We start from the raw sequence: 144,179 nt of genomic DNA on the forward strand, positions 1-144,179 counted from the left end.
TAACACTGGAGTGATAAATGATCAGATGGTCATGTACAGGTAGAGATATTGGTGTACAAAAGAGCAGAAGAGTAAATAAATAAAAACAGTATGGGGATGAGGTAGGTAAAAATGGGTGGGCTATTTACCGATAGACTATGTACAGCTGCAGCGATCGGTTAGCTGCTCAGATAGCAGATGTTTGAATTTGGTGAGGGAGATAAAAGTCTCCAACTTCAACGATTTTTGCAATTCGTTCCAGTCACAGGCAGCAGAGAACTTGAACGAAAGGCGGCCAATTTAGGGATGATCTGTGAGATACACCTGCTGGAGCGCGTGCTACGGGTGGGTGTTGCCATCGTGACCAGTGAACTAAGATAAGGCAGAGCTTTACCTAGCATGGACTTGTAGATGACCTGGAGCCAGTGGGTCTGGCGACGAATATGTAGCAAGGGCCAGCCGACTAGAGAATACAGGTCGCAGTGGTGGGTGGTATAAGGTGCTTTAGTGACAAAACGGATGGCACTGTGATAAACTGCATCCAGTTTGCTGAGTAGAGTGTTGGAAGCAATTTTGTAGATGACATCGCCGAAGTCGAGGATCGGTAGGATAGTCAGTTTTACTAGGGTAAGTTTGGCGGCATGAGTGAAGGAGGCTTTGTTGCGGAATAGAAAGCCGACTCTAGATTTGATTTTCGATTGGAGATGTTTGATATGAGTCTGGAAGGAGAGTTTACAGTCTAGCCAGACACCTAGGTACTTATAGATGTCCACATATTCAAGGTCGGAACCATCCAGGGTGGTGATGCTAGTCAGGCGTGCGGGTGCAGGCAGCGAAAGGTTGAAAAGCATGCATTTGGTTTTACTAGCGTTTAAGAGCAGTTGGAGGCCACGGAAGGAGTGTTGTATGGCATTGAAGCTCGTTTGGAGGTTAGATAGCACAGTGTCCAAGGACGGGCCGGAAGTATATAGAATGGTGTCGTCTGCGTAGAGGTGGATCAGGGAATCGCCCGCAGCAAGAGCAACATCAGTGATATATACAGAGAAAAGAGTCGGCCCGAGAATTGAACCCTGTGGCACCCCCATAGAGACTGCCAGAGGACCGGACAGGATGCCCTCCGATTTGACACACTGAACTCTGTCTGCAAAGTAGTTGGTGAACCAGGCAAGGCAGTCATCAGAAAAACCGAGGCTACTGAGTCTGCCGATAAGAATATGGTGATTGACAGAGTCGAAAGCCTTGGCAAGGTCGATGAAGACGGCTGCACAGTGCTGTCTTTTATCGATGGCGGTTATGATATCGTTTAGTACCTTGAGCGTGGCTGAGGTGCACCCGTGACCGGCTCGGAAACCAGATTGCACAGCGGAGAAGGTACGGTGGGATTCGAGATGGTCAGTGACCTGTTTGTTGACTTGGCTTTCGAAGACCTTAGATAGGCAGGGCAGGATGGATATACAGTGCCTTGCGAAAGTATTCGGCCCCCTTGAACTTTGCGACCTTTTGCCACATTTCAGGCTTCAAACATAAAGATATAAAACTGTATTTTTTTGGTGAAGAATCAACAACAAGTGGGACACAATCATGAAGTGGAACAACATTTATTGGATATTTCAAACTTTTTTAACAAATCAAAAACTGAAAAATTGGGCTTGCAAAATTATTCAGCCCCTTTACTTTCAGTGCAACAAACTCTCTCCAGAAGTTCAGTGAGGATCTCTGAATGATCCAATGTTGACCTAAATGACTAATGATGATAAATACAATCCATCTGTGTGTAATCAAGTCTCCGTATAAATGTACCTGCACTGTGATAGTCTCAGAGGTCCGTTAAAAGCGCAGAGAGCATCATGAAGAACAAGGAACACACCAGGCAGGTCCGAGATACTGTTGTGAAGAAGTTTAAAGCCGGATTTGGATACAAAAAGATTTCCCAAGCTTTAAACATCCCAAGGAGCACTGTGCAAGCGATAATATTGAAATGGAAGGAGTATCAGACCACTACAAATCTACCAAGACCTGGCCGTCCCTCTAAACTTTCAGCTCATACAAGGAGAAGACTGATCAGAGATGCAGCCAAGAGGCCCATGATCACTCTGGATGAACTGCAGAGATCTACAGCTGAGGTGGGAGACTCTGTCCATAGGACAACTGTCACGCCCTGGTCTAAGTATTTAGTGTTTTTCTTCATGTATTGGGTCAGGCCAGGGTGTGGCATGGGGTTTTTGTATTGTGGTGTGTTTTGTCTTGGGGTTTTGGTGTGTATGTATTGGGATTGTAGCTAGTGGGGTTATCTAGCAAGGTCTATGGCTGTCTGGAGTGGTTCTCAATCAGAGGCAGGTGTTTATTGTTGTCTCTGATTGGGAACCATATTTAGGCAGCCATATTCTTTGAGTTTGTCGTGGGTGATTGTCCTTAGTGTTGTTGTTCCTATCTCTTTGTTTATTTACACAAGTATAGGCTGTTTCGATTTTCGTTACGTTCTTTATTTTGTAGTGTTTTGTGTTTATTCATGTTTCACGTTATTCATTAAACATGGATCGCAATCTACACGCTGCATTTTGGTCCGACTATCCTTCACACCTAGAAATCCGTAACAACAACAATCAGTCGTATATTGCACAAATCTGGCCTTTATGGAAGAGTGGCAAGAAGAAAGCCATTTCTGAAAGATATCCATAAAAAGTGTCATTTAAAGTTTGCCACAAGCCACCTGGGAGACACACCAAACATGTGGAAGAAGGTGCTCTGGTCAGATGAATCAAAAATGGAACTTTTTGGCAACAATGCAAAACGTTATGTTTGGCGTAAAAGCAACACAGCTCATCACCCTGAACACAACATCCCCACTGTCAAACATGGTGGTGGCAGCATCATGGTTTGGGCCTGCTTTTCTTCAGCAGGGACAGGGAAGATGGTTCAAATTGATGGGAAGATGGATGGAGCCAAATACAGGACCATTCTGGAAGAAAACCTGATGGAGTCTGCAAAAGACCTGAGACTGGGACGGAGATTTGTCTTCCAACAAGACATAAAACATAAAGCAAAATCTACAATGGAATGGTTCAAAAATAAACATATCCAGGTGTTAGAATGGCCAAGTCAAAGTCCAGACCTGAATCCAATCGAGAATCTGTGGAAAGAACTGAAAACTGCTGTTCACATATGCTCTCCATCCATCCTCACTGAGCTCGAGCTGTTTTGCAAGGAGGAATGGCAAAAATGTTCAGTCTCTCGATGTGCAAAACTGATAGACATACCCCAAGCGACTTACAGCTGTAATCGCAGCAAAAGGTGGCGCTACAAGGTATTAACTTAAGGGGGCTGAATAATTTTGCATGCCCAATTTTTCCGTTTTTGATTTGTTAAAAAAGTTTGAAATATCCAATAAATGTCGTTCCACTTCATGATTGTGTCCCACTTGTTGTTGATTCTTCACAAAAAAAATACAGTTTTATATCTTTATGTTTGAAGCCTGAAATGTGGCAAAAGGTATCAAAGTTCAAGGGGGCCGAATACTTTCGCAAGGCACTGTAGGTCTGTAACAGTTTGGGTCCAGGGTGTCTCCCCCTTTGAAGAGGGGGATGACTGCGGCAGCTTTCCAATCCTTGGGGATCTCAGACGATATGAAAGAGAGGTTGAACAGGCTGGTAATAGGGGTTGTGACAATGGCGGCGGATAGTTTCAGAAATAGAGGGTCCAGATTGTCAAGCCCAGCTGATTTGTACGGGTCCAGGTTTTGCAGCTCTTTCAGTACATCTGCTATCTGGATTTGGGTAAAGGAGAACCTGGAGAGGCTTGGGCGAGTAGCTGCGGGGGGGGTGGAGCTGTTGGCCGAGGTTGGAGTAGCCAGGCGGAAGGCATCGCCAGCCGTTGAGAAATGCTTGTTGCAGTTTTCGATTATCATGGATTTATCGGTGGTGACCGTTTTACCTAGCCTCAGTGCAGTGGGCAGCTGGGAGGAGGTGCTCTTGTTCTCCATGGACTTCACAGTGTCCCAGAACGTTTTGGAGTTGGAGCTACAGGATGCAAATTTCTGCCTGAAGAAGCTGGCCTTAGCTTTCCTGACTGACTGCGTGTATTGGTTCCTGACTTCCCTGAACAGTTGCATATCGCGGGGACTATTCGATGCTATTGTAGTCCGCCACAGGATGTTTTTGTGCTGGTCGAGGGCAGTCAGGTCTGGAGTGAACCAAGGGCTATATCTGTTCTTAGTTCTGCATTTTTTTTATGGAGCATGCTTATCTAAAATGGTGAGGAAGTTACTTTTAAAGAATGACCAGGCATCCTCAACTGACGGGATGAGGTCAATGTCCTTCCAGGATACCCGGGCCAGGTCGATTAGAAAGGCCTGCTCACAGAAGTGTTTTAGGGAGCGTTTGACAGTGATGAGGGGTGGTCGTTTGACTGCGGCTCCGTAGCGGATACAGGCAATGAGGCAGTGATCGCTGAGATCCTGGTTGAAGACAGCGGAGGTGTATTTGGAGGGTATTTGGATTTGGAGGGTATTTGGAGTTTAGGTCACCTAACAGAACAAACTCTGAAGCTAGATGGGGGGCGATCAATTCACAAATGGTGTCCAGGGCACAGCTGGGAGCTGAGAGAGTAATTTTCAAAATTAGTAGTTCGAACTGTTTGGGTATGGACCTGGAAAGTATGACATTACTTTGCAGGCTATCTCTGCAGTAGACTGCAACTCCTCCCCCATTGGCTGTTCTATCTTGACGGAAAATGTTATAGTTGGGTATGGAAATCTCAGAATTTTTGGTGGCCTTCCTGAGCCAGGATTCAGACACGGCAAGGACATCAGGGTTAGCAGAGTGTGCTAAAGCAGTGAGTAAAACAAACTTAGGGAGGAGGCTTCTGATGTTGACATGCATGAAACCAAGGCTTTTTCAATCACAGAAGTCAACAAATGATGGTGCCTGGGGACATGCAGGACCTGGGTTTACCTCCACATCACCCGCGGAACAGAGGAGGAGTAGTATGAGGGTGCGGCTAAAGGCTATCAAAACTGGTCGCCAATAGCCCTTAGCCGTGGTATATTGGCCATATATCACAAACCCCAGAGGTGCCTTATTGCTATTATAAACTATTAGAGCAGTAAAAATACATGTGGTATACAGTCTGATATACCACAGCTTTCAGCCAATCAGCATTCAAGTCTCGAACCACCCAGTTTATAATATCCAATAAGCCATTTTACATTAGGGATGTTGAATATATTTAATATGTAGAGTTATAGAAATAATCTGATGAGTTATACTGTATGTACGTGTGATTGAATTAGACAGACAGACAGATGCAGGCAGGCAGGCAGGCAGGAAGAGCAAACTTCAGGGTAAGTTGGCAGACTGACAACCCGCCTGGGTGCTTTACATAGACGGGTTTGGTTTGAGAGAGATCTGTGAGGAAATTAGCTTATGAGGCTTATGAGGCAATGAGGCTCTTTATCTACAGTACTTCTCCACAGTGGATACTACTCCCCAGCTAGCACAGTGGATCTGGGCCGATTCCGACTGAGAGTTGGGGCACTCGGCTGAGAGTCAGACTCGGCCAACGTCATGTGGGCCGGCTTCATCAGTATTACTTATGGCTAGGATGTTGGGATTGAGCTCGGGCTGATTCCGGTGTGAGTTATCTGCCCCAAATGTATTACTTGAGGCTCAGACCGATTGGGGCTACTCTCTGACATATTATATACACTACCGTTCAGAAGTTTGGGGTCACTTAGAAATGTCCTTGTTTTTGAAAGAACTAATTTTATGTCCATTAAAATAACATACAATTTATCAAAAATACAGTGTAGACATTGTTAATGTTGTAAATGACTATTGTAGCTGGAAACAGCACATTTTTTATGGAATATAAACATAGACTGATGAGTTTCAGAAGAAGGTTCATTGTTTCTGGCCATTTTGAGCCCATAATCAAACCCACAAATGCTGATGCTTCAGATACTCAAATAGTCTAAAGGACAGTTTTATTGCTTCTTTAATTAGAACAACAGTTTTCAGCTGTGCTAACATAATTGCAAAATGGTTTTCCCTTTTTTTCCAATTAGCCTTTAAAATGATAAACTTGGATTAGCTAACACAACGTGCCATTGGAACACAGGCTTGATGGTTCCTGATATTGCGCCTCTGTATGCATACTGTATGTAGATATTCCATAAAAAAATCTGCCGTTTCCAGCTACAATAGTCACTTACAACATTAACAATGTCTACACTGTATTTCTGATTACTTTGATGACGGAAATGGCCCGATGTACTTGGGCCGATTCTGGGCAGTTTTGATTCCGGGCCGAGTCCGACAACCGATTCCGGGCCGATTCAATCAGTTCTGGCCCCCCGGAAGAGGGACGATTCTGGGAGGATTCCTCATTGTTAGCTGGGTCATATTCAAATTGTTTATTTGTTCATTTGTGTTGTTTCCCTAAATCCACACCTATAATTATTAGACAAACTCCCCAGCATGACTTTAGGCAGACAGTCTGTTGTGTTTGAAATTTTATTAATAGCAACATCAGAGTACTAAATGTACAGAGGACGAATCCAATGAGAATCGCATTTACAGTGCTTGCAAATACAGAGCTTAGAAGTACAAGAGTAACCAAATCAAGATCACCTGGAAATTCAAACATTACCAATACCTACAAAAAGAAGAGAGATGTGATCCATAAGACACAAAATAAAAGTATACAACATTTAGCTGACACAGAAACTTACTGTTTATAGTACAGTCCTTCTGTGTGCGTATGTGTGTATGTGTGTACTATATTCATAGATCTTATACAAAATTAACATAGGTACTCATTGATATATTAAACACAAATATAAAAGTTTAAGAGTCACAAAGTACAAATTTTCAGTTGTTATGGCAACAAGACTTCAGTCAGTTCTGTGTAGTAGTAGTATGGATTCTTGTGATTGTTTCTCTGAACAAATTGTTGTTGTGTGGCGCCGTGTGAAAAAAACACCAGAAAGAAAAATATGTCGTCTTGGTCAGGTGTATGTGTGTCTATCATTTAGCTTTGTGAATGATTTCAATACCTGAAGAAACCTCTTCCCAATATCTCCCAGACATATATCGGCTTGGCTTCGTCTTCTCTGAGAGAGTGACAAGGCAATGCTGAGGCAATGCCTCACTGTCAGGGCTGACTCCATTCTGATGACCTGTCCAGTGATAGCACGACTCAATCGATACATGGTTATCTCAAATATCAACGTTAAACCAGTCCAGATCAATATACACTCCATTTTCAAGGCGTCATACTGAATGTCAGTCCGAGGCCCTTTTTTTGTGCAGTGGCATATAGCTATGCTCATAGGCAGATGCGTTTCATGTAACCAGACTCCGCTTGACCCAATATGGCCGTATAGGAAACGGTGACGTCATTAAATGATAGTTCAAGTCATTGACACTATTGATAAGCACTGGTGATCATGTCAGTACAATAGCTCTTATGAATAGAAAAATAAAACCATGATCTGGGAGGAGAATCGGAGCCCTCCGCTTTAGATACAGTTTAAGCGCACAATACGTGAAGTCATAATAACATGACGAGGGAAGCAGTGTGTGAACGAATGACCCTATGTAATGCAAACATATGCACCCCAAAACAACCCAGACACCGTATTTATTCCCTTTCTCTAAGTATATCAGAACAACCAGGAGTATCCGTAACACCCCTGTGCCGAAACTAGCCTGTGGCCAGAAGAATTCTAATGATATCAATCAGTCACAATGTTCATTATGATAACATGTCTTCCCCCATCAGTATAGTGCCATATTGAAATACTTTAAGTCTGAACCCCCTGGCCTGTGATTAGACTGAGAAACAAGACAGATTGATTATTTTAGTTCTGGAGTGTTCATCATATCTCATAGATAGAAAAGGCCTCTTGGGCCATTGAGACGTCAGGCATATTCAATACGATATTGACATGAAGCGAAATACTGCCCAATATGTGTGTGACATCTGCTTTCCTCTTGCTGATGGCACTGACTGACTGCATCCTTTTGTTAATTGACAGTTTGTTTGTCATAGGTGACACATTGGGGACATTCTGTACCATTAGTGTCAGGGATCACTGAAGAGACAGCTAGAGCAGATATGTCTCTTATGTAGACATTTGTTTGTTCACAAAAGGTGTTCAGTCTTTGGTGTCAACTTCATATTTCTCTGATCTTACTCCCCCTCCCATTCAGAGTATACACAAGTCATCTTCACAGTCAAGTGGGCTAACTGTGAAATCAACAATGACATAAAATAGTCATGTTAATGTATGTCCAAGTTGCCTAAAATTATAACTTAGTGTTACACATTGTGAAAAATAAATAGCTTTTGCATGAGCTAGGTATGTTCTTTCGTGTTTCCTGATTTTGACCTGCCACAAGAATTGATAACCTCAAACAACTTTCTTGAAACACCGATACAAGGTGTCAGGTCAAATGTGGAGGAAGGATGAGTGTACTGTGAACACGTTAGTGAACTACAGCACAGGTCTGGTTCAGTGCATCATATTCTTCATAACAGATTGAGCAGAGAATCATGGTTATTGTAGTTGGCATTGATATTTCACACTGAGGGAAGAACTGAAATCCTGTGAGTGGCTTATGTCAAGATACATTTTCTTTGCCATTCCAGTGCTAGTTTAGGTACTCAAGTGACGACCCTAAAGCCAGGTAGGTACTCACTACATTTTGAAGTCCTATGGGCGTATTACCATTCATATTTCAAGACACTTGAGAGAGTTATGATATTAATGTTGCAAGGTGCAAGGCTTTCACATGTAACAATTTCACAGTATATCAGGAATTTAAGAAATGTGCATTCAGGACAATGTAATATCACGTTTTGATAATTGATTGAGAGCATATACGAACATCTGAGGCTTGTAGACAGCACTCGAGGAACCTTTCACATGAAAGGAATTGTGCCACTGATATTCCTATGATGTCTCAAACTTCCTTTAGAATATTGAGGCAAAAATATCCAAAGATGTTCATGAGAGGGGAGAATTTTGTGGAAAACAATTAGCGGTATTTTAGTCATCATCATATGAAAGATAGACATAATTACATACCCGATACATTTCAGTACAAGCATAAAACAATGTACTTGTTCTCTGCATATGCATCAGCAGGTGTCCTTTTTTTCAATCTTGCCAGTGTTACCATTGCATCAATGAGTGGTTTACCATGAAAGGGGAGTGAAATATTTACACTAAAAACCCATGGAACCCTTAATCTTTGTTTTCTTTACTACTCTATTTCTTTCTGATAATGTATCTAGAACTTCAACTCATGCTTAATCATATTGGGGTCATAGGTATAATAGTTTCCTCTGCCTTTAAAGAGAAAAAATAACACGTCTAGATCTCTAGAGTAGTTACATGTAGTAAATATTACAATGCAAATTCTTTAAAAAGAAACTCAGTTTCAGTGTCTGACTTTCTCTCATTCCAATTATTATTGGGTTAACATGACTTCCCTTTTCACCATGACTAATCATATTTCCAGAAGCAAATAGAATTCCTATGAAAATGGTGTGTCAGCATTTGATAATTGCACATTGTTTACCAACCAAACCCAAGGCAGCAGCATTCTGATCTCAGCCTAGTATACAATCAAAATAACTTCTCACGTCTGTGTAGATTCTCATGGACGGTAGCTCTGTAACCTTTCACAACCCAAATCCTTTATCAGTATTTAAAATATTGCAGCTTCTATTTAAGTATTGTATTAGTTAGCTAAATATATAATACAAGTACTGCTTGAAAGTGCAGGTAGGAAGCTTGGCACAATGTTAGTTTGTGTTGTGAAAGAAATACTGTAGTTACACATGTAAACAAAGACACTATCCCCAACCTAGCTGAACCTTTCCCAAAAAGGGACAGGTCTTTAAAAATAGAACACACCTGTACACAAATAGAAGCAAATATATATAAAATACATTTACACATGTATAATATACAGTAATTTAGTAACCCTCTGACTATCAGGATAACACTCTTCATTCCAAAAATATATGTTATGTTGACGTAACTCAACCTCAACGTACATGTTGGGCCAAATTGGCATTGTCATTCATGGTGTTTTGGTGTGTGAGGGGAGAGAATAGTGTACTTGGAGTCAATATTGCACCGCAGCCTCTGATCCAAGGTCAGTTCTTTACCCCTCTAGGTGCATAAACATGATTTAGTGATTTAGGCTAACTCATCTCGGACCTATACTAAAGGTCTACTTCTGCCTTGAGCTCAGGGAACAGAATAGCAGAAGCCTGAATCTTGTTTGTCTCCTTGAGTAAGTGCAGATCTCAACCCAGGACAGAATCCAGTCCATCTTTACATCTGTACATATTGCGTTCCACACAAAATAATTGCAATCGAGTGTTGTTGTTTTTTGTGCTTTCTACCAACCCACTAGTGTAATGAAATATTTTTTGCATTGTCCAAGTGTCCTGACTTGCCAAATATGGAATTTAATTAACTTATCAATTAATTAATGTATTACATGTGGCCCAGACTTGTTTTTGATTGGCTGCTCCCAATCCCCCTGGTTCTGCATCTCATTGATCATGCTGGAGGTTTTGACAAGGCAAACACACTGATATTCCACAAGCACACATCCATGAGCAACCCCCACGCACCAGGAAAGTACATTCCTGTACAGCACTTGGCATGAAAGAGCTGAGATTGTATTCCTTCATACAGTAGAGGTGAGGTTTAGGGAGGAACATTATTATACATGTTTGTGACTGCATTCACAGTGCAAGATATACAGCTAATTTGGACCTAATTTGAAGGGATACCTTTTTTTTTAATTGCTGGAGGGGGATGTGCAGATATCAATTTCTTGATTGCATGCATTTCTGACATTATGGTATAGAAAAGACTACTTCCAATTGTAAATACGTCACACACCTTTATAAATCTCCTGTGTGAGGAGATGTTAATATGATCATTCCAATTATAATTTCAATTAGCATGTGCTTGATAAATACAACACAAAAAAAGTATTACAATTCCCCAAAAATACACACAATAGTGGCCTTAGAAGCACTGTTTGAAAAATCTGAACCTTAGTTATTTTAATATATAATCCCTGAATAATTAGGTACAGCACATTCACTTTTTATACATTTGGTTACTTTACAGCTTTATTCTAAAATTTAAAAAAATCTCAAATCTAAACACAATACCATATTATGACAAGAGAGAGTTTAAAAAAATTAATGTTTGCAAATGTATTAAGACCCTTTGCTAAAATACTCAAAATTGAGCTCAGGTGCATCCTGTTAACATTGATCATCCTTGAGATGTTTCTACAACTTGAGCACCAGAGTTCCTCTGTGGAGATGGGAGAACCTTATAGAAGGACAACCATCTCTGCAGCACTCCACAGTCAGGCCTTTATGGTAGAGTGGCCAGACGGATGCCACTCCTCAGTAAAAGGCACATGACAGCCCGCTTGGAGTTTGCCAAAAGGCACCTAAAGGACTCTCAGACCATGAGAAACAAGATTCTCTGGTCTGATGAAACCAAGACTGAACTCTTTGGCCTGAATCCCAAGCATCACTTCTGGAGTAGATCTGGCACAATTCCTACGGTGAAGCATGGTGGTGGCAGCATCATGCTGTGGGGATGTTTTTCAGAGGCAGGGACTGGGAGACTAGCCAGGATCGAGGGAAAGATGAATGGAGCAAAGTACAGAGAGATCAATGTTGAAAACCTGCTCCAGAGCGCTCAGAACCTCAGACTGGGGTGAAGGTTCACCTTCCAACAGGACAACAACCCTAAGCACACAGCCAAGACAGCACTGGAGTGGCTTTGGGACAAGTCTCTGAATGTCCTTGAGTGGCCTAGCCAGAGCCCGGACTTGAACCCGATCAAACATCTCTGGAGAGACCTGAATATAGGTGTGCAGCAACACTCCCCATCCAACCTGACAGAGCTTGAGAGGATCTGCAGAGAAGAATCTGAGAAACTCCCCAAATACAGGTGTGCCAAGCTTGTAGCGTCATACCCAAGAAGACTTGAGACTGTAATCGCTGCCAAAGGTGCTTCAACAAAGTACTGAGTAAAGGGTCTGTATACTTATGGAAATGTCATATTTCAGTTTATTTTAATACATTTGCGAAAATGTCCAAAAACCTGTTTTTGCTTTGTCATAATGGGGTCGTGTGTAGATTGAGGAGGGGGGGGGGGAATACATTTTAGAATAAGGCTGTAACATAACAAAATGTGGAAAAAGTTAAGGGGTCTGAATACTTTCCCGAATGCACTGTAGTTGAGAGGAGATATTCAATATTTCTCACTAACCGTAACTGTAGAGAATAATTATATTCTTACAAGTTAATTCTAAATTGACACCCTTGTGCAGTACTGCTCATATCCTACCACCACTCATAGTAACTTATCATGTCTTATCACTTGTGAATAATGCTTGGGATGGAAGAGGAAATGAAGACTTATATATTAGACATGACCTGAGTCAGTACATATGTAAACATACTGCTAATCCTCTCTATTTGCCTTAGCTATCTGGATAACCATTCAGATTGAACTGACCACAACAGGATATAGGGTATGCACTGTTTGACAGCCATCGAGACAGAAGTTTTGAAGAAATGTAGTAAGCATAATCAAAAACCACTGAGAAATGGGTCATACCGAATGGCAAATTAATCTGGGCTTGGATTCGATACGTGTTTTGAAATCGTCCCCTTTGCTTTAATATCTGATTGGACAGCGGCACGTCATTAACAGTCCAAACATTGTGTGGCATGGGAACTGCACTGCTTGGGTTGTGACTGACCTCTTTTTATGTATAAAAATAGACAGACTATTCTGGTTTTAAAATGGGACCTTAAACAATGCCTTAAATGTAAGTGTTGGATAAAGCATTTACCATTATTATTTTTTGTTTCTTGGCCTCAATTAATAGTGCTTCATATAATAAACATTTTTGGGACTTTGCAACACAGTTCTTAAAACTACATCAGAAAAGATATTAAAATACTTAACATTTTTTTTCTTCACTTTTCTTTAAAAAAAAGATGGAGTTGGTTTGATACAGAGTTAATATAGCAATATTTTAGTTGTCCATAAATTGTTGTCGAAAGTTCCTTCTGTACAGATTGTGGCACATAGTGGCATTATTGGCACATTGTTCAGTAAATACAGCTCAGTTTCTTCCACTGTGAGCAGCGTCTCAGAGTCTCCTAGCTCTCCAAGGCAGCTAGTCTTCTTCAAGGTGTCGCTGATGTCAATGGTCTTCTCCTGCACATCCAGTAATATAGCTACACATTAACTCTAACTACATATCTAAACTACCACAGGTCTCTGGATAATAATATGAAGTGGCAGCGGTATGGCTGCTCGGTTGTCATAATTTTTAGAAAAATAAATATCTTCATCAGTGTCCAGAGAGAGAGAGAGTTCCTACTATCTTACAAAATTGGCCATTGTTTGAGTCACTTCTTTCTCATGGTTGGAAAATTTTACCAAAGTGTCCTGTGGAGAAAAATCATGACATACTTCATTAAAATTGTCAAAATATCTGTAGAAAATCAATAGGTTTGAAGCAGTAGTTGGAGCAAAATAAGCATTTATGTTTTAAACTCATCATAGAGCACATCAAATAGCCTACAGCATGTACCATAACTCCCAGTTGTAAGTACCATGTCACAATGCACCCACACTGCAATACATAGTATATGCTCATCGAACTACCATGACTCTCCATGTCTTAAGACTGCCGTGCTGGAAGGAAGAACTGGGGCGTTTGGGTTCTTTCTCTAAGACCAATGTTTGCATAGATACAATGGTTTTGGGCCTCTTCCTTGTTCTATGGTACCTGCAGGCTTTCTATTCCTCTCTGAATCTGGGTCAATAACAGACGTGTGGCCCCCTGGTATTTCAGCCACACTCTGGGCCGGAGCATGTGTTTAACTTTCACGCTTTGAATTTCAAATGGAGGCAGTCCGGCCTATCGTGATGCATAAAAAAATGCAGGAAAGTCACGTGAAAGTGCCCCTTTCCCATAACAAAACATTCAAACAATATTGCACTGACCACATGAATGAGGGCTGCAACTTCATAAATGCTTAATATGTTTCATAAAGGCAAATAAAGACATTAGGTTGTCGAAGGGAATGAAGCAAACATAATCAAGCCTAAACTTCTAATAAACATTTTGAATTATAATATAGCTAATGAATGACCTTTGGTGATCTTGCCGTTTAAATTGCATTTAGCAAGGCAGTTTATGAAAAATCATCTACGAAATAACAACCATATGCCAAGTTCCCTTCTATTCCCAAACTGGGACAAAATCACCCAGGGACCAAAGGGGAAAAGTGGTACTCACCAGAGCATAAATGCAGGAAGTCTATTCCACCCACGTGACGTAAAAAAGACTTCAACTGGTCAGCAGGAGATCTCAAACCACTTCTCTGACACAAAGGCCACAGGAATCAGCTGCCTTTCAGTGGGAGAAGGTCTGTAGGACAAAGGATTGAGACAAAAAGACAGTGAGAACCTGATAGTTACTCATCAACTAAGTCCAGGACACACTCTTATAGTGGTACTTTGGAAAGGAAACCATACCAGTTACATTTGACCCTCTCACCAGGCTCGAATTTGACTCACGATATTACCTTACTTAGAATATCTCAACAGCATGGGATATTAGGTGAGAAGGACATGTCCAATAAGAATCCCTATTGTAGAATATCTAGGGTGATGGCAACTAGGGTATTAACTTCAGATAGAATGATTATAGATTTTTGTTGTTATATAAGGACATGCTTACCCATGCATTACATGAAACCGAAACAGTAAATGACTCCACCAATGCAGCAGACATACGTTTCAAGATCTGTATTATCACATTTTCAATGTACCACATAAAAAAAAAATAATAATAATAAACCCCAATGAGTCGTGCATAACCCATGTCCAAATTACTTGCAAGCTTGCTTAAACCCGTTGGCACGCGTTGGAGCTCAACAAAAATGAAGACAGACATAAAGTCCCGAAGCACCCCACCGTTGTGGTTACTCACTACTCCTAGATATTTCCTCAGTGAAGTATGGCAGTTCCGAGCAGGTGTCCTCACAATATCCCCAGCAAGCACAGCTATCAATGCAGACAGTGCTCCTTAGCAGCAACAGATATCCCATGGAAACATGAACTCGTTAATCTTCCACAAGCAATTCTCTCCAGGTCTCGCACGTTGCTAGGCTAACCACGAGGCTGTCAAATACCTCCACGATGAGACGGTAGCTTCAGTCTCTAAGTTTTTCTTAACAAAATAATAATACTCTCTTATAAAATAAACATTTCCCTTCCAAACTCAGTAGGTATGGGGTTTGTTCTATTTTATCGTCTTCTTTCTAGTTTTTCTTCACCAGCACTGATAATGTCTCTCCATCTTTCTTTCTGTCCAACCCCTCTCTTTCTTTCCCAGGCCTCCTGTTAACCAGGTCAACTCTCCCATTGGCTACCTTAGTGGTCAAAACTTAAACCTTAAAGTAAACCAACCTATTCACTTGTACATTAAATACATATTTATTCAAAAGAAATGCATTAACAGCATTGCAATTCAATCCCCTTTTAAATGTAATTCCAATTATTTATAACACTATACTTGGTTTTAACAAGGGTATTACATACAAGAGGGATTTACACCATTTCCCAAAGATAGGGCCAGGACTTTTTCCCAAATATGTGATTTTACCAGGAAAAACTCATAACTAACTGAACAGTGAGAGGGAAGCACTTAAACTGACCCAGAAACCTAGAGCCAAGAGCAATTTAAAGCCGACATACCTATTTCCATTGTAGGTGGTCTTGTATATAGGGGTCTGCTGGATCATCTCGTCCGTGTAGACGGGCACGGCGGTGCGCACACACTCGTGCGAGCACTGCAGGCTGTCGTTGTAGGCGGTGAAGATGTCCACCTTGCTGGGCACGCGGGCAGGGGTGAAGTCGGTCAGGTTCTGACAGCTCTCCTCCTGCTGGTGGATCTTCCGCTGATGGCTACTGTGACGGCCATTCCCCGACTGTGCACAGCTACAAAAACACGTACCAAAGACAAAAAACAAACATAAAATCATACCTTGTACCACTTCATTGGCATTTCAAAAGTGGTGTATTGTGTGTCAGGAAGTAGTTGCAAAGTAAAGGAATCTTTCCTACCAGTTTTTAAGGACAAGTGTAGTTATCAAGGCTGCGATGACCATAATGAGAGACACAGTGATTGTAATAATCTGGTGAACTGCCAGACCTGCAAAGAGACAAAGACACAAAACACACAGAAACTCTTAGTTCCGATGGGAACTGTTTTAAAGGCAGGTGGTGATTTGCCATGTTATAGAAAACTATATAGGGATATTTTAAAGATGTTTTTGAATGAGGATATGTGCTCCACATTGCACCTTGGGTGACCACATGTCCCAGATTGTGTGGGACAGTTACGCATTTTGTCCCACGTCCTGCAACCAAACCATCATGTCCCCCATTTTATCAACAAATTCAAACACCACTCATTTAGAAAAAAAGGTTGATTTGTCCTCTATTTCAGTCAAAATTTCCAACCTGTCTCTTGAAGTCATGTTGCGCTTATGAAAAGATACACACTTAGTATACCAAACATTAAGAACACCTGTTCTTTCCATGATTTAGACTGATCAGGTGAATCCAGATGAAAGCTATTATCCCTTATTGATGTCACTTGTTAAATCCACTTCAATCAGTGGAGATGAAGGGGAGGCGACAGGTTAAAGAAGTATTTTCAAGTCTTGAAATAATTGAGACATGGATTGTGTTTGTGTGCCATTCAGAGGGTGAATGGTCAAGCCAAAAGGATTTGAACGGGGTATGGTGGTAGGTGCCAGGTACAACGGTTTGTGTCACGAACTGCAACGCTGCTGTGTTTTTCAAGCATAACCATTTTCCGTGTATCAAGAATGGTCCACCACTCAAAGGACATCAGGCCATCTTGACAACTGTGTGAAGCATTGGAGTCAACATGGGCCAGCATCCCTGTGGAACACTTTGGAAACCTTGTAGAGTTCATACCTCGATGAATTGAGGATGTGCTGAGGGCAAAAGGGGGGTGGGGGGTTCAACTCAATATTAGGAAGGTGTTCCTAATGTTTGGTATACTCAGTGTCAGGGGTGCAACTTTGGTTGGGGGGGGGGCATATTATTATTATTTTTTTTATTTTTTTTCAGCCGGATAAACACTCCAAACATCCTACCCGGCCGCTCGGAGGCGTCAGCAGGGCCCTAAAGCACACCGTTGCCTCGTTTTGTATCACATTCCAATTATTAAACTGGGGGGATTTCAGAATGTGGACATGTCCCCCCCGTACCCAGTGAAAGTTGCGCACCTTCTCAGTGTATGGATGTGGTAGCCTAAACCTACTGATAATGTTAAACACTCGCTGTTGAGATCTAATATTCTGCACAGTGCTAAGTAGGCCAATGTCATAGGCCTATCTTCAACTAATAGTATTTATAAAATCCTTTCGAGCTAAATTCCACCTAAACTTGGAAAGTACAGTTAGGCTTACCACAAAAAGTAAGTAAATAACCATATTAGACTGACTGATATGAGGTCATTTAGTCAAACTTGTGAGGCTCTCCATGCTCATTAGTTGCTCATTCAACATATTTTCTGCAACTTTTTCATAAAACAGCCACGTGGTCTCTCATTTCTGCATCCCCAACTTTTCCGGGAGGTAAAGGAGTAGGCTAGGTGCGCTTCATTTGCTCATTCAGTGCAACAGACTGCAGGGGTGTAGTGCTGCCAGAGCATCGGTGACTCCACCACTTCTCCAAATGGTGCTTGTTTAGTAAAGTTACATCAAAGCTGAATCAATGTCTCGGAAGTTCACACAATGATTAATTGGTATTCTACATAATATAACCAAATATAATAGCATAGTATAACATTAATGGCTAGGTTTCCATCCAATTTGTGACAGATTTTCATGCGAATATTCTAAAATCTGCATAAAACCATATGCAAATATTTCCACCAGAGATGTGTTTCCATCACACTGAAATGTTGCAGTTAGTGATGACATAGTTCACATAATAATAACTTTTGCCATTAAATTAAATTCCCATGTACCAAATTAAAAATACAAGTTAAGTGATTTCCAGAGCATTTTCAACTCTACTGATGATTTTCTCACAAAAACTGTTGCATTATACAGCAAACGTGCCCACTCTGGTCTTGGCACATGTGCTCTAGCCAACAGCTGGCAGATATAGTGCAGGTAGGCTACTTACATTATGAGATTATTATGGAGAAGACCGATATTATTTGTATTTGTCAAGCATCGTTATCCATGTCACCAGAATAAGACTCATTATTTATTGGTAAGGAGCATCAAATCAAATGAAATCACATCAAATTTTATTAGGCAAATGCACCGAACACAACAGGTGTAGATCTTACTGAAATTCTTACTTACGAGCTCCTAACTTACGAGCCCCTAACCAACAACGCAGTTATAAAAAATATGGATAAGAATAAGAAATAAAAGTAACAAGTAATTAAAGAGCAGCAGTAAAATAACAATAGCGAGACTATATACAGGGGGGTACCGGTACAGAGTCAATGTGCAGGGGCACCGGTTAGTTGAGGTAAAATGTACATATTGCACATTCACCACCCTGTGAAGTTCATCGTAACTTATTTCATCTGTAGACACATTTTTATTCTTTTTATTTAACTAGGCAAGTCAGTTAAGAACAAATTCTTATTTACAATGACGGCCTAGGAACAGTGGGTTAACTGCCTTGTTCAGGGACAGAACAACAGCTTTTTACCTTGTCAGCTCGGGGATTCAATTTAGCAACCTTTCGGTTACTGGCCCAACGCTCTTACCACTAGGCTACCTGCCGCCCCTAGGCTACCTGCCGCCCCAACAAAAAACTGCATGCTTTCCCGAATCATAGTGGGAGGACCACACAAAATATCATTGCATGACTCCAAGTTTACTTCAATATGATGGTTATTATTTCAATATATGCGCATAAAGACGTTTCGAAAGACATTTCTCACATAATTAATTTTACAAAAATACAAAAATATCCAACTAGATACAAAAATATCCAACTATGTCGTACGAACAAATTGTCTGTCTGCATTTATAAAATTGCAGTGGCATTTCATGTTTCCATTAGTCCGGTCGTGACTTTTTTCATGAGTCAGGTAATTAATCTGCATGGAATGCTTGGATGGAAACGTGGTTACTGTTACACACACAAAAAAAACACATTTTGTATGAGATTTTAGGATGGTTAGCTGAATAGTCAGACCAAATTATCCTGTGGCCAAAACTCAACAGGGCGTGCAACTAGGCAGAATGTGCTTTGGTGCTGCCAAATGTGTTTATTAATGTAGGCTACACTGTCCCGCAAATGTCCCTCAAAATCATCCTGTTGTCCTGCATTTGCGTATTTTATATGTGGTCACCCTAATTGCACCAAGGGCAATCAACTCAAAGTCAGAGGAAGATATCTGTGGAGAGTTTTACTTTAGGTATTGATAAAGATATGATTATTCTCTTTATTAAATAACAGAACATTAAAATATTCAAATGAAGCCACGCACCCACATGTTCGATTAGAGTTATTTTATAACTTTTACAACTTCTCTTGAACCGGTGGGAAACTTTAAACTTCCTTTGAGTTTCTGAACACTTTCCTGATTCCCTATTAGTGAATTCAAAGCCCTAATGCTTGTCAATGTTTGTCAGTTTACCTCAAAAATACCTCTAATTCAGTTGAAATACAAATATACATGATTTTATCTTTGCCCAAGCTTTTTTTGATGGACCCATACAGTTTTTAAGTTCATATTTCGAGTTAGCTATGTTTCAACAGCCTCTGGCATGGCTTGCATTAGCCTGATTGGACCAAAATGAATTAAACCAATGGGGAATGTTACATTTTGTTTTCCTCACCACACATCTAAATTATAATGTTTTGAATATTGAAGTCTGTAATACTTTGAATTTTGAATCAATTCAATTCGTGTGTAACAACCAATTATTTATATATACACTAGATGACTAATAAGTGGCGCTGTGTTGAAGCAACCGTGCCTCCATCTTGGCACTGCCGCACCATTGGCAGCAGCATACCACCCTGCATCCTACTACTGGCTTGTCTCTGAAGCCAAGCAGGGTTGGTCCTGGTCGGTCCCTGAATGGGAAGTCAGAAGCTACTGGAAGTGGTGTAGAGGGCCAGTAGGGGGCTCTCTGGTCTAAGGAGATATTACCCTGCGTAGGGTGCCGTCATTCCACATTTTGTAATGTTACAGACAGAATTCAAAATGGATTGAACGCCAGTTACAACCCCAAAAATCAAATAAACACAGAAACTGATTGGATTTACAAAAAGTCATTAAAAGGAAGGTCATTTAATATTTTTTTCACCCAACTTTAAATCCAATAACATGGTGAAATGTTTTGTTGATTTCATGTTCAATTCACATTAGTTGACAACTCAACCAAATGCAAATCAAAACTAGATGTTTAACTGACATCTGTGCCCAGTGGGAAGACTGTAATGAGAACAAAAAATAAACATTTGCACATTTCTACAGGGCAAATTACATTGTCCACAGTGTTGCCCCCTTTCTGAGTTTTGGTTCACAACCCTCCATCCCTAAATCTCCCTCCACCAATCACAGCCTTGCTGTTGCACAACGCCAATTCACAATAATTCACCAGTAGTGGGCCACATGCAGCAGAACGCAAAGCCCTTCATGATGAAAATGTCCTCATGGGCCCATACATCAAGACCCTCTCATCAGCCAATTGTCTGCTGATCCAGGCCAATTTGTCTTAAGAATATCTCAAAAGGAGCTGCCACTCCTCAAGGACGTGCCAACACTCCTGGTGTCTGCTAGCTGGCTCGTGCTACTCTAGCTCCCTCATTGTGCTGCATATGCACTTGGATAGCAAACTTCTGTGGGCAGGGCACAAAGCAGCCAGGTCAACCTTGGACGACTGATATCTCTGGCTGGCTCAGGAAAGCCTCCTTTCCTTCGCTGCAATCACAGTCCCTCTGCAGCAAAGGCACTTTCACTTATCTGGCATTTGCATTTCTCGCTCTCGCTCTCACTCTGCTCGCTCCTCTCCCTCCCGTCCTGTCTGACATCAAGGCTGAAGTTGAAAGTGTGGAGTAATAAATTAACAGCTGTCCAAGTTCATGGATAATATAGCTTGCCCTTGAACTTGATCAATAGTCTACGTCTCCATAGAGAATTGTTTCGTTTTACATTTGTGTCAGCGTGAAAGGCTTTTCTGGCAGAGATTTCCAGCTTAATACTATACCAAATCAATATCAGGCTGAACACTGGCCATACAAACCCAGTCTTAGGTCTCATTTTGACCTAATTTCAGGGCAGTGCATTAAGCAGAAAAGATCAAGTCAGATAATGACTCAACTGACACAACCGAGAGTCAGTCCAGACTATTCTCTATTCCCATCCAGACCTGCCAGCTGAAGGGAGAAATATTTGGCCCTGCTAGCTCAAACTCATTGTGCTCTGGCAGCGAGGCTTAAAAATCACCTTTGGCAGTCACCTTGCTTTAGAGGTGCTGGGTTAGGTTTTATTTGGACGAATCAGTGCCAGACAAGAGAGGGGGAGAAAAGAGAGAGAGGAATAGAGAGAGCTACACCAATGCTCCCAGAGAGAACAAAATGAGGTTTTCACCTTTGTGGTCTTGACAGTTTGATGAACATGCCATTGACAAGCACTGTGTTTTAATAAAATCGCCCCCGCTACCTGCCTTTATTAAAAGAATAGCTGGTGCAGCCCACATTTGTTGCTGATATCATATTCTATCAAACACATTCAGCTTAACATAAATATATACCTATGTCTATACACATCCAGTTCATTAAATAGTAGTGGATACAAGCCAAGGCCAGCATCCCAGAGTCGCCTCTTCACTGTTGACATTGAGACTGGTGTTTTGCGGGTACTATTTAATGAAGCTGCCAGTTGAGTAATTGTGAGGCGTCTGTTTCTCAAACTAGACACTCTAATGTACTTGTCCTCTTGCTCAGTTGTGCACCGGGGCCTCCCACTCCTCTTTCTATTCTGGTTAGAGTCAGTTTGCGCTGTTCTGGGAAGGGAGTAGTACACAGCGTTGTATGAGATCTCCAGTTTCTTGGCAATTTCTCACATGGAATAGCCTTCATTTCTCAGAAGAAGAATAGACTGAAGAGTTTCAGAAGAAAGTTCATTGTTTCTGGCCATTTTGAGCCTGTAATCAAACCCACAAACGCTGATGCTCCAGATACTCAACTAGTCTAAAGAAAGCCAGTTTTATTGCTTCTTTAATCTGAACAAAAGTTTTCAGATGTACTAACATAATTGGAAAAGGGTTTTCCAATGATCAATTAGCCTTTTAAAATGAAAAACTTGGATTAGCTAACACAACGTGCCATTGGAATACAGGAATGATGGTTGCTGATAATGGGCCTCTGTACGCCTAAGTAGATATTCCATAAAAAATCATCTAAAATAGTTTCCAGCTAGTCATTTACAACATTAACAATGTCTACACTGTGTTTCTGATAAATTGTATGTTATTTTATTAGACAAAAAATGAGTTTTTCTTTCAAAAACAAGGACATTTCTAGATGACCCCAAACTTTTGAACGGCAGTATATATCTGTGGCAAAATACCACAGCCAGTTGATAAAAAGCTAGCAACACTATAGTTCTTAACTCAGCCTGGTCTCTTGACGTAGCATAGACTAGACGTAGCATAGTAAATGTAAATCTGAATATGATATGTTATGTTTGGTATGGTTACATAAGACAGAAGGTTACTTAAGGCAAAAAATAAAAGTAAGGTGTTTGGTTGGGTTGGATGGATGGATGGATGGGTGGGCATATGACATGAATGTCTAGCAACCCAAAGGTTTGGTGTTCAAATCTCATCATGGACAACTTTAGCAACTACTTATTACTTTTTAGCTACTTTGCAACTACTTAGCATTGTAGGAAACACTTACCCTAACCTTAACCTTTTAACCTAACTCCTAACCCTAACCTTAACCCTGACCTTAAACCTAACCTAGCTAACGTTAGCCACAACAAATTGCAATTAGTAACATATTATACCATTTGTTATTCATAACATATCATACTATACGAAAAAACAAAATATATATATATACTATACGAAACGTAACATATACTGATTGAAGTGGGCTGGATTTACATTTACTATGTTACATCTACCCCTGAGTCCAGGCTGCTTAACTGGCCAAAATAAGAACCATACTCTAGCCAACCTCGATAACGAAACGGGACACTGATATTGAGCTGAAAACTCTTACCTGTTAAGTCAATGGTACCAGAAGCAAACAGTGTATTTAGTAAAGAAGCCATCCACTCTGTGCTCTCCATAGAGATAGAGAGGACTCATCTTTGTCTCTGTGTCATTATAGCGTCTGTGACAGCATACAGTAGGCAGTCCCATTCAGGCAATTTCCATTTTGAAGTAGTCAATTTTCTTCTTCACGATTGGCTGATCCCTCCTGATGACCCAGTTGAACATGACTCACCCAGTTGACTACATTAAAATAGTGGAAACACTCATTGACGCTGCTCATGTTACAATGGCTTGTTGGCCACTAAAGGTCTCTATCATTCTCTATGATACTCCTCAATAACTGAACATTGGCTTTGCTTCACATTACAGCGGTTTACCCTCTCTCACATCTGTGTTCCCGATAGCAGAGCCTGTCAATTTTACAGCCTGGCTATTTGAATTGCTTGTGGGCAGCGATTTGATACTCTTATAATACCATTTGTACACAGACCGCCTTCGAGCGGTTTGTCCTCCCAAAATTGCCTCAATAACGAATGCATAGTTAAGGCATAGTTAAGTACTAATGCCACCGTACGGCTGCATCCGCTAGCAGCTTAAAAGCTCATGAAAAATGTAAATGGAGCCGTTGTGGAGATCGAGCCAGCCAACGCACTCCCTCCCACCCACCCACTGCAAATGTCCGGAATCTGCCTCTCATTTATAATGCATTAAACTTCCTGGAGAGTGTGAGGGGTGACATGTAGTAGAACCCACCTATCCCCTCCGTTCTCCTCCGTGGCCCCTCTCCAATCCATCCTCCCATGCGTGGTACTTGAGGAAAGGGAGGGATGGGGCGGGGGAAACCTTCTATCGAAGCCTGCTGATGGCTCGCAATGGCCAATTAACACTGATGTCAAATTGTCAATCTGTCCTGATTTCTACTGAGTCACCGAGCAATCTAAAACACTTACAGAAGAAGAGAGGATGCTTTTGAAGAGAGAAAGTGGAGAGAAAGAGAGCGACAGAGAGAGAGAAGAGAGAGAAAGATCAGAGCCAATTATTCCAAACTCCTTTTCTCCCAATGTCAAAGGCAACACTGCATAATTCAATCACTCCGGATAGCAAACTTTGACAGGAGAGGAGAGGTGGTCGGATTCGTGCTCATGTTCCGCTCATTTTATTACTGACCAGGAAATGCAGTTGTCCTTCATGCTTGTACTTTATTTGGGGAAATTTAGCTATAAAAGACTGGCCTTCTCATCTTCTAGTTAACTACACTGAGGCTAGGACACACTGTCACCACCGATAAATCCACGATCATTGAGAATTTCAAAAAACATTTTTCTACGGCTGGCCATGCTTTCCACCTGGCTACCCCTACCCCGGTCAACAGCCCTGCACCCCCCACAGCAACTTGCCCTCCCCCATTTCTCCTTCACCCAAATCCAGATAGCTGATTTTCTGAAAGAGTTGCAAAATCTGGACCCCTACAAATCAGCTGGGCTAGACAATCTTGACCCTCTCTTTCTAAAATTATCCACCGCAATTGTTGCAACCCCTATTACTAGGCTGTTCAACTTCTCTTTCGTATAGTCTGAGATCCCCAAAGATCGGAAAGCTGCCGTGGTAATCCCCTTTTCAAAGGGGGAGACACTCTAGACCCAAACTGTTACAGACCTATATCTATCCTACCTTGCCTTTCTAAGGTCTTCGAAAGCCAAGTTAACAAACAGATCACCGACCATTTCGAATCCCGCCGTACCTTCTCCGCTATGCAATCCGGTTTCCGAGCTGGTCATGGGTGCACCTCAGCCACGCTCAAGGTCCTAAACGATATCATAACCTCCATCAATAAGAGACAATACTGTGCAGCTGTCTTCATCGACCTGGCCAAGGCTTTCGACTCTGTCAATCACCACATTCTTATCGGCAGACTCAACAGCCTTGGTTTCTCAAATGACTGCCTCGCCTGGTTCACCAACTACTCCTCAGACAGAGTTCAGTGTGTCAAATCGGAGGGCCTGTTGTCCGGACTTCTGGCAGTCTCTATGGGGGAGCCACAGGGTTCAATTCTTGGGCCGACTCTTTTCTCTGTATACATCAATGATGTCGCTCTTGCTGCTGGTGATTCTCTGATCCACCTCAATGCAAACGACACCATTCTGTATACTTCTGGCCCTTCTTTGGACACTGTGTTAACTAACTTGGAGAAGAGCTTTCATGCCATACAACTCTCCTTCTGTGGCCTCCAACTGCTCTTAAATGCAAGTCAAACTAAATGCATGTTCTTCAACCGATCGCTGCCTGCACCTGCCCACCCGTCAAGCATCTCTACTCTGGACGGTTCTGACTTAGAATATGTGGACAACTACAAATACCTAGGTGTCTGGTTAGACTGTAAACTCTCCTTCCAGACTCAAATTAAGCATCTCCAATCCAAAATTAAATCTAGAATCGGCAACAAAGCATCCTTCACTCATGCTGCCAAACATACCCTCGTAAAACTGACTATCCTACCGATCCTTGACTTCAGCGATGTCATTTACAAAATAGCCTCCAACACTCTACTCAGCTAATTTGATGCAGTCTATCACAGTGCCATCCATTTTGTCACCAAAGCCCCATATACTACCCACCACTGCGACCTGTATGCTCTCATTGGCAGGCTTCATATTCGTTGCCAAACCCACTGGCTCCATGTCATCTATAAGTCTTTGCTAGGTAAAGCCCCGCCTTATCTCAGCTCACTGGTCACCATAACAGCACCCACCCGTAGCACACGCTCAAGCAGGTATATATCACTGGTCACCCCCAAAGCCAATTCCTCCGTTGGCCACCTTTCCTTCCAGTTCTCTGCTGCCAATGACTGGAACTAATTGCAAAAATCACTGAAGCTGGAGACTCATATCTCCCTCACTAACTTTAAGCATCAGCTGTCAGAGCAGCTCACATATCATTGCACCTGTACATAGCCCATCTGTAAATAGCCCATCCAACTACCTCATCCACATATTGTTTTTTGTTTGTTTTGCTCCTTTGCACCCCAGTATCTCGACTTGCACATTCATCTTCTGCACACCTATCACTCCAGTGTTAATTGCTAAATTGTAATTACTTTGCCACTACGCCCTATTTATTGCCTTACCTCCCTAATCTTACCTCATTTGTACACACTGTATATAGATTTTTTCTATTGTGTTATTGACTGCACGTTTGTTTATTCCATGTGTAACTCTGTGTTGTTTTTTGTGTCGCACTGCTTTGCTTTATCTTGGCCATGTCGCAGTTGTAAATGAGAACTTGTTCTCAACTGGCCTACCTGGTTAAATAAAGGTTAAATAAATCAAATAAATTAACAGAAAGTGGATTGCCACCAATAAGTGGGACTTTAGAAGAGAGAGTTCTATGGGTTGGATGTATTTAAACGAAATACCTGGCATATCCTCCCCACTCAATTATCTGCCTTGATATTGATGTTTCTTCACACTGAAATTTGAATTTGTGGGGAAAAAACTAATGACGGACACAGTGAATACTTGCTGTTAGAAATTACCAAAAGAAATAAAAAATATTTATTGTCAACAGTGGGTAAAGGAACAATTTGCTAGCTTTTTAAATGGTTGTTTGCCAGTAGTGCACCTTTTCATCTCAGAGAAAATGTCAGACATGAAAGAGCTGAGCATTAGAAACATAAAGTAAAGCAGCATCTGTTCATTCTGGCTACTCTTCATCTCCTCTTGGCTGAGTTTCTGTAAATCAGGAGGATTGACTGTGCATGGCTGTCACCAGGCATCAGCACTTAAGTCCATATTTAACACTCGGGAAGAAGATTCATTTTTACCCAGTTTATTGAGAGTCAATATAGAGTAATGGCGAGATAATTAGATTGCCATGGTAACCAGTGGGGAAAGTGTTTCTCTCTTTTCTCTCTCATTTTCTCTCTCTCTTTTCTCTCGCTCTTTCTATCTGTGCCTGAAGGGCCTCTCTCTCTACAGAAGCATACGCCTCTACAAGTCCCACCGAGGTCACAATGTAGCATTAGTGGCTTGGCATTTGCCACATTTGCACACCTCTTTAAATATAGATACAAAACTGAAGCACTCGAGCACTTAACATACATTTTTATATGTGTTCACTTTGCTTTGGCTGGATTCTACCCTTACTTATTTACTGTTTGTTTAACCTCGTCTCTTTAGAATGTGATAACAAAACCCAAATTAGCAGCAGGTTCTATACATTTCTGTTGGGTCCATCACATTTTTGGCAGGATTTCACATTTACTTATTGACTCCATTGCCTCGTTTAACCTATGCAATAACAAGACCTGAGCGATCAGCCAGCAAGATGGACGGTAGTTTTAATCATCTCATATCCATAATGAAGCTGACAGCTCCATCTGTGCGGCTTTGAGAGAGCAGAGTGGAGTTAGCACAATATCATCGGGAACAATCAGCCAGCATCTGGAGGCTCCACAGCTGTACATCTGCTTCACATGGTGGGCCACAGGACCACTAAAGCATAATGATCTACACCACACCCTGTCCTCCATCATCCTAACTGTACTCTATGGTATTGTCTTCCACATCATGCCACCTACGGTGGCTCTGTCTTAACTCTCTGAGTCACAATGAAGTATGACCACAGTGTGGATGTGAATTTACATAGCGGCACACTTATCTGAAATCTTCAATCTTTATGGAAGATGACATATTGATTTGTGATGCATGTGCAGTGCATTCAAAATAATTTGTATAAGGATGGGCTTATGCCTCTTCCTCCACATATTTTTCAGAATTCTTTTGAATGCACTGATAGCTGATATCAACTGTTTCCACTTGCACTGCTAAATGCTCCAAATTATGCTAGCAACATAACCAGCAAACAAACTTAAAAATTGTCTGGATTGAACGTAAACACAATATTACATAAGTTCAAAGGTATGTAAAATAAAATATAGAAATTCCCCTTTAAGTGAGAAAACTGCAGTTCTAACAATAACAAAGCATAATGACATAGTGATGGGTCTGGACAAATGTAACTCTCAAATTCATTGATAGAGCTCTGGATATAAGGACTGAGCATCCATGAAATCAAAATGATAGTTTTAAGCATGTTTTGAGGCTCTACGGTGGTTGTTAAAGTTTACATTGTTTACAAACATTGGCATAAAACAAGCTTATATTTTGGGTTGTGATGGGGTATGACAGTTGAAGTAAGCTCATGAGGCATTTCAAATTTTTATTCTTCAATAAGCAATGGGTACACACTTAGTTTATTAGGTACACCCATCTAGTACCGGATCAAACTCGCTTTGCCCCCAGAATAGCCTGAATTCTTTGTGCATGGAAACGTTGCTTAATTGGTATCAAGAGACCTAACATGTGCCAGGAAAAAATTCCCCACACCCTTACAACACCCCCACCAGCCTGTACCATTGACACCAGGCAGGATGGGCTCATGGACTCATGCTGCTTACACCAAATCCTGACTCTGTCATCAGCATGACACAAATGGAACCGGGATTCATCATCCCAGGCAATGCTCCTCAATTGTCCAGTGTTGGTGATTGCGTGCCCACTGGAGTTGCTTTCATCTTGTTTTAACTGATAGGAGTGGAAACTGGTATGGTCATCTGTTGCAATAGCCAATCCGTAACAAGGACCGACGAGTTGTGCATTCCGAGATGCCATTTTGCACACTACTGTTGTACTAAGCCATGTTTGTGGCCTGCCTGCTAACTTGCACAATGCTTGTCATTCTCCATCAACCTCTCATCAACAAGTTGTTTTTGCCCACAGGATTGCCGCTGACTGGATGTTTTTTGTTTGTCACACTATTCTCGGTCCTGGACTTCCTGATGGGCCGACCCCAGGGAGTAAAGGTAGGCAGCACCTCCACTACGATGATCCTCAACACGGGGGTCCCACAAGGCTGTGTGCTCAGCCCCTTCCTGTACTCCCTGTTTACCCATGGCTGCTTGGCCACGTACGTCTCTAACTCAATCATCAAATTTGCAGATGTCACAACAGTGGTAGGCCTGATTACCAAAAATGATGAGACAGCCTACAGGGAGGAGATGAGGGCCCTAGGGGAGTGGTGTCAGGAAAATGACCTCTCCCTCAACAAAATAAAGGAGCTAATCATGGACTTCAGGAGACAGCAGAGGGAGCATGACCCCATCCACATCGTCAGGGCCGCAATGGAGATGGTGAAAAGCTTCAAATTTCTGCCAGGCAGTGTGCCTACAGTGATGCGTTGACCTGACCGCACCACACTCTGGATAGCCTTGCGGTTGCGGACAGTGCAGTTTCCGTACCAGGTGGTGATACGGCCAAACAGGATGCTTCATGGGTGTTTGAGGGGGTTTTAGGGTCCAAGTCGAATTTCTTCAGCCTCCTGAGGTTGAAGACATTGTCAGTGATGTGCACGCGGAACTTGAAGCTTTTCACACATTCTACTGAGGTCCTGTCGATGTGGATGGGGTGGGGGCATGCTCTCTCTGCTGTCTCCTGTAGTCCACGATCAACTCCTTCATTTTGTTGACGTTGAGGGAGAGGTTATGATACTGGCACCTATTTGAATCATGATGTTATTCATTATTCTATGACATATCAAATCAAATATATATATATATACTACATGACCAAAGCTACATGCTCATCGTACATCCCATTCCAAAATCATGGGCATTATTATGGAGTTGGTCTCCCCTTTGCTGCTATGTCAGCCTCCACTCTTCTGGAAATGCTTTCCACTTGATGTTGGAACATTGCTGCAGGGACTTGTTTCCATTCAGCCACAAGAGCATTAGTGAGGTAGGACACTGATGTTGGGCGATTAAGCCTGGCTCGCAGTTGGAGTTACAATTCATCCCAAAGGTGTTCAATGGAGTTGAGGTCAGGGCTCTGTGCAGGCCAGTTAAGTTCTTCCACACTGATCTCAACAGACCATTTCTGTATGGACTTCGCTTTGTGCATGTGGGCATTGTCATGCTGAAACATGAAAGGGCCTTCCCCAAACTGTTGCCACAAAGTTGGAAGCACACACTCATCTAGAATGTCATTGTATGCTGTAGAGTTACGATTTCCCTTCACTGGAACTAAGGAGCCTGAACCATAAAAAACAGCCTCAGACCATTATTCCTCCTCGACCAAACTCTACAGTTGGCACTATACATTGGGGGCAAGTAGCGTTCTCCTGGCATCTGCCAAACCCAGACTCATCCGTCAGACTGCCAGATGGTGAAGTGTGATTCATCACTCCAGAGAACGCGTTTCCACTGCTCCAGAGTCCAATGGAGGTGAGCTTTACACCAATCCAGCCAATGCTTGGCATTGTGCATAGTGATCTTAGGCTTGTGTGCGGCTGCTCGGCCATGGAAACCCATTTCATGAAGCTCCTGATAAAATCAAAAATCAAATTAAATTAAATTTGTCACATGCGCCGAGTACAACAGGTGTAGACCTGAAATACTTACTCACTTATCTACAAAATAGATAAGTAAAAAATGGAAAATAAAATAAGTTACAAATATTACAGCAGCAGTAAAATAACAATAGCGAGGCTATATACAAGGGGTACCGATAAAGAGTCAATGTGAGGGGGCACCGGTTAGTTGAGGTAATTGAGGTAATATGTACATGTAGGTAGAGTTAAAGTGACTATGCATAGATAATAAACAGAGAGTAGCAGCAGCGTAAAAGAGGGGTCTGGGTAGCCCTTTGATTAGCTGTTCAGGAGTCTTATGGCTTGGGGGTAGAAGCTGTTAAGAAGCCTTTTGGACCTACTGTAGACTTGGCGCTCCGGTACCGCTTGCCAGTTTATGACCTTGGTGGCTGGAGTCTTGACAATTTTCAGGGCGGCCTTCCTCTGACACTGCCTGATATAGAGGTCTTTGATGTACTGAAGTACTGGGCCGTACGCACTACCCTCTGTAGTGCCTTGCGGTCGAATGCCAAGCAGTTGCCATACCAGGCAGTGATGCAACCAGTTCTTGATGGTGCAGCTGTAGAACCATCTGAGGATCTAAAGACCCATGCCAAATCTTTTCAGTCTCCTGAGGGGGAATAGGCTTTGTCGTGCCCTCTTCACAACTGTCTTAGTGTGTTTGGACCATGAGAGTTTGTTGGTGATGTGGACACCAAGGAACTTGAAGCTCTCAACCTGCTCCACTGCAGCCACGTCGATGAGAATAGGGGTGTGCTCGGTCCTCCGTTTCCTGTTGTCCACAATCATCTCCTTTGTCTTCATCACGTTGAGAGAGAGGATGAACAGTTCTTGTGCTGATGTTGCTTCCATAGGCAGTTTGGAACTCGGTAGTGAGTGTTGCATCCGAGGACAGGCGGTTTTATGCACTACGCACTTCAGCACTCAGCGGTCCCATTCTGTGAGCTTGTGTGGCCTACCAGCGCTGAGCCGTTGTTGCTTCTAGACGTTTCACCTTCACAATAACAGCACTTACAGTTGACCGGGCAAGCTCTAGCAGGGCAGAAATTTGCTGAACTGACTTGTTGGAAAGGTGGCATCCTATGACAGTGCCACGTTGAAAGTCACTGAGCTCTTCAGTAAGGCCATTCTACTTCCAATGTTTGTCTATGGAGATTGCATGGCGGTGTGCTCAATTTTATACAGGTTTAGCTGAAATAGCTGAATCCACTCATTTTAAGGGGTGACCACATACTTTTGTATATATATAATGTATATTTCATCATATCACGGTACCACAACCATGCTGTAAGAACATTTTAACAATGCTCTACCTGCAAATCACATTGGCATATAAACTAATGGGCCTATCTACAGAGGTACAAATATGGCAGAAGCCTATTCTGAAACCGCAAACTGTTGAATAAAACAAGACAGTTTGCTCTGAATCACAGCTCCTATCAGTTCACGGGAAAGCTTCGCTAAAATATTAATTGGCCGATGGTTAGGGAGGATGTACTTCGAATAGTTGAATCATTTTGAGGGGCACAGTCCTATCAATACCCTAGATAAGTCCTAAGGAGTAATCTTTCATCGCTGAATGATATTTCACTTTTTTTACACACATATTCACCACACTCTTACTTAGTGGCTTCAAGAACTATTCACACCCCTTGACTTTTTCCACGTGTTGTTGTGTTACAAAGTGGATTTAAAATTGATTTAATTGTAATTGTTGTGCCTTAAAGCTATTATAAACTGGTTACCAACGTAATTAGAAGAGTAAAAATCTGTTTTGTCATATCTGTGGTATACCACAGCTTTCAGCTAATCAGCATTCAGGGCTCAAACCGCCCAATTTATAATAGAAAATAAAAGACTAATATACAGTATGTTGATCAGATAAGTATTCAACCCCCTGAGTTAGAATCACCTTTGGCAGTGATTACAGCTGTGAGTCTTTCTGGGTAAGTCTCTAAGAGCTTTGCACACCTCGATTGTACAACATGTGCCCATTATTCTTTTAAATTATTCAAGCTCTGTCAAGTTGGTTGTTGACCATTGCTAGACAACCATTTTCATGTCTTGCCATAGATTTTCAAGCCGTCATCTTGATAAGCAACTCCAGTGTGTATTTGGCATTGTGTTTTAGGTAAAAGTCCTGCTGAAAAGTGAATATGTCAGTGTCTTTTGGAAGCAGACTGAACCAAGTTCTCCTCTAGGGTTTTACCAGTGCCTAGCTCTATTCCGTTTATTTGTATTATTATTTCTAAACTCCCTTGTCGTTGTCGATGACAAGCATACCCGTAACATGATGCAGCCACCACCATGCGTGCAAATATTAATTGGTACTAAGTGATATGTCGTGTTGGATTTGCCCCAAACATTGCTTTGCATTCAGGACAAAAAGTACATTTCTTTGCCACATTTTTTGCATGTAAAAGCACCACTTGAACTGGGCCTCTGTTGCCTCCCTGTTGTGCAGTCTGTCTCTGCAACTTCTCTGCTGTCCCTCTGTCTGTCTCTCAATCTGTCTCTCTGTCTGTCCAGCCATTCGTCTGTCACTCTGTCTGTCTGTGATTCTCCTTTTGCTCCTCTGTTGTCGCTTTGTCTGTCTGTCCGTCTTTCTTTCTGTCTGTCTGTCATTCTGTCTATCACTCCTAAATGTTAATTGCTATAGAGCCAACATATAAAGGAACTTGCAATACATCGGTGTCTCTCTGTTTTCTTCCTACTTCTACTGCACTCACCTCTGAGCTCAAATCAAAGCAAATTGTATTGGTCACATACACATGGAAAGCAGATGTTAATGTGAGTGTAGCAAAATGCTTCTAGTTTCGACTATGCATAAATATCTAACAAGTAATCTAACTAATTCACAACAACTACCTTATACACACAAATACACACAAATATAAAGCAATGAATAAGAATATGTATATATACAGTGCCTTGCGAAAGTATTCGGCCCCCTTGAACTTTGCGACCTTTTGCCACATTTCAGGCTTCAAACATAAAGATATAAAACTGTATTTTTTTGGTGAAGAATCAACAACAAGTGGGACACAATCATGAAGTGGAACGACATTTATTGGATATTTCAAACTTTTTTAATAAATCAAAAACTGAAAAATTGGGCGTGCAAAATTATTCAGCCCCTTTACTTTCAGTGCAGCAAACTCTCTCCAGAAGTTCAGTGAGGATCTCTGAATGATCCAATGTTGACCTAAATGACTAATGATGATAAATACAATCCACCTGTGTGTATTCAAGTCTCCGTATAAATGCACCTGCACTGTGATAGTCTCAGAGGTCCGTTAAAAGCGCAGAGAGCATCATGAAGAACAAGGAACACACCAGGCAGGTCCGAGATACTGTTGTGAAGAAGTTTAAAGCCGGATTTGGATACAAAAAGATTTCCCAAGCTTTAAACATCCCAAGGAGCACTGTGCAAGCGATAATATTGAAATGGAAGGAGTATCAGACCACTGCAAATCTACCAAGACCTGGCCGTCCCTCTAAACTTTCAGCTAATACAAGGAGAAGACTGATCAGAGATGCAGCCAAGAGGCCCATGATCACTCTGGATGAACTGCAGAGATCTACAGCTGAGGTGGGAGACTCTGTCCATAGGACAACAATCAGTCGTATATTGCACAAATCTGGCCTTTATGGAAGAGTGGCAAGAAGAAAGCCATTTCTTAAAGATATCCATAAAAAGTGTTGTTTAAAGTTTGCCACAAGCCACCTGGGAGACACACCAAACATGTGGAAGAAGGTGCTCTGGTCAGATGAAACCAAAAAGAGATGATCGTGGACTTCAGGAAACAGCAGAGGGAGCACCCCCCCATCCACACCGACTGGACAGTAGTGGAGAAGGTTGAAAGTTTTAAGTTCCTCGGCGTACACATCACGAACTGCTTTTCTTCAGCAGGGACAGGGAAGATGGTTCAAATTGATGGGAAGATGGATGGAGCCAAATACAGGACCATTCTGGAAGAAAACCTGATGGAGACCTGAGAGACCTGAGACTGGGACGGAGATTTGTCTTCCAACAAGACAATGATCCAAAACATAAAGCAAAATCTACAATGGAATGGTTCAAAAATAAACATATCCAGGTGTTAGAATGGCCAAGTCAAAGTCCAGACCTGAATCCAATCGAGAATCTGTGGAAAGAACTGAAAACTGCTGTTCACAAATGCTCTCCATCCAACCTCACTGAGCTCGAGCTGTTTTGCAAGGAGGAATGGGAAAATGTGCAAAACTGATAGAGACATACCCCAAGCGACTTACAGCTGTAATCGCAGCAAAAGGTTGCGCTACAAAGTATTAACTTAAGGGGGCTGAATAATTTTGCACGCCCAATTTTTCAGTTTTTGATTTGTTAAAAAAGTTTGAAATATCCAATAAATGTCGTTCTACTTCACGATTGTGTCCCACTTGTTGTTGATTCTTCACAAAAAAATACAGTTTTATATCTTTATGTTTGAAGCCTGAAATGTGGCAAAAGGCCGCAAAGTTCAAGGGGGCCGAATACTTTCGCAAGGCACTGTAAATATATGGATGAGCGATGGCGTGCGGCATAGGCAAGATGCACTAGATGGTGTAGAGTGTATACAAATGAGATGAGTAATGTAGGATATGTAAACATGATTAAAGTGCCGTTATTTAAAGTGACTAGTGATACCTTAATTAAGTCAATTTATTTAAGTGTCCAGAGATTTGAGTCTGTATGTTGGCAGCAGCCTCTTTATGTTAGTGATGGCTGATTAACAGTCTGATGGCCTTGAGATATAGAAGCTGTTTTTCAGTCTCTCAAGATTTGATGCACCTATACTGACCTCGCCTTCTGGATGATAGCAGGGTTGAACAGGCTCGGTGGTTGTTGTCCTTGATGATCTTTTTGGCCTTCCTGTGACAACGTGATGCGCTGTGCAGACCGCATTACCCTCTGGAGAGGCTTGCGGTTGAGGGCGGTGCAATTGCCGTATCTGGCGGTGATACAGCCCGACAGGATGCTCTCGATTGTGCATCTGCAAAAGTTTGAGTGTTTTAGATGACAAGTCAAATTTCTTCAGCCTCTTGAGGTTGAAGAGGCACTCTTGTGCCTTCTTCACCACGCTGTCTGTGTGGGTGGACCATTTCAGTTTGTTCGTGATGTGTACGCCGAGGAACTTAAAACTTTCAACCTTCTCCACTACTGTCCAGCCGGTGTGGATGGGGGGGTGCTCCCTCTGCTGTTTCCTGAAGTCCACGATCATCTCTTTTGTTTTGTTGACGTTGAGTGAGAGGTTATTTTCCTGATACCACACTCCGAGGGCCCTCACCTCCTCCCTGTAGGCCGTCTCGTTGTTGTTGGTAATCAGGCCTACCACTGTAGTGTCGTCTCCAAACTTGAAGATTGAGTTGGAGGCGTGCATGGCCACGCAGTCATGGGTGAACAAGGAGTACAGGAGAGGGCTTAGAACGCACCCTTGTGGGGCCCTAGTGTTGAGGATCAGCGGGTTGGAGATGTTGTTTCCTACCTTCACCACCTGGGGGCTGCCCGTCAGAAAGTTCCAGACCCAGTTGCACAGGGCGGGGTCGAGACCCAGGGTCTCAAGGTGTTAATTGCTGAGCTTAGTCAATGAACAGCATTCTTACATAGGTATTCCTCTTGTCCAGATGGGATAGGGCAGTGTGCAGTGTGATGGCGATTGCATCGTCAGTGGACCTATTGGGGTGGTAAGCAAATTGGAGTGGGTCTAGGTTATCAGGTAGGGTGAAGGTGATATCCTTAACTAGTCTCTCAAAGCACTTCATGATGACAGAGTGCAATGGGGCGATAGTCATTTAGTTCAGTTACCTTAGCTTTCTTGGTAACAGGAACAATAGTGGCCATCTTGAAGCATGTGGGGACAACAGACTGGGATAGGGATTGGTTGAATATGTCCGTAAACACACCAGCCAGCTGGTCTGCGCGTGCTCTGAGGACACGGCTAGGGATGCTGCCTGGGCCGGCAGCCTTGCGAGGGTTAACACGTTTAAATGTTTTACTCACGTTGACCACAGAGAAGGGGAGCCCACAGGCTTTGGCAGAGGGCCGTGTCAGTGGCACTGTATTGTCCTCAAAGCGAGCAAAGAAGTTGTTTAATTTATCTGGGAGCAAGACGTCGATGTCCGCGACGGGGCGGGTTTTCTTTTTGCAATCTGTGATTGACTGTAGACCCTGCCACATGTTTGAGCCATTGAATTGCGACTCTACTTTGTTTCTATACTGATGCTTTGCTTGTTTGATTGCCTTGCGCAGGGAATAGCTGCACTGTTTGTATTCGGTCATGTTTCCGGTCGCCTTGCAATGATTAATAGTGGTAGTTCGCACTTTCAGTTTTGTGCAAATGCTGCCATCAATCCACGGTTTCTGGTTAGGGAAGGTTTTAATAGTCACATAGGGTAGTCACCGATGCACTTGCTAATAAACTTGCTCACTGAGTCAGAGTATACATCAATGTCGTTGTCTGAGGCTATCCAGAACATATCCCAGTCCACGTGAACGAATAAATCTTGAAGCGTGGAATCCAATTAGTCAGACCAGCATTCTATTGACCTGAGCACGGGCGTTTCCTGTTTTAGTTTCTGTCTATAGGCTGGGAGCAACAAAATGGAGTCATGGTCAGACTTGCCGAAGGCAGGTCGGGGGAGGGCTTTGCATGTATCGCGGAAGTTTGAGTAGCAATTATCCAGAATACTACAAGCTCATGTCACGCATTCGATATGCTGATGGAATTTAGGAAGTATTGTTCTTAGGTTAGCTTTGTTAAAATCCCCAGCTATAATAAATGCAGCCTCAGGATGTATGGTTTCCAGTTTAAATAGAGTCCAGTGAAGTTCTTTCAGGGCTGACGAGGGATCTGCTCGGGGGGCATATACACAGTTGTGACTATAATCGAAGAGAATTCCCTTGGAAGACAATGCAGTCGACATTTGATTGTAAGGAATTCTAGGTCAGGTGAACAAAATGACTTGAGTTCCTGTATGTTGTTGTGATTACACCATGAGTCGTTAATCATAAGGCATACACCCCCGCCCTTCTTACCAGGGAGCTGTTTGTTTCTGTCAGCGCAATGCGTGAAGAAACCGGGTGGCTGTACCGACTCTGACAACATATCCCGAGTGAACCATGTTTCCATGAAACAGAGAACGTTACAATCTCTGACGTCTCTCTGGAAGGCAACCCGAGCCCTAATTTCGTCAACCTTGTTATTTATAGATTGGACATTGCGAGTAATATGCTCGGAAGCGGTGGATGGTGTGCTCGCCTTCTGAGTCTGACCAGTAGGCCGCACCGTCAGCCTCTCCTGCGTCGAACACATTGTTTTGGGTCGGCCTCTGGGATAAGATTGCATGTCCAGGATGGACAAAGGATCCGCATCGGGAAAGACGTATTCCTGGTTGTAATGATGGTAAGTTGACATCGCTTTTATATCCAATAGTTCTTCCTGGCTGTATGTAATAACACTTGAGATTTTCTGGGCTAACAATGTAAGAAATAATACATAAAAAACAAATAACTGCATAAGGAACTGAAGCGAGGCGACCATCCTGTTGGCGCTATCTCTGTCGGCACTGTCTCTGCTAAGCTTAGCATCCTTTCCCACATCACTGGTACCAGAAGACCAGGGGACAAAAATGCATTCTAGTTGTGAATGAATAAACACATGTATTAGATGAAGAAGAAAGATTACTGAATAAATGCCTAATAGATCATTGGCTCATAATACCTGAAAGCCTTAGATTAGCAAATTTAGGCATGGCAACAAAATATTCTGAACTCTCACAGCCATGCATAACTGCACCAAATTATGAAAGACACGCATTGTAATTTTGAATTCCGTAAAGTGAGTGTGGAAGAGGTGAAACAATTATTGTTGCTTATCAACAATGACAAGGTACCTGGGTCTGACAGCTTGAATGGAAAATTACTGAGGATGATAGCAGACCATATTGGCACTCCTATTTGCCATCTATTCAATCTAAGCCTACGGGAAAGTGTGTGCCCTCAGGCCTGGAGGGAAGCAAAAGTAATTCCGCTACGCAAGAATAGCAAAGTACCCTTTTCTGGCTCAAACAGCTGACTAATCAGCCTGTTACCAAGCTTTAGTAAACTCTGGGAAAAATTGTGTATGACCAGATAAAATACTATTTCACAGTAAACAAATGAACAACAAACACACTTATAGGGAAGGGCATTCAACATGTACTGTACAGCACTTACACAAATGACTGATGATTGCCTGAGAGAATGTTTGAATAAACAGATTGTGGGAGCTGTTTTGACATCAGTGCAGCTTTTGATATTATCGATGATAATCTGCTGCTTGAAAAACGTATGTGTTAAGGCTTTAAATCCCCTGCTATATTGTGGATCGAGAGTTACCTGTCTAACAGCACACAGAGGGTGTTCTTTAATGGAAGCCTCTCCAAAATAATCCAGGAAGAGTCAGACATTCCCCAAGGCAGCTGTCTAGGCCCCTTACTTTTTTCAATCTTTAATAATGACCTGCCACTGGTTCTAAGTAAAGCCTGTGTGTCTATCTGTGTATGTGGATGATTCAACACTGTACACGTCAGCTACCACAGCAAGTGAAATCACTGCAACACTTACCAAAGAGCTGCAGTCATTTTCAGAATGGGTGGCACAGTGTAGTCCTAAATATTTAAAAAACTAAAAGCATTGTATTTGGGACAAATTATTCACTAAACCCTAAATCTCAACTCAATCCCGTAATGAATAATGTGGAAATTGAGCAAGTTGAGGAGACTAAACTGCTTGGAGTAACCTTGGATTGTAAACTCTCGTAGTCAAAACATATTGATGCAACAGTAGCTAAGATGGGGAGAGGTCTGTGCATAATAAAGCGCTACTCTACTTTGTCATGACGTTAGCCTGGGGGTATGTTTATGACAGTCATAAATACCTCTCCCCCCTTTTTCCTCTCTCTACCCTACTGATATGTCATTTGAAAATCCTTTGGTTAACATAGAGATTCTGGGAACATCAGAAGGTGGGGGGAAATGAACCATATTCTGGTAATCCGACCACTTTGAACATATGCGTTTGTACTTAATGAATATGATGTCAGTTCGGTTGTCATCTCATCAATGATAGGATGACATAAACTCTGCAGTGGAAAGTCTGCACATTGTAGTTATCGGATTCACATGGAATTGTTGTTCAATTTAAATGTTTGAATAAAAGATTATTGGTGAAGAGATTAAATGTAATTTTAGCTTCCAAATGAGAGATTTGGGTTTTCATAAGGTTAGGGCTCTTCTCAATCAGTGGCCCGCCCTTCTCCCTCTGCTATATAAAGCCTTGACGAAAATGTAACCTCCTGTTCTGAGGATGTGAGGATGACAGTCTGATGTCAGAATGGTTCAGATAATACCTACAGAACGAAGCCAACCTCAGCGTGAGATTTGGTTGCGAATGGTATGAACTTTGAACTCTTATTCCCTACAGAAGTGATACCTCCTTGCCGTTGAGTTAGCAACAGCAGCTGCAAACGTGGGCTATGAAAGAACAGACAGAGTATCCCGTCTACCACACAACGACGTTACGACAACGTATCTAATTTACCAGCAGAGACATTCTTCAAAGGACAAAGGACTCTGTTGGGCAACACGGCCTTCCATATACCACCAACCTACCGAAGCGCAGCTCAGAGTAAATATTTATTGCATTTTCCTTTTCCAAATGGGCGGTAATTTAGAATGCATAAGATACTGTATTTACGATAGAGACATCGCTTCTCCCTTTGTTCCTCAGTCTTCCCACTCTTTCACTCAAACCAATCCCCCTTTTCTTTGTGTAACCAACTGTCATATCTGTTCCTTCCGCTAGGGACGTTTTCCTTTATGATGTAATTTGTAATCAAGGTATGATTCATTCTGTGTATATGTAAATCTGTGTGATTAGTTAGGTATTTAGTAAATAAATAATTAAACCCAATTTTGTATTGCTGATTCAACTTGTTAGCCAGTGTTCGTGAAGATAACCAAGAATTTACAACTTTCAGATGAGACTGAAATAAGGTGACGATTAATATTGACTGCTATTGATGTAAAATATTACTAGGTCTTTAAGAGTTTATTCGGAAGATAACTGCTCTATAAATATTATTTTGTGGTGCTCGGACTTTCTAGTTAATTACATTTACATGATTAGCTCAATCAGGTAATATTAACTACAGAGAAAGGATTTTATAGAATAGCATGTCATATCACTAAATCCGGCATAGCCAAAGACATGACAACTTTCTTAACATCGCTATCAACAAGGCAGGTCCTACAGGCCCTAGTTTTGTCACATCTGGACTACTGTCCAGTTGTGTGGTCAGGTGTCACAATGAGGGACTTAGGAAAATTACAATTGGCCAAGAAAAGGGCAGCATCGCTGGGCCTTAAATGTACACAGAGAGCTAACATTAATAATATGGATGTCAATCTCTCCTGGCTCAAAGTGGAGATGAGATTGACTTCATCACTACTTGTATATGTTGAATGCACTGAGCTGTCTGTTTAAACTACTAGCACACAGCTCCGACACCCATGCATATCCCACAAGACATGTCATCAGAGGTTTCTTCACAGACCCCAAGTCTAGATCAGACGTGGGAGGCGCACAGACCTACATAGAGCCATGACACAATGGAACTGTATTCCACATCAAGTAACTCATGCTAGAAGTAACATCAGGTTAAACAAACAGATAACAAAGACAACTTATGGAACAGCGAGGACTGTGAAAAGACAAACACACACGCATACACACACATAACAACATATGCACTATACACACACATACACATGGATATTGTGTTGTAGATATATGATAGTAGAGTAGTGGCCTGATGGCACAAAATGTGTTTTGAAATGTAATGTAATGTGTTTACTTGTACAGTACTGGTCCAAATTTTGGGCAGACCTATTCATTCCAGGGTTTTTCTTAATTTTTTACTATTTTCTACATTGTAGAATAATAGTGAAGACATCAAAACTATGAAATAACAAAGGTGGAATCATGTAGTAAACAAAAAAGTATTGAACAAATTCTTCAAGATTCTTCAAAGTAGCTACCTGTTGCCTTGATGACAGCTTTGCACATGCTTGGCATTCTCTCAACCAGCTTCATGAGGTAGTCACCTGGAATGCATTTCAATTAAAAGGTGTGTCTTGTTAAAAGTCAATTTGTGGAATGTCTTGCGTTTGAGACAATCGGTTGTGACAAGGTAGGGGTGGTATACAGAAGATAGCCAGCCCTATTTGGTAAAAGACCAAGTCCATATTATGGCAAGAACAGCTCAAATAAGCAAAGAGAAATGACAGTCCATCATTACTTTAAGACATGAAGGAGAGTCAATTCAGAAAATGTCAAGAACTTTGGAAGTTTCTACAAGTGCAGTCGCAAAAAACCATCAAGCACTATTATGAAACTGGCTCTCATGAGGACTCAACATCAACTGTTCAGAGGAGACTTCGTGCATCAGGCATTCATGGTCGAATTGCTGCAAAGAAACCACAACTAAAGGACACCATAAGAAGAAGAGACTTGCTTGGGTCAAGAAACATGAGCAATGGACATTAGACCGGTGGAAATCTGTCCTTTGGTCTGATGAGTCCAAATTTTAGATTATTGGTTCCAACCGCCGTGTCTTTGTGAGACGCAGAGTAGGTGAACGGATGATCTCCGCATGTGTGGTTCCCACCGTGAAGCATGGAAGAGGAGGTGTGATAGTGTAGGGGTGCTTTGCAGGTGACACTGTCTGTGATGTATTTACAACTCAAGGCACACTTAACCAGCATGGATACCACAGCATTCTGCAGCGATACGCCATCCCATCCGGTTTGCGCTTAGTGAGACTATCATTTATTTTTCAACAGGATAATGACCCAAAAAACCTCCAGGCTCTATAAGGAATATTTGACCAGAAGGAGAGTGATGGCGTGCTGCATCAGATGACCTGGCCTCCACAATCACATGACCTAAACCCAATTCAGATGGTTTGGGATGAGTTGTACAGCAGAGTGAAGGAAAAGTAGCAACTGCTCAGTATATGTGGGAACTCCTTCAAGACTTTGAGAAAATCATTCCAGGTGAAACTGGTTGAGAGAATGCCAAGAATGTGCAAAATATATTTAGATTTGTTTAACACTTTTTTGGTTACTACATGACTCCATATGTGTTATTTCATAGTTATGATGTCTTCACTATTAATTTACAATGTAGAAAATAGTAAGAATTAAGAAAAATCAATGAATGAGTAGGTGTGTCCAAACGTTTGATATATATATACAGTTATTTACATACACCTAGGTTGGAGACATTTTCAACCACTCCACAAATGTCCTGTTAACAAACTATAGTTTTGGCAAGTCAGTTGGGATATCTACTTTTTGATACCCCAATGGCACAAGTAATTTTTCCCAAAATTGTTTACAGACATTTTATTTCACTTATCTCACTGTTTCACAATTCCAGTGGGTCAGAAGTTTAAATACACAAAGTTGACTGTGACTTTAAACAGCTTGAAAAATTCCAGGAAATTATGTCATGGCTTTAGAAGATTCTGCTGGGCTAATTTACATAATTTGAGTCAATTGGAGGTGTACCTTTGGATATATTTCAAAGCCTACCTTCAAACTCAGTGCCTCTTTGCTTGACATCATGATCAAAAGAAATCAGCCAAGACCTCCACATGTCTGGTTCATCTTTGGAGCAATTTCCAAACGCCTGAAGGTACCACGTTCATCTGTACAAACAATAGCACGCAAGTATAAACACCATGGGACCACGCAGCCGTCATACCGTCAGGAAGGAGATGCATTCTGTCTCCTACAGATTGGACTTTGGTGCGAGAAGTGCAAATCAATCCCAGAAAAACAGCAAAGGACCTTGTGAAAATGCTGTAGGAAACAGGTACAAACGTATCTATATCTACAGTAAAACGAGTCCTATATCAACATAACCTGAAAGGCCGCTCAGCAAAGAAGAAGCCACTGTTCCAAAACCACCATAAAAAAGCCAGACTACGGTTTGCAACTGCACATGGGGAAAAAATCATACATTTTGGAGAAATGTCCTCTGGTCTGGTGAGACAAAAATAGAACTGTTTGGCCATAATGACCATCGTTATGTTTGGAGGAAAAGGGGGGTGGCTTGCAAGCTGAAGAACACCATCCCAACCGTGAAGCACGGGGGTGGCAGCATCATGTTATGGGGGTGAATTGCTGCAAGAGGGTCTGGTGCACTTCACAAAATAGATGAAATCATGAGGAAGGAAAATTATGTGGATATATTGTTGCAACATCTCAAGACATCAGTCTTAAAGCTTGGTTGCAAATGGGTCTTCCAAATGGACAATGACCCCTAGCATACTTCCAAAGTTGTGGCACAATGGCTTTAGGACAACAAATCTATGTATTGGAGTGGCCATCACAAAGCCCTGACCTCAAACCTATAGAAAGTTTGTGGGCAGAACTGAAAAAGCGTGTGTAAGCAAGGAGGCCTTCAAACCTGACTCAGTTAAAACAGTTCAGTGAGGAGGAATGGGCCAAAATTCACCCAACTTATTGTGGAAATATCGTGGAAGGCTACCCGCAACCTTTGACCCAAGTTAAACAATTTAAAGGCAATGCTACCAAATAATAATTGAGTGTATGTGAACTTCTGACCCACTGGGAACGTAATGAAAGAAATACAAGCTAAAATAAATCATTCTCTCTGCTATTATTCTGACATTTCCCATTCTTAAAATAAAATGGTGATCCTAACTGACCTAAAACAGGGAATTATTACTAGGATTAAATGTCAGGAATTGTGAGTAAATGTATTTAGCTAAGGTGTATGTAAACTTCTGACTTCAACTGTATATAAATACACACACTACCGTTCAAAAGTTTGGGGTCACTTAGAAATGTCCTTGTTTTTGAAAGAAAAGCTATTTTTTTGTCCATTAAAATAACATCAAATTGATCAGAAATACAGTGTAGACATTGTTAATTTTGTAAATTACTATTGTAGCTGGAAACGGCTGATTTGTTATGGAATATCTACGGAATAGGCCTACAGAGGCCCATTATCAGCAACAGTCACTCCTGTGTTCCAATGTCACGTTGTGTTAGCTAATCCAAGTTTATAATTTTAAAAGGCTATTTGATCATTAGAAAACCCTTTTGCAATGTTGGCACAGCTGAAAACTGTTGGTCTGATTAAAGAAGCAATAAAACTGGCCTTCTTTAGCCTAGTTGAGTATCTGGAGCATCAGCATTTGTGTGTTCGATTACAGGCTCAAATTGGCCAGACACGAGGACCTTTCTTCTGAAACTCGTCAGTCTATTCTTGTTCTGAGAAATGAAGGCTATTCGATGCAAGAAATTGTCAAGAAACTGAAGATCTCGTACAACGCTGGGTACTGCTCCCTTCAGAGAACAATGCAAACTGGCTCTAACTAGAATGGAAAGAGGAGTGGGATGCCCCGGTGCACAACTGAGCAAGAGGACAAGTACATTAGAGTGTCTAGTTTGAGAAACAGACGCCTCCCAAGTCCTCAACTGGCAGCTTCATTAAATAGTACCTGCAAAACACCAGTCTCAATGTAAACAGTGAAGAGGCGACTCTGGGATGCTGGCCTTCTAGGCAGAGTTCTGATGTCCAGTGTCTGTGTTCTTTTGCCCATCTTAGTCTTTTATTTTTATGGGCCAGTCTGAGATATGGCTTTTTCTTTGAAACTCTGCCTAGAAGGCCAGCATCCAGGATGTAGCAACTACAGATTACCCCTTTAAATCTATCAAAGCGTGCAAGTTTGGGCATGTGTCCATTAGGACTACGGATTTTTATGCAGCTGTTGCAAGAGCACTTTTTCACTGGCTGTCCACTGGTTTCAAAAACGAATGATAGGCAGCTTAAACTTCTTGAATTCAACCATTATTGGATTCAAATACACATTTAGATTTGTGAACAGAAATTCACAACAACCACAGTCCATACCGCGCAAATAGCTAAATGAGAGAGCAGCAGTGTGATTCACATCAATGCTATGTAGATACCAATAATTAATAAGTGAGATCTGTAACGCCATAGACTTCACCACTGCTGTCATCCTGACCTCCAAGCGTTTATTCAAGGTGGATAATCTTTGGATGCCGACAGCAGTCGCACCATTGAATGACATAGCTTGGACTGTAAGCCTACAAAACTCTAGTCCTGCACTTTTCCCTCGATCCATCAAACACATTTGGTGTGTCATCATAGTGGTCTCTGACTTGTGGTCAGACTTTCTCAGGTGGAACAAACTTAAACTTGCGCCTTTTTCAATGCTGATTTGAATGTTATTGAGAAAACAGAGAAGTGTCAAAGATTTTTTTTTGCAAACATCTGATCTGATTTGCAAGTAATCGTCGAAGTAATCATCTAGTTTTTCAAAATTATCTGTAATCTGATTACAATATTTTTGCTGGTGATGTAACGGAATACAGTTACCATTTTTTTTTGTAATCCCTCTTTATAGATGACCATTGGTTTATATAATACCTTATAACAGCCTAACTACATTCCTTAATGTTTTGGCTGTAGCCAATGGCTACATTAAGGAACTGGATGTCTCACTCTCTCCCTCGCTCTCTGTTTTCTTCTATTGAATTCAATATACAAGCTTCTGTGTTTGTCAAAGAACGATGCTGGGACTAGTTTATGTGGATGCGGATAGAGTTCCAGCGTTGTGATTTGTTTGACGGTGCCACACGCATATGCGTATCTTTCTGCCAAGAAGTGACAGGGTTTTTTTGCGAATGAAATAAGCAGGACTTTCCAGCCTCCAGTGCAGTGTCTATGAAATGTAATCTGCCACCAGAGTCACTTGTTACTACAATTTATAAACTCACCCGCTGGGCTGAAGAGGTTGAGATTCAGAAGTAAATGAAACAATTACAATACACTGACAGTCCCGCATTGACATTTATTGTAATACTTGATGATGTTTAGTAAAAAGCACAGTATAAATGTCTAGTAGATGGCTATTGGCTTACCTACCGTATGTTATAAAAGATAATCTAATGACTTGTTAGGCTATATTGCAAATAGCTTGCTGTCTACAGCGCATTGGAAAGTATTCAGGCCCCTTTCCACATTTTGTTACGTTACAGCCTTATTCTAAAATTGAATAAATTGTTTTTTTACCCTCATCAATCTACACCCAATACCCCATAATAGTTTTTTATACATTTTTGCAAATGTATTGCAAATAACATTTACACAAGTATTCAGACCCTTTATTCAGTACTTTGTTGAAGCAATTCTGGCAGCGATTACAATCTTGAGTCTTCTTGGATATGACGCAACAACCCTGGCACACCTGTATTTGGAGAGTTTCTCCCATTCTTCTCTGCAGATCCTCTTAAACTCTATCAGGCTGGATTGGGAGCGTCACTGCACAGCTATTTTCAGGTCTCTCCAGAGATGTTCAATCAGGTTCAAGTCCGGGCTCTGGCTGGGCCACTCAAGGACATTCAGAGAGTTGTCCCGAAGCCACTCCTGCGTTGTCTTGGCTGTGTGCATAGGGTCGTTGTCCTGTTGGAAGGTGAACCTTCGCCCCAGTCTGAGCTCCTAAGTGCTCTGGAGTAGGCTTTCATCAAGGATCTCTCTGTACCTTGATCTGTTCATCTTTCCCTCGATCCTGACTAGTCTCCCAGTCCCTGCCACTTAAAAACATCCCTACAGTATGATGCTGCCACCACCATGCTTCACCATAGGGATGGTGCCAGGTTTCCTCCAGACGTGACACTTGGCATTCAGGCCAAAGTGTTCAATCTTGGTTTCATCAGACCAGAGAATCTTGTTTCTCATGATCTGAGAGTCCTTAAGGTGCCTTTTGGCAAACTCCAAGTGGGCTGTCGTTTGCCTTTTACTGAGGAGTGGCTTCCGTCTGGCCACTTTACCATAAAGGTCTGATTGGTGGAGTGCAGCAGAGATGGTTGTCCTTCTGGAAGGTTCTCCCATCTCTACAGAGGAACTCTGGAGCTCTGTTAGAGTGACCAATTGCTCGGGCAGCTAGCTCTAGAAAGAGCCTTGGTGGTTCCAAACTTCTTCCATTAAAGAATGATGGAGGACACTGTGTTCTTGGGCACCCTCAATGCTGCAGACATTTTTTATACCCTTCACAAGATCTGTGCCTCGACAGACAATTCCTTCAACCTCATGGCTTGGTTTTTGCTCTGCCATGCAGTGTCAACTGTGGGACTTTATATAGACAGGTGGGTGTCTTTCCAAATCATGTAAAATCAATTTATAAAAACATCTCAAGGATGATCAATGGAAACAGGATGCACCTGAGCTCAATTTCGAGTCTCATAGCAAAGGGTCTGAACACTTATGTAAATAAGATATTTCTGTTTTTTTTAAATAAATTCTACAAACCTGTTTTTGATGTGTCATTATGGGGTATCGTGTGTAGATTGATGAGGATTTTTTTTTTAGAAGGAGGCTGTAACATAACAAAATGTGTTAAGAGTCAAGGGGTCTAAATACTTTCCGAATGCAATGGATATATATCACTGTATATGATCCACATATATTTATTTATTTATGTTAATTTCAACCATAAAATATGGTCTTTGTGGTGACTGGGTGTATTGGTACACCATCCAAAGGGTAATTAATAACTGCACCATGCTCGTAGTTATATTCCCCCCCCCCCTCCCCCAATGAATCGATAGGTGGCTTTCCTTGCGAACCTCCCTGGTTTTTGTGGTTAAATCTGTGTTTAAAATGCACTGCTCAATTGAGTAACCTTACAGATAAGTGTATATGTTGGGTACAGAGATGTGTGGGGTGTAGAAATCATGTTAAACACTATTATTGCACACAGAGTGAGTAATTTTTACTCCTGAATTTATTTAGACGTGCCATAACAAAATCGTTGAATACTTATTGATTCAAGAAATGTCAGCTTTTCATGTTGTATTAATTTGTAAACATTTCTAAAAATCATAGTTCCACCTTGACATTATGGGATATTGTGTGTAGATCAGTGACACAAAATCTAAATGAAATCCATTTAAAATTCAGGCTGTAACACAACAAAATGTGAAACATTAAAGAGGTGTGAATACTTTCTGAAGGCACTGTATCTGTCCCAGACAACAGCACTTCATGCCATAATGTTGCTTCTCGCAGATAGAAATAGGGTTGTTCCACAAAGTAAAACTTGTGCACTAGTTATTTTGTTACATTGACAAAGTAATTTCTGAATATTATAATTTTTATTCATGTGATTAGTGATTTAATTTACGTCTGTCCCTCATTTTAAGGTCAACCCTGTTACGGGAACTGAACTCTCATTTTATTATGGTGAAACTATTCCTTTTTAAATATTATTTTCTTTCGAAATAAACATTAAACATCTTATAGTGAAATGAAAGTGTAAAAGCAGGTGAGGTTGTTCAACACTTAGAAAGAGAGGTTCCAAAATGGTTCTTTAGCTGTCCTCATAGGATAACCCTTTTTGTTTCCAGGTAGAACCCTTTTTGGTTTCAGGTAGAACCCTTCTCACAGAGGGTTGTACATGTACATTGAACTCAAAAGGGTTTTACCTGGAACCAAAAGGGTTCTACTTTGAACCAAAAAAAAAATTCTTCAAATGGTTGTCTTTTGGGGACTAATGAAAAACCTTTTTAGAGTTTAGATATTAATTTTTCTCAAAGAGTGTACTCTTATTGGCCATTTTCTGGTGTTTTGTGGTGGAAATTTGAGCATAACAAGTCGTGAAGCTTGCATTCAATTGCCACCGCCTGTTGCACACAACAAGCTTCCATTCCCCCTGTCACAAGGAGATTTATGGCTGATTTAAGATGAAATCATCAACCCTGTTACTTTATTTGGCATTCAATAGGCACTTTCTTGTCATTATTTTATTTAAACCTCTTGAAACAGAATGCTAGAATTTGTTTTTTTACCAAGTTACACATCTCAAAAGGCACCGAATTGGTAGATCGACCCAATAACGTCCTACTCTCCTACTGTCTTTCTGACTATTCTAGCCTTGACAAGCCAAATCCAACTCCACTCCTTCAAGTAGGACTATTATTCACTTAACAGTGGAATGCTTAACAGGATAGGAATACAAATGAAAGAGTTTTAAAATAGCATGATCACAAACAGAGGAGAGAAGTTTTACCTGATGTGTCTCCATATGGCTTTGGTGGTTTGACAGTCTCCCCTAGACTGACGCTGGCCTTGGTGGTGCTCAGCCTTCTGGGGTGAGGGGTGGTCACCACTGCGAACGTCCTCTGGGGGCTCTTGGTGGTGGTGGTGGTGGTAGTGACCATGGCAGTGGTCAAGGCCTTGGTGGACAGTGTGGAGTTGGCTGCCGTTTTACCCTCACCGTTTTCAAAGTTGTCCTCTGTCCCCGTGGGTCCCCAGTCGATATATCCGGCCACCGTCGTGGTCCTGCCGTCCTGAGATTTGTCATCGCTGTCCCATTTCAGCTGCCTCCTCGCCCTCAGTAACAACCTCACCACGTCTGTTTTGTGCCCCATGGGAAGATCTAGCACCGCTGCTAAATCCCCCACCTCGGTGGATGTGTATTTCAACCAGCACTCCTTACATGGCTGTCCTTTATGTGCCAGTCTCCTGTGCTTTTGACCCCTGAACTTTGGCCCTGGCCCTCCCATATTGTCTGGCGGTGGGACGGGGTTGAGGAGCCGGTGCGCCAGCGGCCTCACTGTCCTCCAATGGAGCATGTTGGGAGTATCCCAGAGGGGCGCCGAGCGGGGCCGGGTACGAGGCACAGGTTTGGGGATGAGCTTGATTCCTAGGCCCTGACTGAGGGGGCTACACAGGGAAAAATCCAGGGTGAGGTGGGTCATGGCCAGGAGGATCCACACCCGAAGCCCTACACAGCTCCCCGGCCGTAAAGCCGACATCTGACTGGGGAAAAAAGGACAGAGGACATTTTAGATTTCGCATTGGTTCACATTTAAAACCAAAAGGGATAGTAGTAGTTTTGTAGATGAAGGGTTGGTTTCCCAGACATGGATTCAGCCTAGTCCTGGACTAAAAAGCACTTTCAATGGTTTGAACATGTTTTTTAGTTCAGGAGTAGACCTAATCTACATTTGAAAACCATCCCAAAGTGCTTTTTAACTGAGAGATTGACACCACTGAAGTTATGTTGATGGAAATCTAATCACCTAGACGATGAAACTGTTCTAGGTCTGCATCTGTATTCCGCACTGACCTGCTTCTCAGGCAACTTTCTGCTCTCTGACTAAGTCAACTCTGGCAAATTGAACTCCGATAATAATTTGTTTAGCGGAGCACCTGACATTACAAGGGTCAAACACAAAATAAATGGTGTAATTCATTTTCAAAGATTACGGCTTTAACCTCTATTGCTATGTCCTGTCAAATGCAGCAAGGATTTATCCTTGATTTTAGAGGTTTACTTTTTCAATCCCGTCATGATTAACTGTCGAAGGACAAGGTCAGCCCTATTTTAGCTGATCATAATATTCAGCATAATCATGTAGTATAGAATGTCATCTTGATTCCCAAAGGGCAATTTGATTATGCTGAGAGAGCACTGAAAGATGTCATATAATATAAAGTCAGAGTTAGACATGGCTTGATGTGAATATGATATTGAATATGAAAACGTAAAGCATACACAGCGAGGCGACTTTGTGCTTATAAAATATCAACAACAACGTGCTTCTCCACCTGCATTGCTTGCTGTTTGGGGTTTTAGGCTGGGTTTCTGTACAGCACTTTGAGATATCAGCTGATGTACGAAGGGCTATATAAATAAATTTGATTTGATTTGATTTGAACAACAGACTTCAAATCTCTTCCTTATATGGGTATGTCTCAAGGGAGGGCATGGTGGTCGTATTGGCAGATTTTAACATTTTGTTTTTGTTGTTATTGATATCTGTAAACAGGACACCGCCCCACTACTATCTTTTTACATTAAAATGAATACATTTTGTATCACTTTAGTCATCATCGTCATTAAAACTGCATTCATACTAGTATTGTCTCAACAAAAAGAGTCATTTAAAACCTTTACATTTTAACAACTGTGAAATTGTACCCTGTTCACAAATCTTCGCTTATTTCACAATCCTGACTAGAAGATAAAGAAGAATTGATCTGCTGAGTGCAACCTTCTATGACCACCATGTGATAAAGCAAAACTTGATTCCAGAGGGAACAACCTCATCATGAGGTATCTCTAATCGTTATTGTCCTTGGTCAATTTATGTCAGCACCAAGGCGTTGCAGAACAAAGCAGGTATTGTAGTGAATAGGTACACATGTCGTAAGGGGACATTACATTTTCAAGACAATCAACAACTTACATCAACTCATTTCGTATCATGACTTTAAAAAAAAATTCAGTACTTCAGGGTTAATTGCTTTAACCTTTCCATGGACCACCTTTTTAAGGAACAAATGTACAGTTGAATTGCACAACTAAACCAGGACTACTGTAAACAAAGTCACGTTAAAAGAGGCAACCACCCACCCACTGAATCATGAGACTGTAAACATAGTGAAAGTAAAATGAGACTCTGCACACTAACCAGCAGTTGTTTTCCATGCCAGTTTTTAGAATCACAGTCATCATCAAACATCAAAAAAGCAAAAATGCACAGTGGAGGAAAAATAACTGTGATTCATTGTGTGAGGTCCTTTTGAAGTTCTGAGAGAATACATCAAGTTTCTCATCGGAAGTCCCATATGGCGGCGCACAATTGGCCCAGCATCATCCGGGTTAGGGGGGAGTTTGGCCGTCATTGTAAATAAGAATTTGTTCTTAAATGACTTGCCTAGTTAAATAAAGGTTAAATAAAAATAAATGGTAATGTCTGGTGACTTGGATTGGTCCTGCTCTCAAGCCAAATTGTGTTAACTTCCTAAAAAATACACTTGAAGTGGGCTCTGAAATGAGTATAATCTCCAATAAGGGAAGCAGTTGTTTCCCGTCCTGAGTAATATCGATTCTAGCAGGGGATGGGAATGTTTAATGACCACCTTGGTTCAGCATGTACCCCACTGCTCTACTGGGTTCCAACACAGCCACAGGGAAGAGTGTTCTGTTACAGCCCTATCTGAGTGTGAGTTATCATGAGTATTAAAGGGAAAGGGTTGTTGTACAGATGTAGGATCTTAATTTGCAGGAATGCAGGACATTTAGAACATGTTGTGTATTTGACCTTTAAAAATGATTCTGAAGTTTGTCATTTCCACTTTGACATTTTTGACAGATTTTCCTTTATGAAAAATGTATCAAACCCCTACAAAAATGTCCATGAATTATACACATAATAATTCACATTTTGTGTTGCTGCAGGATTATTTTCCTGCTGCAGAAAACTGGCTCAGATTAAGATCCTACATCTGTAGGTCTAATGGTTGCCATATCTAGCCACATTCCCTGTTACAGTCGGTCATATTGATCACCTACTGTGCCGTAATCAGGAATGTGCTCTGTGAAAGCAGTAAGGTCATTGTAATTGGGGATTGTAAACAGGATGACATATGAAGCTTGATAGATACCTCTGCATCATTAGCATTAGCATCTGATTCGCGCCGCCATCAAGGAAAGGGAGCATGGCTATTGGCAGAAAGAACTCTGTGGGCTTAAATTACGATTTCCCAGGATTTGAATTTGTTTTATAATACAGTAATCTAAATATATATTCTATAGGTGATGATGTTGGTGATAGCGAAAGCCATCAAAGGAGAGGATAGCCCTCTAGCTTATAAGTATCATGATCAGCTGACATTGACATTCAGCTTGACACTTGTGACCAGATTTCTCTATGGGAGTACAAACTCACAGCATGGGAAAGTTATTCTGCTTTGAAAGTTGATACATTTGTTATCCCACTTAGGAAACAAGTAGGAGAAAGGGCCCTTTGAAAGATTTGTATGAGATTTTCACACTTTCAAGAGACACTTTCTTGTCTTTGTTTATGCCCATTCAGAAGGTAGCAGGTTGCCTAGAGAGTAGAGGTCGACCAATTAATCAGAATGGCCGATTAATTAGGGCCGATTTAAAGTTTTCATAACAACCGGAAATCGATAATTTTGGACGCCGATTTTGCAGTTTTTTTTTTTTTACACCTTTATTTAATCTTTATTTAACTAGGCAAGTCAGTTAAGAACACATTCTTATTTCCAATGACGGCCTAGGAACGGTGGGTTAACTGCCTCGTTCAGGGGCAGAATGACAGATTTTCACCTTGTCAGCTCGGGGGACCCAATCTTGCAACCTTACAGTTAACTTGTCCAACGCTATAACGACCTGCCTCTCTCTCGTTGCACTCCACAAGGAGACTGCCTGTTATGCGAATGCAGTAAGCCAAGGTAAGTTGCTAGCTAGCATTAAACTTATCTTACAAAAAACAATCACAATCACTAGTTAACTACACATGGTCGATGATATTACTAGATATTATCTAGCGTGTCATGCGTTGCATATAATCTGACTGAGCATACAAGCATACAAGTATCTAAGTATCTGACTGAGCGGTGGTAGGCAGAAGCAGGCGCGTAAACATTCATTCTAACAGCACTTTCGTGCATTTTGGCAGCAGCTCTTCGTTGTGCCTCAAGCATTGCGCTGTTTATGACTTCAAGCCTATCAACTCCCAAGATGAGGCTGGTGTAACCGATGAGAAATGGCCGGCTAGTTAGCGTGCGCTAATAGCGTTTCAAAAATCACTCGCTCTGAGCCTTGGAGTGGTTGTTTCCCTTGCTCTGCATGGGTAACGCTGCTGCTTCGAGGGTGGCTGTTGTCGTTGTGTTCCTGGTTCGAGGCCAGGGAGGAGCGAGGAGAGGGACAGAAGCTATACTGTTACACTGGCAATACTAAAGTGCCTATAAGCACATCCAATAGTCAAAGTTTAATGAAATACAAATGGTATAGAGGGAACTAGTCCTATAATTCCTATAATAACTACAACCTAAAACTTATTACCTGGGAATATTGAAGACTCATGTTAAACGGAACCACCAGCTTTCATATGTTCTCCTGTTCTGAGCAAGGAACTTACCTTAATGTTAGCTTTCTTACATAGCACATATTGCACTTTTACTTTCTTCTCCAACACTTTGTTTTTGCATTATTTAAACCAAATTGAACATGTTTCATAATTTTTTTTAGGCTAAATTGACTTTATTGATGTATTATATTAAGTTAAAATAAGTGTTCATTCAGTATTGTTGTAATTGTCATTATTACAAATAAATAAAATATAAAAAAATCGACCGATTAATCGGTATCGGCTTTTTTGGTCGTCCAAAATCGGTATCGGTATCGGCATTGAAAAATCATAATCGGTCGACCTCTACTAGAGAGGGCTTAAGAGGGTTGGGCCAGTAACCAGAAGTCACTGGTCCGAATCCCGAGCCGCCAAGGTAGAATCTGCCGTTCTGCTTTTGAGCAAGGCAGTTAACCCCCAACAATTGCTGACGTGGATGTCGACTAAGGCAGCCCCCCACCTCTCTGATTCAGAGGGGTTGGGTTAAATGCAGAAGACACATTTCGGTTGAATGCATTCAGTTGCAACTGACTAGGTACCCCCCTCCCTATCCCCCTTCCTTAAATCTAGATGTGCCGAAAGTGTCATTTTAAAACAAAATAAATGTAAATTTTTAATTACTCTGCCATTTTTAAAATCATATCCCCGTCCTTGACTTTTCCTAAATAAGTATACAGTATATAACACTGTTGTTAGAATCTTAATATTATAAACATAAATTGTGTTATAAGCTGTTATAAGAGGACATAGAACGCCAGTCATCGAAACTACACCTAAACTATATTGAAACTAATTTCAGACACATAATAATAGAGTTATCTTAAAGACAAAATTAAATTGACAATAGTCTAATGGGTGACAACATTATAAATTGTTAAATTTTACAAGAAAAATCTGATTAACAGCGCAGCTTGGAATTGACACAGAGGCAGGGAAACAGAGTTTCCAAAAATTTACTTTGTCAAGTCCTCCTACAGAGTTACAAGCAGGTAAGACGTTTTGATGTCTATATAGTTTCAGAAAGAGCAGATTTGGCAGTTTCCAAATCACCTATCCTTGCCAAACAACTCTTAAAAATGCTGTGATTCCATGCGCTCCACACGTGCACTCGGAACACTCAAAGCATAGTAGTCTTTGTGACTAGTTTCAGGAAACTAGGTGTATGTAGCACGTCACTACTTTAGAGGAGGCATTTGAAAGTAAACATACATTTTCGATACAAATTTGTTATTTTTGGCAGAAATACCTTCTGAAGCATGTGAACTTCCATGTGCCTTAATAATAAATGTGAATGCCATCTGTAAATATCAAATAATAAATCAATTACGGCCTAGATGGTTTAGCCAAGGAAAAAGACAGGAAAAAAGTTTTGAAATCAGTGGAATGCCCGGTGGAAGCTGAGTATGATTGCTAAGGAGATGCCGAAAATTCTGCTGTTTGATTGCAAATATGTGGATGGAGTCGAAAAGAGAACCCACAGAAGGCTGTTGTATAAATCAAATCAAATCAAAAAGTATTTGTCACATCCGCCGAATACAACAGGCGTAGTAAAAGGGCTACAAGCCCTTAACCAACAATGAGATTTTAAGAAAGATATATGTTAAAGTATTTACCAAAATGAACTGAAGTAAAAAATAAATACATTAAAAATCTAAATAAATTAAAGAGCAACAATAAAATAACAGTAGCGAGGCTCCTGTCACGCCCTGGTCTTAGTATTTTGTGTTTATATATTTATTTGGTCAGGCCAGGGTGTGACATGGGTTTATTTTGTGTTGTGTTTTTGTATTGGGGTTTTAGTAGGTATTAGGATTGTGGCTGAGTAGGGTTGTCTAGTAAAGTCTATGGCTGCCTGAGGCGGTTCTCAATCAGAGTCAGGTGATTCTCGTTGTCTCTGATTGGGAACCATATTTAGGTAGCCTGGGTTTCACTGTGTGTTTGTGGGTGATTGTTCCTGTCTCTGTGTTTGTTGTCACAAGATAGGCTGTATAGGTTTTCACGTTCCGTTTGTTGTTTTGTAGATTTATGTTATTTCATGTATCGTTCATCTTCCATTAAAGAACATGAGTAACCACCACGCTGCATTTTGGTCCGACTCTCCTTCGACGGAAGAAAGCCGTTACAGAATCACCCACCACACCAGGACCAAGCAGCGTGGTGACAGACAGCGACAGCAGAAGCAGCGAAAGGAGGAATGGACATGGGAAGACGTTTTGGATGGCAAGGGTTGTTACACTTGGGGAGAATATACTGGCGGGAAGAGATCGCCTCCCATGGGAACAGGTGGAGTCACTTAGGAGAGCAGAGGCAGCCGGAGATAGGAGCCGGCGATACGAGGGAACACGGTTGGCGAGGAAGCCCGAGAATCAGCCCCAAAAATGTATTGGGGGGGGGCTCAGGGAGAGTGTGGCAGAGTCAGGGTTCAGACCTGAGCCAACTCCCCCTGTTTATCGTGAGGAGCAGCGATCACAGGACTTCTGGACTTGGGAGGAGATATTGGACGGAAAAGGACCCTGGGCACAGCCTGGAGAATATCGCCGCCCCAAAGAAGAACTGGAGGCGGAAAAGCGGAGAGGCGCTGGTATGAAGAGGCAGCACGGCGACGCGGATGGAAGCCCGAGAGTCAACCCCAAAAATGTATTGGGGGGGAGGCTCACAGGGAGTATGGCTACGCCAGGTAGGAGACCTGCGCAAACTTCCTGTGCTTACCGGGGGGCTAAAAAGACTGGGCAGGCACCGTGTTACGCTGTGGAGCGCACGGTGTCTCCAGTGCGGGTGCATAGCCCAGTGCGGTACATACCAGCTCTTCGTATTGGCCGGGCTAGAGTGGGCATCGAGCCAGGTAAGGTTGGGCAGGCTCGGTGCTCAAGAGCTCCAGTGCGCCTGCACGGTCCGGTCTATCCAGTGCCACCTCCACACACCAGTCCTCCGGTGGCAGCGCCCAGCACCAGGCTTCCTGTGCATGTCCTCTACCCAGTGCGAGCACCACGCACCAGGCCTTCAGTGCGCCTCGCCTGTTCAGCGCTGCCAGAGCCTTCCTCCTCTCCAGCGCTGCCGGAGTCTCCCGCCTGTTCAGCGCAGCCAGAGCTGATAATCTGCATGGAGCAGCCAGAGCTGCCAGTCTGCATGGATCAGCCAGAGCTGTCAGTCTGCATGGAGCAGCCAGAGCTGCCAGTCTGCATGGAGCAGCCAGAGCTGCCAGTCTGCATGGAGCAGCCAGAGCTGCCAGTCTGCATGGAGCAGCCAGAGCTGCCAGTCTGCATGGAGCAGCCAGAGCTGCCAGTCTGCATGGAGCAGCCAGATCTGCCAGTCTGCATGGATCTTCCAGATCTGCCAGTCAGCCAGGATCCGCCAGTCAGCCATGATCTTCCAGATCCGCCAGTCAGCCAGGATCCACCAGTCAGCCAGGATCTTCCAGATCCGCCAGTCAGCCAGGATCCACCAGTCAGCCAGGATCTTCCAGATCCGCCAGTCAGCCAGGATCCGCCAGTCAGCCATGATCCTCCAGATCCGCCATTCAGCCAGGATCTTCCAGATCCGTCAGTCAGCCAGGATCCACCAGTCAGCCAGGATCTTCCAGATCCGCCATTCAGCCAGGATCCACCATTCAGCCAGGATCCGCCAGTCAGCCAGGATCCGCCAGTCAGCCATGATCTTCCAGATCCGCCAGTCAGCCAGGATCCGCCAGTCAGCCATGATCCTCCAGATCCGCCAGTCAGCCAGGATCCGCCAGTTAGCCAGGATCTGCCAGAGCCTACTACCTTCCTGAGTTTCCTCTCAATACTGGGCTTCCTCTCGGTACTAGGCATCCCCTCAGTGCTGAGCTTCCCCTCAGTGCTGAGCTTCCCTTCAGTGCTGAGCTTCCCTTCAGTGCTGAGCTTCCCTTCAGTGCTGAGCTTCCCTTCAGTGCTGAGCTACCCCTCAGTCCCGAGCTTCCCCTCAGTCCCGAGCTTCCCCTCAGTCCCGAGCTTCTACCTCAGTCCCGAGCTTCTACCTCAGTCCCGAGCTGCCCCTCAGTCCAGTCCAAGGTCGGCGGCGAGGGTCGCCAATCAAAGGACGCGTTACAGGGGGACTAAGACTTGGTTGGAGTGGGGTCCACGTCCCGAGCCGGAGCCACCACCGTGGACAGACACCCACCCGGACCCTCCCCTATGGGTTTAAGTGTGCGGCCGGGAGTCCGCACCTTGGGGGGGGGGGTGGTTCTGTCACGCCCTGGTCTTAGTATTTTGTGTTTATATATTTATTTGGTCAGGCCAGGGTGTGACATGGGTTTATTTTGTGTTGTGTTTTTGTATTGGGGTTTTAGTAGGTATTGGGATTGTGGCTGAGTAGGGTTGTCTAGTAAAGTCTATGGCTGCCTGAGGCGGTTCTCAATCAGAGTCAGGTGATTCTCGTTGTCTCTGATTGGGAACCATATTTAGGTAGCCTGGGTTTCACTGTGTGTTTGTGGGTGATTGTTCCTGTCTCTGTGTTTGTTGTCACAAGATAGGCTGTATAGGTTTTCACGTTCCGTTTGTTGTTTTGTAGATTTGTTATTTCATGTATCGTTCATCTTCCATTAAAGAACATGAGTAATCACCACGCTGCATTTTGGTCCGACTCTCCTTCGACGGAAGAAAGCCGTTACAGCTACAGTTGAAGTCGGAAGTTTACATACACTTAGGTTGGAGTCATTGAAACTCGTTTTTCAACCACTCCACAAATTTCTAGTTAACAAACTAAAGTGTTGGCAAGTCGGTTAGAACATTTCCTTTGTGCATGACACAAGTTATTTTTCCAACAATTGTTTACAGACATATTATTTCACTTATAATTCACTGTATCACAATTCTAGTGGGTCAGAAGTGTACATACACTAAGTTGACTGTGCCTTTAAACAGCTTGGAAAATTCCAGAAAATTATGTCATGGCTTTAGAAGTTTCTGATAGGCTAATTGACATAATTTGAGTCCATTGGAGGCCTGCCTTCAAACCCAGTGCCTCTTTGCTTGACATCATGGAAAAATCTAAAGAAGTCAGCCAAAACCTCAGAAAAACAATTGTAGACCTCCACAAGTCTGGTTCATCCTTGGGAACAATTTCCAAACACCTGAAGGTACCACGTTCATCTGTACAAACAATAGCACTCAAATATAAACACCATGGTACCACGCAGCCATCATACCGCTCAGGAAGGAGACGCATTCTGTCTCCTAGAGATGACCGTACTTTGGTGCGAAAAGTGCAAATCAATCCCAGAAAAACAGCAAAGGATCTTGTGAAGACGCTGGAGGAAACAGATGCAAAAGTATCTACATCCACAGTAAAACGAGTCCTACGTATATTGACAACCTGAAAGAACGCTCAGCAAGAAGAAGCCACTGCTCCAAAACCACCATAAAAAATCCGTTTGCAACTGCACATGGGGACAAAGATCGCACTTTTTGGAGAAATGTCCTCTGGTCTGATGAAACAGACAGAACTGTTTGACCATAATGACCATCGTTATGTTTAGAGGAAAAAGGAGGATGCTTGCAAGTCGAAGAACACCATCACAACCGTGAAGCACGAGGGTGGCAGCATCATGTTGTGGGGGTGTTTTGCTATAGGAGGGACTGGTGCACTTCACAAAATAGATGGCATCATGAGGCAGGAAAATTATGTGGATATATTGAAGCAACATCTCAAGACATCAGACAGGAAGTTAAAGCTTGGTCGCAAATGGGTCTTCCAAATGGACAATGACCCCAAGCATACTTCCAATGCTGTGGCAAAATGGCTTAAGGACAAGGTATTGGAGTGGCCATCACAAAGCCCTTACCTTAATCCCATAGAAAATTTGTCGGCAGAACTGAAAAAGCATGTGCGAGCAAGGAGGCCTACAAACCTGACTTGGTTACACCAGCTCTGTCAGGAGGAATGGAACAAAATTCACCCAACTTATTGTGGGAAGCTTGTGGAAGGCTACCCAAAACGTTTGACCCAAGTTAAACAGTTTGATGCTACCAAATACTAATTGAGTGTGTGTAAACTTCAGACCCACTGGGAATGTGATGAAAGAAATAAAAGCTGAAATAAATCATTCTCTCTACTATTATTCTGACATTTCACATTCTTAAAATAAAGTGGTGATCCTAACTGACCTAAGACAGGGAATTTTTACTAGGATTAAATGTCAAGAATTGTGAAAAACTGAGTTTAAATGCATTTGGCTAAGGTGTATGTAAACTTCCGACTTCAACTGTATATATAGGGGGTACAGGTACGGGGGCACAGGTTAGTTAAGGTAATATGTACATGTAGTTAGATGTAAAGTGACTATGCATAGATAAAAAACAGATAGTAGCGGCAGCGTAAAAACGGGGATGGGGGGCAATGCAAATAACCTGGTGTAGACATTTGAGCTGTTCAAGAGTCTTACGGCTTAGGGGAAGAAGCTGTTAAGAAGCCTTTTGGACCTAGACTTGGCGCTCTGGTACCACTTTCTGTGCAGTAGCAGAGAGAAAGGTCTATGACTAGGGTGGCTGAAGTCTTTGGTAATTTTTAGGGCTTTCCTTTGACACCGCCTGGTATAGAGGTCCTGGATGACAGTAAGCTTGGCCCCAGAGATGTACTGTGCCGTACGCAATACCCTCTGTAGTGCCTGGCGGTTGGAGGCAGAGCAGTTGCCTAACCAGGCGGTGATGCAACCAGGATGCTCTCGATGGTGCAGCTGTAGAACTTTTTGAGGATCTGAGGACCCACGTCAAATCTTTTCAGTCTCCTGAGGGGGAATATGCATTGTCGTCTCTCTTCACGACTGTCTTGGTGTGTTTGGACCATGATAGTTTGTTGGTGATGTGGACACCAAGGAACTTGAAGCTCTCATCCTGCTCCACTACAGCGCCGTCGATGAGAATGGGGGTGTGCTCAGTCCCCCTTTTTCTGTAGTCCACAATCATCTCCTTTGTCTTGATCACGTTGAGGTAGAGGTTGTATATCCTGGCCCCACATGGCCAGGTCTCTAGCCTCGTCCCTATAGTTTGTCTCATTGTTGTCGTTGATCAGACCTACTACTCTTGTGTCGTTGGCAAACTTAATGATGGTGTTGGAGTCGTGCTTGGCCATGCAGTCATGGGTGAATAGGGAGTACAGGAGGGGACTAAGCACGCACCCCTGAGGGGCCACTGTGGTGAGTATCGGTGCGGCAGATGTGCTGTTACCTACCCTTACCACCTGGGGGCGGCCTATCAGGAAGTCCAGGATCCAATTGCAGAGGGAGTTGTTTAGTCCCAAGGTCCTTAGCTTAGTGATGAGCTTTGAGGGTACTATGATGTTGAACGCTGAGCTGTAGTCAAAGAATAACATTATCATGTCGGTGTTCCTTTTGTCCAGGTGGAAAAGGGCAGTGTGGAGATTGCATCATCTGTGGATCTGTTGGGGAGTTATGCAAATTGGAGTCTGTCTACAGATTAAATCTTCAAGCTAAGGGCAACCATGGCATCCTTGACAGAGAGGGAGAAGTCTTCATCCATGTATACGGGTAAGAGTCTAGCTAGCTACATTATCAGATATTATACGTTTCAAATTTTGTCAGAAAGTTGTTTTCATTGCAAGTTAAAGCGGAATGTTAGCTAGCTAGATAATGTTAGCTGGCTGGCTCACTAGCTAAAGTTATGTGTAGTAAGATTATTCATTTCTCAGAAAGCCATTTGCATTGCTAGTTAAAGCCTAATGTTAGATAGCTGGCTAACATTGAACCTAGTTGGTTAGCTTTAGCTACCTGCAGATTAAGGCATGGTGGCTAGCTATGACAATCAGTTTGTATTGCTAGTAGTATCAATTGGGATTATTGCCGCATTCAAAACAACTGGAAACTGAGAACTCTGAAAGGTCTGACTTCCGACGTCAGTGCGTTCAAGACAACTGGGAACTCAGAAAAAAAATACTACAACTGGGAAAAATCAGTCATCCAACTCTGAATTCTCTCTTGGAAACTCAGGCTTCCTTCTAGAGCGCTGCATTTCCTACCTGAAGCTCACTGATGTTAGAATTTGACCTCATATTTTTGCAATTTCCCGTGTTGTCTTGAAAGCACCATTACGTTCATTGTTTATCCAGCTAGCTAGCTAGCTACATGTCTAAACAATGATGATTACATGACCAAGTTAGCCAGGTTTGTCTATTGAATTTCAATTTTGATATTGCCACTATGCAAATAACCATTTCACTGTACCGTTTACACCTTCTGTATCCTGTACATGTTACAAATAAACTTGTATTTTATTTGATATAGACTAATGTGAAGAACAACATGCCCTGCACCAAAGTCAGATTAGAATGTAGGCCAAGGACTAGATAAAGTGCATTTTTGCTACTACTTTCACCACTTTTAGTCTTGAAACATTTGGTTGTTTACTACACTACCTTACTCTGTTTAGCACATGGCCTCAAATGTGAATCCTTGAAAGAGATGGGTGGGGCTAAGGCTTAAGACGGTGTGAACAATGCTGATTGGGTGTAGAAAAAGAAAAGCTCTCCAGTAGGTGTACCAAAATATTCAAGGGCCATTTTTTTGAAGCAGAATTACTTTCCAATTGTTCCTCAACTGCAGTGGATGAATAACCATTTTCTAGCTCCGAGTCTCTACTTTTATCCAACGTAAAAAACACCATTTCAAATTTTGCTACATTGTGCTAAATTGAGCCAGTTAGTCATTTAAACTCAAAATATTTTATTCTGTTCTTTTGAAATGCCATTTTCTTAGACCTGCGTATAAATAAGTAATAATGAATGATCTTTGCGATGGTGTTCATAGACAGAGCTATGGATGCAAGGACTAACCATCCATGATATCAACATAATAGTTTTAAACTATTTTGAGGATATATAGTGTTTGCTTACATTTACTTTGTTTACAAACATTGGAGTAAAACAAGCTTATATTTTGTGTTCGGGTGAGGTACAAAAGTTTAACTAAGCTCATGAGGCATTTATAAGTTATATTCTTCAAGAATCAGTGGGTGCAGCAACTCCTGATTGCCCCTTTAAGTGTTAAGCCTTAGCCCCACCCATCTCTTTAAGAATTCACATGTAAATGCATGGCCAACTGTCCGCATGGTCAACCCCTATTATCTCAGCCAATTACATCATGGCTATATAAAGTGCATTCGGAAAGTATTCAGACCCCTTTCACTTTTTCCACATTTTGTTACGTTACAGCCCTATTATAAAATGTATAAAACATTTATTTTTCCCTCATCAATCGACACGCAAAAACCGTTTTAGGCATTTTTGCAAATTAATTACAATAAAAACTGAAATATCACTTTTACATAAGTATTCAGACCTACTCAGTACTTTGTTGAAGCACCTTTGGCAGCGATTACAGCCTCAAGTCTTCTTCTTGGGTATGACACTACAAGCTTGGCACACCTGTATTTCGGGGGTTTCTCCCATTTTTCTCTGCAGATCCTCTCAAACTCTGTCAGGTTGGATGGGGAGTGTCGCTGCACAGCTATTTTCAAGTCCGGGCTCTGGCTGGGCCACTCAAGGACCTTCAGAGACCTGTCAAGAAGCCACTTCTGCGTTGTCTTGGCTGTGTGCTTAGGGTTGTTGTCCTGTTGGAAGGTGAACCCTCACCCCAGTCTGAGCTCCTGAGCACTCTGGAGTAGGCTTTCATCAAGGATCTCTCTGTACTTTGCTCCGTTCATCTTTCCCTTGATCCTGACTAGTCTCCCAGTCCCTGCCTCTGAAAAACATTCCCACAGCATGACGCTGCCACCACCATGCTTCACCGTAGGGATGGTATTGGCCAAGTGATGAGCGGTGCATGGTTTCCTCCAGGCGGGATGCTTGGCATTCAGGCCAAAGCATTTAATCTTGGTTTCATCAGACCAGAGAATTTTGTTTCTCCTTTAGGTGCCTTTTGGCAAACTTCACGTGGGCTGTCATGTGCCTTTTACTGAGGAGTAGCTTCCGTCTGGCCACTCTACCATAAAGGCCTGTTTGGTGGAGTGCTGCAGAGATGGTTGTCCTTCTGGAAGGTTCTCCCATCTCCACAGAGTAACTCTGGAGCTCTGTCAGAGTGACCATTGGGTTCTTGGTCACCTCCCTGACCAAGGCCTTTCTGCCCCCTTTGCTCAGTTTGGCCGGGCGACCAGCTCTATGATGAGTCTTGGTGGTTTCAAACGTTTTCCATTTAAGAATGATGGTGGCGACTGTGTTCTTGCGACCTTCAATGCTGCAGACATTTTTTGGTACACTTCCCCAGATCTGTGCCTCGACGCAATCCTGTCTCAGAGGAGACAGGATTTGCAAAAATGTGTAGATTGATCAGGGAAAACAATTATTTAATCCATTTTAGCTGTAACATAACAAAATGTGGAAAAAGTGAAGGGGTCTGAATACTTTCCTAATGCACTGTATACTGTGGATATATTGCCTCCTAATATTGTACAATCTGTGTGTTGCTTCATTGGCCTGGGCCAGTGTTTGTTTGAATTCAAGACCAGATTGATCTCAGTGTCAGAGTAGCCACTGATTTTGGTCAATTGTGTGGTATTTAAAAAAATTCAGCTAATGTTTTCTGTCTTGTAAATGATGAACTGCATGAAATTAGTTTTTAAAAGGCCCATTTTTTTCCTCAGACCCTGCTAAAAACGCCTCTGCTCAACTGTAGCGTATGCCACATGGCAAACGTTATTATGGCTTTATTATAAAGGGGCTTTTTCTTCAACAGTAAAGATAGCACGTATCGAATTGCATCTTGATGCACAGATTTGTTTACAGAAAATTATGGCATGCCGGGAAGGGGGGCCTATTTAAAAAAAATTAAACAAAGCTCCGGGGCCTTTGATTTCTGAATCCGGAACTGGATCCCATACAAGTTTCTAATTAAGGCGCATGAAAGTTCACATGTTCAAGAAGGCATTTCTGCAACCCCCCAAAAAATATTGAAAGGACCTACTGTGAAGTTGGAACTAGCATCAAACGCCCCCGATCCTGTAACCAGTCACATTTAACCCAACCACCACAACTCCCACCCCCTACCACCGCTCTTGCAATTACCATAATACACTCAGATGGTACTGTGGGATCATGGTAGTGGGAGTCATTGTGGATGGTACAGCCTCATTGATCTTCATACCCAGTATAACAACAGGAAGAACAATTACTCAGAGAGGGAGCCCACATATCCACATTCACATGCACTTCTTAGTGCCAAGAGACTGGCAAAGGGCAAGTTGATTGTAAACAATATGCATTATTCAGGCTCTCTTTAGACATCCGGCAGATAGCATGCACACACAGGCTCACACACAAGTGAAGGTACACACACACACACAATTTTTATCCACAACAAAGATGAACTTAGTTTTCTTTCAAGCCGAAAACATTGTCTAATTGAATGTTAATTACCGGTTAGTACTTCAAATGTGTTTTTGTATGAGGCAGGGACAATATTATTTGTGTGGGTGTAAGAGAATAAAAACACAGCGGAGATGAATGGCTCAAAGCAGCGGGTGGCCGCAGTGTGTTAGCGATTACCTGCAAGGTGGTGATGAACAGTGGTGATTCAACATGTAGAATTGTCTGGAAATTAACAGAAATTGGTGGCAGATATTCTGATCAGAGGTGAAAGGAAGGCAACCCACTCGGCCGACGCACGTTGCTCTGGTGTGCTTTCCTCTCTAAAGCACTGAGGTTATCATTGAATTCTAGCCTTTTGAATTCAACAGTTTTGATTGCCAATAACATTGGCCATTTGTTTTTTTTGGCATTTTGGATAAAACAACACTTGAATCTGCTGAAGGAATGTTCTCAGTTAATATTCCACATACAGAGCCAGCCTTAGCCTGTCAGTATAGAGTAAATCCACTGTAACGTTATTTTGCAGCTCTATATAAATTCCATTGTCAAGGGGGTTAGGATTAGGCCTAGACAGGCATTCTAAATTAAGCACATGAGCCTCATGCTAGATGAACGTCAATCTGCAACACATTCATAGGTTTTCATTTGAGTAAAAAATATAATTGGCATATGACTCAAAACATGGATTATACTGTTAGGGTAAGTTATAAATAATACTCTGTGACTATGTTTAAAACATGCCTGTGGACAAAAAAAGCGCTTTCTCTTGAACCGACTCTTGAATATCAGGCCGTGTTAACAAACTGACACCTTGGAGATTTGACAAACAAGATTAAAGTATATACTCTGAAAATGCATTCAACTGAAAATGTATAATAAATGATGTAGGACATGTTATGAGCAAGAATGAACCCCTTATAATGTCTTCTATCATCTAATAATGATCCATTTTGAGTCTGTTGAAATGTTAATACATAAAGAAACAACATTTTATACGCCTGATTATAAGACATCATAAAGGCTCGGGCAGCGTTATAACTGCAGGCTTTATGTAAAGTGTTACCAAACTTTAAATTCCAGCGTACAAGAAACTGTGACCCATAGAAAATAAATGCATATTCTACTTAATTACCTGCACTTGAAACTTGAGTGTTCCATCAGTCAACACAAAACTATCCAAAAGCTAAATGAGCATAGAGTATCATAACCTTCTTTGATGTCAGTTCGCAAAAATATAGAATCCTTATTCGAATGTTTGGAGGATAAAAAAAAGGATTCATTCAATGTGTTTATGGAATTACAGCTCAGAGCATACTGTGCAAAGAGGATGTGGCCTATATTATGATATTATCAACTCATTGACATTGTGAAGTAGTGAACTGGGCTGCATATTTGCAGCGATTTAAGCCTGAGCTCTCTGTGATCTATGCATTCTGAGAGAGCGCAAAGAGGGTTCAATGGTCCTCATGCTCAATGGCAGGATGACTAAGACACTTGTGACAGAGAACCAGTGACATTTGACTCCCCTTTCTTCACTGTTTGTAGTTCAGACTGTCTCAGTCTTGGCCTTCAGGGCTTTACTCAGGAGCCACTGACGAACGCACAATGGACTACTTTAGTTTAGAGTAATCAAACGTGGCTGGCTAAAAGAGCTGGATAACATTTCCTGAAAGGTTGAGAGGAACGCAACTGGAAGACAGGGAGAGACATACATCACTGGTGTAATCAGAGAGTAATTGAATGGATGGTTAGGTAGCAATTCCCTGTTTGGGAATGGATTTATGAGAGCTTGTGCCTGGTGTTCAGATCTCAGGTGTGTAATGAGGTCAGGCTGGACAACGTTCTGTGGTTATGAAAAAACAAAGGGCAGAGACAAGGCACACAGGGACACGCAGTTTCGTGAAATTCCATCACAGCTGAGATGTATTAGTTTCAAGGTAAATAATGCCACGTAACTGGTTGTGCACATCACTCCAGCAACTAAGGGAAAAACCAATTTAAGCCATGCAAGATACAGACAACACAAAGGATCAAGGGCAGTTGCTTGCAATATGCACGTTACTATACACAAGGTCTGAACATAGTGCTCTCCTGTCAGTTCGCTCTCCTGTCAGTTTGCAAGTGATTGAATGTGGTCTAGAAAATAATTATGCATTACTAAAGGTTTGTTCTTTAGAGGCGTTGTATCTCCAGCATACTCTAAGTCGCCGACCCAGTGATGTACAAAAATATGCAGTCAGCAGTCACCTACTCAGTGTCGTAGAAACACACAATATGCACAATATGCATAAAAACTAAATATACAATTGTTCTTTTTTTCCCCATCTTTATTTAACCAGGTGGGACAGTGGAGAACAAGTTTCTCATTTACAACTGCGACCTGGCCAAGATAAAGTCAAGCAGTGCGACAAAAACAACAACACAGAGTTACACATGGGATAAACAAACATAAAGCCAATAACACAATAGAAAATCTATATACAGAGTGTACAAATGAAGTAAGGAGGTAAGGCAATAAATAGGCCATAGTGGCGAAGTAATTACAATTTAGCAATTAACACTGGAGTTATAGATGTGCAGATGAGGATCTGCAAGTATAAATACTGGTGTGCAAAAGAGCAGAACAAAAATAAAATAAATATGGGGATGAGGTAGGTAGTTGGTTGGATGGGCTATTTACAGATGGGCTGTGTACAGTTGCAGCGATCGGTAAGCTGCTCTGACAGCCGATGCTTGAAGTTAGTAAGGGAGATATAAGTCTCCAATTTCAGTGATTTTTGCAATTCGTTCCAGTCATTGGCAGCAGAGAACTGGAGGGAAAGGCATTTAGTTTTACTAGCGTTTAAGAGCAGTTGGATGGCATTTAAACTTGTTTGGAGGTTTGTTAACACAGTGTCCAAAGAAGGGCCAGATATATACAGAATGGTGTCGTCTGCATAGAGGTGGATCAAAGAATCACCCGCAGCAAGAGCTACATCATTGATATATACAGAGAAAAGAGTCGCCCTGAGAATTGAACCCTGTGGCACCCCCATAGAGTCTGCCAGAGGTCCGGACAACAGGCCCTCCGATTTGACACGCTGAACTCTGTCTGAGAAGTAGTTAATGAACCAGGCGAAGCAGTCATTAGAGAAACCAAGGGTCTAGGGTGTCTCCCCCTTTGAAGATGGGGGAGACAATCTTTAGGAATCTCAGATGATACAAAAGAGAGGTTGAACAGACTAGTAATAGTGGTTGTGACAATAGCGGTGGATAATTTTAGGAAGAGAGGGCCTAGATTGTCTGGCAAAGCTGATTTGAAGGGATTCAGATTCTGCAGCTCTTTCAGGACATCAGCTGTCTGGATTTGGGCGAAGGAGGGGGGGGGCTTGGGCCAGTTGCTGCAGGGGGTGCAGAGCTATTGGCCGGGGTTGGGGTAGAAAGCGTGGCCAGCCGTAGAGAAATGCTTATTGAAATGATTGATTATCGTGGATTTATCGGTGGAGACAGTGTTTCCTGGCCTCAGTGCAGTGTGCAGCTGAGAGGAGGCGCTCTTATTCTCCATGGACTTTAAAGTGTCCCACAACTTTTTGGAGTTAGTGCTGCAGGATGCACATTTCTGTTTGAAAAAGCTAGCCTTTGCTTTCCTAACTGACTGTGTATATTGGTTCCTGACTTCTCTGAAAAGTTGCATATCGCGGGGACTATTCGAAGCTAGTGCAGTGCGCCACAGGATGTTTTTGTGCTGGTCAAGGGCAGTTAAGTCTGGAGTGAACCAAGGGCTATATCTGTTCTTAGTTCAACATTTTTTGAAAGGGGAATGCTTATTTAAGATGGTGAGGAAGGCACTTTTGACGGGATAAGGTCAATATCCTTCCAGGATACCCGGGCCAGGTCGATTAGAAAGGCCTGCTCACAGAAGTGTTTTAGGGAGCGTTTGACAGTGATAAGGGATGGTCATTTGACCGCGGACCCATAACGGACGCAGGCAATGAGGCAGTGATCGCTGAGATACTGGTTGAAAACAGCAGAGGTGTATTTAGAGGGCAAGTTGGTCAGGATGATATAAATGAGGGTGCCCATGTTTAAGGATTTGGGGTTGTACCTGGTAGGTTCCTTGATAATTTGTGTGAGATTGAGGGCATCTACCTTAGATTGTTGGATGGACAGGGGGTTAAGCATATCCCAGTTTAGGTCACTTAACATTACAAACTCTGAAGATAAATCGGGGGCAATCAATTCACATATGGTATCTAGGGCACAGCTGGGAGCTGAGGGGGGTCTATAACAAGCGGAAACAGTGAGAGACTTATTTCTGGAGAGATGGATTTTTAAAAGTAGAAGCTTGAACTGTTTGGGCATAGACGTGGATAGTAGGAAAGAACTCTGCAGGCTATCTCTACAGTAGATTACAACTACTTTTAGCATTTCTATCTAGGCGGAAAATGTTGTGTTTGTTTTCCGGTTCCAGAAGTCAACAAATGAGAGCGCCTGGGGACACACAGGGCCTCTGGTCTACACCACCAGAGGAACAGAGGAGTAGGATAAGGATACGGCCAAAGGCTATAAGAACTGGTCGTCTAGTGCGTTCGGAACAGAGAGTAAAGGGAGTAGACTTCTGGGCGTGTTAGGATAGATTCAAGGCATAATGCACAGACAAGGGCATGGTAGGGTGCGAGTACAGTGGAGTACAGTGGAGGTAAACCTAGGAATTGAGTGACGATGAGAGAGGCTGCATCTCTGGAAACGCCAGTTAAGCTAGGTGCAGTCTCCGCATGTGTGGGGGGTTGGGCAAGTCATGTAGAGCAGGACTAGGGGCACCGCAGTAAAACAAAACAATGAGAGCTACCCTAAACAACAGTATACAAGGCATATTGACATTAGAGGGAGGCATAAAGCAATCACAAGTGTTGATTGGGAGGCCTAAGACAACAACGGGTAAACAGCTAAGACAACAACAACGGGTAAATGGCATTGAATGGGCAGAGAGGGTCAGTTAGCTACACACAGGGCCTGAGTTTGAGGCTGGGGCCGACAGATAAACAAAATGAAGTACCGTGTTAATGAACAGTCCAGTAGGCATCAGCTGTGTAGCCAATTGATGATAGGGTCCAATAAGCAGAAATGGATGAAACAGGGAGCCGATCGGCAGTTGTCACAACACTAGACGAGCGGGAGACACGGCGCTCAGAGAGTTAGCGGGCCGGGGCTGGTAGCTGGGTCCAAAACCAATATCAACAATGCAGAGGCCGGTTGAGAGAACATCGGCCAAAATACGTCAGCAGACCAGTCGTGATGGATCGGCGGGGCTTCGTGTCGACAAAGGAGTCCAGGCCAATTGGCAAGAGAGGTATTGTAGTTGGTGTACTTAATTTGCTAGCTGGGGGAATGGGCCTAGCTCGAGGCTAACTGGTGCTTGCTTCTGGACAAGGGCGTTAGCCACGATAGTCACTCGGTAGCAGATAGCTAGCTGCGATGATCCGGTGTAATGGTCCAGAGCTTTCGGCAGGAATCCGGTGATGTAGTGGGGGAAAAAATCAGTCCGATATGCTCAGGGCTGATATCGCGCTGTGCAGACTGGCAGATATTATCTGGGCTATCCGGGCTAAAGCGGATGGTGTCTGTGCTAAAGGTAAAGACTGCTAGCAGTGGCTAACAATGACTAAATCGCTAGTAGCTAATTAGCTGTGTATCTTCTGAAGGCTAGCTTCTGATGGAGGTTCCAGTTATAAGGTCTAAAAAAAATTGCAGATCCGTACTACGTTGGGTGAGGCGGGTTGCAGGAAGCTATATTTAATTTGAAAATGGAAAAAGAGAGAAAAAAAAATGGAAAAAGCTGAAAATTTACACGGGACAAAAACAAACACATCTTGCTGCTACTCCATCTTGGGTGTGAATGCTGTACTATACAAAGTGCTAAAGAAAAACATTGCCTATCAAGCTATTCCAATATAATTGTTGTCTTCTGGCTGGGCGGAGGTCTGCCATGCTCACAGTATAGTAATGCTGTGTGTAATATAGGTTGTAATTAGAACTCTTCCTGGGAGTCAGGTAGCAGCAGAAACAAGGCCTTTGGCAGATCCAGGTTCTTCACCAGAGGGAGGTGAGAAAGGCAGGCCTTTAAATAATCTAGTTCACCCCCCCCCCCCCACCCCACCAGCCCCTCCACTCAGCTCCCCACCACTCAGCTCCCCACTGCTCCACATCGCCATCAATAGACATTATATCAGCATTGCCCTCGACAACCCTTGCACTGAGTACACATAATTTCCCTTCCCAACACAGCCATTGAAAGGTGCTTTGGTGAAAGCACCTTCCCTCTGTTTGGCTGAAAGAGCTACAGTAGGTGCGATGGCAGGTATGCGGGTACCCACTGAATCAGTGTTTCGTATTTTCTACGTGATTTATAGCCCTAGAGGCATTGTCTCGTGGTTTAAGCTGTTGACATTTTAAGAGCCTATACAGTAACTGAGGCTTTTTGTTAGGAGGTGTCTAGCAATTGATGGTGTATTTATGCCAGCAATTGTTGTATCATGCTCTCTCCCACACAAAGTTTTAAAAAATGGCCTTGAGGTCAAATCAATGGGCAACGATATGCAAGCTTCAGAGAGCATGTGTTTCATTTCTACAGTAGGTGGTACAGTTTGGATGGTCCATAAACGCAAACATCTGAGGGTTAAATTTGAATTTTTAGGGGATGAAACTCAAAATCATTTTTCCTGTCATTTTCAACAGAAATCCATTCCGTTTCCCACCCTAAAATGGTGGTGGTGCCCTGTTGCAGTCCCTAATCTCACCTCTGCTTCCAACATCATGTCATAGGAGCAGGGGCATTGGTGCAACTCGTTGTCAATAATATTTCAATAACCTTGAGATTGTTATACAAGACCAAAGGACATTACAGCTGCCAAAATGGAAAAATTGTCTCAAGTCTTCATCAATCATGTCAGCTGCAACATTGTAAAAATAGTTTAATATCGTCCATAGTGCACCACTATGTGGAATGGTTTAAATCGAGTTTCTAATTCACCCTTCCTTAAGCTCCACCCCCTTGGTTACTGTTGCTACCTATTTATTCAACCTGGACTCAGGGTTAGATGTAATATAGTAAATATAAATCCACGACACTCCATTCAGCATGACATGTTAGGTTTTGTATTGTATGCATTAGTGTGTGGATTTCCATCATCCATGTATGATATGTTGCACCCCATTATTTTTTATTTCTACTTTGCTCATTCTTCCATTGCTAAACTACCATTCCAGTATTTTACTTGCTATATTGTATTTACTTTGCCATCATGGCCTTTTTTGCCTTTACCTCCCTTCTCACCTCATTTGCTCACATTGTATATCAAATCAAATCAAATCAAATCAAATTTATTTATATAGCCCTTCGTACATCAGCTGATATCTCAAAGTGCTGTACAGAAACCCAGCCTAAAACCCCAAACAGCAAGCAATGCAGGTGGAGAAGCACAGACTATAGACTTGTTTATACTGCATTATTGACTGTATGTTTGTTTTTACTCCATGTGTAACTCTGTGTCGTTTTATCTGTCGAACTGCTTTGCTTTATCTTGGCCAGGTCGCAATTGTAAATGAGAACTTGTTCTCAACTTGCCTACCTGGTTAAATAAAGGTAAAATAAATAAAATAAAATAAAATGTTATGAATTACAATTTGTACAATATGTTACGAATGGCAATTTGTGCAATATGTTACGAATATCAATACGTATAATATGTTACGAATTCTGATTTGTTGTGGCTAATGTTAGCTAGGAGGTTTTGCTTCTAACGCTAAGGTTATCTAGGTGGCAAACGTTAGCTAGGCTAGGGGTTAGGGTTTAAGGTTAGGGTTAGAGGAAGGGTTAGCTAACATGTTAAGTAGTTGCAAAGTTGCTAATTAGCTAAAATGCTATAGTTGTCTGTGATGATTCGAAAACGCAACCTTTGGATCGCTAGATGGTTGGGTGTATATAACGTTCACTTTATGCCCCCACCCATCCACACTGACCACTCTGCTTTTGCTTTTGTCTTAAGTAACTTTCTATCCTATGTAACCATACAAAATGTAACATTTCATACTCAATTCAGTGTCCCAGATTTGTGTTTACTATAGTACGTCTAGTGTATGAGGCGAGGTAGATTCAGGTTTTGCTATTGCCTTCATTGGATTCCGCACATTTAAAATGGGAGCCTGTCCAAGGCATCAGACTCAAGCTAGGTTGCTATCCACAAGAGTGCAGCGGCCATTTAATCATCTAGGTGTAAGACCCTTGACAGGAAAACATCTACAGTTACATTTTTTTTGGTCTCAGCAGCTACTCCAAAAGTGCTGTGCAAAGTCAGTACAACATTTAACTGGTGACATGTATTTTGGAGACCTTACACTTAAGGACCACACACACCAAACTGAATGTTGATCTGCTGTTCATCTGCGATTTGACAGTGTGCTGGCTAATTGTTCACCATTTTCATATATGCCTGCATTCATAAAGCCATTATAACACCTACATAAGATATTATAACATCATACACAGTGATAAACTGTAAGTATCTCTTTGTCACGCCTGCTCCCACTGCCCATCATTACGCACACCTGTCACACCTAATGCACTACAGAGTGTAGTGTGTATGGCCCAGTGCATGGGGCCAAGCTTCCTGACATCCAGGACCTACAGTATATACAAGGCGGTGTCAGAGGAAGGCAAGCAGTACAGGTCCAAGTCCAAGGCTCCTTAACAGCTTCTACCCCCAAGCCATAAGACTGCTGAACAATTCATAAAATGGCCATCCGGACATTTTACGTTACCCCCCCCCCCCCCTTTGTTTTTACACTGCTGCTACTCACTGTTTATTATCTATGCATAGTGACTTTACAAATTACCTTGACTAACCTGTACCGCCGCACATTGACTCAGTACTGTTACCCCCTCTATATAGCCTCGTTATTGTTATGTCATTTAATTGTGTTACTTGTTAATTTTTTTTTAAATCACTCGTTTATTTAGTAAATATTTTCTTACCTCTATTTCTTGAACTGCATTGTTGGTTAAGGACTTGTAAATAAGCATTTCAAGGTCTACACATGTTGTATTCGGCGCATGTGACAAATTATTTGATTTGATTCGAGCGGCCAGACGGAAGTCAATTCTCAGTTAAGGGCACATGACAGCCCAATTGTACCTGAAGATTCTCAGACCATAAGAAACAAGATTCTCTGGTCTGATGTAGCCAAGATTGAACTCTTTGGCCTGAATGCCAAGCGTCACGTCTCGAGGAAACCTGTCACCCTCTCTACGGTAAAGCATGGTGGTGCATGTTTTTCAGCGGCAGGGACTGGAAGACTAGTCAGGATCGAGGCAAAGATGAACGGAGCAAAGTACAGAGAGATCCTTGATGGAAACCTGCTCCAGAGCGCTCAGGACTTCAGACTGGGGCGATGGTTCACCTTCCAACAGGACAACGAACCTAAGCACACAGCCAAGACAACGAAGGAGTGGCTTCAGGACAACTCTCTGAATGTCCTTGAGTGGCCCAGCTAGACCCCTGGCTTGAACCTGATCGAACATCTCTGGAGACCTTGAAAATAGCTATGCAGCAAAGCTCCCCATCCAACCTGACAGAGTTGGAGAGGATCTGCAAAGAAGAATGTGTGAAACTCCACAAATACAGGTGTGTCACGCTTGTAGCGGCATACCCAAGAAGACTCAAGGCTGTAATCGCTGCCAAAGGTGCTTCAACAAAGTACTGAGTAAAGGATCTGAATACTTATGGAAATGTCATATTTCCGTTTTTAGATTTTTTTTTAATAAAGTTTTTGCTAGCAAAAAAAACCTGTAAACTGTTTTTGCTTTGTCATTATGGGGTATTGTGTGTAGATTGATCAATGTGGAAAAAGATCAAGGGGGGGTCTGAATACTTTCCGAAGGCACTGTATATATATTTCCTGAGTTTTCTTATATCTCCTAGATTTAGGACAGACACTTCAGAACCTTGTTTTTTATTATAGATGTTTTCCTTTTTTCCATTTTTTCCGTTTGAGTGTGTTATTCAATTACTTTCTATGGGCTACAGTAGTACAGTTCAAAATCAATATTTGATCAAATAATTTTGTAATATTTTTGGGTATACCTCAAGGGGTCCTAAAATTCCAAATCAAATAGCTAAATTATCCATAGTATTCATCTTAAAACAATTCCATATGTCATCTTAGCGTCGCCCCTCCCCACAAGGTTTTAGACAAAAAAATTAACAGGTGACATCAGTAAGGGATCATAGCTTTCACCTGGTCATTCTGTCATGGAAAGAGCAGGTGTTCCTAATGTTTTATACACTCCGTGTATATTACAAAGCGTGTTGTAATTACATATTTCACAACTCTGGAAGAGTATAGTGATTTACGTAACAGGATCAATTTCCAGTTGACTGGGAGAGAACGGCTTCTGTCATTTTATGCCTGTGTGTATTCTGACATAAGACCAAGTTAGCCAAGTTGTCTGAAAAGGCTGCTTTTTATTCCTTATTTTCCATTGCAAAGACACAGCATTGCCAAGGCCTTCCATCACCTTTAGGGTACGCGGGAGTAAGGAACGACATTCTGAAAACCACAGTCGTGGCACTAAGAACCAGGTTCATCTCTGCATGAAGAGCATTGAAAGGGCATTGAAAGGCATCTGACACTCAAGCAAAATATCAGCAGTAGCTAATACAATGGGAATCCATTCATTCTACCTCTCCTCTCCTGAAACTGGCAGCCTCGAGCACCTGCCCACATGAGGGTTATGATACTTAAAATAGAAGAGTGGGGGAAATGGGAGGGAGGGACGGGAGGAACGGGGGGTAGCATTTGCTTTACCTTGAGAGGAACTCCTGAACAGTTGCAGAGTGGTGTAGCGGGGGGAAACTGTGTGATCACATACAGCCCATGGAACAAGGAAGGATCCCTTTCATCTGACTCACGGGGGCAGTGCAGGCAGAAACAGCAATTGGGAGCCCACTGGCAGCAGGACAGATTTGACTGCTTCATCAAATTACAACAATGGCCCCACGAGTGTAGTTAAGAGGAGAGCAGAAGAGAGCCGAGGCCCTGGGTTCTATGAATAGCTTCAAGCATGCAAGGAGAGGGACCGGGGCTCTGCTATTGTTTTTGGTGCAGCAGCAGATTGTGGTATTACAAGCTGACATCATGTTGATGCATTCCCCAAACAACCATGTGTCAATGCACCATCGACAGTGAGTCTGGATGGAAAATAGCACAGTAGTCTTGTTCCAATGAATGATGCTATAGCTACATCTTAAAAGGATTCGTCGACAGAAACTAATGAACATTATTAGGATTAGGACAATGTAGTTGACCTTGATTGGAATTGGAAAACATGTTTTTCATATTGGCAGATGAGACTGAGCATTTCATATTACTATCATGGTTAACATCAGAAGTGTGTGCGCACCAACATGGGTTTGGAAATGACAGTAAACCCCCCAAAGTCTAAATTGGCACACAAAACACACACATGCACCATAGGATGGCAATTACCCCATAATTAATTACATCTGAAGCGTACATTAACCAAAATATCCACAGTGGGTGGTTGTATCGCCGCGATTCATAAGCAGCCTTTTTTTTTTACATTACCCGAAGTAGATAAGGAAGAGAGTGGGTCATGAGGTTTCTTTCTCTCCTATTTTGAGGGGTACGGCAAAACAAGGGCAGGAAAACAGTCCTTCACTGCCTTCCCACTTCGATTAATACGAGCATTGCCGCTTTAAGGGAGTCTGACCCAGAATAATCACTGTTTTTAAGACGAGGTCAGTGGAGATGCACTTTAAAGCCCGAATAGCCTTAAGCAACCGTGCTCCAAACGACTGAAATAAACGACTGACCACTATGAAAAAAATATATAGAAAAACAAGGAAATTACAGAGAGATTACAAAAAGTCCAATTTCTGACGTCTTTGCACATTGCACCGACATCAACCCCCACTGCAATGTAGTGAAGTGAATGAGTCTCCATGGCTGATTTCTCTATCGCTACCTCTATCAGAACCTTGAAACAGCCAAGTGATTAATAACTTTCTCAAAAAAGCCTGTGGTTTAATACTGTTTTGAGTTTCTTTGAAGGGCCGGTGCTCAAGATGTAGGTTTAGGAATGGGGTGGGGTGGCAGATGATGTGATCCTTCCTTGCCAAGAACTCACATCAACAAAATGAGATACAATCTCCACCATCTCCACTTTAGAACACAGGTATCATTAGGAAAACGAGAGCTATATTACAGCGCTTAAGACTGGGGCTTGGAGATGGTTAGGATGGAATTATTAGAGCACTTATGAAGATCTACTGCACCATTCTCCTCTTAATTACTTTCTTATTCTCAATCACCCTGGTCAGGGATGGTTAACATGACATTCAAGGGAAATGCTGATTCTGCAGATGATCTATGAATCACTGGTAAATTGTTATTCTACAGATAGTTAGAGTGAGACTAACAGTTAGCTCACTGGAGAGAATGATGGGGAGAACGTTAATTGGCAATGGCATCTTCTTCCCCTGAATTAAGCTTGATGGAACGACGCTATAGTACACTGTAATGCAAGTGTCTCTCAAGAACTGAATTGATGTTCATCTCCAATGTTACTTAGAAAGGAACGCGTACAATTGAGTTAATCATCCGTGATGTTGGTAAAACACCAGCTATCATTTTCCGGAGATATATAGACATTTACAATAGCCGGACTTCACAGAAAATGGTGTAATTGAAAAGAAAAATATGGCAGCCCTTCTTTCAGTCCAAGTAACTCAATGAATTACTAACGATAAGGCAAATTGAATATGTCAGGATGTATACAAAATACTGACAGGGATTCGGAGGGACCCTGATGAATGCTGCCGCATTGGGAATTCATGAATGATGAGGAAACATGGCTGCTTCTTTTATTACATTAACCACTCCCCCAGTTTATCTAGCTACAGCACTACAGTCCTCCAGACAAAATCTCTTCCTTCATTGAATGTGCCATATTCTGACACGAGTAGAAGAGAAAAAACGTGTTATTCTTTCATACAGTCATCACAAAAAAAGGTTAGGCCTATTTTATCACACTGTCAGATATTGCACAGTCACAGACAATAAGTAAATGCGGTGCCAGTAGTCTCGGGATACAGAATTAGGAAATACAAGATATGAAGTGCCTCATTCCATATTAGCTTGCATTCTATCCAATACTACCATTGGCACTGAATCTATTATCAATGCCTGGAAAACATTAGTGTTCTTTTGAGACATCAATGCATTACTTATCTCCTACATATAATCCCCTGAGTAAATGTCACATTGTGGCAGTGCTTCAAATTAGGGCCATTAGCAAATTTGTCTATAGTTATTTTAATCCTTTATTGCCTATGTTGTTTCCCTTTTTTCCAATAACTGTCTTAGCGTCTGGACCAGAGATAGAACGGGCTCAGCCTTGGCCCCCGTTAAGAGTAGCAGTGTTGTGGAGGGTGGATTCAGGGGGAAGGTGGGCGATTGGGGGTGTTCTGGAGAAGAGAAAATCATCATCCTCTGGCAGGCTTTAGATAAGTGGCTAAATGGTTGCGATAATCAGCCCATCATAAGATAATTGTTGAAAATGTTTGGAAGTAGGCATAGAATTTTTTGAATTTTATCATTGATAATATTCCCTAAGCTTCTGTTTAAAACATTTAAGAGTTTATATGCAAAACGTAAACCATGGAGACTAGATTGAGCATACTGGTGATATTGTCATACTGGAGATGTTGTTCATTTAAGTCTAATATTTAAGTCTAGTCTGTTTTTGTTCTCCCTTATGTTATTTTTCATAGTTTTTTTGTGTTTTATTTTTATTTTACCCATTTTTCTCCCAATTTCGTGGTATCCAATTGTTTAGTAGCTACTATCTTGTCTCATCGCTACAACTCCCGTACGGGCTCGGGAGAGACGAAGGTGTCACGCCTTGGTCTTAGTGTTTTGTGTTTTCGTTATATATTTTGGTCAGGCCAGGGTGTGACATGGGTTTACGTGTTGTGTTTCGTATTGGGGTTTTATAGGATTTGGGATTGCTAGGTTTAGGGGTGTGTCTAGTTAGGCTTGGCTGCCTGAGGCGGTTCTTGATTAAAGTCAGGTGCTTCTCGTTGCCTCTGATTGGGAACCGTATTTAGGTAGTCTGAGTTCGCTTTGTCTTTCGTGGGTGATTGTTCCTGTCTCTGTGTAGTTTCACCAGATAGGCTGTAATTAGGTTTCACGTTCCGTTTGTTGTTTTTGTATTTATTAGTTATTTCATGTATCGTCACCATTTCCTCATTAAAGATCATGATTAACCACCACGCTGCATTTCGGTCCGACTCTCTTTCGACAAACGAAGAACGCCGTTACAGAATCACCCACCACACACGGACCGAGCGGCGTGGTTACAGGCAGCGACCACAGGAAAAGCGAAAGGAGGAATGGACATGGGAAGACGTATTGGATGGCAAAGGTTGTTACACTTGGGAGGAGATACTGGCTGGAAGAGATCGCCTCCCATGGGAACAGGTGGAAGCACTGAGGAGAGCAGAGGCAGCCAGAGATAAGAGTCGACGATACGAGGGAACACGGTTGGCAAGGAAACCCGAAAAGCACCCCCTGCAAGGAGCTGTCAGTCTGCAAGGAGCTGCCAGTCTGCAAGGAGCTGCCAGTCTGCAAGGAGCTGCCAGTCTGCAAGGAGCTGTCAGCCTGCATGGAGCAGTCAGAGATGTCAGTCTGCAAGGAGCTGCCAGTCTGCAGGGAGCTGTCAGTCTGCAAGGAGCTGTCAGTCTGCAAGGAGCTGTCAGCCTGCATGGAGCAGTCAGAGCTGTCAGTCTGCAAAGAGCTGCCAGTCTGCAAGGAGCTGTCAGCCTGCATGGAGCAGTCAGAGCTGTCAGTCTGCATAGAGCAGCTAGATCCGCCAGTCAACCAGAATCTTCCAGATCTGCTAGTCAACCTGAATCTTCCAGATCCGCCAGCCAGCCAGGATCTACCGGAGCCTACTACCTACCTGAGCTTCATCTCAGTACTGGGCTTCCTCTCAGTACTGGGCTTCCTCTCAGTACTGGGCTTCCTCTCAGTACTGGGCTTCCCCTCAGTTCCGGGCTGCCCCTCAGTTCCGGGCTGCCCCTCAGTCCCGAGCTGCCCCTCAGTCCCGAGCTGCCCCTCAGTCCCGAGCTGCCTCAGTCCCGAGCTGCCCCTCAGTCCCGAGCTGCCCCTCAGTCCCGAGCTGCCCCTCAGTCCCGAGCTGCCCCTCAGTCCCGAGATGCCCCTCAGTCCCGAGATGCCCCTCAGTCCCGAGCTTGCCTCAGTCCCGAGCTGCCCCTCAGTCCCGAGCTGCCCCTCAGTCCCGAGATGCCCCTCAGTCACGAGCTGCTCCTTAGTTCTGTGGGGTTCTGGGTGAGGACTATTAGGCCATGGTCGGCGGCGAGGGTGGATTATCCCAGGACGCGAAGGGGAGGAACTAGGACATTAATGAAGTGGGGTCCACGTCCTGAGCCGGAGCCGCCACCAATGACAGACGCCCACCCGGACCCTCCCTATGGTTTTGAGGTGCGTCCGGGAGTCCGCACCTTGGGGGGGGGGGTTCTGTCACGCCTTGGTCTTAGTGTTTTGTGTTTTCGTTATATATTTTGGTCAGGCCAGGGTGTGACATGGGTTTACGTGTTGTGTTTCGTATTGGGGTTTTATAGGATTTGGGATTGCTAGGTTTAGGGGTGTGTCTAGTTAGGCTTGGCTGCCTGAGGCGGTTCTTGATTAAAGTCAGGTGCTTCTCGTTGCCTCTGATTGGGAACCGTATTTAGGTAGTCTGAGTTCGCTTTGTCTTTCGTGGGTGATTGTTCCTGTCTCTGTGTAGTTTCACCAGATAGGCTGTAATTAGGTTTCACGTTCCGTTTGTTGTTTTTGTATTTATTAGTTATTTCATGTATCGTCACCATTTCCTCATTAAAGATCATGATTAACCACCACGCTGCATTTCGGTCCGACTCTCTTTCGACAAACGAAGAACGCCGTTACAGAATCACCCACCACACACGGACCGAGCGGCGTGGTTACAGGCAGCGACCACAGGAAAAGCGAAAGGAGGAATGGACATGGGAAGACGTATTGGATGGCAAAGGTTGTTACACTTGGGAGGAGATACTGGCTGGAAGAGATCGCCTCCCATGGGAACAGGTGGAAGCACTGAGGAGAGCAGAGGCAGCCAGAGATAAGAGTCGACGATACGAGGGAACACGGTTGGCAAGGAAACCCGAAAAGCACCCCCTGCAAGGAGCTGTCAGTCTGCAAGGAGCTGCCAGTCTGCAAGGAGCTGCCAGTCTGCAAGGAGCTGCCAGTCTGCAAGGAGCTGTCAGCCTGCATGGAGCAGTCAGAGATGTCAGTCTGCAAGGAGCTGCCAGTCTGCAGGGAGCTGTCAGTCTGCAAGGAGCTGTCAGTCTGCAAGGAGCTGTCAGCCTGCATGGAGCAGTCAGAGCTGTCAGTCTGCAAAGAGCTGCCAGTCTGCAAGGAGCTGTCAGCCTGCATGGAGCAGTCAGAGCAGTCAGTCTGCATAGAGCAGCTAGATCCGCCAGTCAACCAGAATCTTCCAGATCTGCTAGTCAACCTGAATCTTCCAGATCCGCCAGCCAGCCAGGATCTACCGGAGCCTACTACCTACCTGAGCTTCATCTCAGTACTGGGCTTCCTCTCAGTACTGGGCTTCCTCTCAGTACTGGGCTTCCTCTCAGTACTGGGCTTCCCCTCAGTTCCGGGCTGCCCCTCAGTTCCGGGCTGCCCCTCAGTCCCGAGCTGCCCCTCAGTCCCGAGCTGCCCCTCAGTCCCGAGCTGCCCCTCAGTCCCGAGCTGCCTCAGTCCCGAGCTGCCCCTCAGTCCCGAGCTGCCCCTCAGTCCCGAGCTGCCCCTCAGTCCCGAGCTGCCCCTCAGTCCCGAGCTGCCCCTCAGTCCCGAGATGCCCCTCAGTCCCGAGCTGCCTCAGTCCCGAGCTGCCCCTCAGTCCCGAGCTGCCCCTCAGTCCCGAGCTGCCCCTCAGTCCCGAGCTGCCCCTCAGTCCCGAGATGCCCCTCAGTCACGAGCTGCTCCTTAGTTCTGTGGGGTTCTGGGTGAGGACTATTAGGCCATGGTCGGCGGCGAGGGTGGATTATCCCAGGACGCGAAGGGGAGGAACTAGGACATTAATGAAGTGGGGTCCACGTCCTGAGCCGGAGCCGCCACCAATGACAGACGCCCACCCGGACCCTCCCTATGGTTTTGAGGTGCGTCCGGGAGTCCGCACCTTGGGGGGGGGGGGTTCTGTCACGCCTTGGTCTTAGTGTTTTGTGTTTTCGTTATATATTTTGGTCAGGCCAGGGTGTGACATGGGTTTACGTGTTGTGTTTCGTATTGGGGTTTTATAGGATTTGGGATTGCTATGTTTAGGGGTGTGTCTAGTTAGGCTTGGCTGCCTGAGGCGGTTCTTGATCAAAGTCAGGTGCTTCTCGTTGCCTCTGATTGGGAACCGTATTTAGGTAGCCTGAGTTTGCTTTGTCTTTCGTGGGTGATTGTTCCTGTCTCTGTGTAGTTTCACCAGATAGGCTGTAATTAGGTTTCACGTTCCGTTTGTTGTTTTTGTATTTATTAGTTATTTCATGTATCGTCACCATTTCCTCATTAAAGATCATGATTAACCACCACGCTGCATTTCGGTCCGACTCTCTTTCGACAAACGAAGAACGCCGTTACAGAAGGTTGAAAGTCATGCGTCCTCCGATACACAACTCAACCAAGCTTCTTAACACAGCGCCATCCAACCCGGAAGCCAGCCGCACCAATGTGTCAGAGGAAACACCGTGCACCTGGCAACCTTGGTTAGCGCACACTGCACCCGGCCCGCCACAGGAGTCGCTGGTGCGCGATGAGACAAGGATTTCCCTACCGGCCAAACAATCCCTAACCCGGACGACGCTAGGCCAATTGTGCGTCGCCCCACGGACCTCCCGGTCACGGCCGGTTACGACAGAGCCTGAGCGCGAACCCAGAGTCTCTGGTGGCACAGCTGGTGCTGCAGTACAGCGCCCTTAACCACTGTGCCACCCGGGAGGCCAGTACTACATTGTTAAAGGAATTTCACTGTACTTGTGCATGTGACATTAAAGAAATTGTCTGAGGATGGTCCTCTACCATCTGACATGAAAAGAAAAGGGGACAGTTTGATAAAAAGCTTTAAATAAAGGTTAACTAAAACACAGGGCCCTAGTTCATGACACTTGGAAAATGTTTCACTTTTGTCACTTGTTCATCAACAGAAAAGTAACAGCAAAATACTGTTTTTTGGTAGGCCTAGTGGCTTGTGCTTGCTCAAGAAATCCCATTTTGTGAATATTGTTAGCGGTCTGTGTGGTTTCGATAAGTCTGTTTAAAATGGCAAGTCTTAGGAAAGGCTGAGAGCCCATTGAGCCTCCATTTGGAGCCTGTTGGGAGGCCTGTGTGCTCAACCTCTTAGAGTAAGCGTTAGAGCAAACACCACCCAGCATGTTCTCACATACACACACACACTACAGTATACACACTCCTCCCATCGCAAGGCATTTTGAAATCATGAATCAAACAGTGTTATTTGAGAAATAAGTATAAGCTGGAACTTTAATTGGAGTGTGCAGTTTCCAGCTTCTGGTCAGTGTGGAAACATTGGGTGGGATACATTTTTGTAGTCTAAAAAGCTCATTTCCTGCAAATCTACACATTTTGTCATGGCATGTACATTTGATATTTGAGTTAGCGTGACTAACAAAATCAATGGGGGACCCCTGAACGTCAGAACACTTGGAGGTCAGGGCCCCTCGGCACGTGCCCTATGTGCCCTGGTCGGTAATTTTGCCATGATTACTACAACTTTACTGTAAATAGCTGACTAGGCTAACTAGACTAAGGGCACTTTCACATATCCTCTTATGATCTGGATCCTGGAGAGCTTGGCACCCTGATCCACGCAATGAAGCATGTGTGAAACGCAAACGAACCCTGGCTGAAACTAATCCTGGACCTGCGTGAGTAGTGGGTCCAAGATCTAGGACCATAGTACCAGGTATTGTGACGCAGCAACGCGAGTCGTGTGGAACTTTTTTTGTCCATTGTAAACAAGATAGCTCGCTAACGTCATGTAAAATGTGTGTCTGTCACGTTCTGACCTTTATTTTCCTGTGTTTTGTATTTAGTTAGTATGGTCAGGGCGTGAGTTGGGTGGGCAGTCTATGTTTGATTTTCTATGATTTGGGGTTTTCTATGTTTCGGCCTAGTATGGTTCTCAATCAGAGGCAGGTGTCATTAGTTGTCTCTGATTGAGAATCATACTTAGGTAGCCTGGGTGTCACTGTGTGTTTGCGGGTGATTGTTCCTGTCTTTGTGTTTGCACCAGATGGGACTGTTTTAGGTTTTCTCACATTTGTTGTTTTTGTTAGTTATCTCATATGTAGTTTCTTTATAAATTAAAGAATATGAATAACCACCACGCTGCGCTTTGGTCCACCTCTCCTTCAGATGAAGAAAACCATTACAGTGTCTTGCTAATCATACCCTGAAACTGTTATTTTCAGATCTTGCTAAATGTATTTTGTAGAATTCTCACAAACACTACCGTGAACCAAACCAGGGTGCCGAATTTCATGTGAAAACGCCCTAATTTAACAATCAACTTTTTTTTTAAACCCAGAGATTTCAAAAACGTTACTTTTTTTTGCCAAGTGTATGCAAAAGCCTTTATATATATTTCCACACTATGACGTTGCAATAATACTGTGAAATGGTGAAAAGAGCTGTTTGAAAAGACTGCCTGAAATTTCTGCCTGTTTTGGTGGGATGGAGTCTTGGCCGTCCATGGTGACATCACCATGCGGTAAATTAGTTAATAGACCAATAAGAAAGAGTTCCAAACCTCTCTGACAATATCAGCTAATTTTCTTGCTAAGAATACATTTTTGTTTATTTTTCCCATTTTAATTGAAAACAACCACAGTAATATACATAATTGTCACCCATAAAGGATTCGATATTGAGATAAAACAGCTGCATTGGACTTTTAACTGACATGGGGGATTTGAGTGACCGTCTGTGACATATAGCAAGAGGAAAACTGTTGATAAACCAAGAGGGTGGTGCGGTCTGCCCAACACATCATCAGGGGCACACTGCCTGCTCTCCAGGAACCTAAAGTGTGTGCAAATAAAGTAAGATTAGGGAGGTAAGGGAATAAATAGGCCATAGTGGTGAAATAATTACAATTTAGCAATTAAACACTGGAGTGATAGATGAGCAGAAGATGAATGTGCAAGTAGAGATACTGGTGTGCAAAGCAGAAAAAAACAATATGGGGATGAGGTAGTTGGGTGGGCTATTTACAGATGGGCTACAGACAGGTGCAATGATCTGTAAGCTGCTCTGAAAGCTGATGCTTAAAGTTAGTGAGAGAGATATGGTTCCGGACTGCGACCCATCGTGGTAGGTTCCGGACTGCGACCTGTCGTAGGAGGTTCCGGTCTGCGGCCCGTCGTAGGAGGTTCCGGTCTGCAGCCCGTCGTAGGAGGTTCCGGTCTGCGGCCCGTCGTAGGAGGTTCCGGTCTGTGGCCCGTCGTAGGAGGTTCCGGTCTGTGGCCCGTCATAGGAGGTTCCGGTCTGCGGCCTGTCGTAGGAGGTTCCGGTCTGCGGACTATCGCCGGCCGCTCTGGACTGGGTACTGTTGCCGGACGCTCTGGACTGGGCACTGTTGCCGGAAGCTCTGGACTGGGTACTGTTGCCGGACGCTCTGTACTGGGTTCTGTTGCCGGACGCTCTGGACTGGGTACTGTTGCCGGACGTTCTGGACTGGCGAGGCTGGCGAGGCGCACTGTAGGCCTGGTGCGTGGTGCCAGTACTGGTGGGACTGGGCCGAGGTCACGCACCTCAGGGCGAGTGCGGGGAGGAGGAACAGGGCATACTGGACTGCCGAGGCGCACTATAGGCCTGGTGCATGGTGCCAGCACTGGTGGTACCGGTCTGGGGCCACGCACCTTAGGGCGAGTGCGAGGAGCAGGAACAGGGAGTACTGGACCCTGGAGGCGCACTGGTGGCCTGGTGCGTGGTGCCGGCACTGGTGGTACTGGGCCGAGGACACGCACCTCAGGGCGAGTGCGGGGAGGAGGAACAGGGCGTACTGGACCCCGGAGGCGCACTGGTGGCCTGGTGCGTGGTGCCGGCACTGGTGGTACCGGGCTGGAGACACGCACCTCAGGGCAAGTGCGGGGAGGAGGAACAGGATGTACTGGGCTGTGGAGGCGTACTGGAGGTCTGGTGTGTGGTGTTGGCACTGGTGGTACTGGATAGACCGGACCGTGAAGATGCACTGGAGGTCTCAAGCAAATGGCCTGCACAACCCGTCCTGGCTGGATGGTGACTCTAGCCCGGCACGTGCGGGGCGCAGGCACAGGACGCACTGGGCTGTGCAGACATGCGGGAGACACAGTGCGCAACACCGGCACAGGATATCCTGGCCCGAGGAGACCCACTGGCTGTCTGAAGAGCAGGGCTGGCACCATCTGCCCTGGCTGGATCCTCACCCTAGCCCGGCAGATGCGTGGAGCTGGGATGTAGCGCACCGGGCTAAGCACGCGTACTGGAGACACCGTGCGTTCTACCGCATAACACGGTGCCTGACTAGTACGACGCTCTCTCTCCACAGTAAGCACGGGGAGTTGGCTCAGGTCTCCTACCTGACTTAGCCACACTCCCCTTGTGGCCCCCCCAAAAAAACATTTTTGGGGCTGCCTCTCAGGCTTCCAGCCGTGCTGCCTCTTCATACCGCCGCCTCTCCGCTTTGGCTGCCTCCAGCTCTGCCTTGGGGCGGCGATATTCCCGTGGCTGCGTCCAGGGTCCTTCTCCATCCAGTATCTCCTCCCAAGTCCAATAGTCCTGATTGCGCTGCTCCTCCTGCTGCTGCCCGTTACCACGCTGCTTGGTCTTTTGGTGGTGGGTGATTCTGTAACGATTGTCTTCAGGTGAAAGAGAGGAAGACCAAGATGCAACTAAGGTCAGGGTGTGACATGAACGCTGAGCTGTAGTCAATGACTAGAATTCCCACGTCGGTACAGTTGAAGTCAGAAGTTTACATACACCTTAGCTAAATACATTTAAACTCAGTTTTTCACAATTCCTGACATTTAATCCTAGTAAAAATTCCCTGTCTTAGGTCAGTTAGGATCACCACTTTATTTTAAGATTGTGAAATGTCAGAATAATAGTAGAGAGAATGATTTATTTCAGCTTTTATTTCTTTCATCACATTCCCAGTGGATCAGAAGTTTACATGCACTCAATTAGTATTTGGTAGCATTGCCTTGAAATTGTTTAACTTGGGTCAAATGTTTCAGGTAGCCTTCCACAAGCTTCCCACAATAAGTTGGGTGAATTTTGGCCCATTCCACCTGACAGAGCTGGTGTAACTGAGTCAGGTTTGTAGGCCTCCTTGCTCGCATATGCTTTTTCAGTTCTATCCAAACATGTTCTATGGGATTGAGGTCAGGGCTTTGTGATGGCCACTGACAATACCTTTATTTTTTTGTCCTTAAGCCATTTTGCCACAACTTTGGAAGTATACTTGGGGTCATTGTCCATTTGGAAGACCTATTTTACAACCACGGTTGGGATGGTGTTCTTTGGCTTGCAAGTCTCCTTCTTTTTCCTCCAAACATAACAATGGTCATTATGGCCAAACAGTTAAAGTTTTGTTTCATCAGACCAGAGGACATTTCTCCAAAAAGTACGATCTTTGTCCCCATGTGCAGTTGCAAACTGTAGTCTGGCTTTTTTACAGCGTTTTTGGAGCCTTGGCTTCTTCTTTGTTGAGTGGCCTTTCAGGTTATGTTGATATAGGACTCGTTTTACTGTGGATATAGATACTTTTGTACCTGTTTCCTCCAGCATCTTCACAAGGTCCTTTGCTGTTGTTCTGGGATTGACCTGCACTTTTCGCACCAAAGTACGTTCATCTCCAGGAGACAGAATGCATCTCCTTCCTGAGCTGTATGACGGCTGAGTGGTCCCATGGTGTTTATACTTACGTACTATTGTTTGTACAGATGAACGTGGTACGTTCAGGCGTTTGGAAATTGCTCCAAAGGATGAACCAGACTTGTGGAGGTCTACACTTTTTCCTGAGATTTCTTATGATTTCCCCATGATGTCAAGCAAAGAGGCACTGGGTTTGAAGGTAGGCCTTGAAATACATCCACAGGTTTACCTCCAATGGACTCAAATGATGTCAATTAGCCTATCAGAAACTTCTAAAGCCATGACATCATTTTCTGGAATTTTCCAAGCTGTTTAAAGGCACAGTAAACTCAGTGTACGTAAACGTCTGACCCACTGGAATTGTGATACAGTGAATTATAAGTTAAATAATCTGTCTGTAAACAATATTTGGAAAAATTACTTGTGTCATGCACAAAGTAGATGTCCTAACCGACTTGCCAAAACTATAGTTTGTTGACAAGAAATGTGTGAAGTGGTTGAAAAATTAGTTTTAATGACTCTAACCTAAGTGTAGGTAAACTTCCGACAACTGTAGCTACGAACCTGGGAACTAGCCCAGCGTCATGGTTTCTCAGTAGAAATCCACTATTTCATAGTAAATTGCTCTAGCAAAGGTTTTGCTGATTTATGGATTGCCTCAGTGTAGGCCTCTAGGTGGTAAATATTTTACAAAATATATCAAATGTTTCAATACAATGCTTGAGGTTCTCACATGAAAAGCTGTAAAAAGTCAACCCTGCCATAGACACACACACACACACACACACACACCATGCCTGTAAGGCAGAGCAGGCAGCAGCTGCTACCACGGGCGGATGAAGTAATGTTGCTTCTCCGCTAGCTGTGGGAACCTACGCCTGGAAAGACAAAAAATGTGGAGGATCCAAGATGCAACAGCCAAGGGCGCTTTGACGTTCCATTAATTAATCCCTCAGCACAACGTAGTCCACTACTGTGTACATGACCCACATGCTGAAAAAGATAAGCGGGGGGATGAGGCTGCATGGCGAAAGGAGCGGGATGGGGGGAGGAACACCCCAAGCTTCCTGATTGGACTTATGGGACAATGTTAGAATCAACTCAGTTCTCATACTCAAGGTTTCCGCCTCCTATCCAGCCATCTCAATTACTGTACCGTCTGACTGGATGGAACAGGGAAAAGGGAAACTATTCCCAGAATATCCCTGTTGTTCATTTATGAAGTGTTTTCGGAAAAGCAGGCCGCTGAGAGACGACCTCCATGCCTGCATGCAGCAGGCCAGTTAGTGGAGGTGCCCTGACGGATAAATCTGATCCTTTGTAGAGGCAGTATTGATCCGACAAAAGCTCACTACATGAATCAAGTATGAGCTCCGCTGCTTCCTCTCCCAGGCTCGGTTCAGTGCGATGGATGTGCTTCAGTGAAATAATAGCGCATATCCTCCTTCACATGCTCACACACTGGCAACTGTGGCAAGGCTTGGTTACAGCAGTGGTCATTAAAACCACTCACAAATTCGCTATAAACCTCTTCTCTGCAGTTAGCATATTGTGGTTGGAATAGAGTATGTTTCAGTTGCATGGATTGGAGCTAGGCCTATATTTCGGATAAGATTGTGAATATTTGTAGTTGACATGCATGGTGTTTAGTTCAATAAATTGATGGTCTGAAATATTCATTTTGATTCTAACTCTTCTAAGTAAACCTTTGTCATGCACATTACATGTGTAATTTCTTCAGATGTTATGCATATTTTACCATGACACAACAATGTAACAACATAACCTGACTAATGTCTCAAAGTCTTGTTCTGGTATTTCAATTCCCTTAAAGAAAGGCGAGGCAACTTCCTGCCTACAGAAACCAACAACAACAAAATTCAAATCTGCCACTATTGGCTCTTCCTAACATGGGCATGCCTCAAGGTAGGGCCAAATTAGTGTCAGTCTTGAATCCTGGTGTTGTTGTTTCTGTAGGCAGGAAGTAACCCCGTTGTGAATGCTGATGTCATTATGCTGAGTCTAACTTTAACACCATTCAGGGAATCACAATTCTGACTTAGGTGCCTCACATTAACAGCCAGTGCTGTGCTACAGTAAGAGGTCTGATCAACTCCACTATATGTTGTGGCAATTCTTAAGCTATACAACGCACCAATGAGATTCAGAAGATCAGGCTGTGCGGTTTGGGCAAACTGAGATGTATACTGTTACGTCAGGTGTCAATAGCATGGTCCAAGTTGGCGGTTTGTGTTTTGTTGTCACTGCTGTGTGTCACAGGGACCAGCTCTCCTCCCCCTCCTGGGTTTACCAGACTGCTGAGTGCAGGGTGTTTGTAAGCACACACACACGCACATGCACACACGCACGCAAGCGCACACGCAAACACACACACACACTACTCCAGAGATGGGAAGCTCAGAGATGCAACACAGCCTCACACGACTTGTCTGAAGGTCCCTGGTACCAGTTGAAAAAATATATGGAAGTATATATAGAGACTGTCAGTGCCAAAAATAAGCGGTCAAATACAAGTAAAAAAAATAAAGACAAATGTTTCCTGATCTTTCATATCTCTCTCAGATATAGGACAGACACTTCAGAACAAACTTCCTTTTCATTTTTTGGGGGGACTAACTGTTGTTTCGTGTAGTAAATCTATTATTCATGTGTTTGTATGGACTAATAGCAATAAGGCCCAAAATATTTTGTCTTTTTTTCCCCCTTTCTATCCTTCAAGGGGTCTTAAAATGTCAAATCAAATAGCAAAATGATCCTCAGTATGACCTTCTTAAAACAATTCACTATAGCTTAGTAGAACCCCCCCAAATGTTTAATGTGTAGGATCCATCTATAATTTTCAGTTTCACTTTTTATTAGTCGTATGTACGAGATACATCATCATAAAATGCTTACTTTCAGGTTCCTTCTTGAGAATTCAACAACAATTAGAAATAAATCAAGTTGATTTTAGTTAGCAAATGGTTATACATTCATTAACGAAGACACACACAAAAAATACCACCCCTAAACCCCCCCCCCCGAAGGATCCGGGCAGCTCTGCCAAGTCTTCCCCTCCAGCAACAGTAGCAGAGGCTGTCTGGTCTATCTAACTACTGCCAGGGCTCACCGTCGGGGACATCACATGTGTGACATCCATGAAAGGAGCTCAAGATAAGGCCCATTGATGCCAAGGAGGAGGAGAGCGGGAGGAATCCCTATTGGTTAAGATGGGCCATGCATGCTGACTGCATTATTCTATACCATCACAATGAGAGGGAGAATGAAGATTATCTTTAAATATAACAAACCATTTGGGGCCACTTTTAAAAATATGAATATCTTGGGGCACTCCCACACACTATGCATATAGGTCCCGGGAGAAACCCCGGGGGGGAGGGATTCAAGGGAACAATGTCTACTTTGAGTTTATCTAATTTGAAACTGTTCACGATGAGTCAATCATCTATATTCCTGAAAATAAAGCATTTTTATTCATATTTAGTAGCAACTGGCTTAGGTATAAAATGTACAATATAGGTGACGTGCTGTCCTACCACATTCTCGCTAGTCTGTGAAGAGGACAGATTAGATTAGAATAATGAGCAATATATTCGTGCTTGGTTAGTCAATACTGTGTTGATTGTTTTGTCGTTTCTAGACAGCCATGTTTCCAGCCCAATGGAGGAACTTGTGCAGCAGGAGGTGTAGGAATTTGGTGTTACATTTGAAGAGCTTTTTTTCTAAAACCCTATAAATCCATTTTCAGAAATGTTGGTCAAACTATTCTATTGTTTAAGGAATTTATGAAAGAGATTGGTGTGTTTTTCACTATCTAATCATGGCATGGGGTTGTTCAATGACGTCCATGTATTAGTTTGAAATCTATCACTTGATGCTTTCATTTCAGAGAGAAAAACAATCATGTTTTCTTGCAAAACGCTATATAACCACTCCACTCTCAGATAATGTAGTACTGCTATGTTTTAGCAAATGTATAAAGATTTGTGATACCAAATTTTAAAATAAAAAAAAATGAATCAAAACAATAATATGAGATCTGTATGGAAAACATTTACATTTGAGTAATTTAGCAGATGCTCTTATCCAGAGTGACTTGCAGTTTGTGCATTCATCTTAAGATAGCCAGGTGAGACAACCACATATCACAGTCAAATATACAGTATATGCGAACATTCCATTCCAGCTAAAGAATGGATGAATAGCGTTTTGCAACAACAACAAAAAACCATTTTAATCAACACCTAAAATCTATGAATCAAAATTCTGAGAACGCTAATATTTTACACACAGATGAAAGCCCCCATAAGCCACATGTGTCAAACTCAATGCACAGAGGGCCAAGTCTCTGTGGGTTCTCACTCCTCCCTTGTACTTGATTGATGAATTAAGGTCACTAATGAGTAAGGAACTCCCCTCACCTGTTTGTTTAGGTCTTAATTGACAGGAAAAATCAAAGTCCTGCAGACACTCAGCCTTCTGTGGAATGAGTTTGACACCCCTGCCATAAGCTATAATTTCTGGTGAAAAAAACACAAATGTGAAATATTGGTGTATATAGTGATTTGGAAATTAGCTCTTCATTTGTAATCATCAAAGTATTATTCAATTAAACCCTGTGCTTGTATGTTAATTAAAGCCAATTAAACTGTAATTTCATTGATAAAAACAATTATATATACAAAAATAAGCTTCCAGTTGATGAGGTTGTTTGAACAAGGTCCAAAATGTCTCATTTCCATTCTACAAACAACAGATGTTAGCAGACACATTACTGTAGCTACTACACTATTTACGTTGCCTGTAGTATTTGACTATTACAGCAACACAAGGTGGTATTAAATCTTCATAGGTTAACATCAACAGCTTCTTATGCACTTTACTAGCCTAAACACACACACACACGCACACACATGGTAACACGCATAATGATATAATCACATGTTCGAATTAGGGAGACCAAATTGTTGTGGCTTTCCTCTAGGATCATGTTTCGTAAAATAACCAGAGTGATAACACTGAACAGTAATAACACAATAATAGAATCTCAATATGGAATGCTGCGTCTGAAAATTCTCAGAATTGTTTGAATAATATTTCAGCCTGATAAAACCAACTCCTATATAAAGGTCATTAATGGCATTTTAAAGCAGGCCAGGAAAATGTGGTGGGTGTGTGTTGTGGGACTCGATCTCTAGCTCTCTAGCTGTGATGTCACTGACCTGACCAATCATTTTATAGGCGTTTTGCCTTTTCATTTTTAAATCTTCCAAGGCAATGATTGCTCTGTCCACAATGATTATCGTTTGACTGTGAAGTCAACCCTCAACATTATCCATAATGTCTAACTAACGTTGTTTCAGTGGGAAATAAATAAATGTCTAGTGATTAAAAACACAATTCAGCATGAAATCCTATTCCAATTAACAGAGTCCCTCCCATTCTGCATTCAGTGAATCACCTGAAAAGCTTGTTCACTCCCATACTATTACTTTCCTAATTAAAGATTCCTTCTGAATAAAAAACTAATAAAACGCCTCTCTTCTACCTCTCACAGGGGGAACCTGTCTCAACCAACCAACCAACCAACCAACCAGCCTCATCCTATCTGAACACCACAGAAGTCAGTATGCATCACTGGTTGTGTGGCTCTAATGGTGTGATGTTGAGTTCATGTAGAGTTGATGTTAAGTTGATGTTGAGTTAATGTTGAGCGTGTGAGAAGGGGTAGCTAGTTCATTAGGGGCATTTAACTATTTGTGCGTTCTGAGTAACAAGGTGTGCCACGATAGATGTCACTTGGCTTTTGATACTTTGCCATGTAACTGCTATCATAAACATTAGCATACTTGGCAAGAGGGATGTGCTTACATTAGCTCTGCTCTAATGTGGGCAGCCACAGGAACAAACTTCAAAGAACCTAGTGGTGCCGGATGATGCTATCTCATAGACATATTAGCCACCTAATTCATGAAATAAATATGACTAGGCATGTAGACATTTTAATATGTATCAAAAACACAACATTGTCATATACAAGTAATGTCACCCATTTCAAGGGTTATTATAAACTGGGTGGTTCGAGCGGTGAATGCTGATTGGCTGAAAGCTGCAGTATATCAGACTGTATACCACGGGTGGAAAGCAGGTAGCCTAGCACTTAAAAGCATTGGGCCAATAACCAAAATGGTCACAGGTTTGAATCCTGAGCCAACTAGGTGAAAAATCTGTTGATGTGCTCTTGACCAAGGCACTTTAACGCTAATTGCTCCAGTAAGTTGTTCTGGATTAGAGTGTCTGCTAAATGACTCCAATGTGTTTGACAAAACATTTATTTTTACTGTTCTATTTGCATTGGTAACCAGTTTATAATATCAATATGGCACCTCAGGGGTTTGTGGTATATGGCCAATATGTATTTATTTATTTGACCTTTATTTAACTAGGCAAGTCAGTTAAGAACAAATTCTTATTTACAATGACGGCCTAGGAACAGTGGGTTAACTGCCTTGTTCAGGGGCAGAACGACAGATTTGTACCTTGTCAGCTCGGGGATTCGATCTAGCAACCTACCATGGCTAAGGGCTGTATCCAGGCACCTCGCGTTATAAACTGGGTATATCAGACCATATACCACGGGTATGACAAAACATGTATTTTTACTGCTCTAATTTAGTTGGTAACCAGTTTATAATATCAATAAGGCACCTTGGAGTTTGTGGTATATGGCCAATATAACATGGCTAAGGGCTGTGTCCAGGCACTCCGAGATGCGTCATGCATAAGAACAGCCCTTGGCCATGGTATATTGGCCATATACCATTCCCCCCTGTGCCTTATTGCTTAATTATAGCATAGTCTCTTTGGAACAAGGTTGGCAGTTCTGGTACAACTTATGGCTTGTAATTCATACATATTGAACTTGTGTTAGGCAATGACAAAATATAGCGTGTGTGCGTGTGTGTCTCGACCTATTTGCCAGCTAGGGCTTGCAGTCGTGTCGTGCAACAGCATGAACGTTTGGCGACCCCCAGCGTGCGGTAAGTGAAAGTTTTGCTCAGTTTCTTCACATAACTGGAAACCCGATTCTTCGTACGACTGATGCCCACATTCAAAATATTGAATGCACAATCTAAAAACCATTGTGACAGTAAAGACACCACAGAAATATATAAATAATATGTATGTATTGTGTGAGCCCTACAATTGATAAAGCAAACGCTCATAACTCTTGCCATGGCGTAGTTTATAGAGAGCATTTGTCGATAGGGGCGTATATGAAATATGAAACAATAATATACTATAAATTGAAAAACACCAACAGACATGTTCCACTTACCATAAAACGTATATAATGCAAATGATATCAGGTAGAGACTAAATTATTCTTACCTGCGTGCAATACACCGTTTTATCCACATTTTCTCGACAACAATTTCGAGTCAGTTCTTCAGGTATTCTCCCATTTAGATGGCTTCCACAAATGTCGATAGTGGCTAATACACTCAAGTGACGAACCTTACTCCAAATGTCATTAATGCAAACATTCTAAGGCTATATCCTTCAACATTGCGCATATACAATTACTCCATATATGATGTCAAGCCTGATATTACACCACCAAAAGAGAGAATATGCAAATATCTTGGACGTTGCTTGCTTATTCTAACTTGGCAATTATCTTCCCATTAATTTGATAAGGTTGATAAGGACGCACCGAGTCCGTGGACAGGTGGTCCACTGTGCTTTTACCAAAAGGTGTCCTCTGACCACTTGTGTCGGTCAAACTTTGTCTTTATATAAATCATCGAATTTACTCCACTAGACAGTCAAAAAGCTATAAAAAAGAACACCAGAGAGGCAAGGTGATTCGTTGGCATCCTCAGTGGATTCGGCGATGAAAATGACCACGCACTTTTCTACATTATTGAGAAGCAGATCATAGCAAAACATCAGGAAATATACCCAGTTTGGACGGTTAATAACAGTCAATCCCGAAAATATGCGCCGAAGAATTTCGGAATGCTGATAGGTCACCGTTGGCCAAAATTCCACATTTCGCACATCTCTGAATAAATGAATGTAAGTAATAGGTTCAAATGTTTAAAAAAAGAAACAGGAGACTAGGTGAGAGAACGGGTTATTTTGGAAGAGAGTCTGTGAGCGCGTCAGCGCGAGATGTTGCGTGTGGTAAGCGGTATAGGGAAAAATAAGCACTTGTCATTTGAAGAGAGAGAGTGCAATATTATCACACCGTGCTATATCTCCGTGCCTTTCCGTTCCTCTCGCAGACTGAATAACAACCTGCCAGTCCTACTTCGGCTGACACCCATCTGACGTCATTTTAAAGTAAAATATGTGATATTGAAGACCACACTGCAAACTCAAACCGTCACTCTGGTCTTGCCCTCGGCCATCTGCACACCTGTATTACAAGATGTTGGAGGTAGGCAACCTCCCATCACATTAGACTCAACATACTGATATGACCACAGCGAGATAAGTGAAAACATTACATATGACAAGCTCAGTTCTTGCGTGATACAGAGAGAGCACGTGGTGGTCTTCTTTTGCACCTCAAGGTCAATGTGTCAAACAGGTGCAGTCAGCTGTTGAAATCACCTGTTATAGCCTATATGATTTACACAGCAAACATTGCATTACCAATTTGTTGTGTTTGAAGGTGAGCTATTAGGAATGTGAGAGCGCTTTATCGCTCTCTCAGTGGACTAACATTGACAGATAAAGACACCTCTACACTCAAAACATTTATTTTGGTAGCCCTTAAGTTTTGCTCTATCATATTTCATTAACATTACCACAATCCATTCATGTTTTATGGCGGAATGTAATTGTCTCTTGTAGAACTGATTTAACTCGGTGGAACTTGATGTGCACCAGATTAATTAATGTAGAAAGAACTGACCAAATTTAGTTTGGACAAAGAGTTTCTATTGTTGTGGGACAGAGGTCATTAGACTAATACCCAGCATACTTTGCAACTGTGCATTTGGACATTTACATTTACATTTACATTTTGGTCATTACATTTTGGCAGGTTAGGCAGTGAAATTAAGGTAGATAAACAACCACAAGTAAAGATGTAAAAGTTTATGTAACTGTTACTGAGAATGTGTTGTTGTTAAAATGGTCTGTTGGTTAGCTGGCAAACGCAACTGTCTCTCCAGCAGATGGAGGTTGTCATTTCTCTCTCTCTCTCTCTCTCTCTCTCTCTCTCTCTCTCTCTCTCTCTCTGTCTGTCTTTCACCACTCTAATAAGGCTGGGTTAAAAGCAACCCAACTTGCATTATATCACTAACCCAGCGCTGGATTACTACAGCACAGTACACACATTTAGTTATTTTGACCAATGACCGCTGGGTTATGTGACTATCTCAATGGGGCTTATTTTGGATTGTTCTACTTTTTTTCCTCGGTTATTGTTGTTAAAACATCTTTTGACCCAGCAGTGTGTTATTTCTTAGTTGTTTGAGCTCTGAGTCCTAACGCTGAACTCTAATCCTATGAGTAACTGGGCTATTACGCCATCACATTTCCCCCCTCTATCTCCCCCTCTCTTTCTATCTCATTCTTTCTTTGTATTCATTTATTTTTGTGAAGTGTATTGAGATTTAATTGATTTTGATTTCCTCCCCTCTCTCTTTCTTTCTCACTCTCACACATATTACACACTGTGTGCTTGCATCCTTGTGTGTGTGTGTGTGTGTGTGTCTGAGTGTATGTGTGTGAGAAAGAGAGAGTGTGTGACAGGGAGACAGAGAGAGAAAGACAGCGTTGATGAGGAGAGTGCTGTTGTTTTACCTCAGAGATAGTCACTGGTTGCTGTGCATCAGTCAGACTGTGGGTGTTATGGTTCACATGGAGGAATCATAAGCCCAAATGCTACTGGTGAAACAGCTGTTGTATAAGTCATTAACGCCCCGCAATGAGGACTAGAATTAAAGGGAGAGGGATTTGGGCTGTGCAGCGTGTCTGCATTGCTCTTCAGTGCCTCACATTGGCATTTCTGTGTTTCTTTTGTGTAAAGTAAAAGTACTTGCAGTATTAAACAAAAACAAAAAATAAGAAATGTTTTATTGTCACATACACAAGATAGGTGCAGTGAAATATGTTGTTTTACAGGGTCAGCAATCGTAGTACGGTACCCCTGGAGCAAATTAGAGTTAAGTGCCTTGCTTTAGGCCACCTAGAGCTTTCCCAAACAGTAGGCTGCCTTAGACTAGTGTGGATTAGAGTGGATTCCCCTGTACTGCATGCTGCGATGGAAAACAAAAACTCTGAGTAAATTCCTTTCTATCTCTATGAGTTTTCAATTTCTACAAAACAAAGTGCTAATACACATGAAGAAATCTAGGAGGAGTTATTCAAAGGAACTTTATTCACAGTGTCACAATGATGGCCTTTTTGGTGTATCTACTAATTATATGTTTTTTTATTTTCCTTTATATGGGAAGTCGTCCTGAATAATGTCCACTTATTGATTGGTGTTTTATGCCAAGGCTTGCTCATATGAAGGGAGGACAGAGAGAGCAGCAACTCTACCCTGCTATGATGAATGGTTTGTATTGAACTTGTTTATACTATACTATGGGGAAATCCTTGCGAAATCCACTCTGCACAAAAGCAAACAATGACATCAGGGATCTTGTATCGGAATATTGTTGTGAATGTTGGATGCAATGCATCTCCATTCACTCAAAATTTGGCAAGTTTGTGCTCATATCAACAGACAATGTTAAGCTAAGATTGTGGGTTCATTATATGAAAGGTGTGCTGTAGTATTACCCTTTTCATGTCAGGTTAGTGCCTTCTTGAGGTAGTCATAACTGCATGTTACTTCAAATAATTGATATAATTGTGTGTGCACGCACGCACGCACACACACACACACACACACACACACACACACACACACACACACACACACACACACACACACACACACACACACACACACACACACACACACACACACACACACACACACACACACACACACGAGATAGCAAACTTGTCAGAACACACTGGACCAGCTAAATGTTAAATGTCATATATTGTCAATTCAGAGACAAACACACTTTCTTCAATAGTGTTTATTGATAGACTTGCATTCCCCTAAAAATGTATAATACAGAATGGCAGTATCATCACATGTATCAAGTATTATCCTCACAAAAACGTTGTTCAGCAGCTGGACTTCTGATGATTCAATAGAAAATGTAAATGCATTAGTAGGCCAAGCTTCATGAATCATGGCATCAGTGGGAATCAATGCCTAGTGTGGGAAGACAACTCCTACTCTTTCCAAAAACACAACCGGAATTGGGATCACTTCTCAGGAGCAAGCACCAACTCAGAAAAAATACCACAGAAGAAGCCCTGAAAACAGAAAGGTGATGCTATAACATCCATTGTGTGTGTTGTTAAAACGAAGACGTCTTGTTTAAGTGGCATTTTACTGTTATTATAGCTAGTAGGTGCTAACACCTATCTACCGTGCTAAAATCACTTACCATTTGCACAAAGTCAGCAGAACTGCAGTGTGTTTGAGATATGAGGGAAACAACCATTTTTGAAAACTTTACTTCAAAAGATGTGTTCCCTTACAATACTAGAGCACCATTCTGTAAATTTGAGAATTATAACATAGCATGCTGGCCCTCGGTCAAAGCAAATACATGTTTGTTCTAGCTATTGTCTGAGATTGTTATGCAAATACACACACATAAGAGTACGTACTAACACATTTCTAAATGTTTTCTGCACTCTGCGCTTAATATGTTTTAAAAGACAAGGCCAAGCGTAAACGTTCTGTTATTAAAACATTTTAAAGAATGTCTGCTAATAGTGCCTTGGGCCCCCTCAAGGTCATACCACTTATGTATATTGGAATGTCTCACCATAGACTCTAAGGGAGGTCTTGTAGTCTAATGATCAGAGATCCACCAGTTTATGACGTCATCCTGTGAGTGCCTACCTGGGAGGAGAGTGAGCGTGGGAGCACAGAAAAAGGCATTGCTATGGAAACAAGGAAACAAGGGTAACGGTCAAGGAAAAAGGCATACATAGGCCACAGCTTAAAGAGAAACTGTGCCGAGGAAGAAATCGTACCAAATAGGTTTGTCGATGGGAACTGAACAAAGTACATGAATGGCATGAACTATTTCACTTGGTCGTACATCGAGACAGATACAGCAGAACAACAAGCTGGCATCCATGCCTGATGAAGCCCTAAGGGTAGAAATGTTGTAACAATAAAATCACCCTGAAGCATGAAGAGTAGTGTACGGCATTTTCCTTTTTATTGTTCATGAGTTCACCTACAACTCCAGCAACTGCAAAATAAAAAAAATAAGGAAATCATTTATGGGTTTCACATGACTGGGTTGGACGTACAACCAAATTCTCCAAATGTCATTGGGGCAGCTTATAGTAGAGAAATGAACATTCCTGCCAATTGCATGCTCCCTCAAAACGTTATATATCTGTGACATTGTGTTGTGTGCACATTTTAGAGTCTCCAGCACAAGGTGCACCTGTGTAATGATCATGATGTTTAATCAGCTTCTTGATATGCCACACCTGTCAGGTCAAAAAATACTCCCTAACAGGGATGTAAACATTGAGAAAAATAAGCTTTTTGTGCATATGAATCATTTCTGCAATTTTTTATTTAAGTTCATGAAACATGGGACCAACACTTAACATGTTGTGTTTACATTTCTGCTTTACATCTAATTGTATTATATACACTATAAACTCTGGAACCTATATGATCCTGTGTTCAGAGTCAACTAGTCTCTTTCATCATGATTCCCTTTGGTCTTCTCAGCATCAACAGTGATTTGAAAAGATGGCAGCGAACAGTAGGAGCACCGTTTTGCGAGTTCCAACCCAACTTGCTATTTTGTGATTCTTTTGGCATTTATTTTTCATTACTTAGAACCACTATAATTTCTTAGAAACTACAATAACTTTTCAACATCAGATTGGCAGTTACTTACCTCAATTCCGGCTTTAACTTTGACTCATCTATCTGCCTTTGGCTTTTTCTATAATTCTGACCAGAGTATTCAAGAGGAAATGCCGGCATTACAGGCAAGACCGGGGGAGTCCTGGTGAGATTAAGGCGAACGGAAAACTGGCCACCTTTTCCCTCCATTCCAGTCACCAGTCACTTGATAACAAGATGGATGACATCCGATTACGGATTTGCTACCAATGGTACTGTTGTAACTGCAATATTCTCTGCTTTTCTGAAACATGGCTTTCAGACAAGATACCCCCCATGGCTATCTCATTCGATGGATTCTCCATTCACCGAACAGACAGGCCAGTGGGTCAGGCAAATCGAGAGGGGGAGGGGTTTGCCTCTCGATTTTCCTGACTCTAATGGCCTGTCCGTTTGGTGAACAACAAATGGTCTGCTGACTCAAGCGCAGTGGAAGTCTCTATCCATTGTTTACCCGTCTTGGAATACCGGATGGTCAAATGTCGACCTTTCTACCTCCCGAGGGAGTTTTCAGCTGTTATCGTGACTGTTGTATACATTCCACCTCAGGACAAGAAAAATAATAAGCTGCACTAAACTAACTGTACCAGGCTATAAATAAGCAGGAAAATGTGCCGTTTCTGCTTTTCTTGTTGCTGGCGGATTTTAATTAATTTAGACATGTGATGACCAACTTCCATCAACACGATAGGGGCGAAAAAGTCCTAGAGCACTGTTAGTCTACCCAGAAGCAAGCATACAAGGCACTCCCTCATCCCCCATTCGGCAAATCAGATCATGCCTCCGTACTCCTGCTTTCTGTTTACAAGCAGAAGCTCAAATAGTAAGTATCTTTGACTTCCATTGAGAAATGGTCATCTGAATCAGAGATTATGCTACAGAACTGCTTCGCTAACGCTGATTGGAATATGTTCTGAGACTCCACAGATAACATCAACTAGCTAATCACCTCAGTCACTTGCTTCATTAGGAAATGTATTGGTGATGTTGTCCCCACAGTGAAGGTTTGCTTCCTCCCCAATCAAAAGTCCTGGATTAACACCGAGCTAAAGGACATGGCTGCTGCACACAGTGCTATTGCAAACAACCCTGAAGACAGGAACAAGTACAAGAAGTCCTGCTACTATCTCTTCAGAGTCATCAAATGAGCATAAGGACAATAGAAGAATAAGGTGGAGTCATAGTACACAGGCTCCCACGCCTGCTGCATTTGGCAGGGGCTACAGTCCATTACGGATTACAAAGGAAGACTCAGCCGTGATCTGCCCAACAATGCCTCTCTACCAGGCTAACTCAATGCATTTTATGCACGCTTAGACAATAACAACACCGTGCCGTGCGTGATGGGCCCCCACTAACCCAGAGGACTGGGTGATCTCGCTCTCTGAGGCCAACGTGAGTAAGGCCAGATGGTATTCCAGGGCGTGTTCTCTAAGCTTGCGCAGAACAGCTGGCAGGCATATTCACTGTCATTTCCAACCTCTCGTGTAACCAGTCTGTAATCCTCACGTCTCAAGAAGACCACCATCATTCCTGTCACCATCATTCCTGTTCCCAAGTGTCCAAATTACTTAAGACTTAAAATGGTCCCCACACGCGCTCCTCAGGAGCTTGAAAAGGTTTGACATGGGCCCTTAAATCCTCAAAAGGTTATAGAGTTGTGCCAATGAGAGCATCTTGACAGGCTGCACCACTGCTTGGTATGATGATAGCATGGCTCTACAGAGGGTGATGCAGACAGCCCAGTACATCACTGGGGCTGAGCTCCCTGTCATCCAGGACATCGATATCAGGCGGTGTGAAAGGAAGGTCCGGAAAATTGTTAAAGACTCACAAGTCGTATACTGTTCTCTCTGCTTCCGCACAGCAAGCGGTACAGGTGCATCAAGTCTGACACCAACAGGCTCCTGAAAAAGTGTTGGTCCAATGTTTCATGAGCTGAGATAAGATCCCAGAAATTGTCAACACATACAAAAAGCTTATTTCTCACATTTTTGGCACAAATCTTTGGCACAAGCATTCTCCTTTGCCAAGATAATCTATCCACCTGACAGGTGTGGCCTATCAAGAAGCTGATTAAACAGCATGATCATTACACAGGTGCACTTTGTGCTGGGGACAATAAAAGGCCACTCTAAAATGTGCAGTTTTGTCAAACAACACAATACCACAGATGTTCAAGTTTTGAGGGAGCTGACTGCAGGAAGGTCCACCCTAGGTGTTGACACAGAATTGAATGTTCATTTGTCCACCTTAAGCCACCTCCAACATTGTTTTAGAGAATTTAGCAGTACGTCCAACCGGCCTCACAACCGCAAACCATGTGTAACCTCGCCAGCCCTGGACCTCCACATCCGGCTTCTTCACCTGTGTGATCATCTGAGACCAGCCTCTAGGACAGCTGGTGAAGCTCTGGGTTTGCACACCAAAATAATTTCTGCACAAACTGTCAGAAACCGTCACAGGGAGCTCATCTGCGTGCTCATCGCCCTCACAAGGGTCTTGACCGGAATGCAGTTCGGCATCGTAACCAACTTCAGTTGGCTAATGCTCACCTTAGATGGCCACTGGCACGCTTGAGAAGTGTGCTCTTCACAGATGAATCCCGGTTTTAACTGTACCTGGCAGATGACAGACAGCGTGTATGGTGTCCTGTGGGCAAGTGGTTTGCTGATGTTGTGAACAGAGTGCCCCATAGTGGCAGTGGGGTTATGGTATAAGCAGGCATGCGCTATGGACAACAAACACAATTGCATTTTGTCAATGGCAATTGAATGCCAGAGATACCGTGATAAAATCCTGAGGCCCATTGTCATGCCATTCATCCGCAGCCATCACCTCATGTTTCAGCATGATAATGCACTGCCCCATGTCACAGGGATCTGTACACAATTCCTGGACGCTGAAAATTTCCTAGTTCTTCCATTGCCTGCATACTCAGCAGGCATGTCACCCATTCAACATGTTTAGAATGCTCTGGATTGACATGTACTACAGCGTGTTCCAGTTCCTGCTAATATCCAACAACTTTGCACAGCCATTGAAGAGGAGTGGGACAACATTTCACAGGCCACAATCAACCAACAGCCTGATCAACTGCGAAGGAGATGTGTCGAGCTTCACACCAGATACTCTACAGGTTTTCAGATCCACGCCCTTACCATTTTTCAAGGTATCTGTGACCAAAAGATGCAAATCTGTATGCCCAGTCATGTGAAATCCATAGAATAGGATTCATAGAATAGGGCCTAATGAATATATTTCAGTTAACTTATTCCCTTATGTGAACTGTAACTCAGTAAAATCTTTGTCACATAGATGTAACATGCACACACATTTATACTGACTCTACAAACACGCACACACACTCACATACAATCATCATATACTGTACACTGCTGCTACTCTGTTCATCATATATCCTGATGTCTAGTCACCTTACCCCTATACGTATATACTTCTATTGCAACTGACCCTGTATATAGCTTACTTACTTTCTTTCTTATTTTTCTTTCTTGTGTTTTTGTTCTAACTTATATTATTTGTAGTACTATATTGATATTGACTTCTGCATTGTTGGGTTTAGAAAGGCATTTGCAAGAAAGGCATTTCACTGTACTTGTGCATGTGACGTTAACCTTTTACTGCAGTGGGCTAAATCAGGGTCACACGGAGTGTTTCTTGGTAATCATAAACAAATCTTCTTTGAAACCAAAGTACACAACTCACACACATGGTTATGGGCTTAAAAAAAGAATACACCTGTACTATGCCATATATTGAGTTGAAATGTATTTCATTTTGAGTTGGTATCCCAATATTACACTGTATACAGTATATCACAGAAGACTGAAATATATCAAAACTGTTTGACATTGAAACACCAGATTTTCTGCTGGTTATGAAAAATATTAATAGCATTTCACCCATGAGGCCACTTGTCATTTGACTGCAGGAAAAGGCTACAACTTGAAACTTGAATTGAAATTGAAACTGATCTCACCCCAAAACTCATCCACAGGGTGAGTGGTTGTCAATCAAGCCAGAAGCTCCTCCCCTTTCCCCAAATTCAACTTAGGTAGGAATTGTGATTGCGTTATAATGTAACTTAGCTCCTCCCCGACATACATCAACTGGGCTAGTGCTAGTAGGCCTAGCTGGTGTATGTTTATTTCCATCCTGTTCTAGCAGAACGATGCCTGTCTGCCTGCCTGTCAGTTGGGAAATGTGCTTCTCTCATTGGTAAATTGGAGCAATGAAATGGCAGAATAACCATAATTCCACAACTCCAAGCCGAGGAACAAAATATAGCTGGAGTGCAGTGGGACCATCAAGCTAGCGTGGCCAATATCGCACATGGTTGGCTATGGGATTAAGTACCATGAGATATCTACAGAGAATGAGTGGACAGGACAACGTCCAGCCAAAGATAACTGCAGAAGTTAGCAGCACATACAATCATTTGTTCTAGGTTACTGTGGTGAAAGTGGTAGTCACTATAAGAAAATGTATGATTATATTTCTAAAAATATATTTAAATAGGTTGTCTGCTGTATGTAAGACGTTCATCAAATGAAGACTTGAATAGGGATAGTTCACCCCAATTACAAAATGACACATTGGTTTCCTTACCCTGTAAGCAGTTAATGTACAAGGTATGACAGCAATCCATGCTTTGGTTTTATTTCTCTGACACTGTTTCCAAATGTTTTAGCATTTGTGGCACAAATCCCAGTAAATTCATGGTACTGATATTAGCATTTTTTACACATTATGCCCAAATCATCCAAAAGTATCAAATTCAAATTGATTTTAAAGCTCAACAAAGTCACTTATAGATTATTTGAACATGATGTGTGAAAAATGCTAATATCGGTACCATGACTTCAATGGGATTTGATTACTCTTTCGCGCCCTCTTTAGCCAAATATGCAGCTCCCTCCCTTCCACCCCCCTTCCCCTACCTCCCTACCCACATGTGCTAAAACGTTAGCATTTGGAGACAGTGCCAGTGAAATTAACCCAAGCATGGATTGCTGTCATACTTTGTCCATAGACTGCTTACATGGTAAGAAAACCAATATGTCATATTGTAATTTAGGTGAAATATACATTTAACATGGAGTTAAGGTAACCATATCAATTGAAGAGATTGTAGCTAAAATGTTGTACTTCTATTGTTTCATTTGGGAAATGTTGTAGCGATGCTGCTGTGAGTGACGAGAGCTGTAGCCCCTGTTGTACATTGGATTAAACTCTAATCTTGTTTTAGCCTGTGAAGAATCTGATTGAGTTTATGACCCTCATTTGACAGTGGCATCCCCTTATTGGGGGTAGGGGAGGGGCGGAATGGAGGGGGCTGCATATTTGGCTAAAGAGGGCCCGAAAGAGTAATCAAATGCAGAGTAACGCCAACCTCAAATGCACTTACAATCCTCATCATGTCAATATTACAAATGTACCAAAGAGATGGAAAGTATGCATTATGGTAGCTGTGGTGGAAATTATTCAGTACATTTGTAAAATATTTTTAATAGCATATAGAAGTGTTTTAAAACTATTAATACCTCATAATACACCCTCAGCATAAACAGCCTTATTGGACATGCCATCCTTCAACTATAACAGATGAATGGGAAGTATGGGCTGAGATACAAAGCAAAGATGATTACGAGCATTCCTTCAAGGGCCTAGTTCTTTTTAAATGTCAACCTTGTGAAGATTGTGAAGAGAAAAGAAAAGTTAATAGCTAGTGTCTTAAATTCTGCTCGTTGACATTTTTTATTGCTCGGTGCCCGAGTGATTTAAGCCATCCCAGTGACATAGCCCATGGGGTAATACCCTACATTTGCACTAATTCAGTTTCACTGACAAACATCAAGCACTGGGAGCTCCCCTCCCACCAATTGACTAGTAATGGCCAGCAGAAAGAGAACAGCCATGGTCCAAATGGTTATTAATCAGAAATTACACTGGAATGTCGACGCTAGAATGTCGCACATGTGGGTCCAAAAGAGTGGTCAACTATGTGTGTACATCTCAAAATGGAGCACGACATCCCGATGCAGTGCTGCAACCGTAGGCGTATTTCCTTGTAAAAAAAACTATCTGTAGGCGTCGAGGCATGCACTCTAATCTCTATCAATTGAGACCACACACTGTTTTGTGGTGGTCGTTCAACAATGCAGGACATCATGAAGACTTTGTTTTCCCTGGTTCTTTAGAGATATTTGATAAATATGGAAGTTTGTTTGTCATGTGCAGTTTGCGCATCTTTAGGTGTGAATGAAATTAAATGAAATCGAACTGTATTTGTCACAAGCACTAAATACAACAGGTGTAGGCCTTATGATGAAATTATTACTTACAAGCCAACAATGCAGTTATAAGAAAAACAAGTCTTAAATGATTTACTAAAATAAACTTAAGTTAAAAAAAATATATATATATAATTATATATAAATAAAAAATAATTAAAGAGCAACAATAAAATAACAGTAGCGAGGCTATATACAAGGGGTACCGGTAAAGAGTCAATGTGCGGGGGGCACAGATTAGTCAAGGTAATTGAGGTAATATGTACATGTAGGGGGAGGTAAAGTGATGATGCATAGATAATAAACAAATATTAGCAGCAGCATAAAAATCAATGCAAATTGTCTGTGTAGCCATTTGATTATCTGTTCAGGAGTCTTATGACTTGGGGGTATAAGCTGTTAAGAATCACTTTTGACCTAGACTTGGTGCTCCGGTACCGCTTGCCGTGCGGTATCAGTGAGAACACTCTATGACCTGGGTGGCTGGAGTCTTTGGCAATTTTTAGGGCCTTCCTCTGACACCACCTGGTATAGAGGTCCTGGATGGCAGGAAGCTTGGCCCCAGTGATGTACTGGGACGTACGTACTACCCTCTGTAGTGCCTTGTGGTCGGAGGCCGAACAGTTACCAGACCAGGCAGTGATGCAACCAGTCAGAATGCTCTCGATGGTGCAACTGTATAACTTTTTGAGGATCTGAGGACCCATGCCAAATCTTTTCAGTCTCCAGAGGGGGAATGGGCATTGTCGTGCCCGCTTCACGACTGCCTTGGTGTGTTTGAACCATGATAGTTTGTTGGTGTTGTGGACACCAAGGAACTTTAAGCTCTCAACTTGCTCCACTACAGCCCCGTCAATGAGAATGGGGGCCTTGCTCGGCCCTCCTTTTCCTGTAGTCCACAATAATTTCCTTTGTCTTGATCACGTTGAGGGAGAGGTTGTTATCCTGGTACCACACTGCCAGGTCTCTGACCTCCTCCCTATAGGTTGTCTCATCGTTGGTCGGTGATCAGGCCGATAACCACTGTTGTGTTATCGTCAAACTTAATGATGATGTTGGAGTCATGCTTGGCCATGCAGGCATGGGTGAACAGGGAGTACAGGAGGGGACTGAGCACACACCCCTGAGGGGCCCCTGTGTTGAGGATCAGCGTGGCAGATGTGTTGTTACCTACTCTTATCACATGGGGGAGCCCATCAGGAAGTCCAGGATCCAATTGCAGAGGGAGGTGTTTAGTCCCAGGGTCTTTGGCTTAGTGATGAGCTTTGAGGGCACTATGGTGTTGAACACTGAGCTGTAGTCAATGAATAGCATTCTCACATAGGTGTTTCTTTTGTCCAGGTGAGAAAGGGCAGTGTGAAGTGCAATAGAGATTGTGTCATCTGTGGATCTGTATGGGCAGAATGCAAATTGGAGTGGGTCTACGATTTCTAGGATAATGTGAGCCATGATTAGCCTTTCAAAGCACTTCATGGCTATAGACATCAGTGCTACAAGTCGGTTAGCAACTTAGGTGGGTTACCTTGGTGTTCTTGGGCACAGGGACCATGGTGGTCTGCTTGAAACATTATCGGTCAGGGACAGGTTGAAAATGTCAGGGAAGACACTTGCCAGTTGGTTAGCGCAAGCTCTCAGTAAATCAAATCAAATCAAATGTATTTATATAGCCCTTCGTACATCAGCTGATATCGCAAAGTGCTGTACAGAAACCCAGCCTAAAACCCCAAACAGCTGTCACACCCTGTCCATAGTTTGCTTTGTATGTTTCTATGTTTTGTTTGGTCAGGGTGTGATCTGAGTGGGCATTCTATGTTGTGTGTCTAGTTTGTCTGTTTCTGTGTTTGGCCTGATATGGTTCTCAATCAGAGGCAGGTGTTAGTCATTGTCTCTGATTGGGAACCATATTTAGGTAGCCTGTTTGGTGTTGGGTTTTGTGGGTGATTGTTTCCTGTCTTTGTGTTTGTTGCACCAGATAGGGCTGTTTTGGTTTTCCCACGTTTATTGTTTTGTATTATGTTCATGTTTAGTTTTCTTATTAAAAAACATGAACTTCAACCACGTTGCATTTTGGTCCGCCTCTCCTTCCCAGGAAGAATCTCGTGACAACAGCAAGCAATGCAGGTGTAGAAGCACAGGTGTAGAACACTTCCTGGTAATCCGTCTGGCCCTGTGGCCTTGTGAATGTTGACCTGTTTAAAGGTCTTACTCACATTGGATATGGAGAGCGTGATCACACAGTCGTCCGAAACAGTTGGTGCTCTCATGCATGCTTCAGTGTTTGCCTCGAAGCGAGCATAGAAGTCATTTAGCTTGTCTGGTAGGCTCGTGTCAATGAGCAGCTCTTTGTAGTCCGTAATAGATTGCAAGCCCTGCCACATCCGACAAGCGTCGGAGCCGGTGTTGTACGATTCAATCTTAGTCCTGTATTGATGCTTTGCCTGTTTGATGGTTTGTTGGAGTGCATCGAGGGATTTCTTATAAGCATCCGGGTTGGAGTCCAATCCTTGAAAGCGTCAGCTCTACCCTATAGCTCAGTGCAGATGTTGCCTGTATCCATGGCTTCTGGTTGGGATATGTACGTACTGTGGGATGACGTCATTGATGCACTTATTGATGAAACTAGTGACTGATGAGGTGTACTCCTCAATGCCATCGGAAGAATCCTGGAACATATTCCGGTTTGTGCTAACAAAACAGTCCTGTAGCTTAGCATCTTTATCATCTGCCCACTTCCGTATTGAGCAAGTCACTGGTTCTTCCTGCTTTAGTTTTTGCTTGTAAGCAGGAATCAGGTGGATAGAGTTATGGTCAGATTTGCAAAAATTGAGGGCGAGGGAGAGTTTGTACTCATCTCTGTGTTGGGGGTAAAGGTGGTCTAGAGTTTTTTTCCCCTCTGGTTGCACATGTAACATACTGGTAGAAATGAGGTAAAACAGATTTATGTTTCCCTGCATTAAAGTCCCCGGCGACTAGGAGCGCCGCCTCTGGATGAGGATTTTCTTGTTTGCTTATGGCGTTATAAAGCTGGTTGAGTGTGGTATTAGTGCCAGCATCGGTTTGTGGTGGAAAATAGACAGTGTTGTGTCTTTACTATCATTAAATGAAGACTTTTAGTTTTTATCAAATATTCTCTGTAATTAGTATTACGTGATCAAATTGATTAATCATGTAACTGTAATTAACTAGGAAGTTGGGGCACCAAGGAAAATATTCAGATTACAAGGTTATAATTTCCTAATATAACCTTTCAGATATTTTCATATCTGATCCAGTCTTCTGATTAATGAATTATTTACTTTACCTCACATTAGTCTCATTCCAAACGTTGTAAATTGTTGGCTATCTGCACGAACCCAGTCTTCACTATGAGTCATCCATACATCAATTGTCTTAAATCATTTATTTATTACTAACTAAGTAATTCACAGAAATGCATAAACAAACAGTAAATGTGGTTACAAGAAATGATAGGAGAATGTGCCCTAGTGGGCTAAACCGGCATGGAGGCTTGTTAGACAAAAGGGGAAGTTGGGGTCGACTAAAGTCACTACAGAGTGATAATTATAACAACTGAAATGTTAATCCTTTGCACATGAACGCTCACTCATTCGGGAACAATTGCAATCAATATATATATTTACGCTCAGTGTGTCGTCTTGATAGCTGGTGAAAAGTTTGTTTCTTTTATAGAATTGTCCGTCTCTCTCCCTCTCTCTCTCGGTTGTGGTTAGAGTGGATTGTTCAGAGTGACATTCCTTCATTCGTTATGGATGGATGTTTCGGCGGTTGTCGTTCTTCGCGTTCAATGATACCGAATTCCTAGCTGCAGACTAGTAATTAATATCAAAGACTTGTTCTTATTCTGTCGGTATCGATAGTCTACGAGTTTAACCACGTGGTATGGTTAAAAGATTCAGCAATGGTCTACAACCTTTGTACTCCCGTGATTGAGAGAAACATGGTCTGGTGATAATTTCTTAAAGTTGGGTTTTATTCAGAATTGCAGAAAAGGGCTGTCCCAGGATGCCTGACCCTAACTGGGCTCAGGGGCGGTCCTCTGATTTAGTTCAAATCAAAAGGGAATTGGATTTTCCTTCATTAAACAGTCCTTAATCATATTACACAATTTTACAAACAGTATCATATTCACTCATTCATCTTATACAACAATTAGATGTAAACCTCATATCTGAGGCTATAATATAAACAGCGTTATGGTAATGTGGCCACACCGTCTCCTATGAGCTTCCCCAAGTTGTAACAAACGGACCAGTTCGTAGCTGGATTCAAAACAAAATTCCTTTGTTCTCTATAAAAATGTACTCTGCCTCTTATACTGTGTGGCCATGTGGCAGGGTCTTCTCCTTAGGAATTTACGACCCCTCTCTGACCACAGCAGCCTAGTTGAAGGAGGCAGGGGGAGGCAGGGAGAGGGAGAGAGGGATGGGGATGGGGATTTCTATACCCAAGGAGGGCAACATCATGACAACAGCTATGAAAAATATAGATGAAAACTTTTGGTAAATAGTGTGGTCTACAGCTTATCATGAGATACTCTCCCTCAGGTGAGCAAAACCTTGAGACTTCCCTAATATTAGATTTCGAACACAAGCTGTTATTTACAAATAGACACAGAACTCCATCCCTTTTCTTACCGGAGGCAGTTATTCTATCTTGCCGATGCATGGAAAACCCATTACAGATTTTAATGTCCCTTTGGTAGGTTAGTCAGAGCTCATCCATTTTATTATCCAATGATTGCACGTTGGCTAATGGGACTTATGGTAGAGGCAGATTACCCACTCGCCATTGGATCCTTACAAGGCACCCCGACATACGTCCCCAATATCTCCGTCTTCATACGAATGACGGGGATTTGGGCCTTGTCCTGTGTCGGAAGTAAATCCTTTGTGTCCGACTCGTTAAAGAAAAAAATCTTCATCCAGTACGAGGTGAGTAATTGCTGTTCTGATTTCCAGAAGCTCTTTTCATTCATAAGAGACGGTGGCGGAAACATTATGTACAGAATAAGTTAGAAATAACGCCAAAAAAACACACACAATAGCACAATTGGTTAGGAGCCCGTAAAATGGCAGCCATCTCCTCCGGCGCCATTAGGGAATGAGGCCCATTGCCTGTAGATATTACAGTATTGTGAAAAGGATTCCAGTGTATCACACAGTAGCGAATATTTGCATAAATACACTGAAATACTTATCTCCTTGTGATTTTGCTGACAATAGACCACAAACATTTTGAAAACTCTTTATCAGACCATTTCGCGAATACCTTAGCAAGCAGGCGGAAATCTGATCAGCCCAAAAACTTGCAGACAAATTCGAGCTAGTAAATAGGCTCCCTTGTTTCCCTTGTTTCCCCTAATACAGCACATTCTCAGGCAGTGTAGTAATTTATAGAGACATTGTTCTAATCACCTTCTAATCGCACCGAAGTCAGTTCCCCTGCTCTCCTGTTCTCCCTCGCCCCGGCATTTAATTTATTCTTGATGCATCGATTTAGGATCAGAATGCAGGCCAGCCTTAATGACGCTCTCTCTATATTATTCATATGATTATTGAGAGCCCTGTAAAGTTCTCTGAGACCTGCTATTCCCCTCTCTGTGATAAATTCACCAAGGGCTTCAGAGACAGGTGATTTGAATGATTTATCCCCCTCCTTATACATTGGTTTAGTTTCCTTGTTAAAGTAAAATGCTGCAGTGTGCTCCGGCACTTTGCTGATTGCGGATCCACTTCTGCAGAATACCTTGCGGAAGATTGTCCTTTTTATTTTACCATTTGCTAATTACAAACCAAGTACACTTCATGACCAAAAGTTTATGCTCGTCGAACATCTCATTCCAAAATCATGGGCAATAATATGGAGTTGGTTCCACCTTTGCTGCTATAACAGCCTCCACTCCTCTGGAAAGGGTTTCCACTAGATGTTGGAACATTGCAGCGGGGATTGGCTTCCATTCAGCCACAAGTGCATTATTGAGGTCGGGCACTGATGTTGGGCGATTGGGCTTGCAGTCAACATTCCAATTCATCTCAAAAGGTATTCGATGGGGTTGAGGTCAGGGCTCTGTGCAGGCCAGTCAAGTTCTTCCACACCGATCTCGACAAACCTTTTCTGTATGGACTTCGCTTTGTGCCCGGGGGCATTGTCATGCTGAATCAGGAAAGGGCCTTCCCCAAACTGTTGGAAGCACATAATCTTCTAGAATGTCATTGTATGCTGTAGAATTAAGATTTCCCTTCACTGGAACTGAGGGGCCTAGCCCGAACCATAAAAGACAGCTTCAGACCATTATTCCTCCTCCTCCAAATTTTACAGTTGGCGCTATGCATTGGGGCAGGTAGCGTTCTCTTGGCATCCATCAAACCCAGATTTGTCTGTTGGACTGCCAGATGGTGAAGCGTGATTCATCACTCCAGAGAATGCATTTCCATTGCTCCAGAGTCCAATGGCGGCGAGCTTTACACCACTCCAGCCGATGCTTTGCATTGCTCATGGTGATCTTAGGCTTGTGTCTGGCTACGCGGTCATGGAAACCCATTTCATGAAGCTCCCGATGAACAGTTATTGTGATGAGGAAGCAATAACTGTAGGAACTCAGTGTTGCAAACGATGACAGACAACTTTTACGTGCTACGCTCTTCAGCACTCAGCAGTCTCGTTCTGTGAGCTTGTGTGGCCTACCAGTTTGCGGCTGAGCCGTTGTTTCTCCCAGATGTTTCCACTTCACATTTACAGCACTTACAGTTGTCCGGGGCAGCTCTAGCAGGGCAGAAATGTGACCAAATGACTTGTTGGAAAGGTGGCTTCCTATGCCACGTTGAAAGACACTGAGCTCCTCAGTAAGGCCATGCTACTACCAATGTTTGTCTATGGAGATTGCATGGCTGTGTGCTCGATTTTATACACCTGTCAGCAACAGGTGTGGCTGAAGTAACCAAATCCACTAATTTGAAGGGGTGTCCATATGCTTTTGTATATATAGTGCTTCTTCTCAAACTTGATAGGTACTGTGACTTGGCTGCGGTGCTTTTGCGTGGTGGTGAAATGTTCTATTGTGATTAAAAATCGTGGTGGTTTAAAAATACTTTGACATGAGCATTTTACAAGTTTCAATCTCATTTTTATCTCGAGTATCAAGACAACCGTGGCTTACAGGCAGAGTTAGCTATGTTTTTCTTCTTGTATCCCATCGCCACACATCTAAATGACCTAGTGGGGTTGTTTGTATTTGTTTCACGTAGAGTACACTTGTTGGAAGGGCAGTGAACATGAGATAATGATACCCAGACAGGGTTTGGTAAGTGGTCAGACAGCTGCTACACTAAGCAGATGGACTGATGTACCCTTTACTGAGCTGAATGTCATTCGCTGGCATTTCCTTCATGTCTGAGGGAAAGACAGCTGAGAAATGGTCTGGAGAAAGACGATCTGTCGAAAGCCAAGAGAAAAGCAGGTCAGGTTGTGATCAGGTTCTCAACAAGCGATTGCTGTAGATTCCTATAGGTTACATCAGACATTAGTGGTATTTGCGTCTCTCTTGTTCTGAACAAGGTCAATATTTTTTAATTTGTCAGAGAAGAAACAGTTCTCATTTCACATCTGGGCCAAATAGATGGATTTACATATCTTTATGTTTGCTTATGGTCTTTGAATGTTATTAAATATTTCTGTGAATAGATGGATTGGTGTACAGTAGTACATTTTCCCCATATGTAATATAGATATAGTAAACATGGTGGGGAAGTAATTCCCTGTGATACTACCTGTCATGTCTCATAAAAGATTGCAAGCTGTCTCCAAGAGAGTTATATGTCTAGTAACGAAGTTAGATTTAAGCAATAAGGCCAGAGGGGGTGTGGTATATGGCCAATAGGCACGATGCAACACAGAGAGCCTGGATACAGACGTTAGCAGGGTAGCCTAGTGGTTAGAGTGTTGGACTAGTAACCGGAAGGTTACAAGGTCAAATCCCTGAGCTGACAAGGTACAAATCTGTTGTTCTGCCCCTGAACAGGCAGTTAACCCACTGTTCCTAGGCCGTCATTGAAAATAAGAATTTGTTCTTAACTGACTTGCCTAGTTAAATAAAGGTAAAATATTGGCCATATACCATACAATCCCGAGGTGCCTTATTGCTATTCTAAACTGGTTACCATCATAATGAGAACAGTAAAAATACATGTTTTGTCATACTCTGGGTATACGTTCTGATATCCCATGGCTGTCAGCCAAACAGCTTTCACGGCTCGAACCACCTATAATTTCTGTTATATCCTCCAGCCTTTTATTCTTAACCAGCCCAGGCTTATTGCCCCACTTTAACCTTCCAGGTTCTTGTCCTTAAAGTAATTATTCTGGTGAGCTAATGTTACATTCTGGGGGGGGGGGGGTTCCAAGTCATAATTTGCTGTACCAAAATCTGGTATTGACGTGTTGGGATCATTCCCACATTGTCTCTCCATATTAAAAACCGGGGACCAGCATCGTATCTAAAGACAACAATGTTGTTTTTATGAGGAAGTCTACATTTTTTTGTAGCAATGAGTTCCGACAAAGTAGAGATGGGAATAGGAGCAATGATAAGGTTTAAGTGTTTTTCCCCTCCTTTAATTTGGAGACTGCCATCGGCGGTAGTAATAACTGTAGATTAGCACTAGGGGGATTTCTCATGGGAAAGGGACTACATGGAGAAAGCCTTCCAGGCCTGATACCTTTTGGCAAATGTTTTTCTTTCCAAAGGCCAGATTTCTCTTCTTCTTTGTCCTTCGCAGACCCCATATTTTCCCATTTTACTGCTCTTCTGTGGGACAATTTGTGTGTCGGCTGTAGTTTTATTTGTTGGTGCTCGGTGGAGGGTAAGTGAGAACATCAAATGAAAGCCATTCATCACCTCACAGGCTGTAAGAGATAATTGTGAAGGGAGAGAGGAAGAGGTAAGGGAGAAGAGCCCAGGGAGGGAAAACAAAATAAATCAGGAAGTGTAGTTTGGAGACTCTTACAAGTGCCATATAACAACCATGCCTTCAATTTCTTCCCATCTCTTTTCAGCATGAGTATGAGAGAGGTGTGATCTGTATCTGCAAAAATAGATCACTTTTCAGGGCGTGTTGCTTCGTTGATGGCCCAATATGTTTGATTATGACATGGATGTAAACTCAGAGAGGTACAGTGCCTTCATAAAGTATTCACACCCCTTTTTCCACATTTTGTTGTGTTACAGCCTGAATTTACAATTGATTAAATTTAGATTTTTTGGCTTACTTGCCTACACACAATACCCCATAATGTCAGTGGTATTATGTTTTACAAATTAATAAAAAATGAAAAGGTGAAATGTCTTGAGACAACAATCCCTGAATTTTGTGTTAAACGCTCTACAACAAAGCTTTCTTAGTGCCCAACAAGCTTTCTCTGCCCTTAATAACCTTGTTCTGAACACCTCCAAAGCAAAGGTCATGTGGTTTGGTAAGAAGAATGCCCCTTTCCCCACAGGTGTGATTACTACCTCAGAGGGTTTAGAGTTTGAGGTAGCCACCTCATACAAGTACTTGGGATTATGGCTAGATGGTACACTGCCCTTCTCTCCGCACATATCAAAGCTACAGGATAAAGTAAAATGGTTTCCTCTATTGTAATCGCTCCTCTTTCACCCCAGCTGCCAAACTAACCCTGATTCAGATGACCATCCCACCCATGCTAGATTATGGAGACGTAATTTATAGATTGCCAGGTATGGGTGCTCTCGAGCGGCTAGATGTTCTTTACCATTCGGCCATCAGATTTGCCATAAATGCTCCTTATAGAACACATCACTGCACTCTATACTCTTCTGTAAACTGGTCATCTCTGTATACCTGTTGCAAGACCCACTGGTTGTTGCTTATTTTTAAAACCCTCTTAGGCCTCACTTCTCCCTATCTGAGATACCTACTGCAGCCCTCAACCTCCACGTACAACACCCAATTCTGTTAAAGGGCCCCAAAGAGCACACATCCTGGGTTGCTCGTCTTTTCAGTTCGCTGCAGCTAGCGACTGGAACGAGCTGCAACAAACACTCAAACACTCAAGTTTTATCTCAATTTCTTAATTCAAAGACTCAATCATGGACACTGATTGACAGTTGTGGCTGCTTCACGTGATGTATTGGAGACTTTTATCTCCCTCACCAACTTTAAACATCTGCTATCTGAGCAGCTAACCGATCGCTGCAGCTGTACATAGTCCATCGGTAAATAGCCCACCCAATTTACCTACCTCACCCCCATTTGCACACAATGTTATTGACTTGTTTATTGTTTACTCCATGTGTAACTCTGTGTTGTTGTCTGTTCACACTGCTATGCTTTATCTTGGCCAGGTCGCAGTTGTAAATGAGAACTTGTTCTCAACTAGTCTACCTGGTTAAATAAAGGTGTTCTCAACTAGCCTACCTGGTTAAATAAAGGTGTTCTCAACTAGTCTACCTGGTTAAATAAAGGTGTTCTCAACTAGTCTACCTGGTTAAATAAAGGTGTTCTCAACTAGTCTACCTGGTTAAATAAAGGTGTTCTCAACTAGTCTACCTGGTTAAATAAAGGTGTTCTCAACTAGTCTACCTGGTTAAATAAAGGTGTTCTCAACTAGTCTACCTGGTTAAATAAAGGTGTTATTGACTTGTTTATTGTTTACTCCATGTGTAACTCTGTGTTGTTGTCTGTTCACACTGCTATGCTTTATCTTGGCCAGGTCGCAGTTGTAAATGAGAACTTGTTCTCAACTAGTCTACCTGGTTAAATAAAGGTGTTCTCAACTAGTCTACCTGGTTAAATAAAGGTGTTCTCAACTAGTCTACCTGGTTAAATAAAGGTGTTCTCAACTAGTCTACCTGGTTAAATAAAGGTGTTCTCAACTAGTCTACCTGGTTAAATAAAGGTGTTCTCAACTAGTCTACCTGGTTAAATAAAGGTGTTCTCAACTAGTCTACCTGGTTAAATAAAGGTGTTCTCAACTAGTCTACCTGGTTAAATAAAGGTGTTCTCAACTAGCCTACCTGGTTAAATAAAGGTGTTCTCAACTAGCCTACCTGGTTAAATAAAGGTGTTCTCAACTAGTCTACCTGGTTAAATAAAGGTGTTATTGACTTGTTTATTGTTTACTCCATGTGTAACTCTGTGTTGTTGTCTGTTCACACTGCTATGCTTTATCTTGGCCAGGTCGCAGTTGTAAATGAGAACTTGTTCTCAACTAGTCTACCTGGTTAAATAAAGGTGTTCTCAACTAGTCTACCTGGTTAAATAAAGGTGTTCTCAACTAGTCTACCTGGTTAAATAAAGGTGTTCTCAACTAGTCTACCTGGTTAAATAAAGGTGTTCTCAACTAGTCTACCTGGTTAAATAAAGGTGTTCTCAACTAGTCTACCTGGTTAAATAAAGGTGTTCTCAACTAGTCTACCTGGTTAAATAAAGGTGTTCTCAACTAGTCTACCTGGTTAAATAAAGGTGTTCTCAACTAGCCTACCTGGTTAAATAAAGGTGTTCTCAACTAGTCTACCTGGTTAAATAAAGGTGTTCTCAACTGGCCTACCTGGTTAAATAAAGGTGTTCTCAACTAGTCTACCTGGTTAAATAAAGGTGTTCTCAACTAGTCTACCTGGTTAAATAAAGGTGTTCTCAACTAGTCTACCTGGTTAAATAAAGGTGTTCTCAACTAGTCTACCTGGTTAAATAAAGGTGTTCTCAACTAGTCTACCTGGTTAAATAAAGGTGTTCTCAACTAGTCTACCTGGTTAAATAAAGGTGTTCTCAACTAGTCTACCTGGTTAAATAAAGGTGTTCTCAACTAGCCTACCTGGTTAAATAAAGGTGTTCTCAACTAGTCTACCTGGTTAAATAAAGGTGTTCTCAACTAGTCTACCTGGTTAAATAAAGGTGTTCTCAACTAGTCTACCTGGTTAAATAAAGGTGTTCTCAACTAGCCTACCTGGTTAAATAAAGGTGTTCTCAACTAGTCTACCTGGTTAAATAAAGGTGTTCTCAACTAGTCTACCTGGTTAAATAAAGGTGTTCTCAACTAGTCTACCTGGTTAAATAAAGGTGTTCTCAACTAGCCTACCTGGTTAAATAAAGGTGTTCTCAACTAGTCTACCTGGTTAAATAAAGGTGTTCTCAACTAGTCTACCTGGTTAAATAAAGGTGTTCTCAACTAGTCTACCTGGTTAAATAAAGGTGTTCTCAACTAGCCTACCTGGTTAAATAAAGGTGTTCTCAACTAGTCTACCTGGTTAAATAAAGGTGTTCTCAACTAGTCTACCTGGTTAAATAAAGGTGTTCTCAACTAGTCTACCTGGTTAAATAAAGGTGTTCTCAACTAGTCTACCTGGTTAAATAAAGGTGTTCTCAACTAGTCTACCTGGTTAAATAAAGGTGTTCTCAACTAGTCTACCTGGTTAAATAAAGGTGTTCTCAACTAGCCTACCTGGTTAAATAAAGGTGTTCTCAACTAGTCTACCTGGTTAAATAAAGGTGTTCTCAACTAGTCTACCTGGTTAAATAAAGGTGTTCTCAACTAGTCTACCTGGTTAAATAAAGGTGTTCTCAACTAGTCTACCTGGTTAAATAAAGGTGTTCTCAACTAGTCTACCTGGTTAAATAAAGGTGTTCTCAACTAGCCTACCTGGTTAAATAAAGGTGTTCTCAACTAGCCTACCTGGTTAAATAAAGGTGTTCTCAACTAGCCTACCTGGTTAAATAAAGGTGTTCTCAACTAGCCTACCTGGTTAAATAAAGGTGTTCTCAACTAGTCTACCTGGTTAAATAAAGGTGTTCTCAACTAGTCTACCTGGTTAAATAAAGGTGTTCTCAACTAGCCTACCTGGTTAAATAAAGGTGTTCTCAACTAGCCTACCTGGTTAAATAAAGGTGTTCTCAACTAGTCTACCTGGTTAAATAAAGGTGTTCTCAACTAGCCTACCTGGTTAAATAAAGGTGTTCTCAACTAGCCTACCTGGTTAAATAAAGGTGTTCTCAACTAGCCTACCTGGTTAAATAAAGGTGTTCTCAACTAGTCTACCTGGTTAAATAAAGGTGTTCTCAACTAGTCTACCTGGTTAAATAAAGGTGTTCTCAACTAGCCTACCTGGTTAAATAAAGGTGTTCTCAACTAGCCTACCTGGTTAAATAAAGGTGTTCTCAACTAGTCTACCTGGTTAAATAAAGGTGTTCTCAACTAGTCTACCTGGTTAAATAAAGGTGTTCTCAACTAGTCTACCTGGTTAAATAAAGGTGTTCTCAACCAGCCTACCTGGTTAAATAAAGGTGTTCTCAACTAGCCTACCTGGTTAAATAAAGGTGTTCTCAACTAGTCTACCTGGTTAAATAAAGGTGTTCTCAACCAGCCTACCTGGTTAAATAAAGGTGTTCTCAACTAGCCTACCTGGTTAAATAAAGGTGTTCTCAACTAGCCTACCTGGTTAAATAAAGGTGTTCTCAACTAGTCTACCTGGTTAAATAAAGGTGTTCTCAACTAGCCTACCTGGTTAAATAAAGGTGTTCTCAACTAGTCTACCTGGTTAAATAAAGGTGTTCTCAACTAGTCTACCTGGTTAAATAAAGGTGTTCTCAACTAGCCTACCTGGTTAAATAAAGGTGTTCTCAACTAGCCTACCTGGTTAAATAAAGGTGTTCTCAACTAGCCTACCTGGTTAAATAAAGGTGTTCTCAACTAGTCTACCTGGTTAAATAAAGGTGTTCTCAACTAGCCTACCTGGTTAAATAAAGGTGTTCTCAACTAGCCTACCTGGTTAAGTAAAGGTGTTCTCAACTAGCCTACCTGGTTAAATAAAGGTGTTCTCAACCAGCCTACCTGGTTAAATAAAGGTGTTCTCAACTAGTCTACCTGGTTAAATAAAGGTGTTCTCAACTAGCCTACCTGGTTAAATAAAGGTGTTCTCAACTAGTCTACCTGGTTAAATAAAGGTGTTCTCAACTAGCCTACCTGGTTAAATAAAGGTGTTCTCAACTAGTCTACCTGGTTAAATAAAGGTGTTCTCAACTAGCCTACCTGGTTAAATAAAGGTGTTCTCAACTAGCCTACCTGGTTAAATAAAGGTGTTCTCAACTAGTCTACCTGGTTAAATAAAGGTGTTCTCAACTAGTCTGCCTGGTTAAATAAAGGTGTTCTCAACCAGCCTACCTGGTTAAATAAAGGTGTTCTCAACTAGTCTACCTGGTTAAATAAAGGTGTTCTCAACTAGCCTACCTGGTTAAATAAAGGTGTTCTCAACTAGTCTACCTGGTTAAATAAAGGTGTTCTCAACTAGCCTACCTGGTTAAATAAAGGTGTTCTCAACTAGCCTACCTGGTTAAATAAAGGTGTTCTCAACTAGCCTACCTGGTTAAATAAAGGTGTTCTCAACTAGCCTACCTGGTTAAATAAAGGTGTTCTCAACTAGCCTACCTGGATAAATAAAGGTGTTCTCAACTAGCCTACCTGGATAAATAAAGGTGTTCTCAACTAGCCTACCTGGTTAAATAAAGGTGTTCTCAACTAGTCTACCTGGTTAAATAAAGGTGTTCTCAACTAGCCTACCTGGATAAATAAAGGTGTTCTCAACTAGTCTACCTGGATAAATAAAGGTGTTCTCAACTGGTCTACCTGGTTAAATAAAGGTGTTCTCAACTAGCCTACCTGGATAAATAAAGGTGTTCTCAACTAGTCTACCTGGATAAATAAAGGTGTTCTCAACTGGTCTACCTGGTTAAATAAAGGTGTTCTCAACTGGTCTACCTGGTTAAATAAAGGTGTTCTCAACTAGTCTACCTGGTTAAATAAAGGTGTTCTCAACTGGTCTACCTGGTTAAATAAAGGTGTTCTCAACTAGTCTACCTGGTTAAATAAAGGTGTTCTCAACTAGCCTACCTGGTTAAATAAAGGTGTTCTCAACTAGTCTACCTGGTTAAATAAAGGTGTTCTCAACTAGTCTACCTGGTTAAATAAAGGTGTTCTCAACTAGTCTACCTGGTTAAATAAAGGTGTTCTCAACTAGTCTACCTGGTTAAATAAAGGTGTTCTCAACTAGTCTACCTGGTTAAATAAAGGTGTTCTCAACTAGTCTACCTGGTTAAATAAAGGTGTTCTCAACTAGCCTACCTGGTTAAATAAAGGTGTTCTCAACTAGTCTACCTGGTTAAATAAAGGTGTTCTCAACTAGTCTACCTGGTTAAATAAAGGTGTTCTCAACTAGTCTACCTGGTTAAATAAAGGTGTTCTCAACTAGTCTACCTGGTTAAATAAAGGTGTTCTCAACTAGTCTACCTGGTTAAATAAGGTGTTCTCAACTAGTCTACCTGGTTAAATAAAGGTGTTCTCAACTAGTCTACCTGGTTAAATAAAGGTGTTCTCAACTAGTCTACCTGGTTAAATAAAGGTGTTCTCAACTGGTCTACCTGGTTAAATAAAGGTGTTCTCAACTAGCCTACCTGGTTAAATAAAGGTGTTCTCAACTAGTCTACCTGGTTAAATAAAGGTGTTCTCAACTAGTCTACCTGGTTAAATAAAGGTGTTCTCAACTAGTCTACCTGGTTAAATAAAGGTGTTCTCAACTAGCCTACCTGGTTAAATAAAGGTGTTCTCAACTAGCCTACCTGGTTAAATAAAGGTGTTCTCAACTAGTCTACCTGGTTAAATAAAGGTGTTCTCAACTAGTCTACCTGGTTAAATAAAGGTGTTCTCAACTAGTCTACCTGGTTAAATAAAGGTGTTCTCAACTAGTCTACCTGGTTAATAAAGGTGTTCTCAACTAGTCCTACCTGGTTAAATAAAGGTGTTCTCAACTAGTCCTACCTGGTTAAATAAAGGTGTTCTCAACTAGTCTACCTGGTTAAATAAAGGTGTTCTCAACTAGTCTACCTGGTTAAATAAAGGTGTTCTCAACTAGTCTACCTGGTTAAATAAAGGTGTTCTCAACTAGTCTACCTGGTTAAATAAAGGTGTTCTCAACTAGTCTACCTGGTTAAATAAAGGTGTTCTCAACTAGTCTACCTGGTTAAATAAAGGTGTTCTCAACTAGTCTACCTGGTTAAATAAAGGTGTTCTCAACTAGTCTACCTGGTTAAATAAAGGTGTTCTCAACTAGTCTACCTGGTTAAATAAAGGTGTTCTCAACTAGTCTACCTGGTTAAATAAAGGTGTTCTCAACTAGTCTACCTGGTTAAATAAAGGTGTTCTCAACTAGTCTACCTGGTTAAATAAAGGTGTTCTCAACTAGTCTACCTGGTTAAATAAAGGTGTTCTCAACTAGTCTACCTGGTTAAATAAAGGTGTTCTCAACTAGTCTACCTGGTTAAATAAAGGTGTTCTCAACTAGTCTACCTGGTTAAATAAAGGTGTTCTCAACTAGCCTACCTGGTTAAATAAAGGTGTTCTCAACTAGCCTACCTGGTTAAATAAAGGTGTTCTCAACTAGTCTACCTGGTTAAATAAAGGTGTTCTCAACTAGTCTACCTGGTTAAATAAAGGTGTTCTCAACTAGTCTACCTGGTTAAATAAAGGTGTTCTCAACTAGTCTACCTGGTTAAATAAAGGTGTTCTCAACTAGTCTACCTGGTTAAATAAAGGTGTTCTCAACTAGCCTACCTGGTTAAATAAAGGTGTTCTCAACTAGTCTACCTGGTTAAATAAAGGTGTTCTCAACTAGTCTACCTGGTTAAATAAAGGTGTTCTCAACTAGTCTACCTGGTTAAATAAAGGTGTTCTCAACTAGTCTACCTGGTTAAATAAAGGTGTTCTCAACTAGCCTACCTGGTTAAATAAAGGTGTTCTCAACTAGTCTACCTGGTTAAATAAAGGTGTTCTCAACTAGCCTACCTGGATAAATAAAGGTGTTCTCAACTAGTCTACCTGGTTAAATAAAGGTGTTCTCAACTAGTCTACCTGGTTAAATAAAGGTGTTCTCAACTAGTCTACCTGGTTAAATAAAGGTGTTCTCAACTAGTCTACCTGGTTAAATAAAGGTGTTCTCAACTAGTCTACCTGGTTAAATAAAGGTGTTCTCAACTAGCCTACCTGGTTAAATAAAGGTGTTCTCAACTAGCCTACCTGGTTAAATAAAGGTGTTCTCAACTAGCCTACCTGGTTAAATAAAGGTGTTCTCAACTAGCCTACCTGGTTAAATAAAGGTGTTCTCAACTAGCCTACCTGGTTAAATAAAGGTGTTCTCAACTAGCCTACCTGGTTAAATAAAGGTGTTCTCAACTAGTCTACCTGGTTAAATAAAGGTGTTCTCAACTAGTCTACCTGGTTAAATAAGGTGTTCTCAACTAGCCTACCTGGTTAAATAAAGGTGTTCTCAACTAGTCTACCTGGTTAAATAAAGGTGTTCTCAACTAGTCTACCTGGTTAAATAAAGGTGTTCTCAACTAGCCTACCTGGTTAAATAAAGGTGTTCTCAACTAGTCTACCTGGTTAAATAAAGGTGTTCTCAACTAGTCTACCTGGTTAAATAAAGGTGTTCTCAACTAGTCTACCTGGTTAAATAAAGGTGTTCTCAACTAGTCTACCTGGTTAAATAAAGGTGTTCTCAACTAGTCTACCTGGTTAAATAAAGGTGTTCTCAACTAGTCTACCTGGTTAAATAAAGGTGTTCTCAACTAGTCTACCTGGTTAAATAAAGGTGTTCTCAACTAGCCTACCTGGTTAAATAAAGGTGTTCTCAACTAGTCTACCTGGTTAAATAAAGGTGTTCTCAACTAGTCTACCTGGTTAAATAAAGGTGTTCTCAACTAGCCTACCTGGTTAAATAAAGGTGTTCTCAACTAGCCTACCTGGTTAAATAAAGGTGTTCTCAACTAGCCTACCTGGTTAAATAAAGGTGTTCTCAACTAGCCTACCTGGTTAAATAAAGGTGTTCTCAACTAGTCTACCTGGTTAAATAAAGGTGTTCTCAACTAGCCTACCTGGTTAAATAAAGGTGTTCTCAACTAGTCTACCTGGTTAAATAAAGGTGTTCTCAACTAGCCTACCTGGTTAAATAAAGGTGTTCTCAACTAGCCTACCTGGTTAAATAAAGGTGTTCTCAACTAGTCTACCTGGTTAAATAAAGGTGTTCTCAACTAGTCTACCTGGTTAAATAAAGGTGTTCTCAACTAGTCTACCTGGTTAAATAAAGGTGTTCTCAACTAGTCTACCTGGTTAAATAAAGGTGTTCTCAACTAGTCTACCTGGTTAAATAAAGGTGTTCTCAACTAGTCTACCTGGTTAAATAAAGGTGTTCTCAACTAGTCTACCTGGTTAAATAAAGGTGTTCTCAACTAGTCTACCTGGTTAAATAAAGGTGTTCTCAACCAGCCTACCTGGTTAAATAAAGGTGTTCTCAACTAGCCTACCTGGTTAAATAAAGGTGTTCTCAACTAGTCTACCTGGTTAAATAAAGGTGTTCTCAACTAGCCTACCTGGTTAAATAAAGGTGTTCTCAACTAGCCTACCTGGTTAAATAAAGGTGTTCTCAACTAGCCTACCTGGTTAAATAAAGGTGTTCTCAACTAGTCTACCTGGTTAAATAAAGGTGTTCTCAACTAGCCTACCTGGTTAAATAAAGGTGTTCTCAACTAGTCTACCTGGTTAAATAAAGGTGTTCTCAACTAGCCTACCTGGTTAAATAAAGGTGTTCTCAACTAGCCTACCTGGTTAAATAAAGGTGTTCTCAACTAGCCTACCTGGTTAAATAAAGGTGTTCTCAACTAGCCTACCTGGTTAAATAAAGGTGTTCTCAACTAGCCTACCTGGTTAAATAAAGGTGTTCTCAACTAGCCTACCTGGTTAAATAAAGGTGTTCTCAACTAGCCTACCTGGTTAAATAAAGGTGTTCTCAACTAGCCTACCTGGTTAAATAAATGTGTTCTCAACTAGTCTACCTGGTTAAATAAAGGTGTTCTCAACTAGCCTACCTGGTTAAATAAAGGTGTTCTCAACTAGCCTACCTGGTTAAATAAATGTGTTCTCAACTAGTCTACCTGGTTAAATAAAGGTGTTCTCAACTAGCCTACCTGGTTAAATAAAGGTGTTCTCAACTAGCCTACCTGGTTAAATAAAGGTGTTCTCAACTAGTCTACCTGGTTAAATAAAGGTGTTCTCAACTAGTCTACCTGGTTAAATAAAGGTGTTCTCAACTAGCCTACCTGGTTAAATAAATGTGTTCTCAACTAGTCTACCTGGTTAAATAAAGGTGTTCTCAACTAGCCTACCTGGTTAAATAAAGGTGTTCTCAACTAGCCTACCTGGTTAAATAAAGGTGTTCTCAACTAGTCTACCTGGTTAAATAAAGGTGTTCTCAACTAGCCTACCTGGTTAAATAAAGGTGTTCTCAACTAGTCTACCTGGTTAAATAAAGGTGTTCTCAACTAGTCTACCTGGTTAAATAAAGGTGTTCTCAACTAGTCTACCTGGTTAAATAAAGGTGTTCTCAACTAGCCTACCTGGTTAAATAAAGGTGTTCTCAACTAGCCTACCTGGTTAAATAAAGGTGTTCTCAACTAGCCTACCTGGTTAAATAAAGGTTTTTAAAAAATGTATATAAAAAATAAGTATTCAACCAAAGTTCAGGAGAAAAAATGTGCTTAACAAGTCACGTAATAAGTTGCATGGACTCACTCTGTGTGCAATAATAGTGTTTAACATGATTTCTGAATGGCTACCTCATCTCTGTACCCCACACATACAATTATCTGCAAGGTCCCTCATTCAAGCAGTGAATTTCACATTTCACAATTTCACAAATATTCAACCACAAAGACCAGGGAGGTTTCCAATGCCTCGCAAAGAGGGCACCTATTTGTAGATGAATATATATATATATATATATATATATATATATATATATATATATATATATATATATATATATATACATAAAAAAGCAGACATTGAATTTCCCTTTGAGCATGGTGAAGTTATTAATTACACTGTGGGTGGTGTATCAATACACCCAGTCACTACAAAGATACAGGTGTCCTTTCTAACTCAGTTGCAGGAGAGGAAGGAAGCGATGGTGACTTTAAAACCGTTACAGTTTAATGGCTGTGATTGGTCGAAAACTGAGGATGGATCAACAACATTCTAGTTAGTCCACAATACTAACCTAGTTGACAGAATGAAGAGAAGGAGGCTGTACATAATATATTTAAAAAATGCATAATGTTTGCAACAAGACACTAAAGTTATATTGTTAATGTGACAAAGCAATTCACTTTTTGTCCTGAATACAAAATGTTATGTTTTGGGCAAATCCAATACAGCACATTACTGAGTACCACTCTCCATATTTTCAAGCATAGTGGTGGCTGCATCATGTTCTGGGTATGCTTGTAATTGTTATGGACTCAGGAGTTTTCAAGATAAAAAAGAAAATGGATTGGAGCTAAGCACAGGCAATAACCTAGAGGAAAACCTGGTTCAGTCTGGTTTCCACCAGACACTGGAAGATGAATTAATCTTTTAGCAGGACATTAACTAAAACACAAGGCTAAATCTACACTGGAGTTGCTTGCAAAGAAGTGATTGAATGTTTGAGTGGCCTAGTTACAGTTTTGACATAAATCTGCTTGAAAATCTATGGCAAGACTTGAAAATGGTTGTCTAGCAATGATCTACTGTAAGGAGAGACGCAGGAGATGAGAAGCAGGTACAGGGAGTGAAGGTTTAATAGCTGACGGACATGAAACGGAACAGGAACAGCGTCTGGACAGGAACACTTAACAACAACTAATATGGACACAATGAACACCACCGAGGAACAGACAGATATACAGGGGGTAATCAACAACGTGAAGGTGTCCAGGTGAGTCCAATGAGCGCTGCTGCGCGTAATGATGGTGACAGGTGCATGTAAAGAAGTGTCAGGGAGGGGGAGCGGGAGCGGGAGCGGGAGCAGGCGTGACATCTACAATCAATTTGACAGAGCTTGAAGAATTTTGAAAACAATAGTGGACAGATATTGTACAATACAGGTGTGCAAAGCTCTTAGAGACTTGCCCAGAAAGACACACCTGTAATCGCTGGCAAAGGTGATTGTAACATGTATTAACTCAGGGATGTGAATACTTATGTAAATGAGATATTTCTGTAATTTATTTTCATTAAATTTGGCAAAATTTAAACATGTTTTCACTTTGTCATATGGGGTATTGTGTGTAGATGGGTGGGAAAACATATATGATAATTTAATACATTTTTAATTCAGTCTGTAACAAAATGTGAAATAAGTCAAGGGATATGTGTTATCGAGTGATAAATGATGCTGGCTCATCTAACCAATAGGCGCGCTATCACCGGTCCTAGGTTGCTAACCGTTCTGTGAGCAATAGAGATAGTTAGTTTAGTATTGGTCTCCATGATAGATAGTGGTGTAAATCAGTTCCTAATAAATGACAAGTAAAGATTATATCCTGTGTCCTCCAATTATATGTTGGTCTATGCAAGATACTACAGTAGGAATACTTTCTGAAGGCACTGTATACTGTATATCTGAAGGAGCTTTGACATTCCCCATATCAGACGTCCTTGTAAAGCTCTCTACTCAAACTAAAATGAGAACAGGGAAGGAAGTCATGCTCAAAAGATGAAAACCATGATTAAAGCTGCAATATATAACTTTTTGGGCGACCCAGCAAAATTCACATAGAAATTTGCGTTATAGATCTGTCATTCTCATTGAAAGCAAGTCAAAGACGCAGTAGATATGTTCTATGTGCACTATTTATATGCCTCCAGTTTTTCAGCTTCGTTTTTGCATCTTTTACTTTCGGTGGTGTACACCAGCTTCAAACAGCTGAAAATACAATATTTTTTGTTATAAAAAGTATATTTCACAGCGGTTTAGATGGTACAACGATTCTCTAAACCAGGTATTCCCAAACTGGGGTACACGTACCCGCCATCGGTACGCCAAATAAAAATGTGATTCACATTACATTTTCCAACGGGGCTATACATTTGGGTGAGGTTTTTTTCTCGGCTAAGTAGCCTCGTTTCACCGCCAAAAATCGAATTAAACCATCTAGTGTTCAGCGAAATAACAGCACAACAGCACTTTCTGCCAAGGGAATGCCTGGCTTTAACTTTGTTAAAGCAAGGCTCCTGAACTCTCGTGTATTTTCTGCACTATACAATGATATGGGCAATGACCATGTAATGCTTTTACAACATACAGAAGTGCACTGCTCATCAAGGGGCAAATTATTGACACGTTTTTTAAAATTGAGAAACGAGCATAAAGTTGTATTTACTGACCATAATTTTCACTTGTCAGACCGCTTGCATGATGACAAGTTTCTCACATGACTGGCCTATCTGGGTGATGTTTTTTCTCGCCTAAATGATCTGAATCTAGGATTACAGGGACTCTCCAAAACTATATTCAATGTGCGGGACAAAATTGAGGCTATGATTAAGAAGTTGAAGCTCTTCTCTGTCTGCATTAACAAGGACAACACAGGTATTTCCATCATTGTATGATTTTTGTTTGCAAATGAACTCAAGCTTACGGACAATGTCAAACGGGATATAGCGAAGCACCTACAGTAAGTGAGTTGGGTGCGCAATTACGCAGGTACTTTCCCAAAACGGATGATACAAACAACTGGATACATTATCCCTTTCATGCCCTGCCTCCAGTCCACTTACCGATATCTGAACAAGAGAGCCTCATTGAAACAAGCGGTTCTGTGAAAATTGAATTTAATCAGAAGCCACTGCCAGATGCCTTGGCATTTCGCGCTGTTAAGACACAGATGCCCATTGCCAACACATACCTATGTGAGAGTGGATTCTCGGCCCTCACTAGCATGAAAACTAAATACAGGCACAGACTGTGTGTGGAAAATGATTTAAGACTGAGACTCTCTCCAATACAACCCACCATTGCAGAGTTATGTGCATCTTTTCAAGCACACCCTTCTCATTAACCTGTGGTGAGTAATTCACCCTTTTCGATTAACAAATAAGGTTTTATATGTAAGATGGTTAAATGAAGAGCAACATTATTGATTATTATTATATTATTATTTGTGCCCTGGTCCTATAAGAGCTTTTTGTCACTTCCCACAAGCTGGGTTGTGAAAAACCTCACACATTCTTATGCTAAATAAATGTATTGTATAGTGTTTGTGTAGCAGGTGTGCAATGATGGCAAAAAACAACATTTGAGAGTGTGCTGACCCTGGTGCTAGAGGGGGTATTCAGCTGGAGGTTGAATGTTTGAAGGGTTACAGGACTATAAAAAGTTTGGGAACCACTGCTCTAAACTATACTTGCTTGTTTTTTCATATAAACTGAAATTAGGCAAACTATTAGAATTTTTCAACCAGGAAATGGCGGAGCGATTGTTGTATAGTGCATAATTTACATTAGCATTAAATAACATGCTGTCATCATGTTCCAGATTTGCTCATGTAGAAAGAGTTTCTAAAAGAGATCAAATGTACCATGCTTTTGGATGGTTTGTAAAATGTTCTCTCAAAATGTTTTACCGATGTGGGAATTTAGTGGTGCACAGTCAGAATCCCACAATTCAATGCGGGATTAGTCTGCATGTAATATCCCTTTTACTCCATATTTCCAGGATTTACATTTGATGTACCGCAAACGTGACCATGGTCATTTGAAACAATGACCTTACGTAATTTCCTAGAACGTACCAGATCATTGTGGATCAATGGGGTCAATGAGTATTTTCGGTAATTGGGACCTTCTTTAGCTCATCAATGTTAATAGTCCTCCTTTCTTGTTCTAATCAATTCTATAAATGAGGCCATAAGGACCTATTGACTTATTGCAAATCTTCTGTTTTTCAGAGAAACCACAATACTCTCTCACAGGATTTCTTTATATCCTAACTGTGGTAGGGCTAGGTATTGTTACTTTCTGTGTGATTCAGAATGCAATGTGCTGTGATTGAATTCTTCCCTTCAAATATATCCTGAGCATGATGGGTAGTTATTATTCTGCCTGTGGTCAACGAAAAATAATAGCATCTAATTGCAAATGTAAATGTAAATTATTTGAAATCAGTTAGAGAGATATAGTCCCCCTGGAAGTTGCTAGATGTCCGAACCAGACACACTTTCATTAGAATTATTTGAGTCTCAGCAGCTCAAACTGACATTTCAGAAAGAATAGGTTTAAATATGTTGTATTTGTTGTCAAATACTTCCTAACTTCATAAAATATTCTGTAATTAATGTGAGATCTGAATTGATAATTGAACTTAATTGACCATAAATACTTAATGATGATTCAATGATACATTCAGGCCAAATAAATCTTAACAGAATTCTCATAACATGTGTTTTTTTTTATTTAAGGAAGCTAATTATTTCCGCAGTCTTAATGGCCTCCGTTTACTGTTTACTGAACCTTGGCTGTTGACTTTTATGAAATATCAGCCCTTCAGATATGCAAAACTGCAATCCAAACCCAAGGCTTTTGATTTAATGACCAATTAGGCGAAAAGCATTCAACCTGCTAGTTCATAAATCTATATGTCAATGAGGAATTGACTTCTGAGACCTTATGACATTTGCTGATATTATCATTGATTGTAATTGAGTATGGGGGAGTTGTGTAGGTTTTGGCTATCGCATTACATACCGTAGGGCAAATGTTTGTTATGGCACTAACGCACCAAATCAGAAGCAACGGTAACCCTGAACATGAAGTTTCTCTACCTGTGTAACACTGTAAATACCCAAGTAACAGCATTGCATATGTTACATACTACTGTAATGATTGCATTGCAATTGCATAGTGATGCAGTTAAGTGTGTTTTATACGACACAAGTGCAATAGTACATATTAATATGAGGTTTGTATTAGATATTTCCAGGTGAACAAAAAGGAGAGTAGTCGCTGATAAAGTCAATAAAGAATCGATCTGGTTTATTATAAGTTGCAACAGGGAGACACCACCCAGCACAGAAGCAGAGAAAATGTCTAACTGGCCTTCTCTGAGCAGGCCCTTTTATCCCAAAGAGACAGCACCAAATGTTCTGTAAACACCAGCCTGAGGGGCTTTTAGGAAGTCAAAACTAAAGGCAGTGACTTTATCAGCTACTACAGAATCACAACCTTCATAGAACGTCGTCAATACAACAGATAGTAATCAGTGTGTCCTCGGTCCTTGTACCTCCAGTCTGGTGTCAACCACAATCAACAGATAGGAGAATAATCCACAAGTCTAGTGTCTTGTGTTAGAAATAGAACACTGGAAATGATGTGTATTACACAGACTCAAAATATGCCAAACATTATGTTGTTCATTATGTTGTTCACTTTAGTCTTAAACTTCAGTCTTAAAAATTCCCATTACAAGGTTAACAGTAATTACAGATCAACTTTATAGAGCCACTTTGTCCCCCTAGCTCCCTAGGGGCCAAATACTTTTTATTAGACGTTATTTGATATATTCTTCGTAGATATACAGTATTGTGAACTTCATGACCTGCAGACTACCGATTTTACCTCAGATAGCAAAGGAGTCAACAAGACCGTACAATTGCAATATCCACAGCACATAATTTTTAACTCTTTGAAGAGTGAACTGTAGTATGGAAGTCTTCAAACCCCCTCCATTTTCTGAATCTGTAAGTAGGGAGAATTCTTTTTGAGTGCCTACTTTTAGAAATGCCAAAAGTGTCTGTTAAATTCACTAATTACTACCACTCTTCTACTCAGTCTCATCACATTATTTTGTACAGGTCAGGGCACCTGAAAGCAAAACTCAAGAGAGGATATTTGTGGTAAGATTTGTGGTAAGCTCATTAAAAGGATGCTCACTTTTATTCTCTTTAAGTCTCTGCATTCAGAACAGGGCCAAGATCAAATGCACATTAAAAGCACACTTTTGTTAATTACAATTAATTACCATAGTTTTAAGAGTTGTCAAGACAAGCTATACAGTTGAAGTCGGAAGTTTACATATACTTAGATTGGAGTCATTAAAACTTGTTTTTCAACTATACATTCCTCAGTCCCTTCTTCACAACCAGTGTCAATAAACCGATGAGCATTTTGCTCAGCTAAGCCTGTCAGTTCAATGAAGTCACTATTGACCCCTCACACACCAGCCATATACAGTGCATTCGTAAAGTATTCAGACCCCTTCCCTTTTTCCACATTTTGGTACGTATATATATATATAGCCTTATTCTAAAATGGATTCAATAAAAATAAAAAATCCTCTTCAATCTACACACAATACCCCATAACGACAAAGTGAAAAGAGGTTTATAGAATTAGTTGTTTTTTTACAAATAAAAAACAGAAATACCTTATTTACATAAGTATTCAGACCCTTTGCTATGAGACTCGAAATTGAGCTCAGGTGCATCCTGTTTCCATTGATTCCATTGAATCCTTGAGATGTTTCTACAACTTGATTGGAGTCCACCTGTGGTAAAGTCAATTGATTGGACATGATTTGGAATGTTATTAAAGTCATTAAAACTTGTTTTTGAACCACTCCACAAATTTCTTGTTAACAAACTGTAGTTTTGGTAAATTGGTTAGGACATCTACTTTGTGCATGACACAAGTCATTTTTACAATAATTGTTTACAGACCGATTATTTCACTTATAATTCACCATATCACAATTCCAGTGGGTCAGAAGTTTACATACACTAAGTTGACTGTGCCTTTAAACAGCTTGGAAAATTCCCCAAAATGATGTCATGGCTTTAGAAGCTTCTGATAGGCTAATTGACATCATTTGAGTCAATTGGAGTTGTACCTGTGGATGTATTTCAAGGCCTACCTTCAAACTCAGTGCCTCTTTGCTTGACGTCATGGGAAAATCAAAAGAAATCCGCCAAGACCTCAGAAAATAAATTGTAGACCTCCACAAGTCTGGTTCATTATTGGGAGCAATTTCCAAATGCCTGAAGGTGCCACGTGCATCTGTACAAACAATATTATGCAAGTATAAACACCATGGGACCACGCAGCCGTCATACTGCTCAGGAAGGATACGCGTTCTGTCTCCTAGAGATGAACGTACTTTGGTGCGAAAAGTGCAAATCAATCCCAGAACAACAGCAAAGGACCTTGTGGAGATGCTGGAGGAAACAGGTACAAAAGTATCTATGTCCACAGTAAAACTAGTCCTATATTGACATAACCTGAAAGGCAGCTCAGCAAGGAAGAAGCCACTGCTCCTAAACCGCCATAAAAAAAGTCAGACTATGGTTTGCAACTGCACAAATCATACTTTTTGGAGAAATGTCCTCAGGTCTGATGAAACAAAACTAGGACTGTTTGGCCATAATGACCATCGTTATGTTTGGAGGAAAAAGGGGGAGGCTTGCAAGCCGAAGAACACCATCCCAACCGTGAAACACAAGGGTGGCAGCATCATGTTGTGAGGGTGCTTTGCTGCAGGAGGGACTGGTGCACTTCACAAAATAGATGGCTTCATGAGGAAGGAAAATGATGTGGATATACTGAAGCAACAACTCAAGACATCAGTCAAGAAGTTAAAGCTTGGTCGCAAATGGGTCTTCCAAATGGACAATGACCCTAACATACTTCCAAAGTTGTGGCAAAATGGCTTAAGGACAACAAAGCCAATGTATTGGAGTGGCCATTACACAATTTAAAGGCAATGCTACCAAATACTAATTGAGTGTATGTAAACTTCTGACCCACTGGGAATGTGATGAAAGAAATAAAAGCTGAAATAAATCATTCTCTCTACTATTATTCTGACATTTAACAATCTTAAAATAAAGCGGTGATCCTAATTGACCTAAGACAGGTATTTCTTACTACGATTAAATGTCAGGAATTGTGAAAAACTGAGTTTGAATGTATTTGGCTAAGGTGTATGTAAACCTCCGACTTCAACTGTATATGGATATTAGCTAGCAAAGCATTTGTGAATTGGGTGGTTGGTCTCAGTATGGTCTAGTCAAAACAATCTTTCCTTGACAGTTGACAACTTTTTCTCTGTAATGGTTCACTTGATATTGGTATTGGGTATTGGAATTGGAATCAGAATTGGACTCTGCATATGTATCGAAACTGATATTGGTATTGGTGTTAGTATTGGCTTGTGATACTTTTCCCACCCCCTATTATTGAGATACTAGGAAAGATTCTAGCCAGAACTCTTGCCGGAGGGCATGCATGTGCCCACTGTAGATCCCCTTAACCATGGGGAGGGAGAAATCGGGATGATCCACACATCAACTACTGTTTGGGGTGTTCTCTAGTCTAGTTCACTAATGGGAGGGACACAAGCCACTGAGTAGTAAAAGACTAAAGCTGTCTGACAGATACATCTCCACCATGACCTTGTGGTGCAGAGAATAAATGGAGCTCATGGATCTCGAGGTGATACGGACATATTTCATCATGTCAAGAGGTCCTTGGATTTATTGCCCATTGTTCCATCCTACCTAGGCCAAGGGGTGAGCGGAATCTCCACTCCCAATGACGTCACCCACACCTCTAGGCCAACAACACCACACAATTACTCAGGCTACTCCGTCCCAATAGCCCCCAACAATTCCCCCTATTTTCCTCCCTTATTTCCCATTGTCTTTGAGGTAAACCTTTGTTAATACCAGGAAATGTTCTCTCTACTGTACTGCTACGCAGGTGGTATGTGGCTGGTTCAATAATCAATCACCTATGTTAACAACATGTGTTGTATTGGAATCGGTTGGAATGTATTGGAAGCAAGGGATTGTGTGTGTGCAGTGTCGGAAATCACTACTTGATTGTTTACATTTAATATTTTAGGCATTTAGCAGATGCTCTTATCCAGAGTGACTTACAGTTAGTGCATTCATCAAGATAGCTAGGTGACTGAGACAACCGCATATCACAGGCATAGAAAGTACATTTTTCCTCAATAATTTAGCTTTCAGTAGAGGGGGGTCGAAGTGACCAGGAGGATTATTTAAGATACTCCTTGAAGAGGTAGGGTTTCAGATGTTTTCGGAAGATGGATAGGGACTCTGCTGTCCTAGCTTCAGGGGGAAGCTGGTTCCACCATTGGGGTGCCAGGACAGAGAAGAGCTTAGACTGGGCTGAGCTGAGCGGGACCTGCCGTCCTGTAGGGGTGGGAGGTCCAAGAGACCTGAGGAGAGAAATAATAGAAAAGTCAAACACGTGATAATAAAAGTAATAATAAATACACCATGCATTCATAATCCTACTTTGTAAAACGATAGACATCTTTCTGCACTGTGAGCCTGTACTGGTGTTCAGTCACCAGACCCCACAGGTAGACCACATCACTCTTCGTGTCATTGTCTCTTTATTTGACACCTGAGATGTGAGATGTGAGGCCTCCACTGAATCCATAGCATACACTATTCTGGACTAATAAGATTACAAATATTTACAACAGACCTTTCTGGACTATTGAGATGACAAGTATTGAACTTTAACCCTGAGATGAGGCACCTGTTCATTGGTGATAATAACATGGATACCATCTGGCCAGCAGTTGTTTCAAAACTGCAGTCAATTGTATAGCAATGCCAGTCTGCCTCTGGTGCGACTATGTCTCATTCTCAAGAATCAGAGATCGCTGTAACAGGAGCAGTGCCAGTTCCAACTAAAGAAGGCCATGAAGACTCTAGGGTGCTTTTTTAAGTGAGCCACTGTCCCAGACTTTTCAGATAAGGAACGCTACTGAAATGGAACTAAAAATGGTGTCTTTCGGTGGCAGACAGTGAGGCAGGCTCCCTTACATATTGGAAAATGCATGAGATAAACTTTCCAGGAGCCCCTTTGCTTAGAAGATTTTTGTTTTCCCAACTACTGCTTCATCCAAGAGAGAACCGAACACTGTCAGTGACAATGTTAGATGCCCTCCGACAGGTCAGTTGATGTTTTTCTTTTACCAAGAATGTGTTGATTTTGGGAATTTTCATAAAACACAAGAAAACAGTGTGGCAGGGTAGCCTAGTGGTTAGTGCGTTGGACTAGTAACTGGAAGGTTGCAAGTTCAAACCCCAAAGCTGACAAGGTACAAATCTGTCGTTCTGCCCCTGAACGGGCAGTTAACCCACTGTTCCTAGGCCATCATTGAAAATAAGAATTTGTTCTTAACTGACTTGCCTAGTTAAATAAATACCAAGAAAGTGTTGATTTTGGGAATTTTCACAAAACACAAGAAAACAGTAGAAGAAAATAACATTCACTCAAAGCAGAGACTAAATTGTCTTCCTGCAGACTTCTGCAACAGCAGTCAAGTGTTATGCTGTGTGATCCTTGCGGAGATGCTTGGGTGCAGATAGCAGTGTTATCCTGGGTGTATGAAAAGCAGTATCATGACCCAGCTTGATGTTTAATTAATTCCTGACAAGAAAATGTCTCACGTGACAACACAGGAATACAATACCAGAATGTGCACATACTGTATGCTTATTCATCCATGATGAAGGCACAACCAAACCTTTATCAAACCTCAAAATGAACCCACATGATCTTTGAGAGTAAAGTATCCTAGTGTGTGAGTGTAGTGAGTAATGTGTGCCTTTGATGCTGACATATGGGAGGCTAAAAAGAGGTTCAATGGCTAGACACACATTGATATCTAAAATGCCTGATATATTTTCACATTTTCCCATTTGCAACTGCTCATGCAGAAACTTGTGAACAGACTGCCTAATGTTGAGAACAAAACACAGGTCCTCGATGGAAACATGCCTATTGCCTAGGAAAAAATGTACTTGTCGCCTTCTTGTTCATTTAAGACTGTGTCCAATCTTTGTGGAAAACGCATTAAGCTTCATTTATATTCTGCTCTTGCCACGTTTCATATCGCTGTGCAATAATAATTCTCTGGGCTTATCGACGTCCCCCATTCTTTCCACAATGATTTTGTCTCCCTTTTCACATCAGAAAGATACATTATTTGATACCAATCACAATGGGACAGACGGGACACGGAGCATTCAAATAGATACCTCCTTCATCTTCTTCAACCACACAGCTTTGTCAATAGTCCACGTTCCACACAGGCTCACACACCGAGGCTTAGATAGTAGCCAACAACTTTGTGTCTGTGTGTACATAACCTAACGTAGCAGGCGTAAAATAAATGCCTGAAACAAGATCCCCTACATACTGATCTTGACGAGAAGGGGAAAAAACTGTGTTCTGCACTGTTCAACCAATCCAGTAAACGTAGAGGAGGAGTTAAATGCAGTGTCGCCTTTTTAACAAAGACAGTGCCGTTAACATCCAAAAGTGGAAGTTGGGTCACAGGCTCTCTTTCCATTTCCCCTGGAAAATACTTTTGTCGGGGACTCGGCAGAGAGTAGTGTCTACACAATCTTCCTTATTGCCCCAGCATTAGGTGGGGCACAAGGTCCCGAGTTTATGATATCCTGCATTGTTGTTCAACTGATGTCACTGTAACTCGGATATATGACAGTTTCCAAAATTAGTTTTTGTCAAGTTACAACAGTCTTTGGGCCGCTCTTTGCTGTCACAGCCCATAAAACAGAATGTATAATAGAATGTGACTCAGTCTGCTGTATCTGTCTGGGAGAAATCTCTCAGGACATGAGGACACCCAGTGTGGGGTATAAAGGCGTTGCATTAATAAGCTCCTTGTGAAGCTAATTAGCCGCTACAAATTCACAGCCACCGTATTCGGCGCTACCTGCTTCTGAGGAAACATGGAGCATCAAACGGAGACGGCTGCTGTACTTGGGAGCCTGCATCCCTTGTTTCGTTGATTAGGAAGATGGCATTCTCTTTTCAAATACCTCAACTTACAAGATCAGTTGACACGTAATACAGAGAGGCAATGTTCAGCCGAAGATTGTGATACAGCAGTAATTGGGGATTTAAATTGGTTGTTACAGAGTGACAGAAGCAGTTTGCAGAAGTTGATGAACAATCTATAATGAACTGCTGACCATGATACAGAAATGTACAGAAATGTGTGGAATTTGAATGAATCACACCAGTGTCTGAATTGTGTTTACCACACGTAAAAGTGTGTTCATTGTGAGTTCATTTGTTTGTTTTGATGGATTGCAGAGCGAATACATGCATACGGTGTTTTATCACTCTAATTGGCTTCTTGTGATAGTCTTCATTGCCTTTTATGCACGGTTTTGTTATGAGATATTGAAGTTTTTCTTGTAACGTAATATGTTCACATCGTTGAGGATACCTTTGGAATCCTGTTTGGAGTGTTGGGAGGGTGTAGGGCACACAGAGATGTTCTGACCCAGTGAAGAACTGCTAAAGTACATTGCTAGACACACAGTGCCAACCCAGATAGTTTGAGGTACATTCCAGGTATTAATAATGAGCCCAGTTCTTCATTGTTTCACATTCAGTAATCATAGAGAGTGGAAGATTATGCTCTCTCGCTCTGCTGAGACTGACCGTCAGATGCAGGCACTATCAGCCCATCAGCCCAGTAAAAAAAAAAGAAGAACAGGGAAAAAAAAGGTAATTATTGAAATGTATGCTCACTCAGCTGTGCTTAACAAATAATACAACAATGCATATATTAACGGTGTGATCATATAGCCTACTTCAAATTTTGAAATGTAATTATATTTTTTCATCCCGAACAGCAATGCATTGGCAGGGCAATTCAAGCAAAGCCAATATGCAGTGATAATGTATTGCGCCTATAGCTTACTGCACCAACTTCATTGCTCCAGTACTGTTTTTAATTGGTTAATGTAGCATAGGCTTACATTTTTGAAGTCATGTTAAAAACAATCTTGGCTTGCATTTTAACTCAAAGTGATCATGGGTTGGTGACCACTGTTCTAGAGTTTTATGTAGACAGAACACATCGGAGTAGGAGTATTTTATTACATTGACACGCATTACTCAGCCCGTACTCGACACAGACCAGTGTGGCATAACCAATCAGAACTGCAGTAGGTCTATATGCAATAGACCATTGCCATATATGGATCTGTGCCATTTACTTTTAACTGGACTGTGTTTACAGAATGAGCGGTTGTTTCTAAATTCAAGCAAAAGCTGCATGTAGCCACGTGTGCACATTTTTTTCATATCCTTTGTTAGAGTTATTTGTAGTTAGCAATAGGGGGGTGATTGCTTCCTGTAAGAGCACAAATGTATACATTTCTAGACATCTTTGAAAGCGAGTCAGTTAAATGTTTTTTTAAAGGGGCAGTGTTGTATTTTGAGAAAGGCTTGAATAAGCTAAATAGCCAATAGCCTGAGGTTAGCATAATCGGGCCTACATTGAACACCACACATTGGCTGTCACTGGTAGCTGAATGATAGAACAGCTATTTCCGTGTTAAAATGTTATGGGGTGCATGCCAAAAAATTACCTTTGGCACGGGCACCAATGAGGTGATTTGGTAACCTGTGCAAATTGTTCTCTATAATTCATCAAACCACACTGACAACCCAATTTCCATTAAATATAATTTGTCAGTTTAACACTGGCCATCTAAGCCAATCAGGTAGACACAGGTATTGTGCTGTGTCTTTAATTATCTAGCCTCTTCAACAGCTGCTCTGTGTTTGTTTCTCCTCTCCCTTAGTAGTGTGTGTTTTCCCCCGCTCTCTTTTCATTATGTTTGTTTCCTTTTCGTCTCAGAAAGACAGTATGTATTCCCAAATGTTAGTTTTTCTCAAGTCTAACCATTACCACAGAACAAAGATCAGGATCCATCTTCTCATGTTCATAAACTCATTGTATCACATTGTCTGGGTCGCAGGCACGATTGAAGGAGTCGATGATACCGCATCACAGATTCTGTTGTTATAGCTTTTAATTGGTGTGAAATTACTTTTTTGGTGGAGGCATAAGCAGCTCACTTCGCTGGGTGTAATTGAGTTTTATATGGCTGACAGACAGCTGATGGAAGTTGTGCACTGCTTGACATTGCGTCGTTCTAGTATAAACAAAGAAATGTCAATGGTTTTCCAGGCTGCACTGCTGAGCATGGGGGAATGGGGCCATCATTACACACCCAGATGCACTTGCACAGCCCACCACATCCCCATTACATGAGTAGCTAATGAGCCAGGCAGCTCTGGGACTTATACCCCTATCCTTAGTCATAAATACTGGATTACATCCTAACATGTTAGCTGGAATAGCAGGCCTACCTTTTGATATTCATTCAATTTAACTGACAATGAGAACTGCAAGCTACGGGTGGATTGCTGCTTCCGCGGGGTTTGCTCTTACTCTTTCACTGGATATTTGTGTGGCGCCTCGATTCATGTCCAGACAGTGTAAACATTTGCTTGGACAAGGTTTGGTCTGATGGAGTACTTCACACAGCATACAAAATAAGTCCCGTATTTAACAGTGGGCTAGCATAGAGCTATTCTACCTGTAGAATTCCTGTGGAAACCAAAATAGGGGTCCAGCTGGGGTGGTGGTGATAGAGAGGAAAGCAGGTATATGTCAATTGTAAAGTCTTGTCTGTAATGTATTTTTTGTTATGTGTCGGACACCAGTAAGACTAGCTGTCGCCACTGGCGTCGGCTAACGGGGATCCTAATAAATCAAATCAGGTGAAGTGTACAGATCACGGGTAATTGGGAGAGAAGGAGAGACTGAGTTGTTAATGTAACACCTTTTCCAGGTGCAAGTGTACATTTGCATTTTCTTCTGGTGACATCTTTAAATGGTACAGACACCTGTCAGGAGAGAGTCATCAAAATATAGGTTTATAGTGAGGGTCCTCTTCAATGTCTGTACATACAAATAGGTTGTGTCAAAATCGGTTATATTCTTGTTTCTTATGGTCTTGGCTTTGACTGCTACGGAGCACAGCGTTAGATTTATTTTTCATTACACAAGTGCGGAGGCGTTATTAGATTCACAGAGCACATTAATGTCATGGATGCAGCCAAGACCTGGAGCATGTGCCCTTTCCCCAGCCACACTACTCTACAGTCACAGATCTATCCCATTCTGACTACCTGCCTTTTCCAATGTTTCAAAATGCTGGGTGGGTGGCATGTTTCTGTTACATATGAGTGTTCTGGTATCAAAGGAAATTATGTAATTTTATGAATTTGTTACATACATTAGCCACCAGCCAGTGATCTGGCAGTTGCCCATTTCGAAAGCTTCTGAACGACCACCAATCCAACGTAATCGCCTGTTTTTTCAGGTCCATCCACCTATGCACAGCACATGAAAACACCAGGGATGAAACCCATTTCTGCAATTTAATATATCTATGTTAAATAGCTGCCAGAGAGAGGAGATGAGAAAACAAACAAACACAAAAAACACCCCCACACAACCCACTCATGTGCTGGCACATTGATTTTGTATGAAGCGCATCAGACTGCAAGGTCCTCATTTCTGTTGCTTTGTAAAGTCTCCTCGGCCCTGTCCTTGGACCAGACGCGGCTATACACCTGCAGGGGAAGAAGGGAACAAACAACCAGTCAACAACCAGCCAGTGCGAGTTATGCAAATGAACAAATGGGACGGAGCTACTGATTGACTGGGGGCAGTGTTCCTTGCTGGTAATTGGCTGAAGTTAAGATCTTAATACGTTCAACAGATGTTTGCAGTGCCCTAAGCTATGGGACAGCCAGCTATG

At 42.0% G+C, this 144,179-nt stretch overlaps 1 protein-coding gene across 3 annotated transcripts; it reads right to left on the reverse strand.

Moving 5' to 3' along the window:
- Positions 1-6,469: 6,469 nt before the first annotated feature.
- Positions 6,470-97,552, reverse strand: LOC109869540 (adherens junction-associated protein 1-like). 3 transcript variants are annotated; one of them, XM_020459744.2, is made up of 6 exons: positions 96,628-97,552; positions 49,986-50,737; positions 16,187-16,274; positions 15,818-16,060; positions 14,355-14,486; positions 6,470-13,498 (listed from the first exon to the last, which is right to left on the reverse strand). In XM_020459744.2, the coding sequence occupies exons 1-5, from the start codon at positions 96,654-96,656 to the stop codon at positions 14,414-14,416; spliced, it is 1,185 nt and encodes a 394-aa protein (XP_020315333.1). In that variant the 5' UTR covers positions 96,657-97,552; the 3' UTR covers positions 6,470-13,498; positions 14,355-14,413. The 3 variants fall into 3 exon arrangements, 1 of the variants encoding a protein (XP_020315333.1); XR_004205315.1 differs by lacking the exons at positions 49,986-50,737; positions 96,628-97,552 and adding an exon at positions 16,586-16,627; XR_004205314.1 differs by lacking the exons at positions 49,986-50,737; positions 96,628-97,552 and adding an exon at positions 16,426-16,587.
- Positions 97,553-144,179: the final 46,627 nt, after the last annotated feature.

This window comes from Oncorhynchus kisutch, linkage group LG24 (genome assembly GCF_002021735.2).
Source record: "Oncorhynchus kisutch isolate 150728-3 linkage group LG24, Okis_V2, whole genome shotgun sequence".
Lineage (NCBI taxonomy): Eukaryota > Metazoa > Chordata > Actinopteri > Salmoniformes > Salmonidae > Oncorhynchus > Oncorhynchus kisutch.

Bases quoted from the DNA above. Each gene is read 5' to 3' on its own strand.
- LOC109869540 (XM_020459744.2), bottom strand. From the start codon at position 96,656: ATGTGGATAAAACGGTGTATTGCACGCAG. The intron at 16,275-49,985 runs GTAAAACTTCTC...GTCTCTTTGCAG, and splicing joins GCCATATGGAGACACATCAG to GTCTGGCAGTTCACCAGATT. The intron at 16,061-16,186 runs GTAGGAAAGATT...GTGTTTTTGTAG, and splicing joins ACACTTGTCCTTAAAAACTG to CTGTGCACAGTCGGGGAATG.